Source organism: Arvicanthis niloticus, chromosome 21 (assembly GCF_011762505.2).
Source record: "Arvicanthis niloticus isolate mArvNil1 chromosome 21, mArvNil1.pat.X, whole genome shotgun sequence".
Taxonomy (NCBI): domain Eukaryota; kingdom Metazoa; phylum Chordata; class Mammalia; order Rodentia; family Muridae; genus Arvicanthis; species Arvicanthis niloticus.
Genome location: NC_047678.1, coordinates 46,089,655 through 46,220,852, shown reverse-complemented (window position 1 = coordinate 46,220,852; position 131,198 = coordinate 46,089,655). Strand labels below are relative to the sequence as shown.

The following is a 131,198-nucleotide window of genomic DNA, read 5'->3' as shown; positions in this document are numbered from 1 at the left end:
AGGTTTGCTTGACACAGTGGAGGCTGCAGCTAATGTGCCCACCAGGAAGGGCGTGGGCTCCAGTGGCTGGTCTTTCCTGTGAATACTTGCCTTTTACATTAAAGTCACCCAGGACAATGTGTAGTTTATCTTTTTATGATTTTAATGAGCATTTCCCATTACCATGACTAACAGTATCACACATCATTCTGGGTACACAGGAAATAAGTTTATCTCCTATAGAGGAATGTCTAATCTTTGTCCATTCTTTAAAAAAAAAAAAAAAGTTTTATTTGTTTGAGACAGGGTTTCTCTGTGTAGCCCTTGCTGACCTGGAACTCATTTTATAGACAAGGCTGGCCTTGAACTCAAGAGATCTGTTTGCCTCTGCCTACCAAGTGCTGGGATTAAAGGTGTGCACCACCACCTGGCTCCATTCTTAAATTTTTGAGGTGTGAGGACTTTTTATGAGATGCATGATTTGTAGATATTTTCTCTAATTCTTCTTACTGATCTTTCTGATGCTCATCAAAGAACCTTTGAAAGAGAAACATTTAAAATCTTTGTGAAGTTACTTACCTACTTCCTCCAACAAGTCCTCACTCCCTTAAGAGTAATTTATAGTTTCTGTTCTTATACTCGAATCTTAGATCTATTTTGTGTGAGGTAAGGACTCAACTTAATTGCATGTGTTTCTCTATTTGTTACAAAGTCAACCCTGTCACACAGTTTACAAAGTGCTTGATGGATGAATGCATATTTGTATCTTAACTCTCATTCCCCACCCCCACACCCATTTATCTACATGCTTGTCTTTTTGTTCCAGTATCATTCTATCTAGATGGTGGGGCACCTTTAATCCCAGCACTCAGGAGAAAGAGGTGGCAGATCTCTGGGAGTTTGAGGACAGCCTGATCTACATAGTGAGCCAGAGCTATATAGAGGGACTCTGTCTCAAAAAATAAATGGATAGATAGATAGATAGATAAATAGATAGATAGATAGGCAGGCAGGCAGGCAGGCAGGCTGGTCGGTCTCAAACTCACAGAGATCGACCTGCTTCCTCTTTCAGACTGCTGGGATTAAAGGCAGGCGCCATCACTGCCAGGCATGTGGTTTATTTTTTATGTGTATTATTCAATTTTGGGGCTCTATATTTGATTAAATGCAGGAAACACCTTAATATGTTCATAAAACTATTAATCAAATTCATAAAAATATTAATATTTTTTATTATGAATTACCTAGTTACTTTTGGTGGTGCTGGGTAATCAAACCAGGAATCTTACACAGCTGAACTACACCCTCAGCTCAATGTTAAATTTTTTAAATAATTTTTTTTTTGGACTTTTGAGACAAGGTCTCACTATGTATCTCTGCCTGTCCTGGAACTTGCTCCTTAGACCAGGCTGGCCTTGGGTTCAGAGATCTGCCTGCCTCTGCCTCCTGAGTGCTGGCTGCAAAAAAAAAAATTTTTTTTTTAAATGCAGTCTTTTTACTGTATTTTCCAAGTGGATCTCAAACCCTTGTACTGCTGAGAATTTGGACGAAGGTGTTTACTGCAAGATTAATTTTTGAGGCGCATATGTGTGTGTGTGTGTGTGTGCGCATGCTCACACTTCTGTGTGCATGTAAGTCAAGTTTGTTGACCACCACTCAGTCAAGTTAAGCAGTAGTAGTCATTCAAATTTTCTTTATAAAAACGAAAAGAAAAGACCCACTGTAACAGGTCGGAGTGGTGGTGCACATCTCTGAGTTGGAGGCCAGCCTTGTCTACAAAGTGAGTTCCAGGACAGCTAGGGCTATACAGAGAAACCCTTCCTTGAAAAGCCAAACCCAAACCAACCAACCCAAAACAACAACCTCACAACCAAACAAACCCCACTATAATACAGAAACATTGTGAAATATCTTGCCCATCAATACTTAAATGTGATTTTTTTTTTTTCTGGCACGTACTTATATGAACACGATTTTATTGTCACAGCCAGTGTAGAAGCCTTAGGTGTATTTCCAGAGAAAGTACTTATGTTATTACGGTATTCTCTCATACAGGCGGTGTGCTGTATGTCTGGCACCTTTAGTTACTCACATACCTTACACACAATTGTCACTAATTTAAAATCACCATCCATTCTTTGGTTGATTCCATGTCACAAGCTTATGGAGCAGCACCGTGACAGCAAGTTCAGAGATGACTACTTAGTTCCTGCCTTGGTCTAGGAAGTAGAATGCCCTGACTTCATAGTTCCACTGCACTCAACAACTCCACATAGTTAGGAGTACAAGACTCACCTGCTCTTTTCAGCAATATTCAGATAGACAAGAGTACAAACAAGCCAAAGATTTCTGGACTGTTAACTTTGGGTAGGGTTAAAACCAGCCTGATGAAATGTCTTAGCTGAACAGGAGGAGCAAGAGAGGTCGGCATTCACATCTTGGCATTTAGGATTACATACGTCTTTTCACCTTTGATATTTGCCTTTGTCCACTGAACTGCTGTCTTGTGCACACATCACAAAGCAGACAGTTTATTGAAGTTCCTCATTATTGGTGAACAGATGCAAACAACATTGACCACTCTCTGTACTGAAAGCTCCCCTGTCCACTTGAGTACAGAAAGCAGTTTCTGGGTCTTCATTTACAACCTCAGAATCTCTGTATTTATTTCACCAGCCTGAAAAGAAGACTCAGGTTAAGGTGTTTGTGTTGCTGGTCTTTGCTACTTTGTAGGGTTTTCCCCTTTATTCCTTCCCCACTCCCTTCCCAATTCCACTTCCTATCACTAGATAGGAAAGGAAGGATAGAGGAGGAAGAGAGACAGAGATCTCTGAATCTTCTTTCTTTCTTTTTGTTCTTTGACCACAATTAGTAACAAGCCACTACTCCCCACCAAACCGGTCTACTGGGGCTCTAGCATTTATATACCCTTTGAAAAGTTCCCAGAATTCCAGACGTCAGACAATGGCAGACAGTCTGAAGCAGCCCCATATCCCACACCTGGAATTAAAATGAAAGCACATTCTTATAATATTCCTGCTTTTTAAGGAACACAAAATTCCATATTTCTCACTACATTTTGAGACATGGTCTTCTGTAGTGGGTTGGCTTGATACTGTTTGTTTTCTAATGCTAACATTGGGTCCCCAAGACTGGTTGCCCCAGAGATGAGTCTGCACATACCAAAGCAGGTGGCTGTTTCACTATTCTTCCAGATTCTTGGAAGTCTTTTAAGCAGTTCTCTAACCACTGGTATTATCTGGAACTCAGTGTCCACGGGAAGGCTTTCTTTACCTAAGGTTTCCTTTGTTCTCCTGGCTTTACTCTTCCCGTTTTTTTTTCCCCCAAGTTCAATGTGTCTATTACTTTCCTCTTCTGTTTCTTTCTCAGATGTTTTCATTCTACTGTTTATCTCAGTCTTAGCAAATATTCCATTCCATGTTCACTAAAGCATTAATTTGAAATTCCTTGCTCCAATACTTTTTTTCGCAGAGGGTACTAGTGACTGCCTCCCTCGCCGGGCCATCAGCTCCCACTCCTCACCAGGGCTCAGAGCAAAACCAAGGTTAATTTTTTAAAACTTGTTTTCAGATTTTTTTTTCTCTTTCTTTTTAAAGGTTTTTTTTTAAAAAAAATTATGTGCATTGGTGTTTTGCCTTCATATATGTCTGTGTGAAGTTGTCAGATATCCTGGAACTAGAGTTAGACAGTGTGGGCTGCCATGTGGATGCTGGGAATTGAAACTAGGTCCTCTGGAAGAGCAGCCAGTGCTTTTAACCACTGAGCCATCTTGCTAACACCCTGTTTTCAGATTTTCTAAGACAGGGTCTCATTCAAGCTGGCCTTGAACTTGCTATATATCCTCCACAGTGGTGCTCCTCCACAGCTGCAACTAATTCTATTACTGCTGATTTGTCTTCAGCAATGGAGACACTGAGTTCCAACAACATGGAGGGGTCATGTCAGTACTTTGTACTAAGGTAGTGTAAGACGCCCACAAAGGGAGGACCTCCCTCAAGCCTCAGGAATTCGAGGCCACCCAATAACTCACAAGACACCATTCTTGATGCAAATAGCAAGAGGTATATTTCAGGATCAACCAGCTGATGGTCAATTCATAACCCACGCAGGAGCAGAGGAATTGACAAGACAGCCTGGTTAGGGGCGGTCTTATATAGCGGGACCCACAAACCAGGGGTGTGTGTGTGTGTGTGTAAGGGTAACCAAGGAAACATAACATAAAAACAGTAGGAAGTCTTAAAAAGTCCCATCCCGTAATTCAGCCAGTCATTCAGAAACATCTTGTATACTCATCTTTCTCAAGAATGTAACCTTGCTCTACCATCCTTGCTTTGGGCCTTCCCCACCTGCAGGTGGGTTCTCTTCCCTGAGGTCAGAGGAATGTTAATCAGCCTCTTCCTTCCTCTCCTGAATGTTAATCCAGCAAGTGTCCTCTGACTCAGGGATAATGTACCCCTCCCAGGAATGTATCCCAGGGCAGTGAAGGCCTAAAATCTCACTTTTAGTTCTACTTTCTTGGTGGAACTAGTATTTTTTATAAGTTTTCTATACCTTTCATTCCTACTCCTCTGATGTATATAGTTTTAATCATAAAACTAAATTTCTGTATCATCATAACCCTCATCTTCTTGGCTAGGTAAAGTTTGATACTGTTGGCATAGCATTTAGATCTGAACAGCACTTACTCTTTCTCTAATAAAAGTCACTAACCTACTTAACACACAAACACCTATAGTCAAGAGCAAAAGCAGGATTACAAGGGGTCCAGTGAGGGAAGATATTAACATAGTTATCTATGGGGATCTGTCAAACCAACTTTTTTTTTTTTTTTTTTTTTTTTTTTTTTTTTTTTTTTTTTTTGGAGACAGGGTTTCTCTGTATAGCCTTGGCTGTCCTGGAACTCACTCTGTAGACCAGGCTGGCCTCGAACTCAGAAATCCGCCTGCCTCTGCCTCCCAAGTGCTGGGCAAACCAACTTTCAAACCAGTTTGTTGTGCTTCTCTGTCTCTCTGTCTAACCTTTCTCTGAGTTTGTTCATGGAATCTTTAATCACCCATGAATGGTCCACATAAAAACAACTAAGGGCAGTACATAAACCACCTTCCTTAAGAAACAGTAAATCTAATCCTCTCCTATGTTGTAGGACAACTTCTGAGAAGGAGGTTAATGATTCTTCAAGCTGTGATACTGATTGTTCCAGGGCCCTTAGGTCAATATCTATGGCCACCCTTAATTCATGGAAATAATGAGGGTCTGTATCAGCACTGCGGTACCTGTCCTTACACCTGCCGCCACTCCAAGTCCAAGTGTGCCAGCCAGGGTCAGGGAGATGGGCTCCCTGCGGAAGCGTGTGGATGCATCTCAAACTCATTTTCAAGGGTATCAGCAGGGTGATAATAAGCCCGTGGGACCAGCTGTATGAGTAAGCAATAATCTTTGGCCTCATCAAAGACAGAAGTAGATACATAAAGGATTAATCCTGAACTGCAAGCCCACCATTTACCAATCTCAGGCACTAAGTATCTGTTAGCAGGGGTCTTCGGGCTCTATTCTATTGGCTAGGGGTCTCAAAAAGTTTCTGTCTTTTTTCAAACACACTTCTAAAGTTGCCCTCTGACTTTTACATACATCTTGTGGCACACAGTTGTCTACATTCACATACATTCACATACATAATAAAGTGAAATTGTAAAAGGAACAAATCTATGACTCTAGATTCACATTTAGTTCTTATTCTTTTGTGGGTGGTTTCAATCTTGGAATCACAAGTTGTCATTTAACTTTGGGTGTACACACCCTAAGCCCCACCCTCTAAGGCTGCATTACCCCTGTGCTTCTAGGGTGGGGATATCTCAGGAGTCAAGGCCCGCTGCTCTTTGGCCTTGTAGAACAGCAGGTGATCTTGAGCTTGAGGGGGTTGCTCTGGTGTGTCTGGTTGTTCTCCAGTTGGCATTAGGCACAGGTGCTGGTCAAGTCAGGCAGTTACTTCATCTGCTTCAATGGAGGTTGGATGGTCAATGGCACCAGGAAAAGCCTGTTAATAGCCTGAAAAAATCATTTCTCACACAAGAGGGACATTTTGGGTTTGGAACAGGGACACCCCCCAGCCAGCGCCAGTTCCTGAGGGCAATTTAGTTAAGGTCTCTTTTAGGATTCTGTTTATTCTCTCTACCTGCCCTGAGCTCTGGAGACAGTACGAACAATGGAGTTTCTAATTAATCTCTAATAATTCTGACAATTCTTGACTTAGAAACAAAAGTAAAAGACTGCTATCTGATCTAATTACCTCAGACACTTGAAACCTTGGGAAGATCTCTACTCTAGGCTGTTTTCTCCTAGGTATTTTTCTTACTCCACGTCTCATAAGCCTTTGCTTGCTGGCATACCTTACACTGTCTTATCATTTCTCTAGCCCCAAACCTGAGGTCCATTATCCGCTTTAGATCTCTTGACTGCTTGGATGCACTCATATCTCAAGAGTCCATCTGTGCATTTAGCCTAGTAAGTCTTTTGTTATCTGGGGAGTATAGTTCTCCCTTCTTGTGTGCACCATTACCTCTTTTTCTCTAGATAGTAGTTGGCAGGATGGCTAGCAATCTGAGTTCCTTCTTTTCCTCTGTGTTTTAGATGAGGCCATCTCTTAATCTAGTCTCAATCTCCAGTGGGTGTCTCTTGTAGGCCCATAACTGGGACAGGCTCCTGTATAGCCATTCTACTTGATCTGTCTGGTTATTGTCTTGGGCCACTGAGTCTCTTCCCTTCTGGTGTCCTGGGCAACGAGTAATCACAGTTGCTGGCTTCATCAGGGCTTCCAAGAGATCTGAGCTTCTGATGTGAGCAGTCCTCTCTCTTGGTATATAGCCCTGCGGACCACCCCACCCCCAGTATCTAATAGCCTTGTCTATACTGACAGAATGTCTCTGTGAGCTATTCTAGAAAGGCTGTGGGCAACTCATCTGATCCCTGCTTAATCTCATGTGCCTTGGTCAAAATTAGTGGGGTCTCATGTAGCTCTCTCAAGATCTGCCAATGGGATCTGGCGTGGGCTTTCAGGTGTCCCTTACCTTCTGCCACATGAAGGTCTCAAATCACATCTGGCTGGAAGTAACCCACTGTTGATCAGTTGATGGTGTCCCCATGTCTGAGGGAACATTCTTTTTTCCAGTATCTTCTCTTGTTCTTTAGTTCTGAAGAGCATTCCTGACAGCCAGAACCTACAAGGGTCTTGGGGAAGAGAGGTTGTTATGGGGTGGGGGAAGGGTGTTCCTCCACTAGATTTATCTAGGTGACTATATTGGGCACTTGGTCTGGGTGCCTGAGGGATCCTGGCCTATCTATTGCTTTGATCACCTGTACAAAGGTCTTTATGGGTGGCTACCCTAAGCAGAGAGTAACTAACTTACTTTTTACTATAAATTTATATCTGTACCAAAATGGAGGCCTATTTTTTGGCTCTCTGACTCAGGACAGCCTGTAGCTTTTTACAACAGGCGACCTGTCCGATCTGCCTGCAAGCAGTTTTGTTGGTTCGGAGTTTCTAAGCTGGAGTTACGTGATTTGTCTCAGTGCTACTCACTTTTTTTTTTTTTCCCAAATAAAAATATATAACCATAACTCTCAGGTGAATAATCTTGCCGGGGCTGTTTTGTCTAGCTGCTATGGCTCAGGGAAGATGTCCTTCTCCTCTGCCAGGTTCTTAATCACCTGGGCCCTGACTGTCTTCACAGGCAGCAGGTGGGAAGCCGCCCCCGAGGTCCCCAGCACAGCCATGCTCACCAAACTAGGCAGCTGTCGCACGCTGCCCCCTCCACAGCCTCCACTGACAGCAGAGGAACAGGGATTTCTTCTCTTGGCGGCCAACTTGCATGGCCAGGTGGTTCAAGGGCGCTGTGCTAGGGGAGCCGCGAGCTGTTGCCCGCCAGGTGCGGGCTAGCCAAGGGCGCCCTCCATGCAGTGTTACCTGGATAACACCCTACGTGTGGTGGGCGGGCTGCCCGAACCCAAACCACGGTGTCCACTCGTCAAAGAACCTGCCTGCCTCTCTGCTCTGTAGCAGCTCTCTTGTACCGGCAGCTCTATCTCCTTCTCTGCCGTGTGGCCATGTTACCTCTTTTTAACTCAGGATGTTTAACACAGTAGATTCAGTCCAAATAACGTCAGTCAAAGTCCAATAACATAAAGACCAACCAACACACAGACAATTTGCCAAGAAAACAGAGATAAATAACACAGACAGCTCACCCCTGTCATGGGTGGCGTATAAACCAGGTGATACAGATAGTTCTCGCCCCTGTCACAGGCGCAGAGACCAAGTTACACAATCAGGACATAGAAAGACTGTCAGAAATCTGTCTGCCTCTGCCTCCCAAGTAAGACTCCAATAACCAGACAACGTGGCCAGCCTTCACTGGACCTAATTTAACAGATTCAGACAACGTGGCCAGCCTATGCTGGATGAAGTCTAACAGATGTCTAACACCGCCAGCAATGAACAACACAAACCAAATACAGACACACTGCCATGAGAGCACAACAAATGCCGCCCTAGGTGGTAGTGGCCGAAGACCACCTTCAAACGGAAAAGGGTCGTTCCTGACCTTTTCTCTCTGCCCCATCGTTAACACACAAAGAGACTAACAAAAACCATGAGTGCCAGCCGGGAGGGATTCCACTCCCCCCCCCCCCCCAGCACCCAGATGGGAACTTCAGGGCATCCCTGGGGTCCCTGTCCTCCTCCTGGGATGTTTCCCAGGGCACAGCAGCGATGATCCACCAGCACATCTGCTAGTCACCCGTTTGTCTCCTCCCGAGACAAAAAACGGTTTACTGCCTCTCCTGAGACAGAAATAACTGCCAGACCAAACCGAAAGTGCACTTTTTACAAACCAAACAATTCAGACAGAAGGGCACATAAGAAACCAAACAATTCAGACAGACAGCAACCAGACAGAAAACCGAGGGTGAAATCTTACTTCCAAGTGGGTTCTTGGAGATTAGGGTGGTCACAATTTCCCAGCCCATGCACCAAAATGTAAGACCCCCACAAAGGGAGGACCTCCCTCAAGCCTCAGGAATTCGAAGCCACCCAATAACTCACAAGACACCATTCTTGATGCAAACAGCAAGAGGTATATTTCAGGATCAACCAGCTGATGGTCAATTCATAACCCACGCAGGAGCAGAGGAATTGACAAGACAGCCTGGTTAGGGGCAGTCTTATATAGTGGGACCCACAAATGGTGTGTGTGTGTGTGTGTGTGTGTGTGAGAGAGAGAGAGAGAGAGAGAGAGAGAGAGAGAGAGAGAGAGAGAGAGAGAGAGAGAAAGGGTAACCAAGGAAACATAACATAAAAACAGTAGAAAGTCTTAAAAAGTCCCATCCCGTAATTCAGCCAGAGTCATTCAGAAACATCTTGTATACTCATCTTTCTCAAGAATGTAACCTTGCTCTACCATCCTTGCTTTGGGCCTTCCCCACCTGCAGGTGGGTTCTCTTCCCTGAGGTCAGAGAAATGTTAATCAGCCTCTTCCTTCCTATCCTGAATGTTAATCCAGCAAGTGTCCTCTGACTCAGGGATAATGTACCCCTCCTGGAATGTACAATGTATCCTGGGGCAGTGAAGGCCTAAAATCTCACATTTAAATCTGCTTTCTTGGTGGAACTAGTATTTTTCATAAGTTTTCTATACCTTTCAGTAACTTTTACAGAGCTTTAAATTTCAATACAGAAAACCACTAATTTATTTGGAGAAGAAATGATTGTTGTTTATTAACCTTGCTGCATTATCAGAAAGGGTTAAACACACACATTTCCTGGGACAGAAAATTGTACCAAAAGTATTCCTTACAAAATAACTTCACAGAGCAAAAGTCTTACACTTACAGAGACACACACAGCGTATGTTAGTATGAATTAATACACAGTTTAGATGTTTATACAACAGATTCCTAACAAACTCTTTGCATTCATGTATGTTTTCTTTAAAAATAGTTGTAAAAAATTAGAAAATAATGCAAATGTAGAATTAAAGCCAAGGCTATAGATCTAGTATTAATAAATTCAGGCAGTATTTATAAAAACTGATGCTGCTGTGTATTTTACTTATATACAGGATACAGTCTTTAGGCTATCCTATTGTCACCAATGTTTTTGTGTATCTGAACATTTAAATTCCAAGACACCTGTGCTTTCTCTGTTTTAATTCAGAATTCAACTTTTCACGTATATTTACAATTAAATATCTAGTTCTAGAATTTTCCTTACATAACAGACAAAACATGTTTGTTAAATAAGTTCATAAAAAGGCAATAAAAAAGGTTGCTCTTGAGAAACAGTTCTAATGTGTCCATGATTATGTATCCACGCTGCGGAAGGAGCAGGAAGTTACGTCTTCAGTGCTGGAATGACCACCACTGGGTAAAAGTGTACATTTGCAAGCTAGCAACCGAAAAGCCTAAAGACTGCAATAACCCCAAATCTGTGCTGCCCCATAAGGTTCTGAAAGTTGAATAGCTGCTTCCAGGCCCATTTGGAGAGACAGGAAATTCTTGCCAGGATTATCATGGTCTTCAGTTTGGTACATCACCTTTTGGTCTTCTGAAAGAGATACAGAAGCAAGGCGTAGTCAGTGAGCTTAGCCATCTTCACTCCCCACCTCCGTTCACACACCTGCTTCAGGTACAGCCTTCTTGAAGCAGAAAAACAAAACCAAACCACCACTGGGATTTATATACCAGTGACTTCCTTTCCTTAATTCCATGGTTGTTTCAGAATGCTTAAATACCACATGAACTCTGCTCTAACTCTGATCCTTAGTGTAAATAGTTAATACCATTTCTAATTATTTAGTAATCATACATACCTCACATGTGAGTATGCCTATAGTATAGTGAGTATGAACAATTCGAGTTCCAGCTCCGTGAACAGTGTGATCTGAGATACAAGCTGCAGATTATTTACTCCCTCACTACTCCCCCTTTTGAATGAAATTATGATTTCAAGAACTGTCTGAGGGTGCAGATGAGTGCCTCAGCCTCAGCTGCATCCCATCTCTCACTCTCCTTCCCTCACATGTAATGATGAACACAGAAAGTGCCTTGGTATTTATGTACTGTTATGCAGACACAACTAAATTCTCTAACAGAACTTCCAAACAGATATACATTTTAAAGAAACTGCTAACATGTAATTTAAAAAGCCCCACATTTCTGTATTTTATTTAGTGTAAGTGTATACATGTGTATGCCACAGTTAGTCACACACATTACATGCACACAGGATCTCAGAGATCAGGAGAGGTGTTTAATCCACTGGAGCTGGGGTTACAAACAATGGTAAGCCATCATGTGGGTGCTGGGAATTGAACCCAGATACCCTGCAAGAACAAGTGCTCTTGACCACCAAACCATCTCTTCAGCCCCTTAATGCAATTTTCATGAGTAGAAAACCAATCAGAAAGTGCAAGTGTCTTCTTGACATTTGACCAATACAAAACTGTATATTGATATAAGCATAGGCTAAGACTCATGTTCTTTCATGCTTATACTCTTGAAACCCAGACTCTCCCCAAATGCCATGGTTTAAGTTACAGTTCTGTAAGGCTTCACAGAATACAGTTGTTTCTTCTAGCAATGTCATACTGAGGCTAATAAACACGAGATGGGATTTTTGTTAAGAGTTGGCACAAATAAAAAATGCAGAGATATAGATATGTAATTATTATTTCTTCTTTTCCTTTTAAAAATTGTTCATTTTATGAATGAAATCTGATATTTCTATGCTATTAAGGATACTTTGGGCCAGCACGCAAAGGCACTTGCTGCCAAACATGACACCTTGAGTTTGATGCTCATGGCCCATGTAGTAGAAGACAACTAACCCCCTTGCCAAGTAACCCGTGGCTTCCACCATCAGACCATGAGTACGTGGGAGGCAGACAGAGGTGGGCAGATATCTGTGAGTTTGAAGTCAGCCTGGTCCACACAATGAGTTCCAGGACAGTCTGGTCTACATAGCAAGACCATGTCTCAAAAATAAAATAAAAAATTTTTACATTGTTTAAACAATACTTTGGATACAAAATTTTAAGTCTAAATCTCTAATTTTGATGCATGTATGCCTTTGGTGGAGGTAGTAAACTATTATTATAACCAGTACTACTAACAACTACTAAAATAATTCTCTCTTTTCTATATTATTATAAAGTCTTTCTTGGGGTGCAGGTGGGCTGAGATAGGGGGGTAACTCACTCAGCAGTATTCTCAAACTCAATATTGCACATGCTGGCTTCAGTCACTAGATGCTCCCACCTCACGCTCCTGAGTACTAAGATTGCAGGAATGAACCACTTCGCTTCCAGAATGGTCCCAACTAGGCAGTATCCTAGGGAAAGCTGAGAAAGCTGTTTTCATCACACTGAACTCACCCAACAGACCCCTCAGCTGAGTGAAGATGACCAGAAGGATCATGAGAACTGAGTTACTTTCTCTGAGGTACAGCTGATGGCCTGTGCATCGAGGGTCAGGCTGAGCAGTGAGCTCAGGTGTCAGCGCAACCTCTCCACTGTTGTGTTAACCTCCCTTCACCTCTGTACCCTGTGAGGCTGGAACCACCAGGTTTGCTTCCCATAGCCATTACTCTCTTATGAGGAGTGGCCAAGTCACCATGCTTTATCTTTATGAAATTTGTACACTTTCCCTCAGAGCTCTCATGCTCCTCTTTGTAGCCATCACCAACCCTCTACACCCGATTCCTTCCCCTGCTCGGCCCTGCTTTAATGCTTTGTCCTGACCACTGACCCCGTTCATCTCTGCGTTGTCATCTTCTCTCCTTTGACACAGAATCTTACTTTTAAAATGGTCCTTCTGTTTGCAGAGGACTGAGGAATGCGACAAGGCAAGGCCTTGTCGGTTTTATTTATGGAACAACTGCGTAAGTGAACAGTCAAGTATTTGCTGAGTGTGCAGGACGGGAGAACACAGGACATCAACTCCAAATGTAACAAGTCTCATGGTTGATGAGAGAATGGTATTTAAATAGTGTCACATTTTTGGAAATAATATATATAAAAACTACTACCACTCTATTCTCTCGTGGAGTGGAGTGGTATCCTGGCTAGTGTTATGTCAACTTGACACAGTCATCTGAAAGGAGGGAACCTCAACTGAGAAAATGTCTCCATAAGATCCAGCTACAGGGCATTTTCTTCACTAGTTATTGATATGGTTACAGAGTCCAGCCCATTATGGGTGGGGCCATCCTGGGGTGGCGGTCCTGGGTTCTATAAGAAAGCAGGCTGAGCAAGCCCTGGGGAAGCAAGCCAGTAAGCAGCACCCTCCATGGCCTCTGCATCAGCTCCTGCCTCTAGGTTCCTGCCCTGCCTGAGTTCCTGTTCTCACTACTTTTGATGATGAACTGTTATAGAGAACTCTGAATGAACAAACCTTCTCCTTTCCAAGTTGCTTTGGTCACGGTGTTTCATCACAGCAACAGTCACCCTAACTGAGACAGGCAGCCTTCTAACTCTAACTTAAAAAGGACAGCTCTTCCAAGTTAGGAAAGAGGTTGCCAAAGGCCCTGTTGGATTTTTGATGAATTACAAGGGGTATCTGATTGAGCAAATCAAACATAAAGCTTTAGAAATAACTAATACAGAAATGATTGTGCACATTACTATTTAGAAAATTGATGACTTAAGTAGAATATAGTGTACTGAAACTTATGCCTCCAAACAGACAAGTAATTTCATTCTATTGACTTTTAATAACAGAAAAATAATGAACATTTCTAAATAGTAAGGTGTCACTAAAAAAATTATGTTTCCTAAAAGAATACTATGGTTCTGTGTCTTCAGAAAACAGAAGCATCATGTATTATGCCCTAGTGATACTGGAGATCAAGATGAGAAGGGACTTCACACACACTAGACAAGCACTCTACTCCTGAGTTACCATCCCAAATCTGTTTTTGTTTTTAAAATACTAACTCAGCCTCAGGAAATTCAGAAATAAATCTATAATGATTTTCAAGTGTAACAACAGAGGATCTTTGATAAAGTAACCAATGATAATCAGGCCCCAATGTGCTCACCTATTCTGTCTGGTGGATTCTCTTCTCATTCTTTTAGTAGGGATTGGACAGTCTGTCACCTCAATCTTTGGTGAGTGACAAAGTAACTCACTACACCTGCGCATAGGAGTCATTCCTGTGAAGAAAATGGTAAGGAACTGGTAAAACACAAGAAAGAAGAGCAAAAATATAAATATATATTAACCTGTAAAAAGGAACTTAAAGCAATTCTCTATTATTTTTTTGTGATGATTAGTTTTTGTCAACAAACACCAACTAGAGCCACCTGGAATGAGGAGACCACACTTGGAGAATTGCCTCCATCAGTGTGAGTGCATGTCTGTGGGGCACCTTGATGCTGGAGGACCCAACCCATTGTAGGAGGTGTCATCCTGAGGCAGGTGGTCCTGAATTATATAAGTAAGTTAAAGTAGCCATGGAAGTCAGATGGTAGCCAGGGATTCTCTATGGCCTCCATGTAGTTCTTACCCTGGCTTCCCTGGATGACCAGCTGCAACCTGTAAGCTGAACAAAATAAACCCTTCCCTCCCCAGGTTGCCTTTGGTCAGGGTGTTTATAGATCCTATTTGGTTAAGAGGATAGTTTTAAGCATTTATCAGACAGCCTGGTGGTTAAGAAATCTGTTCAAGTTCTGAATCGCTTGCATTCTTTCTTGTTACAGTTGGACTCATCATCAATATTCATCGTCAAACAAAAAGCTCACAAGTCAACACATACCGAGTTTCTGCTCTATTCGCTTCAGACTCTTTTCTTGTTCATCGAGTTCTTGCTTTTTCTTCTTCATATCAGGGGTGTGAAGGTACTGCAGCTGATTGTCCAAGTCCTCGTTCACGGCGTTCAGCTTGCACAGAGCGCTGCGGTACTGCTGAATGAGATCTGCAGAGCAGCAGACATCTGAGTAAAGAGCTGACATCAGACCAATCCTTGTTTCACAAAAGAGAATTAACATCACTAGGTAACCCACGAGAACACATTTTACAGTCTTGAACCATTCAATGAAAAGAACTAGTTGAGACAATACATGATAGTTACATTCTAATTTTCTTTGATTTAATTTATTTCTGGGTGAGGAATGAATTTTCAATGACTGCCCTCTGTATTTTATTTATTTATTTATTTTTAAAGTTCTGGGGAGAGAACCCAAGAAGGCACACATGAGGTAAATGCCCTACCACTGAGTTATATTCCCAGATACCTCAAGTTTTCTATACAAAAGTACCTGGACATTTCACCTCCTGTGTGATACAGAGTATTCGACATTGCTCCACACAGCTAGGTAAAGCCAGGGGAGAGGAGGACAGAAGAGCACTGAATGTCGTACTGCTGGAGACCACTGTTTCCCTGGTGTGTAACAAAGCAAAGTACTAGCTGTGCGTCACACACAGCAGCTCAACTCCTCACGGACTTGTCTTGTATACAAGAGGGAGGATGGAAGAGGATGGAAGAGTGCAGATCTTAAAGTTGAATTGTATTCTCCTGGGATACAAAAGGTTGCTTCTCTGCAGGTATACAATGCACTGAAAACTCACACCCTGCTCCACTCCTGTCTCCCCCGTCCGCTGTCCTACGTTCCTTACGTTCCCACAGACTCATTTCTCCTTTCGTGTTATTTATGCCCACATGACCTCATATCAGTGTATACAAATCCATGGTTCACAAAAGAGAGAAAACAATATATTCTCTATGACACACTTAATTGTCTCCAAGTAAATCTATTTCCTCGCAAACAACACAACTTCATTCTACTCTACTGTGCATGCGACCCACATTTTACCCATTTTTTTTGTCAATGGTCACATAGGATGGCTCCATAACTTGGATATAGTGATGCGTGCTGCAAGGGCAGACAGTGACCTCTAATATGCTAATGAATTCTTTTGGATAAATCTCTAGGAGCTCTGTTGAGTCCTGCAGTATTTTTAATATCTCTCTTCTCTTTCTCTCTTTCTCTCTTTCTCTCTCCTCTCTCTCTTCTCTCTCTCCTCTCTCTCTCTCTCTCTCTCTCTCTCTCTCTCTCTCTCTCTTCCTCTCTCCCTCCCTCCCTCAAAACCTCCATATTGGTTTCCATAGTGACTGGACCAGAAGTGCATAAGGATTTTGTTGATGTCCTTATCAACAACAAAAACAGTTTTGATGATACCCTTTTCTGACTGGAGTGAGATGGAATCTTCCTGTGATTCTTTTGTTGAGATAATATTTTTGTACATTGTGTGAAGGTATGTTTCTGTCCTTCCTCACCTGCTTAAGGCTCCTTCTGATTGGTTTAATAAAGAGCTGAATAGCCAATGGGACTTCTCAGTAGAGATAAGAACTGTGGGAAAGGAGGTGAGGGGGATTCGCCAGCCAGTCATGGAAGAAGGAATAGGTGGCAGGACTGAAGGAAGGTAACAGACCATGCGGCAGAATATAGATTAAACGGGTTATTCTAATGTGACTATTCTAACAGCTCTATACAAGCAACACATGTAAACCTAAGCTAGACTGCGTAGGCTTCACAAATACAGAAACCGCTCTGTGTTGTCATTTGAGCGCTGGCAGGTCACAGACAGTCCGATGATAATTAATTACATTTCAGAAGTGTTCTATGAAGTCATTAACATAAGCAAGCAGATGTATGAACCTTGCCTACAGTTTTTCCAACTACCACTGTTAAAACTGTTAAAGCTAAAGTCATATCTCAAAATTGGAAGCTATCCAAACTTAACAGCTGAATTATAAAATAGTCTGTTTACACAATAAAATATTATTCTGCAATGAAAATAAATTACAGCTACCAACAAAGCACAGAATGAGTAGAGCCAGACACTGTTGTGTTTTCTATTTGCATATAAATTACAAAAATGGACAAAATGAACCTGTGCCATGGTAAGTAAAGAAAGTTGTGTCAAACAGAGACTTGAAGAGAGAATGAGCAGTTTCCTATAGAGCTGAGTGTTCTACTCTCTTCAAACTGTCTGCGGCACTGCAGAGTAAACATGACTGTCAGTGCTCTACAACTGACCACATCCACAAGCCTCATTTTTAATTATTACAAGTATGGTGTTCTTCTGATAAACCTTATCAGTGCTGTGTTTATAAAATGTACACAATATATATATATATATATATATATATATATATATATATACACACACACACACATATATATATACATATATACATGTATATATATATGTATTTTGTGTGGATTATACTATGAAAACAAGGTGTAGCCTCAGGTTGTGCCTCCTTCTGCAATCCCAATAGGTGGAAGATTAAGGCACAAGAATTACCATGAATTCTAGGCAAGCCTGGGTTGCATGTCAAGCTAGCCTAGGGCAACAGAATAAAAATAGTCTGACCAAAGCAAAGCAAGGCAAAAGAGCAAAATGTGACACATACACACAGTGGATTATCAATCGGGGTTACCAGGAAAGGAAATGTGACACACACAGACACACACACACACACACACACACACACACACACACACACACACACAGAAGTATCAATCGGGGTTACCGGGAAAGGAAATGTGACACACACACAGACACACACACACACACAGACACACACAGACACACACAGAAGTATCAATCAGGGTTACCGGGAAAGGAAATGTGACACACACACACACACACACACACACACACACACACACACAGAAGTATCACTCGGGGTTACCGGGAAAGGAAATGTCACACACACACACACACACACACACAGAAGTATCAATCGGGGTTACCGGGAAAGGAAATGTCACACACACACACACACACACACACAGTGGAGTATCAATCGGGGTTACCGGGAAAGGAAACTCTATCATTTGCTATAGTCGATAAACTCTGACCTCAGGCTAAGTGAACAGATATAAAAGGATAACACACAGTTTCCTTTCTATGGGCTATCTAGAATAGTCAATTTTATAGAGAGTTTCAAGTAGAAGGAAGACTGCCAGGGAAAAGGGATGGGAAGGTGCTAAGTTTCAGATTTGCAAATGCATTTTGGGAGGGAGACTGCACATTGATGTGAAAGTATTTAACAATACTGAATTGTGCAATGAAAACAGTTAAGATGGCAAATTTTATTATATAAACTAATAGCATAAAAAAGGCTAAAGTAAGAAATGATTGTGTTTGGTGAACATAGATGTCAAGCACATCACAACCTCATGCAGTCAAAGCAGGAATCTGTAAGGTAACGGCACTCATGGACTTCCTACTCAGTACAGACAGACTTCAGAGCAGATACAGATGTTTACATCAGCTTTGAAGGAGGCAGCTGGGAGGTGAGAGAATAAAGTGACGAAAAGTCCATATCACACTTTATGAAAAAAATATAATTTTTGTTAGTATTTTGTTGGCCTCAAATTTCTATGAAAGTGAGCCTTCTTGCCTCTGCAGCCTGCTAGTCACTGCAGGCATATGTTACCATGGCTGGCTCAAAAACTCAAAAACTGTATAAATTGACACAAAAACAAATGGTTATCTAATAAACTATTAATTTAACAAGGCAGAATACACTTTAATACATAGTATAAAAAGAGGCATTACTAATCCCGCTCTCTTACAATATATTCAGTAAAGGAAGAAGAGAGCATATTTCAACTATTTGATTTTTGTAAGAACAAAACCATTTTACATTGTATATGTTGGTTACTGGTTAATAATCTTGTTACATTAGACTCTGAATACATAAGCCCAAAGAGAATGTTATAGTCAAATCAGAAATTAGACTTAGACAGTCACTCAGCTGGGAATGGAGCTCAGGGGTAGAATGCTTGCTTAACATATGTAAACCCTCTCCTCTCCCACTGAAAAAACAAAACAAAGAATAGGGAATCCACAGGAGATACTTTGTGATCTGGAGGTGTGGCCCAGTTAGTGAAGTGCTTGCCTAGCATGCAAAGCCATCAGTCAGTTCAACCCCAACACCACAGACACTGGGTGTGTGGCGATAAGCACCTGCAACCCCAGTACTGAGAGGTAGAGGGACAAGAGTCAGTACATTCAGGGCCATGTCCAATTCCTTGGTGAATTCCTGGCTGACCTGAGATTTGTAAGACACCATGTTAAACAAACGAACAAACAAACAAAATTGAAAACTCACCCCATGTTTAGCTTACCTATTTGTTTCCCCAAGACCACACACTGTTTTGGTACTGGAGCTCCGAAGACCATTCCCCGGAGTTTGTCCATTGGTGGAGCTTTGTTCTGAAGGCCTCCAAACTTCCCATTACTTCTAATTCTATCTCCGTCTCGAGTCAGGAGTGTGGGACAGTGTGTGATTTTAACAACCTATTGAGGGCACACAGACACTAATTAGCAAGGAACCAACTCCAACTGTTTTAAAGAGTAATTAAGTCTCAGTTTATAAATGACACGATCCGTCCGATGGGCATGGTGACACGCGCTTTTAATCTCTGCCCTTACAGAGGTAGAGGTAGAGGCAGGCAGAGGTCTGTGAGTTTGAGGTGGGCCTGGTCAATAAAGTGAGTTCCAGGACAGCCAGAGCTCTGTAGAGACACTGCCTCAAAACAACAACAACATCATCATCAACCAAAAAAATAAATAAATACAACAAATCAAAACCAAAAACACCGGAACAAAAAAACCAAAGCGTAAATAAATTCATAAGCAAGAAAGTAAATGAATAAGCAGCATGTTTTGTGGTAGTGTTTTCACAAAATTAGTAAGCTAATGATATGTAAAATGAACTGGGGGGGGGGGGACCGTGAAAAGCCCATAGACAAGGAGGGAGCCAGATGAGTTTTCAAATGCTAAATGCTAGCTCAAACTAGTTTAAACTGGTGAGAAAGGAGTCAAGAATTAGATTCTCCCAATTAATCAGAATAAAAACGTCACACTGAATTTAGCATTTTATGCTCTCTAGGAGTGTATTCAGTAACTCCACTTACGTTCTCAAACATAGCATAGCCTACTGAAATACAGCAAGCTCACTAAGTCACAGCACTCCATCCATACAGAGAAATAGAACACACACGTGGAAGGGCTTGAGGGGCTCCGGGAGATCGTGCAATAGTAAGAGTGCTCTTCCATACAAGCAGAGGAACAGGATGTGGATTCTGAGCATCCACAAAGAGCTCACATGGCTGCACTCACAGCCACTCCTGCCAGGGGTGGGCAGCCGGAGACAGGTGGTCAATGAGGCTTGCTAATCAGCCAGCCACCCAATCCCCACCCCAGCCCACCCCACCCTGACCAAAGTGCAAGCTCCGGTTTTAGTGAGAGCCTGGCTCAAGGGAAGGTTGGACAGCCTTTGCAGCATCCATCCAGTACCCTCCTCTGGCCTATACACACGTGCATGCACACACACCACCCCCAGGTGTGACTGAAGAGCAGGCCTAGAACTCACTATGTTATGCATGTTAGTCTTGTACTCACATTCATGTCTAAAAAAAAAAAAAAAAAAACGAGGACAGTATGTGGAGCGGACACTGACAGAAAAGACATCCAGAGACTGCCCCACCTGGGGATCCATCCCATATACAGTCACCAAATGCAGACACTATTGCTGATGCTAAGAAGTACTTGTTGACAGGAGCCTGATATAGCTGTCTCCTGAGAGACTCTGCCAAAGCCTGACAAATGCAGAGGCAGATGCTCTCAGCCAACCATTAGACTGATCATGGGATCCCCAATGGACGAGTTAGAGACTGAAGGAGCTGAAGGGGTTTGCAACCCCACAGGAAGAACAATAATATCAACCAATGAGACCCTCCCCCCCTCCCCCCGCACCCTCCCAGAGCTCCCAGAGATTAAACCACCAACCAAGGAGTACACATGGAGGGACCCATGGCTCCAGCTGCATATGTAGCACAGGATAGCCTTGTCCAGCACCAATGGGAGGGGAGGCCCTTGGTCCTGTAAAGGCTTGATGTCCCAATATAGGGGAATGCCAGGGCAGTGAGGTGGGAGAACACCCTCATAGAAGCAGGGGGAAGGGTGTTGGGATAGGGGGTTTGTGAAGGGAAAACCAGGAAAGAGGATAACATTTGAAATGTAAATAAAGAAAATATCCAAAAAAAAAAAAAAAGTTAATGTTGAAATAGGAATTAACAAAAAAATGTGAGCCACTACAACCAGCTTAGAGGCAGTATTTTACAGAAGTGATCAGGCTGAGGTTTGAGGTTATTCAGTCTTTAATCCGGTGTCACTGTTATCCTCATAAAGGGGAAAGGTAGACACGATCACACATACATCAGAAGAGACACCAGGAAGTTAGCCAATTACAGGGAAGGTGAAGAGGCCCTGAAACAGACTCTTCCTTCACTATTGGCTCTTAGAAGAAATCAACTCTGCCGATCATGTTGAACATGGACTTCCAACCCAACAGATATGAGATAAAAAGTTTCAATTATACATGCAAGTTACAGTTTTTCCAGTATGAGACTATCCCTTTTCAGTTTTAGATATCATACTCATTTCAATTTGTCTCAGATTTATGGTAAGTTTTCCATTGGTTTTAACAAGGCCAGTCAATTGTTTATATATCATCCAATGGAATGATAATTTTTTTTTCTTTTGAGACAGAGTCTTGTTAAGTAACTCATGCTGGCCTCAAATTCCAGATCTCTTCCCACCTCACAAGTATGCACTACAAGCCTGGCTTATAGAATTTTATACACACCATATGCACATGTGCACACATGCACACATACACAACTCTTAATATATTAAAATTTAAAAATTCTATAATTAAAGCTACAGATTTTAAAAGAAATACAGGACATATGATAGCTCTATTTCCAATTTTCTGAGGAAGTTCCAAACTAGTTTCCATAATGGCTGTATCAACTTGCACCCCTACCAACAGTAAATCAGGGTTCATCTTTCTCTACATCTTGTTTCTCCATATTTGTGTCAGACTTCCTATGATGGCCATTATGACTGGGGTTAAGTCATATCTCATAACAGTTTTAATTTGCATTATTCTGGTGCCTAGGGATGTTGAATAGTTTTTAAAAAATGGTTATTGGTCATGTGTCTGTTCAATTCTTTAGTGCATTTGTTGACTGGCAATTTTAGTCCCTTGGTATTTTTCTTCTTCAATTCTTTGTGAATTCTGGGTATTATCCTCTCTTGACTGATAGCCCAGCTACTTTACTCCTGGGTAAATGCACACAGAACTGCACAGAACAATGTTTAACTCCACACTCCCATATTTATTGCAGCTCTACTCAGTAAAGCAAGAAAATAGTGCCAACCTAGTTGTCTATCAAAGGATGAATGGATTAAAAAAATCTGGCATACTACTTAGCATTAAAAAAATGAAATCACAAAATTTGCAAGAAAATGGGTAGGCTTATAAAGAATCTCAAATATTAAGTAAAGTCGCCCGAAGAATAAAAGAACCACAATGTTCTCCCTCACACGTGGACCTCCAGCCTACAGTGCACACATGTAAGCAAATGGTCATGTGTGCATAGCACACAACAGAACAGAGGGCGATATGCACAGAAACATACCTGATAGCACAGTGCGCTCTAAGCCTTCCCAGAGGCTCATCTAAACTGTGAGAAGCTCACTGAGATGCAGACTGTGAGTCTGGGCAAATGCTTGATTAAGTGGCTATGTTGATCCGTCTGTGTTGTGTTTTTATTTCCCTCTTCCCCACAATAAAGAGATTTAAAAGAATAAATGAAGTACATACCTCTTTTCTATAATGATTGGCTGCATCTAGATTATCCAAAATAATGGTGTCTCCTAACAGCATACCAAAAACTAAAAACATCAAAATATAAAAAATTAAATATTGATAAAAGTAGCATTTATAAGAACATATTTTTTCAGTTAATAATTTATAGATTTATGTCAGAAATGAACAAAATGGAAATCACCACAATATCTTTTACCTGTTTCACAATGTTCAATATTATCTGGGAATGTTAACAAATTTCGGGCAAAGACTGGATCTCCAAAGGGCTTAAAATGTAATTTGCCATTTCGGAAATGAGGTAGAGGTCTAAATTAAAAACAAAACAAGAGAGAGGTACTAAACAAAGCATACAAAACTATTTACATTAAAAACTACACTTAGAAAACTGTATTAAATATATGCACACTATGTGATCATATATTCTGTCCTAAAAAGATTTGTCATATAAAGTATCTGCTTTAGTGACTCTTGAGAGTCTGGCAAACAGAGTATGCTACATACTATATAGTTGGATTCTTATATGATTCTCTCTCCCTCTTAATACTTGTTCTTAAATCCGTGTGCACACCTTTAATCTCAGCACTTGAGAACCAGAGGCAGAAAGATTTATAGAGCTTCAGGACAGCCAGGGGCCACATAGAAAAGAAGTGAAACACTCCTTCCCCAAAAAGGGAGTGGAAGGATACTGAACAGAACAGAGCAGATGTTCTAGAGCAAATTCTAATTGTAAATATCTTGTCTACATTGAATTTTCGTATTTTTATAGCTACTTTGGGAATTTACTATATGCATATTCACCTCTTACCATTTCCCTAACTCCCTGTCTACCTCCTCTTTTTTTTTTTAAATAACCCATCAAGTCTAATTTGTGCTGCCCATATACTCATGGTGTGGGGCTGTCCAACAGAGCATGGTCAACCAGCTGGGGCCCACACCCTTCAGGAAACCTGACTCCTCCTTTCAGAAGCTATTGTCAACAGCTCCTCAGTCAGAGGCTGGTGCCTGTGAGTTCCTTCCTCTCCCATGCTACATGTGGACCAGCTGGATCTTTATCTTGTGTATTCTTGTGTATGGGTACAGTGGTCCTCAGGGTGTATGTGTGTAGATCAGAGGACAAGGTCAGCTATTTTTCTCAATTACTCTTCATTTTATTTTTGAGCAGGATGTCCTATTGAACCTGGAACCCCCAAGGGATCCTCCTGTCTGCCTCAGCAGCAATGGGATTACAGAGGAGTGACACATCTGGTTTTCACATGGGTGCTGCTAGTCTGAACTCGGTTCTTTCTGATAGCACAAAAGCACTTTATTGACTGAGTCATCTCTCTAGCACCTACCTCCAATATGCCCCCAAATTCCCCTGGGGCTTCAGCAATTACAAAGACAGAGGCGGCTTTCCTAAATGTTTTCTCATAAAAACTATCACCTTTGGTAAAGTGCACGTGGTATAAGTATGAAGACCTGGGTGTGGCACAAATTTATAATTCCAGTACTGGGGATGTGGCAATAGTTGGAGCTCACCAGTTAGCCAATCTAGCAGAATCTGTGAACACCAAAGCCCGTGAGACCTATGGCCTGCACATATATGTGCACTTGCATGTATGTGCACACAGATACACACACACATGAACACATACCTTACTTAGACAGATGTTTTGATGTGTTAGATTTCTTATACTACCTAAAACAAGTGCTAATCAATAGCAGAATGGTAGGTAACGGCCTGTAATAGGTGAAAGCAGGAACTCAAATACAAGTTTGTGATGTCAACAGATCGCCCTGACTGAGAAGGCAGAATAACTTGTGTTCAGCTTGTATGAGGCCATGGGTCTGACCCCAAGCACTGCAAACAACAAATGAGATAAGTAATCACTTCTGTTTTTTTTCTCTAACCTTTTCCAATCTGGAAGAGTTTTCCTGTAAATAGAATCAAGCGGTAGCACTTGCTGGCGACCTTGGGTTTCATCATAGATACAGCGTGCGGCGTCAGTGGTTAGGGTAACCACACAGTCCATGTCACTTGCCAGATGCCAAGAAATAACCATGGCGGCTCGGTCATCTTCAATTTGTGCTAGATGTGCGATCTAAAGCCATTTTAATAAAAACACACAGAAATTTAAAAATAACAATAGAAAAACCTGTCAGCTAATTAGACACACTTAACGTCTACAATAGGGAAGGCCTTGGTAACCATGCAGTATACGTAAAGATATGCAGTAAAACAAGAGTTTCAAGATTAAGCATATATTTAAAATACATTTCTAAATATATTTCTATCAGAAAAGAAATCTAAAGGTTACAAACAGGAATCATTGCTTCATTGGGAATTGGGAAATAAATCATTTTCTTCCTTACAAATACTTGCCAGTGGTCACAAACATTCCTGTTTCATGCCTGCTACCACTGGGATACTACTTCTAAAATCTCTGTGTTGTGCTACTACAATTAGGCCTACCATTTATTCTCATCTGATCTGGTAGCACAAACCTGTGCTACCAGAAATAAGGCTTTTATTTCACTACAGACATATAATATCTGCCCTACTTTTCTAATTAGCAATACATTAATGGGAAAAAAAATTAACAAGACAGAGATGCAGACAGGGAGTGTAACTCAGTAGTAAGTGCTGCCTAGTATATGAGAAGCCCTGGATTCCGTCCTCCGAACTGTGGAGTGCGGGAGAGAGAACAGACACAGTCTAAACAACACAAGGTAACAAGATGTACTGTTTCTTAAAAAGCTTAAAACACAAACCTTTCCCAAAATATCTCCACTGCGTTTAGTGTAGTTTGGAAGAGTACACAATCTTCTGGGCCTTTTTTTAAGCTCATTCTGTTCTGTTATCTTTTTTTCCAAAAGTGCTTCAATGTGAGGTATCTGAAATCAATAAGAAAAAATTAGCTATAAGGTCAATTGTTTTTTATAACAGGTAACCAAGGATATAGAAAAGTCAGTAATTTGGAGTACTTGAGAAATGTTATTCAAATAAGCACTACTTGATAGAAACTTCTCAATATATGTCTACTGACTATTTACCATGGGGAACTGGGTCACGAATCCAGACCATGGCATGCTACACCAGCGCTCTTATCACCGAGCTACACTCCAAAGATAGAAAGCCTTCTTTTGAGGAGGGAGAGGGCAACGCCTTGCTCGGCTCTTACACATCACAAACTCATGCTCTACCACTCCACTGTTTATTCAGAGCTTTTGAAAATCTTAGCGACAAAGTACACTGCCTAGCCAGATCCAGCGGCATCTCCTTCAGTCTCAGCATTCACACGGTTGAGGAAGGAAGAGTCTGAACCACATAGCAAGAGTGTGTCTACCAAAAAGCAAAAACCCAAAAACACGGTAAAGTGAAAGATAAAAATAAACATACTCTGTAGTTGTCTTTAAAATTATATCACAAACACAAAAGACTATAAGCTAAAAAGTTCTCTATACTTAAAAACATATTATGGGGCTGAAGAGACAGCACAGCAATGAGAGAATTTATTATTCTTGTAGAGGATCGGGGTCCCATTTCCATCACCCATATGGTGGCTCTCAACCAATTCAACGCCCCAGTCCCAGGTGATCCAACCTGTATGCAGGCAAAAAATTCACATGCATCAAATAACTGCATCAAGCAATCAAACACAGTGTGCATTACTCACGTACCATGGTACACATGTGGTCACAGGACAAATGCTTGTCCCCAAGCTGGTTGACCTAAGTTACATCCCCTAAATCCACATGAAGATGGGAGGAAAGAACAATGCCACAAAGCTGTTCTCTGACTTCCACATGTATACCACGGCACCTGTATAGACTCTGCAACCACACACGTGCATATATGTACACACACACACACACACTCACACCCACACCCACATACTCACACACACTCTCACACACCCCATAAAGTAAAAACAACAGTATCTGTAGAATTCCTAATAAAACAAGTAGTTGAATTTAATAAAAAATTTAATGAACACTGGAAGGTTGTACCTGTTGTGTTGCAGGAATATCAATATTGTATGCTTTCAGTTCATTTCGGAGCTGGGCCTCTTTTAACTTTGCTTCCTCAGCTTGACCTAAAATTAAAAAAACAAAATTTACATTCATTTTTTAATAGTCCTAAAAACACAGCTTTTGAAAAAAATTTTCAACTACTTTTTTGTAAATTTAATGTTAAAACGAAACATTTAATGTTAAAATGAAAACTGACAAATAATAACTGCAAAGCTAAGCTGTAAGTCCCAAGGTTCAATGATACATTAGAAAGAGAAACAAAATTAATGTACTGGGATACACTACAGTATCATGCTGCAACCTCGGGATTTGGGATGTTAGTCAATTTTGATCCCATATGTGGACACATGAGTTACATAACTGCAGAGGAGCTCCTGGACCCAAGTTATACTTCTATAAGCTGGGTGTGGTAGTGCACGCCTTTAATCCCAGCACTTGGGAGGCGGAGGCAGAGACAGGTGGATCTCTGTGAGTTCTGGGCTAGCCTGGGTTATAGAATGAGTTCCAGGACAGCTAGGACTGGTATGCTGAGAAACCCTGCCTCAAAACCCACCCTCCAAAAAGTTATAAACAGTCTATACAAATGACATGTCAACTTCATTTCTATTACTGTCTACCTATAGTCTCAAATGAACAGAAATATGTAACAGGGAATACATGATTCTTAGTTAGTTGTCTAAAATTTGAACTATGTTATAAAATGTCTAAATAACTATATTTTAAATTTAATTTTATACATATGAGTGTTTTGTCTGCATGCTTGTGCGTGTACTACTTGTGTGTTTGGTGTCTGTAGAGGCCAAAAGAGGGTGTTGGATCCCCAGGAACTGAAGTTACAGATGATAGCGTGTAGCTGTGTGGTTGCTTGGAATTGAACCTGGGTCCTCTGGAAGATCAGCTGGTGCTTTTAATCCCTGAAGCATGTCTCCAGCTCCTGCATATTTTAAACTATATAACCGATATACAAAAGTATAAAACTAAGATGGAGGGATGGTTCAGCAGCTAGGGGCTCTGGCTGCTCTTACAGAGGACCCAGGTTCAATTCCCAGCGCTCACAGGCAGCTCACAACTGCCTATAGCAGCTGTTCCATGGGATCTGATATCTTCTAGCTTCTGTGGGTATCCAGGGAAGACATATTTGCAGGCAAAATGCCAAAAACATAAAAATAAATGAACTTTCTGCTGTGTGGTGGCAGCAGATGCCTTTAATCCCAGCACTCTAGAGGCAGGGTAGGCAAATCTCTGACTGTGAGGCCAGCCTGCTCTACAGAATGAGTTCCAGGATAGCCAGGGCCATACAAAGAAACCCTTTCTTGAGAAGAAAAAAAAATGTATAAAAGTAAAACAAGTTAAAATTCATAGTAAAAAACATCTGGGCCTGGAGAGATGGCTCAGCTGTTAAGAGCACTGACTGCTCTTCCAGAGGTCTTGAGTTCAATTCCCAGCAACCACATGGTGGCTCACAACCATCTGTAATGGGATCTGATGTCCTCTTCTGGTGTGTCTGAAGACAGTGACAGTATACTCACATATATAAAATAAATAAATCTTAAAAAAAAAAACCCTGACAAATGAAAAACAGGTTACAAAGCATAACTCAACCAATGTCTTATTTTAACTGTATATGAAAATCATTTAAAAAATAGCAAACATGGTCTGGACTAACTGAAGAATAAATTAAATACTTCACTTTCAGTACTTGTAGACCCACATGCTACTGTGGTATGTAAAACACAAAGAGTTCATAATTAAAACTAAAAATTAAATTACATATCATCCCTCCAGTGACATCTTTTGCCAGAAGCTGGAACTAGGTAAGTTAGCAATCAATATTGTCAAAGGCTTTAAATTCTCCACAGATCCACATTTCTAGAGGAAAAGTCTCAACTTTTATAATCTGTAAGCTTGCTACAAGCTTATTAAGTAAGGAACACTTCCTGTTAAAGCTGCCAGATGACCAGTAACAAGCTGTTCTAAGCATTTCACTTCTATTTCAAGAAAGCAGTCAGGTGGTTGCCACCCTCTGCCTCACCACTCCTCATAGCCTGCCTGCTGCATTACCTCACCACTTCTTACAGTCTGCCTGCGGCTGCATTACCTCACTGCTTCTCACAGCCTGCCTGAGGCTGCATTACTTCACTGCTCCTCACAACCTGCCTGCTGCATTACCTCACTGCTCCTCAGTCTGCCTGCAGCTGCATTACCTCACTGCTCCTCACAGCCTGCCTGCTGCATTACCTCACCGCTTCTCACAGCCTGCTGGATTACCTCACTGCTCCTCACAGCCTGCCTGCTGCATTACCTCACTGCTCCTCACAGCCTGCCTGCCTGCTGTATTACCTCACTGCTCCTCACAGCCTGCCTGCCTGCTGTATTACCTCACTGCTCCTCACAGCCTGCCTGCTGCATTACTGTTGAGTACAGGTGACTTACATTTCATTTCATCCAGAAGCTGCTTGTTGGCATCAAAGAGACTTCTGTACATAATGATGGACTTGGATAACTGGTCCTTTTCCTTCGTAAGTGCTGCCATCTGTTGCTGCTTTTTAACATCTAAGAAAACATTTCCATGCAATTAAAACAACTTATAAACGTATATGCCATAATATGATGCATATGAAAAGCAGAGCAAGGTTATCTACAGTACCACTAACAACAGAGTATAATAATCCATTCTCCTAAATGCTTACCATTGTAAAACATGAATGGCAGGCTATACGACTCTAATGTTCTTGATAAAGTTGACAGCCGCGGCTCAAAGATAATAAAATATTCAGTACTATCCCTTCCAGGACTATTTTCTGCCAGCACTAGAGTCTGTGTAAGTAAAGAAGGAATGAGAAAAGTAAGATTAAAAAAAAAAAGAAAGAAAGAAACATTTCAATGTTATATCTGTTGTCATGAAGCTATGAAATAAGCAGCAAAAACTGACTGTGAGAAACACTGGCTGACTCTTCTGATTGACTAAACCATTTACTGCACAACCATGCAGGACACAAACATTTTACCTTTGATATTAGTTGGAGACCCAAATGATGTAGTGAATACAACTTACCAAAAACTACTTATAATGGAAAATTTTAAGGAAAAGTTGTATTTCCCATCACCCTATCTTTATCAATGGCCAGTTCTATCTCAACCTGCAGAATTATTTTGATTCAAACATTTAGGTTGAAGTAGGGTAAAACTTGCTAGTGGAGTAAAGTTATAAAAACCATTTACAAAGAAATACTCAGAGCACAAAGCTGGGTGTAAGTTACAGCTATCACCATGGGAGACCAGTCCCAGGTGACAGAACAAGAGGCCCCTGAAAATAATGAAGACTTGTTTTTAAAACTTTTGTTTTTTTCTTCATTTCACAAAAATATACCTGAGCTCAAGACCAAAGCAAATAATTAGCAACAGATGCAATTATTGATATTTTAATTCAAATGTATTTTCAGTTCTACACAAAAAAGCCCTTAGGTTCTTTGATCTCAAGAATACAATATAATACAATAAAAAAAGAAAAAGAAGACAAAAAAATCCTAAGCTAATAGAACATAATAGATCATAAAAACATAAAACTATAAACATTTACAATTCTTTTTCTTAAAAACTAAAGAACACAAGTCATGAATAAGCCAATTCTCTGCTCAACTCAGATTTTGAAAGCTTTCAGCAATGTATATACAGGAAAGTAGGTACATATAAAACATTTCTATTAAAAAAGTAACATTTTAACTTGTTTGCTTACACTTGATTGGTTAATAATAATTCATGAGATGCTACCAGTTTAAAATGTTTATAAATAATACTGATAAACCACACTATAGTGATACCATTGAGTGTCAAACATTAGCTTGAAGTTTTAACAATTACTTGAGAAACAGGAAACAAGTATATCTCTAATTATTTCCTTGCAAATTTGTTTTCTAGGATAATGAGAATTATGGCTAATTAAAAGCTTATTTTACTAGAAGATATCAAATGTCCCTTAAAAAAGAGAGAAGAAGCTGTATCAGTTTACCTTTGCATTAGCGATGTATAAGAATATCAATTCCCCTGGTGAGGACCAGTGTTCTACACTAGTAATTACTGCTTTAACTAGCTGTTCTCTAAGCATTACCAAATTCATGCCCTTGTTTTTAATGGTCATTTATTCTTTCTAATTCAAAGAATTAATTTTTTTATTCATTTATTTTTATACTAGATTGCCAAAAACCATCAACACAGTTACTTCTTTTAATTGTGTTTATTACATGCTTATCACAGAGTTTAATATATAATACTATAAGTATAATCTATGAATAGGAATTTAGCATGAGATGGACCCCTGCATATAGGAATGAAAATGGGACTTTTTTTTTTTTTTAAAGAAGATTTCAGGTCATGTAGGCAAATAATACAGACTATAAAATGATATAACCTATGAACTTGATACATGATAATGTTGGACTATGATGTAGAACAAAGCCTAGGTAGAACATTACATACAAATACTAGCTGTATTCTGGTTGGTGTTTCATTTACATTCTTGAAAATGATGGCTCAGCAGTAAAGAATAAAGACTCAGTGTTCAACTCCTAGCACCCACCCAGCCACCAAGACATAAATAGCACCTGAGACATAAATATGAACTAACATCCTTTCTCTCATTCACTTAGCACTGACATGTATAAGCCAAGCAAGACAAGGAGGACCTCTGGTGGTGAGGGGGAAATTCATACACATCTAGTTAAGATTTTATATGCAGTTTCTGAGAAGTAACTACGCTTCTGACTTAACTTCAGGTGGAGTAATTTCAAGCACATATGGGGAAGGAAGAGGGAGGCTCAAGGAAAATGGGGCTAACTACACTTCCAACTCCATTCCACTTGACATGTTAAACCAGCTTACCTCCTCCAAAGAAACAGGTGTTTGTCTTTTATTACCTAATTTTGTCATGGTGTAGGAGAAACCTTATTTTCCACTATAACAAGAACAACCAGGAAGAATTGGCAACAGTGGCAAGTGACATGTCCTCAGTGTGAAGAGTCAGAGGTGGCATGGTTGACAGGCTGAGAGGAGCAGCCTCTGCTCAAGCACCACAAGGGCTGTCTCACAAGAACTCTTGAAGGTGATGATGCCAACTCTTTAAACTTTTCCCAATTACAACTGTAGCTCCTTATATAAAAACTACACACGTTTAAATGTTGATATCATTTCAGTTAATGAAACCATTTGGTTATTCACTGTCCAATACAGGTCAACAAGTATTTAGGACAGATCGATACACATGGAAGACTCCCAGTTTGCAAGCCTAAAGTTGCTGAAACAATGTAATATTTACAATGAATTATATAAAAGGCTGAGCAACAACAACAAAGAAAAAGTACTATCGGTACTTACAACTATTCAATAAAGATTCTAAAAACAAATCAATGAATTGGAAAAAGGCTCAAAATAAGAATTTTTGTTTAAAACTTGTGAGTAAGTAGGCATGTGAGCCTCCGTGTGGGTGTGTGTACTCCAGTGCAAGTTCCTACACACAACAGAGGCAATGGACCCCTTGGAGTTGGAGTTTAGGTAGTTGTGACCTGGGAATTGAGACTCGACCCTCTGGAAGACCAGTAAGAAGTACTCTTAACTGCTTAGCCATCTCTTTAGTCAAAAATTTAAAAACAAAACAAAACTGGAGCATTGTGAATATATGTGCTACCAACTTACCATAAACAACTAAATAAACAAATAACCTAAAACGAAAACAAATACTTAAAACTAACACTGTCCAATCTTTAACAAAGAATACTGCTCAGGGCCAACGCTAGGGCCTCAGGCTTGAGTGCTCTAACAACGAGCCACAACCCCAGCCATTCCCAGATCATTTAAAACTTAATTTTGATAAAGAATCAAGCCCAAGGATGGCTTGAACCTTAATCTGTATCAGACGAACCCAACCCTCCTGTCGCAGCACACTGACTTTGGCCAGGGATACAAGCCTTGCCACCAAAAAACTAAGTTAAATTGCAAATCTGACTAAAATCTGTAAAAGCTTTCATATCCAATAGTGCCTGTAAGAAGCACTTGGTGTGACAGTGTGTCCTACAATCACAGGACACAGGAAGCCAGGAAGTTTAAGGTCATCCTTGAAAACACCCCCCCCCCCCCCCAAATATTACACAGTTTTGGTAGAAACATAAATTTAAAAATACAATAATGATAAAAGCATTTAAAATATGTGTATTATTTTATGGCCAAGCACTTCTCTTTCTAGTGATCTGTGGAGTCAATCAGTAAATCAGTATCTACTTATCTATCTACATACCAACTATTCTAAAAATAAACATAGAAGAAAACGGAAACAGTTCTGATAAAAAAAAAAAGAGAGAGAGAAAATTAATTTATACCAAGAACTGAAGAAAATAAGTGTAGTCACTTTATTAATGATATGAGCTTTTATTTAACAAAATAAGCTGAAGAAGATAAAAGAAAAATTCTTACAAAAGCTGTATCCTATAATATTAAAAATTTCAGTAACCTCAAAACTTCATATCCTCCATCCTATAGTGAAAGCACTAGGCTGTGCTAGTATGTCTACTGTAACTTCAGGAGGCTGTACCAGAGGGCCAGTCACTGCTATTTCTGTACGGTTACCAATATAACGATTACTTATGGAGGTCTTTTTGCAGTATATTTTGAAAACTATTTTCATTTTGGAAAAATAACAATGATAGGCTAACAATTTATAAAATTTTGACCTAGCCTGTATCTTACTGACTGCCTGTATAATAACAGTAACTTACAACAGAACATTACACAGTAGGAGAAAGCTAGGTCATCCTGCCTGGACGAAAGCTGAGTAAAGGTGGCTCTGGGTCCAATTTGTCATAGCAAAATCACAGATACGTCAACAGATTTTTAAATGTGCTGCACTTGACACAAACCATCAGAATATCTTCCTAGCTGTATATACAGAGACAGGAGTATCATGCATGTTGGAAAAGACCTAAGAAACTTACCGTGATTTCAGCAGAACCATTCACAAAGGGAAACTCAAGTGTCCGAACCTTTCCAATGAAGAGTGGGGTATCAGTGTCCTCCTCATTAAAGCCTTTAATGGTTGCTACTACAGTGCCAACCAGATCCATTCCAGTGTGATTACCATAATTATCCTTAAAATACACAACGGAAAAGAACCAATTAGCAGAACTGGTTAGAAGACAACTGAGAATAACATTATAAATCAGAAATAAGACAAATTCTCTATTCATTGATCTCTCAAAGCAAAAATGTTCACAGATATTTAAGTTTTTCCTGTAGGTTTAAACTGACCAATGGTACTCTTTAATAACCATTCTGAACCTGAATTTCAAAGCAATTACTCTTGTTAAACTCTGTAGTGTTTGAAGAAGACATAGACATTACTGTAATACTGAGGCGTAGGTCTTTGACCAGGGTCCTGCTAGCAATTAAGCGAACATTAGAAACAGCTGGGGTGGCTGGCTGGCTGTCAGGAACCAACTTCATAGGCTGATTAGGTAGGACGTCAACTATAACCTTAAAAACAAAAACAACATTTGTATTAAAAATCCCTTCCTATGAGTACTTTACTACTTCAGATGAAAAAAAAAAAAAGAACAGCATATACTAAATAAAACGTTCTTCTCAATATTTTCCATAAATTTCTTTAAAATAATTTGTTTATTTTATCCTAATTTTTCTGAAAATTATATTATAAAAATCTGTGCTTAACCACATTTTATTTGTAATGGATCAGTTATCATCAATTACTGGTCTAAAAATATTAAGTGGAAAATTCTGGAAATAAATACTTTATAGAATTTCATAACTTACTTCCATATGTTACTATGATGTTTTGGTTTTATTATTGTTGGTAATCTCCTGTCTACTTTATTAAGTTTGATCAGATGAATAAATACACAGGAGAAAGTCTGGTACTGCCTGTGGTTTCAGGGACCCACTGGGGGTCATCAAACGCCTCCCATGACTAGGGAAGTGACTTCTGCATCTAATAATTAATTAATTCACTTTAAAAACAAATACTTCAAAAAACAAAACAAAACAAAACAAAACAAAAAAAAACAAAAAAAAATTAAAAAAAAAATTAAAAAAAACCAAACCAAACCAAAACAAAAAAACAACCAAATACTTCATTTGTAAAACAAGCAAATGCCATGGTACATAAAAATAGATATACAAACCTGTTCGCTGCTGAGCGTATTTGTTTTATCGATCATGAAATCAAACTGGATACAGTATGCGCCCACCTTGTTAGGGATGGCTTTCTCCCTGAAACAAAGAGGTGAGAGCAATGCTTGTTAACGGAGTCAATGAAGTCAAAGCATCGGTGTTTGTTTCCTTTCATAACAAGCAAAGGAATAAGAGAATTATTGACACTGCACACACTTTCACTCATTTATTATTTATTTTATTTTTAGTTATTATATCTATGAGTGGTTTTGTCTTCATGTTTGTATATACACCATGTGTGTGTGCCAGATGTTAAGATTACCTGGAACTCTGGAGCTGGAGCTGGTAAGGTGCTAGGAACCAGACTCATGTCCCCTAAAAGTGCAGCAAACACTCTCAACTGCTGAGCCACTGCTCCAAGCCAGTATTTCACATATGTTTAATCCTAGGACCCTCTTACCTCTGCATTTGTTCACACAAGACCCAGAACTAAGGCTCCAGATATAGCAGAAGTAGAAATAACAGCAATATAAAGATATGAAAGTAAACACAAAAAGAAAACATAATAAGTATGTGTCCTTGGATTTTGCTTCATTTCTATATTATCAATTCCCAACCAACAGTTTTATAATTTCAAAGTTATAGGCCATCTTATCTTACTAACCTCCCACGAGACTCTCTTTTCAGGCATTATTATTTTCTGACTTTACATAGTCAAAGTGCTTATTGTGATTTAATTGCCAATAAGAAATCCAGTGCCTATTATGAGATGCATTTAGTCTATTTGAACCATACTCAACCATATTGAAATATGACAGTTATGGCAAAAATTAAGCAGTAGTGCTTCCAAGTGGGAAAAACCTACAAAAACAAAACAACAAAAGAACCAGCCTTCCCTGAAAACAGTTATGTTAAAAATTGCTTACAGATGTTTACAAGGTAACAGCCAAAGGGTATAACAAAGTAAGGGTGGGAACCCTGAGGCCTGAGTTTCACCTGTAAGAGTGTATTACTCCTGGGAGCCAATTCTAAAACACAGGCAAACCTAAGGCAGATGGATTCCCAAGGGAAATGTAATCCACCTCTGAGTTACTATCTTCATCTCTGACAAGAGAAGAAAATGTAAACCTTCTCTGGACAAGGACTGTTATTCTCAAGAGGCAAGCACCTCCACAGATATTAATGCCTAACACCTAAACAAAATGACAATATAAAACAACAACAACAACCAAAACCAAGCACATGAAGAAGCAAAGGAGCACAACTAAACATGGGCAGACAAGAGACATCCTAGGAATGGGAGGGACCCTGGACAGACGTCTGCCATGCAGGCTGGTGACAGGTAAGATTTTAAAACTAACAGAGTACAAGCCTTTGGGGAAAAAAAAAATCAATTAAAGGCAGGATTAGGTTGCGAGTGCACACATGCCCGCATGTGCACGTACACATGCACACACACAAAGATGTATACACACCTCAGGCACAACATAGTAGCGGGTATGTAGAGTAGGGTTTGCCAGAATTTGGGTACATATAGGCCTGAGAGGCTCAAGATATTAGGCAGTGGTTGACCATACAGGAGGAACCCAGGGTGAGCAAAAGTTTAGACACACACAGGACCACAGGTCCAGAAGCTATAGTGAGAAACAGAGTTGGGACAGGCAGACCAGGAGAGGCTGGGGCACCATGCTGCAAGCAAAGGCACAGACCTGCTAGGAGTAGGCTCACAAGGTACCCCAGACACTCAGAAGTGGAAGGGAGTGCAGGGTGGAGCACAGCACTCTACCAGCACACAAAGGAAGCACAGGCTAAATCTGACTGACCTATGTAGTCTGACAGTTTTCCTCCACTTTCTGCACAAACTAATACAAAGGACAAGATCAGGAGGAAGAGAAACCATAGCATCCCACTGAGAAGTGGAAGCTAAACCTCCCTCCACTGGGAAAAAAGGTTACTTGAATAAAAGAAAACCAACTCCAGAGATACAAGTCCCAATGAAGACACACAAGTAACATACAACAAACACCAAGACAACATGCCGTATCTAAGATGACCAATTCCACAGTAAGGAGTCCTAATGACACAACTCAGAAGACATCTCAGAGAAGACTTGAATGTAATCCAGAGGAATGCACACAAACAGCTGAATGAGACAAGGAACTGATTCAAGATCTAAATTCTGAAACTAGAATTCAGAACAAATTGAAATGAATCTGCATATGAAAAACAAAGTCAGATAAAAAGCCTGGTAGAGAGACCATCAATAGACTGACCATGTACAGGGCAGAATACCACAGAGAAAACTGTACGGCCATGTTCACTGCTGCTGTAAGCATAGCAGCTAGAAATGGAACCAGTCTAGACGTCCCACACATGACCACTGTATATATAGCCAGCAGTGATGGCACACACCTTTAATCTAATCCCAGCACTCAGTAGGCAGAGGCAGGCAGATCTGAGTCTGAGGACAGCCTGCTCTATAGAATGACAACCAGGGCTATACAGAGAAACCCTGTCTCAAAGGGAAAAAAAAAGATTACCCAGTAATGAAAATGTTGTGCAGACAATAAAGTTTTATTCAGCTATAAAAAATTAAATGTGCTAGAAATGGGAACAGCTGGAAGATCTAGTACAGATATTTATAAAGGTAACCCAGCCCAGAGAGGTGGATGTTCCATGTTCCTGTGGATTGCAGGTCTGAATGTTTACAGCTATGTGTTTAACTTGGAATATATATGTATATAGAGAGCAGGAATCTAGAAAGGGGGCACGTGGGTAAGGGAGGCCTGAAGGTGGGTCACAGTAGAACACATGTGGAATGCACGGTTTCAGTGAGGAAAAGCTGTGTGGACAGGAATGAGGAAGGGTGGAGGAAGAAGCAAACGAAACGAAAAATATAAAGAAACTTACTGGCATTCCTCATAGGTCCAGCTAGTTAACACTTGATCCCAACTGGTAGCACTGGGGTTGTTTAAGAGGGTCAGCCTCATTGGAGGAAGTCAGTTACTAGAGGTGGGCTTGAGAGTTTAAATGCCCACACCACTTCACTCTCAGTTTCTCATCCTTTAATTCCCTGTGTCTGCCTATATGCTGATTGCTATGCATCTGCTGGCATAACTCCCCACCAGGAACTCATCCACCTGGAACCTTACACCCAAATAAACTCTTTGGTTTCCAGCCATGTTATTTAATCAAAACAAACAAACAAACAAACATAACTATTTTATAAGGTAATTTTAAACACACACAACAGCATAAATATATTTTTTTAAAATACCAATTTATATCAGGTACTAAGGAAAAATCCTATGTGGATAATCCAAGAAGAGATGGGTAACCAAATATCTCAGTGACAAGCTGAGTTTGGTGGCTCACACTTTTAATCAGAGACCTCGGGAGGCAGAGGCAGGTGGATCTTTGTGAATTTGAGGCCAGCCTGGTCTACAGAGGGAGTTCCCAGACAGCCAGGGCTTCACAGAGAAACCCTACTTTAGAGAGAAAAGAAAATTTCCAGTGCCAGGCATGGGATGGTGGCATGAGTTGTTAGCCAGAAACCCTAAAAACAACTCAGGCCACCATGCTTGAATGACAAATATTTTACAAACTGAGCTATTTCCCCAGCCTCCAGAAAAGAAGAGTTTGGTAAAAGATACGTAGCCAAAGAAAATAGTCAAGTTTTCTCTATTAGGTTGAGAGTGACATTAGAGGACACTATCAACAAAGACACTCAGAAGCCCTAGTAGGTCAGCAACCAACAACAACCAACTAACCAACCAACCAATCAACCAAAACCAACAGTTTCCACAGGAAGAGAAATGTCACAATTTATGGACATCTGAAACAAAAACCTAGAAATTACGGAGTTTAACAAAGATACTTACTACAAAGTTAACAGACACAAACAACTAGATTTCTATAACCATGGTAAACAGAACATAAAATGCTTAATAATACTGTAAGAAAAACAACAACAACAACAAAGGCCTAACTGTTTAGGAATTTAGGGAAAGATGTTCAAGACTTTGAAAAAAACCTGAAGCACTGTAAGAAAAATTCAAGAAAAGAATACAAGTATACACCATAAAATAAGACTGGAAGATACTCCCAGATTCTCCCATATTTCTACCCTCACAAAAATCTTATCAATTTTACCATCTGAGTTTTGTTATCGCAACCTGATGTATTATTATTTTAAAAGCTTATATGGTAAAACAAAAAGCCAAGAATTGCAGGAGAACAATAGATATTAGACTTCTAAAAAATTGCAGTATTGGCATAATGTCAGCAAAATTGGCCAATAAATCAATGTGTGGTACAGAAATAGACATACATATGGGTGGATTCATGATTCATTTTTATTTTTTTTAAAGAGTCAATTCACTTTATGTATATGGGTATTTTGTGTACAAGTATGTTTGCATACCACGGGACTATGGTTATAGACAGTTGTGATCGGCCATGTGGGTGCTGGGAAATGAACCCAGGACTTCTAGAAGAGCAACCACTACTCTTAACCACTGAGTCATCTCTCCAATCCCTGGATTTATGATGTATAACACAGCCACCACTGAAGAATATTCCCTTTCTCCCCCCACCCTCTTTTCCTCCCTCAAAGAAAATCAACCCAATATACCAAAGCAGAATCAATTTCAAGTATTACTATAAAGAGTTAACACAGCAGATCTGAAGTGCTCTTCTTAGAAAGACCTATTCACAATGTTTGCCCCTGTATGGCATCTGTGAGGTTCCACTCATGAGCTATTTTGTCCACATGGCTTATATTGAACCAAACATTTGTGTTACTGTAGCTCATGCTAAATGCTTGCTTTTCTCCTGGAAACCTGCAAATATGATATGTGTCACTTAGAGACCGGTGTGACAACACCCCTAATAAAAGTCTTATCAGCTCCCTTCATAACTTGGTATTGGCGAATTAAAGCACACACTATGAGATCCAGCAGGAGAGGCACTTGAAGCCTCTAACTGCTTTCTCTGGGATATCACCACACAAGATGTTGCTCTGTGACTTTGCCATATTCATGGCAATGAGTGAAATTATACTAAGTTCAGTGGTCTTCCTACTGGTGAATCATCAAACCAACTGACTATGGGAATTGTCTACATCATAATAGAGAAGATTGTTTTTATAATCCATATATAAAGAATTCTTAAAGATGATTAATGATAAAAGAGAGGCTCAATACAACTGAGTACATAAGAATCTAGAACTTCTGCTCAAGAGATCATGAAGAGTGCAGACACTAGCCTCACAACGAACAAGATACCTAACAGAAATCATACTGTTACATGACTGCAGAGAAAGTCTCTTGTGTGGTCTATGGATGCAGCACCTGCCAATCAAAGCTGATTGGCCTGTAGCTAAGGCAGGAAACAGAAGGTGAGACATCCAATAGGCAAAAAGCATTCTGGGAGAGAGCCCGGGCAGGAGACTGGTCCGGGAATGGAGGAGGACTTTTGTGTGGGAGCTGAGTGGAGGTAAGCAGCCACATAGCAAAGCTTAGAACAGAATAATGAGATAGCAATTTACGAGCTGGCTGGAGAATAGCCAAAGCGTATTGCCAAAATGTATGCACATATATTTTGAATCTCAGAGTGGTTATTTCAGGACCTTAGAGCCATGAGGAAGACAGCTTTACACATGACTAACCCGAGAACTAAGGAACCTAAAGGCTGGAAGCTTGAAACCTCAAGCCCAGCCTGAGTCGGCTTAGTGCATACAGTGTTCACTGAGTCCAGATCCAAGCACCCAGAGACAAAAATGGATGTGGTGGCACAGGCCTGCAACCCCACCGCTGTTCCGGCTGGCAAGCTGCAGGTTCACTGAGGTCCTGTCTCAACAGAGTGCAAAGGAGGAAACACCTGATGCCCACCTCTGGCCTCCAGGAGCGCCTGCACACACATTCATACAAGACACACTAAACTAAATGACTAAAGTAACAAAAGCTGAGGGCTCTGACACCATAAGAAAATTCTTTCCAGAGATTTTTCTAGGTTCCAATGTTACTAAATAATAACCAACTTCCTCAAAACCATTTTTACAGAGCAATATTTAAAAAAAAACCCAAAAAACAAAAAAACAAAGCAACAACAGCAAAAAAGCAAACATGCCTTTCTCCAAATAGCTTCTGAAAATAAAGTCAACATTTTTTTTTCTTGACCATAAACTACTTTTCCTTAGGTAATGCTGCAAATTCTCCTACCTGAATTACTCTATCCAAAACATAAATAAAAATATAAAATGATTTAAGTGGTACCTGAAATAGAAGCAGCCATCTTCCTTGTCGTTATCTTTTATTTTATTACAACTAAAGGTTTCTGCCTATAAAGTGGAACAGAAGAGGGAGAAAACAAATATCACTAGAGTGTATTCTGGATAAAAGTGTGCACAGGTGAATGAACGAACAGACTGCATTTGGATTTATACATTTACAGTACCACTGGACCACTAGTCCTAAATTAGTAAAAGATTCACATTACCCAGCTGGTAATCTTTAGTTGTTAAACAAGCTAGCTTTTAAAACAGGTTATTTAAATGAACCATTAACGCTGAAGTGGATTATTAAATTGCGTGCTCTAACAAATTCTAGGATTTGGTTTCCACTTTGAGATTTATTTCATTCTGTACTTTATGGGAGCCAATGGCTGCAGTTGACTATTGAGTACCTAAAATATTTCTGTACTGAGATATGTAGCTAGAAGCACTCTCATTATTGAACAGTTTGAAAACATCAGACCAGAAACATGCCTCACTGGGTAAGAGAGCTTGCTGTGCATGCATGAGGACCTGAGTTCAAATCCCAGCACTAACATAAAAACTGAGTACAGGTGTTATCTATCAGTTGCTCCAGCGTTGGTGGTATGGGAACTAGAAGATTCCAAGGTCCTGCTGGATGGCTAGACCAGTGAATGAGCTTCTGAGGGGGAAAGAAGCTATTTCAGGAAAATAAAGAAATAATAGATCAGTGCTGGGGAGATGGCTCAGTGGTTAAGAGCACTGACTGCTCTTCCAGAGGAACTGAGTTCAATTCCCAGCAACCACATGGTGGCTCACAACCATCTGTAATGAGATCTGATGCCCTCTTCTGGTGTGTGTGAAGACAGCTACAGTGTACTCATATACAGTAAATAAATTTTAAAAAAGAAAGAAAGAAAGAAAGAAAGAAAGAAAGAAAGGGAAGAAAGAAAGAAAACAGAACGAAGGCAGACACCTGACCCCTGTTCCAGCATCTGTATATTCAAGCATGTGCATGCACAGAAGCACATATCTGCGCACTTATATGAATGGAGCACATACTTATATGCACAAACAAAAGTTAAATAGTGAAAGAATGTGCAATCTCAATTTTTAAAGTACCAAGGACATGTTGAAGTGGTAACTTTTGATATAGTAGATGAACAATATTTAAATTATTTTACTTCTTTTTTGCCATTTGATTTTTGTTTGTGGTTTTGAAACAGTGTCTGGTCTGAGACCTGCCTCCCTGGTACTGGAACTGAAGGCAGCCTTGACGGCTGAACACATGATGCTGCTTCAACCTCTGCCCCACTGGCCGCTACTCACGTCTGCTGGTGGCCGGCTCATGCCGCTGGACAGCCTCCACATTCTCATAGAAATGCGTGTTGGATTAATATTTTTGATGACACTACCACCTTCAGAAATCACACTAACAATAAAATCTGTCAAGTAAACATAAAACTTATTTATTTAATAATAATATTCTGGTAAAGAAAGTAAGATATTCAAAGACTAAAACAAAAAGTAATGAGATCATAATGTAGTCAGCAATCTCCAAAAAGGTAACTGCTAGTCACAACAAACTACTTTTTCTTTTTTTCTTTTTTCTTTTTTTTTTTTTTTTTGGTCTTCAGTGACTATTATTTTTTTGCAAGGTATATATTTTTTTATTGGATATTTTATTTATTTACAATACAGATGTCATCCCCTTTCCCCTCCCTAGAACCCCCAGTCTATACCCTCTCTTCCTTTATGCTTTTATACCATTTTGATTACATGCTTGTATTAAGGTCAGTTCTAGGTTGAGGGTCTAGCAATACAATAGATCCAAATAGTCGAGGAACAAGCAATACAATAAACACAAATAAAGAAAAAGCAAGGCATTAAACCCAGTTACGTGAACACTCCCATCATCACTGTTTCTAAAGGCTTATCAGGATGACCAAAGCATCTGAGCCTACGTCCCTGTCCTAGCACAAGGTCATTTTCATGAACAGACAGCTTTCTGGGGCTAAGTATGAACATCAAGTTCTCCTAGATAAATCTAACAAGACTGTCTTCCCTAATAGTATTTCCTTGTTGTAGCTTCAGTTTGCCATTATGTAAATTAAATCTAGCAAGCAAATTCAGAATGGCATGACTGTGTATGTGCTTAGTATCTAAGAAACAGGGCAACTGGCTACAGTATTATATGCCACATATACTTCTAAAACAAAAATATTTTACTTTCTTTTATGCTTTACCAACGTAAAGTAGCTAAAGTATTATAGGTCACATTCCCCATTATATTTACCAGATAGATACAATATTTTGTACCTCTCAGACTTTTTAAAAATTAAATAAAAATGTTTTTATTTCCCCCAGATTTAACAGAAAATTTATAAATTATAAAACCTATGAGTATGTATATTTTAATTAGTAATAGTTACTGTTAAACAACTTAACCATAACCTTTTGGTGTGCTTCCTTCTTTGCATAGAAGTGCACACAGACATTCAACTCTCATGAAATGATAAAATTATAGAAAGTTACTTGAATATTGACAGTAATATCCTCCATTAGTTTGTATTTACTGAAAATTGTAAGATTCATGACTAACACAAAGAATCTGAGCAGTTGTTTAGTAGATAATGTTCTGAAACACTTTAGTTCATCCGGATACAATTCATTTCTATCTACTTTAAGGTAAACTGTCCTAGTTCCAATGGCTTTAAGATAAAAGCACAGCACAGATAACAGAGCTGACTACATACTAGTCACCATTTGGTTTTTATTTCTTTGTTTTTCAAAACCAAAAGTTTTTTTTCTGTAGCCGAAGCTGGCCCCTAATTTGCTGCAATCTCCTGCAGTAGCTTCCGAAGTGCTGCCTGTCTTTGGATTCCGTTTACAGTGGGTGCCTTTAGACTTTGACTACTAGTTTATATAGGAACTCTCTTAAAATTGAAGAACAACAGGGTTAAGGGGAGACACTGTTCAGTCTTATGTATTGTCTTTATCAGTTAAAGGAAATGGCACACATTTTTTTTTTTTAACATGCTGAACATCAAACATAATTTGTCCCACTAATTTTACTGTAAGGGAAATTATCATTAAAGATTTATTTATTTTAATACTCTGCAGTGCTTACCAGTGAAGATGTCCCCTGCTATAAAAGAGGCATCTTTGTCATATTTCACATTGAGACGAATGGGCTTTTCAGGGTCTGGAAGAATCATTAAGTTAATTGTAGGTCCTTCTATAGCACTCTTATTATAGACAGCTTTAACCTGCAGAGTGTGCTCTCCCCTAGCAAAATGGAAAAAAGGTTCAAGTTACATTGGTTATAACTAAAGCTCAACATTTCTAGAGAATAATTTTATTCCTACTCTGAATTAAAATTCTTGTCCAACACTAAATTGAAGCATAGTTATTATAATCTTAAATTCAGAAATTATTAAAGAAAAATAAATTTCTGTAATATCAACATGGTAAAACTTTCACTTCTTACCTTGGAGCAAAAACAGTGAACACCCCCAAATTAGCTCTGCCTTTATCATCTGTTTTATGCTGCTGGTTTGAAGGTACGAGCTACAAATAAAACAAAAGAAAAAGCCGATTAGAAAATCCTAGAAACCTATCAAGTTCTTGTTCATTATCATGTTTCTAAAATGTGCTTATTTTAAGTTATATGTGCAAATAACTATAAAACTAAGTTTCAAATCTAAAATTCGTTGAAAAAAACATAATCACATGCTCTAAAACTCATTCAAGAGTTATCAAGTTGCAGAATTCTATGTCAATTGTATTGATATCAGCTGAATGTCAAATGAGGTCTGTTTATAACTGGAAGGCACAAGAGAAATAATTATATACACATACACCCTCAAGTGTGGGTATCACAGACTGTTTTTACTCTTTCTTTTTACCTTTCTTGTCCTATACTCAGGCATGTTTTCGTTTTTAAGATCCAAGTGTGCTTGCTAAATTTCTACTGTAACACTAATCTTCATGGTGATAACACACGGTTAAAGTGATTGTTGGTGACCACTTTTCCTAGTAATGATTAAGAGTTGTAGGTTTTTAATAGATGCTCTCTAGAATCTAGGATCATAGCCATATTCTAAAGATGGAAATAATCACTATTTAATTTTCTCAGAAACAAATATTCAAAAGAGAGTTTGTAAGCCACGGTAGCAGAAGACAGACGCCTACATTCTAATTCTCAACTCTGCTTAAGAGAACACACAGAGCAGTTTGCAGAGGCGCAGGCTGACAAGAACAGTGTGATTTGGAAGGAGAAATGAGGAGTCATTGAAAGATCTGTCCTCTATCCTAATTCATCTCGGGACCAATTATCAGTCAATAATCTTGATCCTAATCAGAGATGTCTTGGGTCACATTTCTTTGATAGCCATAAAAAGATCCTGATTTTTCATGACATAGACCATGAATATCATATAAAATGTTTTGGTACTGTAACTTTTAAAGGACTGCACCGACTTTTGAAATCAACGTGTGAGACCCTGGGAAGTGTAGGTTGGGATTCTGCCTGAATGAATTCAAGTCTGTCAGCTTTGTACAATATCAACTATTCTATTACACATAAAAACATCTGTGCAGTGACACTCTAGACCATCTGAGCATAGTCTCAGGAGCATTCTTGAAACTAACTGGCAACAAGTTAGCAATGAATTCCCTTCAACCTATAGATGAATTGTTAAAAAAAAAAAAATTACAGGGACCTTGTCCTCCTAACCTTATCTTCTCAAAGGTTAACCTTGAATAAAAAAGGCCTCCAATTTACACCAAGTGCCTGAAGTCTCTACTAGATTCTGAACAGCTAGATCTCCCAACAGACATGGAAACAATACCTAAACTATGTGTGTCCCATACTTTACAAGACTATGCTCATAATTGCTCCAGTGACAAAGAATGAAGGGCACAGAACCATCTATTACCCTAGAAGCCAGTCCAGCCCAGGCCTAGCAGCTCCGCCCACATGCGGCAGCTCTTTGTAAGAGGAGAGAAACCATCTGAACTGCAGTGATGGCATCTTGCCATACTGCTTATAAGCTACAAACTTCACTTTATCAAATGTAAAGACTCTTTGATTTATGTTAAGCAGTAATAAAGGTTACACAGGATTATATATTTTTTTAAAGAGGCAAAAATGTGACACCTGATACTATCATGAAGATAATGCTCTGTATCTTTAGAGAGTGCAGAGGATGGAGGTGCTAGAGATCAAACACACGTTTTTGTGCAGGCTAGAAATCACTTTCCTACTGAGCTACACTGTCTTAAAATACAGAATTGTTCTTAAAGATTAACTCCTTTTTATTTCATGTATATGGGTGCTCTGCCTGCACGTATGTCTATGCTCCAGTTGTGTCCCTGTGGAGGCCAGAAGAGGGCGTCAGATCCCCTGGAGCTGGAGTTACAGATGGTTCTAAGCTGCTGCATTGATACAGAAACTCTGTCCTTTGCAAGAGCAGCACTGCTCTCAACACTGACCAGTCTCTCCAGCCCTGAAATACAGACTTCTCAGTGAAAACTATCTCAGGAAGTTGACACTTACCCTTAAGCTGCTTGCTTTGATAAGACATATTTTAACGTTTGGGACTAAAGCAGGATTATCCCACTGATCACAAAGTTGAACAATGAGAGGGTTCTGTAGTTGTCTTCCATTAATCACTGGGATGGACTGAAACAGATACAAATATTTAAATAAACACAGATAAGTATGTGGCAAACAATATAATTACTTGTATAGGGTTGAGGTTTAGTCTTTTGCTATGTATTATAATGCTAAATACTGATCCTCCCCAAGGCCTGGTTCCCTCAAGGGTGAGAATCCGCATGTACAATATGACCTTGCTCCTTAATTTTAAACTATCGGTTAAATAAAGATGTTGACAGTCAATAGTTGGGTAGAAGAGACATAAGCAGGGTTTGGGATTCCTGGGCTTGGGGGTCATAGAAAAGCCACGAGGTAGGAGAGAGGAGGATGTAGAGAGGAGAAGATGCCATGGGGTAAGAATCTTGAAATCTTGGCCATGAGGGCTGGCCAATCGGAGTTAAGAGTAGCCCAGATGGAATATGGTAAGTCATAGTGTGAGGTTACAGACAGGGAAGCAGACATAACAGCATAGAGGGCAGATGCCTGCCCAGCTCTAGTGCTGATGAAATCTTATAATAATAAAAGCTATGTGTCCTTTATCTGAGAACTGAATGATAAAGGTGAGGTAGAAGCCACTGATTGAGATTAAATTATTTCTACTATTTATTTATTGAGATTAAATAATCACTACTTTCATCAATGAAAGTAAACTCTGGGGAGCCAATTTAAGTATCACATCTTATAGGAAAGACTAATGTTCTATTAAAAAGAAAAACAGCATGACATTACTTGCGTCTAGCACCCATCTTTAGTTTAACACTTCTGTCAAATTTCAAGCTTTTTGGCATAGTAGCATTTAGTAGTAACATTTAGCCCCTGATTAAAGATCATACTAATAATCAATGACGTGTTTAAGTTCAAATGCTGGCCTTCTCTCTAAAAAGTATGGAAGGCTTGTGAAACCCTAAAAATCCATGTAGTGATGTATTAATATTGGGTATATTCAAAGGATACATTGTTAAGCAGGATACCACGTAAAGTATCAATCTCATATAAAAGTTTAGGAAGTTAAGAGAGTGAGAAATAGAAGAGTAAAAAATGGAAGCTGATTGGTTATCTCACGCCTGTCCATGTTTTACTTCCTCTGCTCTCCTGTCTCACCTGGTTATCAAACTATGTGATCGGCTGCCAAAAATGGAAGAAAATGTAATGCTTTGCTGTGGAGAAGATGCTCAAACTAATAAGAGCCAACAGTGGTTGTATTCAAACTAATAAGAGCCGACAGTGGTTGTATTCAGTATTTGGTTTACAAGGCTACAATGACTGTCACTAAAGACGATAAACAGTGTAGGTATGTAACTTGCCAATAGTTTTACACACTGTCCACTCTGTTGTTGGTGGAAGAGCCTCACATTGTGGTCTCACCAGCCTCCTAAATGTGTGTATAAGGAAGCCCTGCCGGTCTCAGTGCCCCACCCCTGCCCATGCTAAAGGTGACTGTCCAGGCCTACCCTAACTGCTTCTAAAGAGTGTTTCTCAGTAAAAATAAAACTTAAATTTAAGCTGTAGTAGTAAGTTTAATCATTTCACATTATACATTTGTAAAATTTTTATTTCTCAATAAAATGTTTAAATTAAAAAACAAAACAAAACTGGATTCAATGTAGACCAGGCTGGCCTAAACTCACAGAAATACCTGTCTCTAACTCTGAGTGCTAGAATTAAAGGTATAAGCCATTATGCCACCAGCCTAAATTTACTGGATTCAAAAGTTATCAGAAAATGAAAATCAAGAGAGATAAGGTTTGCCAGATGTTTGCAAAATTGGTATTTAAGACTTATGAATTTTCATAGCAAATTCCTATAGGTGCAATAATCTGACACCTGAAATATGCTTTACAAAACTTTTAACAAGGCTGGGGGTATGGCTTAACTGTTAAAAACACCTGCTATGTAGTCATGAGGATCAGAGTTCAAATCCAGCATCCATAAAGAGAAGCCAGGTGCTGAACACAAGCTATGACCTCAGCTCTGAGTGAGGCAGACGTTCTAAGGTTGAAGCTTGTTAGCTTCTAGCCTAGCCAAGCCCAGCCCAGGTTCAGGAAGCTACCCTACCTTGAAGGAACAGGCTGAGCAGCAGAGGGAGACACGCAGTGTCTCTTCTGGACTCTCTGTGCACACCCTGATACATGCATATACCAGTACCCGTCCAACACCTCTTTCCCCCACACAATCACACACAAGTAAGACTAATCTTCAAAGGAAAAAAACCACCTGCAGTGGAGTTTTTGTATTTCTTTAAGAGAACAATGAAACAAAATTAGCAAAAATCAGTTGACTGATGAAATGAGTTTCTGGCAAAATCAATTCATTTATTGTTCAAATTTTTATACAGGTCTAGAACAGCTTTAAAGGTTTAAATTCGTATATTCAGAATTTCAGAAAACTAGAACACAGTGAGCAATTAAAGTAGTAAGACTCACCTGTTTCGTTACTATTAGTTACAACTATTGTTTCTTTTAAAACAAACTTTATCTTTCCTAGTCCACCAAGGCTCTGAAAGCACTGAGCCTGTGTTACTAGCTCTTCCCATGGAGACAAGAAGCTGCATACCTCTTTCAGCTCTGGCCAGTCAATAAGAAGCAGCTTGGTTGGAGGTCCAGAAACAAGGTGCACTCGAATAAAGTCAGAAAACTCTCGCCAAGTAAAGCAAAGATCCTTGGGTCCAGGAGGACCTGGAGTAAATCTGATGCCTTGTACGCTTATACTCTGTGTGTTGGCCTAGTGAAGAAACGTACATTGAGAAAACACAAGGTTGACATCTCTTAGTCTTTAAAAAAAAAAAAAAAAGTTATACCCTACATAGGCTATTTTGTGGTTAACAGAACAAACCATGCCAACACTCCATCATTTTCTTAGGGAGGGAAAATGGAATTTTTCTCTTCTGTCAGTAGCAGGGGATCTAAAAGACGAGTATATACAACTCTTGTACTTTATTTTCTCATAATTTTCATCATTTTTTATTAAAAAAAAACAGGTTTTTTTAAATTAAAATGCTTAAGATCAAGTGTTTCACATTTTTGAGCTCTCTAAATTTATTTGTTTATTTGTTTGAGATTAGATCCTGGTAGCACTGGGTGGTCTGGAACTACACTATGTAGAGCAGGCTATCCTTGAACTCAAAGAGATCCCAAGGTAGCCTTGAATTTAAAACATTTGCCGATATATGCTCCCTAGTACTGGAAGTAAAGGCACATGCTACCATGCCACACTCAGCTTGGTTTGAGCTCTCTGAACTTTGTAATATTTGCATAGACTGGATACGATTCCTAATCTAACCAGGAACTGGTAGTGCACACCTTCAGCCCCACCACTGGGAGTCAGTGGCAGGCAGATCTCTACAGTGAGTTCCAAGACAGCAAGGTCTATACAGAGAAACCCTGTCTTGAAGCACCCCCCCCCCCCCAAAGAAAACAGTTCTAATCTATAAATATAAAAACCCTGAGTGTCATGTTAGGAGTAAAAGCTTTTTGGATTTCAGAACATTTCGAATGTTGTGTTAGGAACGGTCAGTCTTCCTTCCTGTGCTTCCTTCTCTTTACCTCAGAAACCAGCAGCACAGGCGACTGAGACTTTTCCAAAAACGGAACCTTAATGTACCTTCCTGAACACCCCACACTGTATGTAACAAGGAAGTTCCTCCCTGAACACCCTGCACTGTAACAAGGAAGTTCCTCCCTGAACACCCTGCACTGTAACACTGTAACAAGGAAGTTCCTCCCTGAACACCCTACACTGTAACAAGGAAGTTCCTCCCTGAACACCCCACACTGTAACACTGTAACAAGGAAGTTCCTCCCTGAACACCCTGCACTGTAACACTGTAACAAGGAAGTTCCTCCCTGAACACCCCGCACTGTAACACTGTAACAAGGAAGTTCCTCCCTGAACATCCTGCACTGTAACATGCATACAACTTCACTATTCCCCGTCCCCTTCTTTTGCCCTCTCTTTGTCAAAATGATAGTCACACTGACTAGGGCTTTTGTCACTGCTTATCAATTATTCAGAATAACGATTACAAACCCCATTAATAAGCCACTAAATTAATAAGCCATTAATCTTTGCAACATGACTACCTGGCTTAACTCATTCTAGACCAGAAATGGCACACAAGTACTCACAGTTTAATAGTGGCTGTTAATGATCCCATGTCCCATTTGTGTGGATATATTCCTATCATTCCAATCTACTTTATGTATACGGGGGCTTTGTCTGCATTTATGTCGATATGCCTCTTATATGTGAGTGTGTACTTTTTAAGACAAGCCACAGTACAAGCATGTTTCTATGCCGAGGGAGTAATCTAGTGGACTGGGAATACTGGAGGTATAAACAGGCAGGTTACACTTCAGGACCAATGAGATCAGAGAAGCCTGTGCAGACTCCATGCATAGCAACAACCCTGTATATTTTCATTTCATCAACATATATATTTGAAAAAAAAACAAAAAACAATGGAATAACCTGAAATCAGAAAGAGCAGACTTTCTATAAACATAAAAAACTCATGAGAGTTCTTTAGCATTAGAAACAATAGCCTAACAGGAAAAGCAAAACTAGTGTGAAAGGCAACAGAGAAGGCTATTCTCATGGTTATTCTGTCAAATCAATCAGATCCTGTAGACCCAGGAGAACTCTTTTTTAAACCTACAGTGCCTGGCAGGTTTTTTCTTTTTCTTCTTTTTCTTTCTTTTTTTTTTTTTTGGGGGGGGGAGGTTTTTTTTTTCCAAGATCCATTCCAGAATATTCTTTTATCTAATGTTGGTTTTGACCTTTTCAAGAAGAGCGCTTCATGTTTGTTTTAAGCTCCAAGAATTCTATCAGGGCCTTTGCTTTTAAAGCTAAAGTTCCCAGGGTCTAACCCACCAGCCTGGGAGCACATAGGGAGGGACCCATGGCTCCAGCTGTATATGTAGGGGAGGATGGCCTTGTCAGGCATAGGTGGGAGAGGAGGTCCTTGGTCCGGTGAAGGCTGGACGCCCAGTGTAGGGGAATTCAAGGGTGGGGAGGTGAGAGAGGGGTGTGGGGGGCATACCCTCATAGAAGCAGGAGGAGGGGGGATAGGATAGGGAGTTCCTGGGCAGGGGTGGGGGAGTAATGGGGTAAGGGGATAACATCTGAAATGTAAATAAAATATCCAATACAATGGGAAAAAAGGCCAAACTGAATTAACTGACAAGTGGCAAAATTAAACAGTGAATGTTCTCCTCAGTATCCTGCTTTAATGCAGGGGTAAGCACTAAATTTTATTTGACTACCTAACTGAAAACTTACATGCATGTGTAAATATAGGCACATTATGTGTACACATACATATAGTGAAGTGAGTATAACAACTACAATCAGCTTCAACATAGCATGGTTAAAGGGAAGGCAATGGCTGGGAGTGAGCAGCCGGATCAGGGCAAACACCTGTTTTTTGCCTACTTTTGTTGGCAAATGATCTGGGTCTCACAGACGCTATCCTGCAATTTTTTTAATTACAAGTTTCAATGTCTTTGAAGAATTTTGGATAGAACGATCAAGGTCGGCAAGATGACTCAAGTCCACATTTAGTGTCTGGGACTCCCGCGGTGGGAGGAGAGAACTGACTCCCACAAGCTGTCCTGCATTATGGCAAGCATTTAGCCAAGTGTAGTAAATATACACAAACGCAAAGAAAATATTATTTTTAAAAGTTAAAGATACAGGTAAAGTTAAACTTCCATCTTTTCTCAAGCACAAATCCAATTTTACAGGGTTTATAAAGTACCTCCAAAGTGGTTTTCAAGTTTGAGCTGTCGAGCCCATCTCCAGAAATCGACAAAGTAGATAAGGAATCAGGTGAAAATGCTGAAATCTGATTTCCATACTGATCTGCAATTATTACAACTTAAAAAGAAAAAAGCTTCAAGTTAAAATCCTTTGCAAGATGTATCCTACACATAAACTACACTTGGATGCTTTCATTTACTCTCATACATAGGTAATATACATACATAATTATTTCTCTTATTCCATTAAACTATATCAAGAACTTGTGCAGGATTGTTTAAAAAGTACTTTTAATTTTTGAGGCATACTAATGTTAATATTGTTTGTATTTGTAAGGTGTTAGGGATTGAGCACAGGATCACACACACGACAGACATACTCTACCAATGAGCTGTATCCTAATGCTTAAATCAGATTTTTAATTACAATTTAAAGGAAACACTTAATGGTATATACTTTTCTAGCTATAAGAAAAAAATAAAAGCTACAAAGGAATCAATTCATACTTTTAATACTGATTATAATTTCCTATAACAAATGCAAAATTTTTAAAATAAACTATCTTATAACAATGAGTTTCAGTGTATGCCACAAAGTATCTTTCAGACCATATATTTTAAAATATTAACTGAAGCCAGCATCATATAAAAAGAAGTATACTAACCTATTTCTCCTGGAAGCTCTTGGCCCATTTGCACTGTTTTTCCTCCTTTTAACTCACATTTTAAATGTTTGGGATCATCAGGAAGTGGTCTAAAATTAGTTTGGTTAAAAGGCTTTAATTAACCGTTAATTGCAGGAAAAAAGTGAAGACCAACACATATATAAGTCCTAAAATTAAATACAACAGCACCCTCCAAATCTTTCACTTTTCATAGCTATTGACTGCAAGCAAAGGTTACATTATAGTCTTTATATCGCATTAAAGGGAAGTTATGATAAAGAAATACTGTCGACAGAGGTAAGGATAAACCACAGTGCAGGGACACAGCATGGAGCAGGTGGGGGCTTACAGTGCTAGTAGTCACTGCACCAGCAGCCACAAAGCTGGGGTGACAGGAGGGTGGCCTTCTGCTCCTTCATGTTAAGCTCCACTCTTTTCTCTGAGTTGTGGATACTAATTCTGAGTGAACTCAGTTTCAAAATTCACCACTAACCAATGCGATAACTTTTTCTTCTAAGACCATACCCTGTCCTCTGTGTTTTTTCAGGCCTCTGTTGTTTGAGATGAAGGACCTTCATTTGACACATTGTTACAGTTGCTAGTGGATCAATGAAGTGCAGTGTTATCATCATGAAAGGATTAATCACTCTCAATCATATACAGTGCTACCACATGTAATTCCGCACTTGGGAGACTGAGGCAGGAGGATCGTGAGTTTGAAGCCATTCTGGGTTGCATAGCAGGACTCTGCCTCTATCAGAAGCCCAACAATTAACCACTGTGTACAATGAAGATTTATTGTAAAGACAATCTAAATATTTTATAGAAATTAAAACGTGCTTTTTTTTTTATTCCTCAAAGCAGCTTTTTTTTTTTTTTTCCCACAAGAGTACACTGCAGAAAACTATCCTCCTATGGTATTCTAAGTCTGAAAGTATTTGAAAATATAACAAGTTCACAAACCTTACTGTGAAGGCACTTTCCAGAGACACGTGGTCATCTTGATAAGAAACCTGGCAGTAGCGTAAATCTTTCACGGATGTTGGTACTTGCACATCAGGAAGCAGACCTTGTACCAAATGTTCTTTGTTAACCTCAGGAGTCCAATTAACCTAGGAGAGAATTCATGTAACACAAAGGTTACAGGTTACTCAAAACCTTCCCATAACCACTTCCAGGCTAAATTTTTGTTCTTATTTTTCTTCTTCCTCTGTTTTTATCTTTTGAAATGGGGTTCCAGGTCGATCAGATTGCCCCCAAACTCATGTTGCTAAGGATGGGCATGAACTCGTGACCCTCCACCTTCCAACTGCTCGATTACAGGAATGTGCCACCACACCCCACCTATTTATTGAAGAAGCTTAATTATAAATTATAATTTACCCCCCCCCCACAGCCAAAGAAAAAGAAAGTCTATTTTCTTCTTTTTAAAAAACAAACAAACAAAAAAACCCTCTATTTTCTTGAGACTGTCCTGGAACACTCTAGAAACCTGGTTGGTCTTGAAATCAGAGATTCACCTCCCTCTGTCTCCCCAGTTCTGGCATTGAAGGCAAACATCACCAGGCCCAGATAGAAAGTCACCCTATGTCAGAAACAGTAGTATATCATAGTTACATATTTGTTTTTTGCTGCGAGTATTTCTGAATCTTCATAATAAAAACTGAAAGACATTAAGGCGTGTATTTTTAGAGCTTTGCTACAAGGCTGTCACTGTGCTTATTACACTTTAAAGTGGAGATCAGCTAGACACGAGGGCACTTCCATTCTTAGAAGAACCAAAACCAGAACAACAGCAGAACCCACGGTGTTCTGTATGCCTGTCGTCCTAGCTGTTAGGAAACGGAGGCAAGATGACTAGCAGCCACAGGCCAGCGTGGCCTACATGTTATGATGATCTCAAAACAAGATAAAAAAACCAGCAGCCGAGGAAGAGTCCATGAAGACAAAGCAGGCATGTCTGTGTGTCATCACTGCTGAGTGGTCTGGGCAGGGTTAGAATGTGATCCTGTGAACTGTTACTCCGTAAGGTAAGGAAATGTTTTATCTTTCTGGTCACCTTTTGGTTTAAATCCGTTCTTGAGTATTTCTACCTTAAAATTATCACTTAAACCACATATTTTAGTCTGACATTTAAAGAAGCCAGTAGTAGCCCATCTGTCCAAAAGACCTGATCCTGTTTCTGGCAGTTGTTCAATTTGTTTGTGGGCAGTTGCCTTTAAAAAAAAAAAAAATGTCAAATTGCCTTTGGGCCAGCAGCAACTGTTCCCATCTTTCCACACTCTCGAGTGTAACACCTAAAATAATGATCAGGCACTTCTGGACCAGCCCTGTACTGGATTTTGTAAAACTGCAGCCACCGGCTCAGACAGCCCACTGGCAATGATAACCCCAACAGAGCCTCTCCAAGACAGCAGCCAAGTTTTGGTCATTAAACTCTACCCAGACATGGCACGGGGTGGGGGCAGGGGCAGGGTGGGGGTGGGGGATGATTCTGTGATGATGCAGGAGATGTGGAATGAGTGCTCCAGCACCAACTCTCATGAGGGGAGATACCATGGTCTCTCTCTGACAATTAAAACTGAGTTTCCCACACATATATTATTATTCCTAGACTGGGGTTGCTCTTCTTCCTGGGGTCTGACAATGACCTGGCAGTCATGGCCAAAGTTACCCTAAATCTGACAACAGTTGAGGAAGTGGGCTTGGCCCTAGGGCCTGTACCTGCTGAGCCATCTTGCCAACACAAAGATCATTTCTCTAGGTACTAGATTTTCCACTGGTAAATCATCCACATTTCAATCAAGTCCATAAAGAAAAAAATTTATTTAGCCTAGAATTTAAACTATTATGCTAGTGCAAAATAATTGTACTATTGACATTTGTTGTCTGACACTGAAGTGTATTTTTAAACAATGGTGGTGTCACATTATCTTAGTGCAATTCTCAGTGTATGTTATTTTGTGAATGAATCATTACCTGCTGTTTTTTATTTAATATTACAAAAATGACATTAAACAAAAAGATAAATCTGAGTGATTTCGTATGTATGTATGTATGTATGTATGTATGTATGTATGTATGCATGCATGTGTGTATAGATAGGGTCTTTCTACTAAGCCCTGGGTGATTTTTTTCTATGTATTTATTAATAGATTGACAGACAGATTGTCACTCCATTCTCAGCGGGTACTCAACATTTGAAACCAACTGGAAAGGAAGCTCAGTGAGGGAGCCCTTGGAAGAAGCCTGTGCAGCTGACGCTGTCCCCTCTCATGCCTCCTACCAATTTACCGATTTCATCTCGCATCAAACTATTAACAGTATTTTTCTTTGATAAACAATTTATTATAGGCTGTCCCCAAAATTTCAATTTTCAAACAATAAATGAGTTTTTACAAGTAAACAATTTGCCTAATATACTTACCTTAATTTTTTCTGCCAAGGTTGGTGTAATATTGATTTCTCTCTCTCCTTCGTCATACATTTGAAAAATGAGGTTTCGCATTACATCACCTGCTATCCAATTAACCTCATCCTGGTGTTTGATCTGGATCGCCTTTTGCCCCTCCACACTAAAGATCTGTAGGCGAGCGACATGGCTACTGGGAAGTAACTTGATAGTCTTCTCAACAGGCGACACATCTTTACAACTCTAGAAGAGAGAATATGAAAATACACACTGAGTCCATGGCACATTTAACAGCTTAGTTCCAATATTAGGGAAGATTGTCTTACTACAGTTACACTTGTAGGCATTATAAGCCAGATGTGGTGGCACCCACCTGTATGCCCACAGTGTGGGAGGTGTAGGCAGGAGGTCAGGAGTTCAAGCCATTCTCAGCTACACACAGTACGCTCAAGGTCAGCCTGGAATATACAAGAGACCCTGTCTTTAAAACAAACAAACAAAGAAGGTATTATACTTTACTAATATAATATTCTACTCCATCAGGCATAAATGGGACTGGTTACATTCTGAAAACTACAAACAAAGACGCCTTCTTTTTTTAAAAAAAATTCATTTAAAATAATTATAGATCGTAAGATTTGAATTAAGTCACAGATTCAATAACCATCACTTGGTAAGAATAAAGAAGTAGGACACACCCTCTCAAAGGTGAAGGTGAGGGGCAGTGGGGTGAAGGATTCTGGGAGGGGGCCCGGGGGGGCAATATTTGGGGTGTAAACAAATTAAATAATTAATTTTAAAAACAGAATAAAGAAGAAACCGTGAATTTTCAATAAAATTGCAGTCGAGTTGCTATATAGAAGATGATACTTTTTATTACTAAGCTTTATTGACATTTTATGTTTTTTTTTTTTTTTTTTTAGTTACTAGCACACTGGAATAAATGAACAAATAATAGCCAGAAGGAGTTTAGATGCCCTAAAAGTTGGACAAAGAAAATTAAACTATTATACCACTACTTCTTTAATAAACTATAATATCTTCAACAGCACAAAGTTATTTATAATAACTTAATTCTAAGGTAACTTTAAATATTACTCAATACACTTCTTTATCTATTTACAGCTATTCTGTAAACTGTATTTTATACAGATATAAACCCATTTAGATGAGTGACTTAAAATTTATTTATTTAAAAATTCCTATATTATAAAATATCAAGCAATTTATTTTAAAAGCATACAGACTTACTTGACTCCTTACTCTCAAGGTTGGTGCCTTTGGTCAAGACACAACAAACTGCATAAAAGCAGATCTAACTTGGTATTTGCTGTAACTGAATCACTCCTGGCCTTCTGATAACTGCTGATTAATTACATAAGGCCTATTTGCCTCAGAGGCCAGATCCTACCCATACCCACAAAACTATACTATACTTCTTGACAGTTTGCAAAATGCAAATGCGCACAAACACACATTGTTTACATTATCACATAAAAATGCATCCTAAATGTTTTAATATTACCAAGGGCACATACTGCTTTTGTGGATCCACCTGAATTCACTTCCCATTACTGACCCTGGTGGCTCACAGTTACCTGTCACTCTAGCTTCAAGGGATCCAGTGCCTCTGTTCTGACATACACCTACCCCCACACAGACCTACACACCCCTACTTTAAATATATACCTTTAAAAAAAAGGAAAGTATAATCAGTAGTAACTATAAACACTGTAAGAGATATGATCAAGAAGATTACTAATACGTGATATAAAATGTTAAAATACTGTTACACCGTTTTCAAGAGAACCATAAATATTGTACATTTTAGCATCAAACAACTTTGCATAAAGTACTCTACAGCTAGCTGTTAAAGACCTTAAAGACTTTGTGTAACACCAATGAGAGCAGTAGCTTACAGGAATCTCAATCCTGGCGGTCAGTGTCTGGTCTTTCTTAATGTTCTGAACTTGGATTGGTGGCCCTGTTAGGATGCTAGTTCCAGAGCTGCTGCAGTCCACAGTATAGACTGGTAGGTTTGGAGCACCTACAAACTAGAAGGAGGGCAGAAAGATCATTAACTACTCAGTAAATGTTCAAATTCTTGAATAATTTACCACAGCTAACATTGCTGCCTCTACACTGGAAAGTTCTAAATAAAACTCAAAACACTAGATTTTTAAAAATAAGAACAGTGACTTTCTATGTTATATAAAATTTATCCTTTTAGAAAACAATTCTTTTTTTTACTTAAAAAAAATTCTTTACTTAAAAGAAAATTACAAAGGAGCTGGGGTTACAAAAGTTACAGCCATGTCTTTAGTACTAACATACTAACACACACACACACACACACACACACACACACTTTTACCTTCTTGAGTTTCTTTTGTGGTAGGCCTTACCCTACCTTTGTTTATGCACTAATTGAAAGTTCTAAAAGACAGTTTTACCATTCTATTTATAAATGAAACACTTTACCTAAAGCTAGAGGAGGAAGGGAGGGAGGGAGGGAGGGAGGGAGGGAGGGGGCTCAGTAGTTGATAAATGACTACCATCTAAGTAGGACCTGAGTTTGAATCCCCAGAAGCATGTAAAGCTACAGTACTGCACCCTCCAATCCCAGTGCTCCTAAAGCAAGGTAGAAGTCAGAGACAAGAGAGTCCCCTGCAGCTCTCTGGCCAGCCACTCTGCTACATGCATTCCAACACATGAAAACAGACATGCATAGACATCTGTGAGAAGACAAAGGAAAGAGAAGGGAGAAAGTTCACCACACATCTATCAAACTGTATAGCTTAGCCTGGTAGGGAAGGCCTCGAATCCCAAATACTCCAGAGCCTGAGGCACTAGGAAGAATCATAAAATCAAGCTTTCTTGGGCTACAGAGTGAGTTCAAGGCCAGCTCAAACCATTTTAAAATCCTGTCTCAAAATACAAAACCAAAATGAGCTGAGGAGATGGCTTACTGAGCAGTATGAGCAAGGCCTTCAGTTCAACTCAGTACAGCAAAGGAACAAAGAATGAAGGAAAGAACAGGAACAACTGGGAAGAGCCGGTGTCTTTATTGGCTCTGAGGTTATTGAAAACCTTCTGACAAGGAAACGTCCTAGGAATTTTTCCATGGAATAATCATTAAGACTTGATTGAAAACAAACAAACAAACAAACAAAACCGGACAAAAAGACACAGTTATATTTATTTCCTTTGGTTTTATTAAATGTTATAACTTTAAAAAATTTAAAAACATCAATCCAAAAACTTAATGTTTAAGGCTTAACTTTAAAGCTGCAAAAACAGTCATTGCCACTTACTAACATGAATATCAAAACAAAATCTGAGCATTGATGACTGTGTGTCACAAAAAACTCACCTTAGAGTGGCCAATCATCACACAACAAGCTCACCTTACAGTGGCCAATCACACAACAAGCTCACCTTACCTTACAGTGGCCAATCACACAACAAGCTCACTTTACAGTGGCCAATCACACAACAAGCTCACCTTACAGTGGACGATCACACAACAAGCTCACCTTACAGTGGCCAATCACACAACAAGCTCACCTTACAGTGGACGATCACACAACAAGCTCACCTTACAGTGGCCAATCACACAACAAGCTCACTTTACAGTGGCCAATCACACAACAAGCTCACCTTACAGTGGCCAATCACACAACAAGCTCACCTTACAGTGGCCAATCACACAACAAGCTCACCTTACAGTGGCCAATCACACAACAAGCTCACCTTACAGTGGACGATCACACAACAAGCTCACCTTACAGTGGACGATCAGCTTTGGTTGTGCCGTTATGTTGTCTGACTCATCCACAACTTCTACCTGAAATGGGAAAGCTGTTCCATTTTCTATAACTAGAATTTCTGAGTCAGGTTTCACTTTTAGTCGATGAGGGGGACCTATTGAGAAATTATGTAATTAAATACATATTTAGTAGATTAAATAAACTGAAAAATTTTTCTATGTAACAGTTAAATATAAGAAAGAAAAAATAAAGAATGTAGAACTTAATAAATTCTTCCTTCCAAATGTAATCTGTGCATGTGACGAGGCTGCCTCAATAGCATAGCTAAGTATCTGGTGCTTACGCAGAGATGCTCACGAGCTACAGCACAGTGATTAACTCATACTAGAAATGATCTAAGCAGTCCTGAAAAAAACATTTAAAATATCTGGGAGGGAAAACATTTAAAAAGCAAAATGAGTTTATTAAAATAAATTTACTTATCACTGTTAGCTTTATACAAAGACTGGTGTCTCCAGCAAAAGGAATAGCAATATTCAAGTATCATAAGACTAGTTCAAGCCAAGCATGATGATACAATCCTAAAATCCAGGACCTGAGAGCTGGGGACAGCATTGGCTATGTAATAAAACTGTGTTCCCAAAATAAAACAAGCCCCTGGTGATTACATAATCACATACACAGGTAAGTACACTGCTCACTGCCCTTGATATAATAAGCAAGTTATATCATACATTTCCTGTAAGATTAATAAAATAGGTCTACACTTCTACAATAAACTGTCTATATGTTTCACAATTCTTAATACTTTAAAATTTAATTTATGTGCCTAGGTGATAAGATTTCTACAAGTTAATTCCATATGGCTTGGCTTACGTCTAAAAGTCTACATGTTTATTACTATAAATGAACTTTTTCCCCTTACTAGTGCCAATTTTCACTTCTTTAATAATGTGCCTGGGTAAAACTTTTAAGAACTTCAATTTGTAAATGCAAATTGTTCCCTTCTGCTAAAATCCAGTATGAACTGGATTTTATCATTTATGGACAAAGTGTTAGAGTCAAGGTTTCAAATTCTCATAGCTAAAACTTGCCTGCCAACGGTTCCCTGTTTGTCCAGGATCAAGTGTAAAACACTGAATAAGTATAATCTTAAGTGTTTCACAAATCTGGGCAGATCTCACCTTGGAAGGCTCATGTGCAATTAGAACTGTGTTCTTTATTCAACAAATGCACAGGGAAGACTATCCATACTAACTCATTTAACTGCTACAACCCCATGAGAGCAAGTAAATATTCTATTCATTATTTTAAAAAGCAGCCATAAACAAAGTTTACCTATACTGAACCTCAAATGGTCCAATTCAAAAATATTCTTTTTAGATCCTTATGACAGACTATCTCTTAAATTAAGCAGCAATTCTATCCTATATAACTTTAATAGTTTCATTTTCCAAAAATAAATTCTCATCAAATATAGACTGATAATTCTTAAAATACGAAAGGTTTCTCAATAAAAGGCTAACCTAAATCTAATAAGCCTATCTCTAGATAATGATTCTTTATTACACAGTCAGTACCTAAAGATTTCCCATAAGACTGAGGGAACTTGAATGCAACTTAAATGTAGTTTTAAGATTCACAGTCAAGCGGAAGGTGCACCTCAGTTGAGAGATACCTGCCTAGAATGCAACTCTGAGTTCAATCCCAGTACCACATGAACCAGGTGTGGTGGTACACATCTGCAATCTACCAATTGGGAGGATGAGGCAGGAGAATTGTAACTCAAGACCATCCCTGGCTACCTAAGGAGACTCTAAGGCCAGCCTGGTCTGTACCGTCTCAACTTTTTTTCTTTTCTAAGAGACAGAAACTTAGAGCTATTACCAGTCTTGCTCCAACATTAAACTAGTATAAATAGTATTAGTATGCTTCTATCACAATACCATTTGTTTTCATTTTTGTTTTGGCTTTTTGATAGAATCTCATTATTACCGCCCAGTGTAGTGTCAAAATTACAGTCCTTAAGGGCTACGAGATGGTCTGGTGATCGAGAGTGTCTACAGCTGTTTCTGGGGGCTCTGCCATCCCTGACTGCCACAGGCATTGTGTCCGCGAGCGCATGCCATCCTATATACATAATTAAACTGTGGTCTTTTCTGCCTCAACACCCCTACATTCCGGCCAGTCACCACAAATGCAATCTATGAATACTTTAAAAAAATAACTATTGCAAATACTTCTTAAAATAATATTACCAGGTAGTAATCTAATTTTCAAAATCTGTGAGTCTTCTTTTAAACCAGGAAGAGTAACCTTTAGATTAAAATTCTGTTGGAAAAAAAAAGACATCAAAAATTAAACCCAAGATTTAAATAAGTAGCTTAACATTTCAATTCTGACTTATGTTTAGTTTTTAGTTTCCTATTGTTATATAAATTTACTCATAATTATTACAAATATATAAGAATCCCAGAGGAGGAAAAACTTCCCTCATCTCAAAAATGGTGTACCTCAGATAGTTATCAGAATAAGGCGATGTTTCTAAAAATGTAAAAGAAGAGGTAGAAAGACCACTCAGTGAACTTGCTGCTCTTGCAGGGGACTCAAGTTCAGTTCCCAGAACCCACATGTTGGCTACAATCACCCATAATTTCAGTTCCAGGGAATCCAATAAGCTCTTCTGGTCTCCACAGGCATCAGGCACTCATGTAGTGCACATACATACGTGCAGGTAAAAGTCACAGATGTAACACAAATAACTAAAAATATTTCTGAAGTGAAACAATAAAGGAGTAGGAAAGAAAATGCACTGAACCCTGAACAGTAACTACAGAGATCTGAGGAAAAGACCCATTTAAAAGATGGGCGAGAAACTATACACAACTTTCAAAAGAAGAAATAAAATTGGTTACAAATTCTTAAAAAATGTGGCACATCCCTAGCAATTAAGAAAATGCAAATCACAAAACCTGGAGGTTTCAACTTATCCCATTCAGAGCAGTAAAGATCAACAGAACAACCTACAACAGCAAATGAGGGAAGGGGTGTAGAAGAGGGGAACCTGTATTCACTGTTAGGGTTGCAAGTTAGTCCATCCACCCTGGAAATCAGTGTAGAAAACCCTCAAAGCACTGAAAGTAAATCTTCCATATGACCCAGGAATATCACTCTCTGTCATATGCCCAAAGGACTCAATACCATATACTCTACAAATACTTACTTACCTATACTCATTGCTGTTCTGTTTACAATAGCTAGGAAACACAAATGACCCAAATGTCCTTCAACTGATGAATGGATAAGTGTCATGCATATACACTATGGAATACTATTCAGATGTCAAGAAAAATGAAATCATGAACTTTGCAGGTAAGTGAATAGAATTTAAAAAGATTATATTGAGTATGGTAACCCAGATCTAGAAAGACAAATACCACGCTTTCTCTCATCTAAGACTCATAGTTTCAAATCTTTAGATGTGAATGCATAGCTAATAACTGCAAGAAACCAGTAAAATAGGAAGATATTATGGACAGCAGGCAGTAGAGAGAAATAGCAGGCTACAGGTGATTTGATGTGAGGAAATGGGGGGGGGGGTACAAATAAGGAGGGTCAATAAAAAAGGAAAAGGGGAAAGGCAAATAACAATGTCTGAAAGAGTCCTAAGGTCTCGTAGTATTATCTATTTACCTAAAATTACAATGGAAAATATATAAATCTATGTGTATAAATATGCATACATAGTTCAATAATTTGTTCACACCAGGGATAACAAGGTCTCCCCCAAAAGCCACAGACTAACAAACCCCCCCCCCCAATACCAGGCATAAGACTCCTCCTTTCAAGCTATTGGTCAGTGGAGTCCAAGCGACTTCTAAAACATTATAGGCTATTCCTGCTGCCCTTGGTTGCATCAGAGGTTGAAGGTAAATCCCTACTGCTGAAGACACCATGTACTTATGACATAGAGCAGGACCTGATCAGAAAGTTTCATCCCTTCAGAACTAGCTTTATGTTATCAGAAGATGCTATGCAAGCTTCTGAGAGAGAGGGGCAACCAACAGTCCTACCCAGCTCTGATGCCTCTGATCCACAATGACCACGGCACAATGATCTTACACATGCAGTAGTGGCATGCACAACTTGGTGGTGACAAACAGCTTTCTAATTGGACTTAAAGGCTTACTCAACAAGAGGGAAATCATGCTTAGTACTGGAAACCCAGACAACTATTCAGGGCTAGTAAGGTCATGGATCTTGAAGAACCCACATGACTACATTACTTAACCGCATGATTCATAATACTCTAAATATGCATCCTTATACCCATAGCCCTCATCAGACAGGTTTCTTTGCATTAGAGAGAGACCATTACAGAAAACTACAATCAATCAAAATGCACAGAACAAGTGATCCTGTGGTTCCTAGCCCCAACAAATGTATCAGTTATATAAGTCATACACCCAAGGCTCAAGGAACATCAAGGAAGGTGGGGCATAAAGATTCTAAGAATCAGAGGAATAGGAAGTCTGCTGTGAGACTGCATCTCCTGGAAATGTCTGAGAAGCTATACACTCTAAGTCTTAATCAACATGGCTGCCTCAACAAGACCCGAATAAGACATGCTGACAGGGAAGGGGAAATCTTATAGGACACGATCTTAGACCAAGAGGCAACCGATGAAATCTGAGACCAGGAAAAATAGTCTTCCCCAGGGAAGAGGATCCCAATTTGATTTTCCAACATCAAATGATCAGCCCTGAAAACATATACATATAAGTAACAAGTAATAATAGAAACTGAACAGAACACACACACACACACACACACACACACACACTTGAAGAAAAAGAGGCTGAGAATTTGAGAGCAGGGAGTAGGTATATGAAAGGGTCTGGAAGGAAGGAAAGGAAGGGAGAAAATGTTGTAATTACATTTTAATTATTTTAAAAGAGATTAAATAAAATATTAACTAAATCTAGAAACTTCTAAACGGAATGTAAACTTCTAGAGTGGACTCTGAACTGAAAGGTAACAGTTAATGAGAGACATCTGAATAAAGTCTAGTTTTCTTACTTGTACTGTCTTAACGTTTACTAGTATATATTAGCATATGAGGTACTCAGACAGTGACATAGAAACCCTGAAAGCTCATGCTGTCGCTGAACTCTCAAATTTTAAGTTATTTCAAAGTAAGTTTTTGAAAATCTAGATAGAAATCACTTTAAACTCCACCTAACACTTAAAAGTTGTCACAAATCTGAAAATATTTCAGTGAAGTCTTAATTTGGAAAGATATATTAACTGGATGTTTAGTGTCACTTGATAATATGAAGCAGTGTTTAGTTAAGTAATGCTTATTTAAATGTTTTCTGCCCCAGCTCTCTAGATGGTTAAGAGCACTGGCTGCTATTCTAGAGGACCTGGGTTTCATTCCCAGAACCCATATTGCAATGAGATGCAATGAGAGATTGCCAGGCACTGGCAAGCTCTATTTTAATCACAATATTGACAGGAAAACATCTGTATCTTTCTTAACTATATATCATTTAACAAATATTTCCCTTTACCTAATTATCAAAACATATTAAGATAGTCTGCAGTGACAATTTTGGAATTTTGGTTTCTTTAAAAACACAGAAATATTACAAGAATGTATCATTTTAATCCCAGGTGTAAGGATGTGGGGCTGCTTTGGACGGTCAGCAGCAGCTGACTAAGATTTGCCTCATGCTCTAGCAGAGGCATGGTTTTGACAGCCACAGATAACTTGTGATGGTGACTGTGTGGCATTTGGAATTCTGGGAACTTATCAGAGGGTACATAAATGCAAGCCCAACCCGCTCTCTAGTTGTGGTTGGTGGTCAGTGGTCATTCAGGGAGACTGGTTGTGGTTTGTTAGAAGTCCTGCTCAAAGAAGAAACAAAGGGAAAGAAATTAGATTTGAGGATCTTTCTCCCTTTCCCCCTCTCCCCCTCTCTCCCTTCTTTCTCCCCTATCTAGTGATTGGGGGTGAAGCAAGGCAGGGGTTGAAGGGAGATAAAGAGTGAGAAAAAGAAGAACCCACTAACTGGCAAAGACCAGTTAAAATAGTCAGCTAAAGTTTACTGCTTTATAATTGTGGTTTCTGTTCTAAAAGAATAAAACAAGAAGCAGAGGAGTGGAATATACTACCAGGGAAAAGCAAAGTAAATGGTTCTGAAGGAAGATGAAGATAGCTAAAAAGCATTTAACTCAGAGATGTTGAAATGACTTCAGTTATAAAATGACAAATTTTCATAGAGATCTGCTAAGTCAGATAACACAGCACTGACAAATTTCCAACAGCTTAGAATTATTATAATCTTGGTTACAGAACAAGAAAAAAAAAAAAAAAAAAAAAAAGAAAGAAAGAAAAGAAAACCCAGATCATTTCACATTAAATTTTGTATTTACCACAAGAGAAACCAAGTAACAAATATTGTAACATTTATTTATAATGCTTACCTTGCCCTGACAAGAGTTAACTGGACCCTTAGCTACGACACCTTGAATTACACAATTTGGGCCTTTGGTTATTTCTTCATAATGTAAAGACAGACCACTAGAAAAAAAGAACAGATTATTTTAAATTCCCTTGCACCATCTATAAAATCTGCGTATGTGCGACTAGTATGTTTAATTCATGTTTCTAATAAAAATGTAATTTGATTTTAAATAAGTTGAAATAAAGAAAATTCCTAAGAAAACGATCTTTTTCCCCCTTGAGTCAGAGATTCTCTTATACAGCCAACTTTGCCTCAAATTCATAATCCTCCCACCTCAGCCTCCCCAGAACTGTAATTACAGATGTGTTCTATTCTACTTAGCTGTAAAAATTTCTATTATAGAAAAAAAATATATCCAAGCAAACATTGTAAGTGGTACTGATGAGGTAAATGCTGGAAGTAATACCACATATTGTCATAAAAGAAAGAAACCACATGTGTTGAGTTAGTCAAGACACAAGGAATGAGGTGAGACAAGCTATATGTCAACTTAAACATAGCACGCCTGCCATTGTGCAACCATGCCTACAGTGAAACCCAAGGCCTTGCCATATCTGGTTAGGACCAACAGGGCTAAGTGCTAATTATTCTTTGCTTCACTGTAACAGATTCTCCCAAGCACTGGTGTTGTAGAGGTTGGCTTTTCTGTTATGCATCTAGTACATAACAGTAGTCCATGGCAGTATTATTAAAACAAACAAGAAAAAAAACCCAAAGGAAACAAAAAAAAAAAAGGTGTAAAAGAAAAGATATAAGCAAAAAGTATACCCTAGTCTAGAACAGACCCCTATCAAGCACCCCTGGGGTCTACCTCAGCTTCCTTTCATTAGGCTGGTCTATAAGAGTGTGACCCAGTGAGAATATCAATAAGCAACCCTTGACTATGTATCACTCAGACTCTCACTGTTGATACAATAAGAAAAAACCCAAAGGAAGACCACAGCACACATCTAAGAGAAGAAATATCCAATCACACCAGGTTCACACGGTGGACTCATGTTATCCTCATCCTTTCTAGGGATCACTTCAAATCTTTGCTCAGTAAAACTGTAGGTGATCTCTGCAGCCTTGTAGGGTTGTGGAGATAAACTTGGTGGAGGGAAAGTGGCTTGGAGAGCCAGATGCCACAGGCTTCTGCAACTCCTCGAAGAGTCCTGATTCACTGTGTACAGTGTAAAGATCTGCTAAGGCTCCCAGCACACCAGTAAGAAAACACAAAGGACCCCAGGGCGGTGGCTGATTCCTGTCTTCAGAGAAATCTCCCTGGGGATTGGACCTTCCCCTACTGGCTTATGGACAGGCAGATGAATCAGGTTTGGCTAAACAACAGAGGTTGTACCCTGATTTGCTCTTGAATACATAAACATACCCTAACTGGCTAAAAGCCTATATATACGCTTATGCAATAAACAATAAAGTTCTACCTGCCCTCTGAGCTGCTTTCCAGAGTCTGAGTCCCAAACAGCTTCGTCTCCACCTTCCCCTCACTTCCTGGTCCCTGTCCCCACACTACCTAAGAGACAGAATGGCATCAAGGGAAGGTGGTGTTCATGTTGGTGGAAGCTAAGTCTCTTTTCTATTGCTATGTACAAGTAATGCCTAGGGAATCTGTGACCCTCAGGTAAAGAGAAAAAGGTAAATAGTTCATCATAAGCTAAAAACCAGCCCTATCTTTTTCTCAAGAACAGGATGCAAGTGTTTGCAGGTATTGTCTGAACAGTCAGACTTAAAATGACATGAAGACCTCAACAGCCTTTGACTTTACAACTCAGCAACACTTTTCATTTCAATTTACTCTAACAAAGTAAGTGTTCTCATGAACAACAACAACAACAACAAAAAAAAAAACCATCAAGACTTGTTCAACATTGCAGAAAGAGATGAAGAGGGAAAAAAAAGCATAACAACAATTTAAATGTATTCATTATATGTGTGATATATGTGCACACTGTACTTCATGGTGCAACAACTAGGTTGCTGTTCTGAACTTGTAAAAGGTCAGCATTAGGACTGACAGATGTTCCAGACGGGGGCTCAGCTGGTATGTTATTAAAGTACTTCCTGTCCTAACTCTTAAACCACTGAGGCAACATGAAGTAACTTGATGTTTACTAATCGATTATTGTTCTGTCTCCCTGCCTTTACAAGAAACAACTGTATTTATTGACTGTTTTAATAGTTCATTTTATTTTTTAATTCTCTCTGCATGGGTTGTTATGCACGTGAGAGCAGGTGCTTGAGGACGGCCAAGACGTCAGGGTCTCCTCTGAGTAAGCTCTGGTGGTTGTGGGCTAGCCCAACCTGGGTGCTTCCACTGAAATCTGACCCTCTATAATACATGTGCTTAATTGCCGAGTCTTCTCTCTAGCCCAAAGGGTTGCTTTAAGTGATCACTGTGGACAGGTGGCTCAGTAGATAAGGATACTGGCCACCAAGCTGAAGCTGTGAGTGAGTCACTGGCATGACCTCTGACCTTCACATACATCAACAACTTAGTCTCTCCTTGGCTACTAGATTTTTAGCATGTGTGACTCTTTTGATCTTTACCCTATTCTGTTGGTGCAGAAGCCTATCTAAAACAATGGCTTCTTGTAATATATTTAACAAAACCAACATTAAAGCTGCAAAGTAATATACAAAGTAGCTCTGGTGAGATGCTGAGGTCTGCTTTTGCTGCCTTTTTAGGTCTCCCTCACATGAAAAAAAAAGTTTTACTACTAAAACAAATACAAAGAAAAGGTAAATGTAAGAAGAGACAAAGTCAACAAAAAACAAAACTCAGGCCAAGAGGAAACTTAATTCATAGTTTCAACAAAGAAAAAAAAGCAAAATATCAAATGTGTCACAGATACTACCCTCAAACTGATAATACCCGCAGATCTTCAGATCCTAGGTCTCCACTCTCCAATACTAACAGATATCTTAGCATTTCCTTTAGAACAGAGGAAAAGAAAAGAGCACTGAACTGAGGCACAAGGCAAGCTAACAGTGGGTAAGAAGAGAAAGAACACTGAAGTCTCTAAAAGGCACAGCCCCAAATCAAAGCACATAGGGACGGAGACCCCTTCATCCTCCATTCCCACCCCAGGCCTGTTCCTTTACTAGTCAGGAACCAGTGTTAGGCGCTGTAAGGAAAAGGACAGAAAATTATTCTCTAAGGAAACTACCATGTCTAAGGACTGCACTGCTCACCACATACACCTAGTCTCCCAAGTTTATATCCAAGTCACAATCAGATTCTTTGAGCCCACATTGATTCTTGGAGTAGACATGTGCTTAACCAGCAGAAAGTAAGCCATTAGTAGAAGAAATAAAATACAAAGGCTTCCAACTGCTCCCCGAAGTCTGGTACTATGACCACTGTTAAGATGATTCCCAGGACAGCATTGGTTACAAGTTGTAAGTGTGTGTGCCCTTTGTCTGGTGTCTTTACTGTGCAGGTCACAGACCTGCTGACGTGTACTTTACGGAGCTGGGTTGTATTGCCTACGGAACTTGCCAAGGCATTCACTTTCCCCTCTGTCTGCTTAAAGCTCCCCTGAGGTGACTCCACCCCTCCCACTGTTGTGTAGCTCTATATGTTAGGGTCATTTAGTTCTCTGTTCATTCTGACTTCTCTTGCTCTGCCTACTCTTCACTGTACTTCAATGCCTTCCCAGAGTAGCCAGCTACTGTGGAAGCTTCCTGGAGTTCCACACCTAATGTTTTGTTTTAAACAAGCAGAGAACCATTAAAGTTATGGTTATCACTAATCCACCATTTCCAACAAAATCATTTGAAAGGCATATATTTAAAAAAATACCAAAACAACAAAAACCACCAGAGTCAGATTTTTTTTCCCTGACTTTGAAAATTTCCTTAGCAGGTTGCCTGCAATCACATGATGACTTAAACATTTATTCAATAATAGAACATTTCATTTGCATCTATCTTTGTTTTCTGGAATGGAGAGAGGATTTGGGTGCAATTCGCTTTCCTGACCATGCAATACAGAAGAGAGAATAAAGGAACCTTACATATGAAGCTGAAAGAAGAGTGAGAGAGTAACAATTATAAAAACAAAGGATAATCAGCTAGGCATGGTAGTGCATACTTGTAGTCTTAATACTCAGGATGCAGATGCAGGAGGATTGCCCCAAGTTCAAGAATAAACTGATCTACATAGTGAGTTCCAGGTCAACCAACCATATAACAAGACTATTTCAAAAAAAGAAAAGAAAACAGTGTCTTCCATGTTCAAACACAAGCTCAGTTACCTGAATTACCTGGGTGTGGGGAATGGAACTCAGGTTCTTGAGCTTACAAGGCAAGTAGTTATTGGCTGAACCATCCTCTAGACCTCTGCTATTATCCCCAAGCAAACAGCAGCAACTAACAGAACTGCTGTAGAATAACCATGCTTGAAAAAAGGAAATGGAGTAAGACCCTAATGGCTTCAACAGTATACCTAATAAATATACTTCCTCAACACAATTTATATACGACATTGTAGTCTCAGAGGATGGCCTGGGGCCAAATAAATCCCCTGGAATCATAATACCAACGCTAAATTTATATAATTTACACATGAAGAAGCAAATACTTAGCAACACAAAAACACAATACAAATAAATCCTTCAATTACCTTGCTTCAAGCACTGGCTCAATATCAGATAACAGTTGGGTGGTGTGACCAAATTCATCCTGTAACTCCAGAGGAATATTAAATGGAACTCCAACACGAAAAGGAGAATCCAGAAGACCAAACGAAAACTTTTCTGGCTTGCCCTCTTTAACAAAACAAATGGGAAAAGAAATTAATTACCTAGTAATTTATCTAATTTACAAAACTCTAATTTATTTAATAATTTATTGAAGGTCAGAAATAAATCCATTTATGAGAAAAATAATGAAGACGGCATTTTAAATCTGTGCAAGGACTGGAAGATGGCTCAGTAGTCAAGCACCTCACTGCTCTTGCAGAGGACCCAAGTCTATTCCCAAGACAAGTAGCTCACAATGCTTCAGGGTATCTAGTGCCCTCTCCTGGCCTCCGTGGGCACTTCTATACATACCCACATACTGATATATAATTAAAATAAAACAAACGCTTTGAAAAATCTGTGCAAAAATTTAACTAGTGCCATCAGCCAAAATGTGGATATCAGTATAGAAATCAAAGTATTTAATTTTACTCATATTATTATCATTGAAACAGTCTCACTATGTAGGCTGCCCTTAAACTTGTGGCAATCCTCCAATCTAACTTCCAAAGGCAAGATTATAGATAGGTATATAACGTCATGTCAAACCTAAAATTGTTTTTAAGCTGACAACTATAAGACGATAATGAAGGGTGCCTATGTCCTTAATAAAGAATTTCTAAGATAAAACACAGTTTTCATAAACTATAAATGGATTTGATGAGTTTACAACAAGAAAATAACGGAAAATAGCTGTAATACACACACAATAAGACACTAAAATCCAAGGGGAAAATGATCTATTCATATGGTCTCAATTATTTAGTATAAACACATATACACATTCCTGTGTGTACATAGTCACACAGTGTTGGGAACCAATTCGGCCTTGATTATAGTCTATTACTGAGCTTCCATACTATCCATGGGCCATCTATTCTTACTATTCGTGTGATCTCTAGGCTACTAGTTTCAAGTGTCCCTTGGAATTAACTGGAAAAATTATGAATCTATCCTTAAACATGCTAAATCAGAAACTGTTTATAGCCAGGTCTACTGACACAGATATTCAGGCAGCTGTCTAGCTAGGATAATTCAAGATTAGCTCCGGCACCTTATTGAAATCCTATCTAAAAATGAAGATCACTGGAGATATCTGGTGAGGGCTTGCCAAACATCCATGAGCCATAGATTCAATGCACAGTACAAACAAACATACATGAAGATATTCTTAAAGTGACACCCAGGAGGCTGTGCTTTAATAAGCCTGTCAAAGTAGTTCAGTTACAAACTCAAATTTGAGAAGCACAACTTCAAACTAATAAAATAAGCACTGTGAAGAAAAAAGCTTTCAGATGATACACAGTGGGCTAGAACAGAAGCAGCTCATACCTTAAAAGTTGGACAAATTGCTTAACCACTAATTTTGCTATGTAAATACTGAGGTCAGATGAAATTAGCTTGAAGAAAATGAATTTTCTGTCTATTGTTGAGTTGTATACATAGCTTTTGAGATTTCTTGGAATGAACCCTAAAGAAACTAACAACAACAAAAAGCTTTTTTTTTTTTTAGTCAAAAAAAATTAGAACCTAAATGGTTCAACAGAGAACTGTTTAAAATATAACAAATCTACACCATGAAGTAGATGTCCAGAACAAGAATTAATTTTAACAAATACAACCTTGGGGCTGGAGAGATGGTTCAGTGGTTAAGGTGAGGTCCCAGGTTCAATTCTCAGCACCAACATGGGTGCTCACAACCACCTGTCACTCCAGATACAAGGCTTCTGAGCTTGCTTTTGGCCTCCATGGGCACCAGGCATAATACACGCAGGAGAAACACCCATATATATTAAGTAATTAGGAAAAAATAAGTCATCTATTGGTCCTTCTGATTTAAAAAAAAAAAAAAAAGCGTGCCACTCAAACTTCTTTAAAAAAAAAAAAACCTTATAATAATGATACTACAGATTTTATGAAACCTAAATCTACAAAACAAACAAGAAAAAAAAAAACAAACCACTAGTAAAAACCATGACCGCTGAAGACCATATGCTCAAATGTGACTGAGCATGAGTGGACTAGGCTAAGATCATTAAATCCTTAAATGTCCACAAAATCACACAGCAGTATATTCAAGCTCTAATGAAACTGGAACACAACTGAAAGAGTTGGCGAAATTGGCCTAAGTTCCCCCAAATCACTGTTCCTCAGCAGAGAACTGTTACATGTCTTCCTCATCCCCAGTAAAAGATGACGGGCCTGTTCTCTGTGGACGTGTGAAACTGACTATGCAAGTGAGGAGAAACACCATCAAGAAAAGAACTACTATTATTAATAGCCCCAGAGAACAAAAGTATTCAATCCATGGAATGGGAAGATAATGCTTTAAAAAAGGAGTAACACAGAATGACTGAACGAGATGAAAAAACTCAATATTAAGCAGAGAAATGTTAAAGCTATCTCAAGTAATACACAAACAAATAAAAATAAATAAAAGCAAGAGATGAGAAGAAGAAAAAGTTAATTTGTGTAACAGCCTGGAAATCCAGTATTTTCATGTTAGATAGAAAATAGAAAATCAAGTATTTCAAGGAAAATAAAACAGATGTTTCAAAACTAAAGTGTATAAACTACACAGCAGCTGATAAAAATGAATCTATAATCATGAAACTCAGAATTTCAGAAACTGAGGAAAAATGTTCCCAGACACCTGAAACTACCCAAAGATTTAAGAATCAGAATGGCTGTAGACTAATACAAAGGATAAAACTAATTAAATAAAAATTTCAAAAGATGTCTTCAGAATTAAGAAAGAACAGAAATGACTAGGTATTTTTATAACCATTTATAAATCAAGATGTTTATTAAATTATGTGTCTTTTATTGAATTATAGAAGTACTTCCCCTTGATTTAAAATGGTACCATCAGTAGATTGAAATGCAATGTTTTTCTTACCTTTAACAGAAAATTTAATTGCTTTAGATGGTAGCGATCTTCCTGCATAGGTGTCTGCATTACTTTCATTCAATACCACTTGTAATTTCAATGTGTAATTACCCAGTTTCTGAATATTTTCTGGATAAGTGAAGAAAAATTAAAAACCGTGTCAGCATATACTGATTTATACTTTTCTTTTTCAGGTATATGGGGACCTCACAAGACTGCCTCGCCTGTTCTTAAACCAGCACACTCGAGTGGTTCTCATGGCCAAGCTCCCTGAGAACCTACTGCAGATAGGAGCCAGGATGAGGGGTGGGCGCTGTTTGTAGTGGCGATGGGCTCAAACCCAGGGCCTCAGCCATGGCAGGCAAGCATGGCGGTAGGGGTGGAGAGATGGCTCAGCACTTGATACCACTGTTGCTCTTACAGAAGAACCAGGTTTGGTTCAAAACCATCCATAGCTTCAGTCTCAGGGGATTTGATGCTACTCCTCTGGCCTCCTCTGGCCCTAGGCATGCACAGTATATATGTACATACATGCAGATAAAACACATAAAAACTATTTAATCTAAAAAATAAGGATAAAACTTGGAGTAACTCACCCATTTTTTTAAACCAGTAAGGCCATTTCCCTCCATGCTGGCTGATATGGGAAATGATTTCTTTATTTCCACTTGAAGCTGGGAAAAAGAAAACAGAAATGCTGCCTTGAAAAACTGAATATAAAATAAATAATGAGGTGCCACAGTAGTATCAAATACGGTTATATTCATTTGCTGCTTTGAACCTTCAAACTATGTAATACTATCTTATGCAAATGAGCAAAACCAGTGGAAGCTTGTGTTATTTAGCTCATTACAAGTGCTTTCATTTGAAGAGTGAAGTAATGGGTCAGAAGAAAGTACCTCTAAAGTACGATACATAGGCCGTATGTGTATCTTATGTCTGGGATATGTGTCCAGAAGCACTGATGGATCACATGGTTCCTATTTTTGGCTTTTTGAAACACTTGCACACTTACTTCCACAAGCCGTGTGCTAGTTTACAGTCCCAGCAGTGAATATGGGCTTGTCCTTTTTCACATGCTCACCAGCATAAATGGTATTTCTTTTCTTGATGATAGCCACTTTGCCATGACATACATTGTCAATATATGTTAATTTGCATTTCCCTGGTGGCTAAGAATTAGAACACTTCAGAATACTGGTCATTTGTTTTCCTTCTTTTGAGAACTCTATATTCTGCTCCTTAGTGTATTTTTGTGTGTGTGCTTTTACTGCTTGGTTTTCTGAATCCAAGTTATACTCTAGATAGTGACCCTACTGGATGTGTGCCTGGCAGATTCTCTCTTATTTTGTAGACCAACTCTTCACGAGACCGCTTTTGCTGTATGGAAGCTTGTCCATACCATTGGGGCCCATCTGTGGACTGTCAGCCTCACTTTCTAAGTGCCTAAACCGTGTGAGGTGGGTTTCTATGTAGAGTGAGACATAAGGATTTCACTGTGTGCTTCTATAGGCAGACAGCCAGTTTGCCCAGCACCATTTGTAAAAGAGGCAATCTTTCTGAGGAAACAATTATTTTTGGCATTTTTACAAAAAAAAAAAAAAAAATGTCTAGCTCTTATATTCTGTTCCATTGATCTGCAAGTGTTTTTGTGCCAGTATCTTGCTGTTTTTATTATTATTTGTTTAGAGACAGGGTCTCTCTATGTAGCCTTGCCTGTCATGGAACTCATCATATAGACTAGGCTGGCCTCAACTCACAGAAATCTGCTTGCCCTTGCCCTTGCCCCTGCCCCTGCCCCTGCCCCCGCCCCTGCCCCGCCCCTGCCCCTGCCCTTACCCCTGCCCTTACCCCTGCCCTTGCCTCTGCTTCTGCCCCTGCCCATGCCCTTACCTCTGCCCCTGGCTCTGCCCTTGCCTCTGCCTCTGCCCCTGCCCCGCCTCTGCCCCGCCCCTGCCCCGCCCCTGCCCCTGCCCTTACCTCTGCCCCTGCCTCTGCCCTTGCCTCTGCCTCTGCCTCTGCCCCTGCCCCTACCTCTGCCCCTGGCTCTGCCCTTGCCTCTGCCTCTGCCCCTGCCCCGCCTCTGCCCCGCCCCTGCCCCTGCCCTTACCTCTGCCCCTGCCCCTGCCCCTGCCCCTGCCTCTGCCCCGCCTCTGCCCCTGCCCCTGCCCCTGCCCCGCCTCTGCCCTTGCCCCTGCCCCTGCCCCTGCCCTGCCCCTGCCTCTGAACATCTCATCCACTGGATGAAAGGCACAAACCACATGCCCAGCCAGTCCTACTCTTGATCAGAGTTGCTTTCCGTGTTTCCAATTAAATTTTCAGATATCCTTCTGTGTTTGTTGAAGAACAGCATTGGTATTTTTCTGGATAGTACGAATCTACAGAGTGCTTTGGTAAGATATCCCTTTTCACAGTACTGAAACTTCCAATCCATGAGCACAGCAGTTCTTTCCTTCTTTCAATGTGTTCTTCAACTTCACTCTTGAAAAACTTTTGACTTGATTAGGTTTGACTCAAGGTACTGATTTTAAGGGAACTCATGGACGGGACGCTCTCTCCCTGACTTCCTCCTGAGCCTGTGTGTCATCACTGAGACACACGGGCTCCTGTCACGCTGACTTCTTATCCTCTCATTTACTGAGTGATCATCACTTCTAATCTTCTAGTCGAGTTCTTAGACTTTCTTTTGAGTAAAATAATTACCACCTGCACAAAAGGGACACTCCTCTTTGTCTATCTGTACCCCTTTCATTTCTCTTGTCACACCTGAGGTAGCTAAGGCTTCCAGCATGCTGATTAAGGGCGAAAAGAAGGGAGTATCTTTATCTTGTTCCTGATTCTAGTGGAACCACCTTGACTTCTTTCACATTTAATATAATACAATGGGCTGGAGATGGTTCAGCAGTTAGGAGCCTGTTCTGTCTTTGTAAAGGACTAGAATTCAAATCCCAACACCCACAATGTGAGGTTCATAATTCCTTGTAATTCCAGCTCCAGGATTCAAAACCCTCTTTTGGCATCCCCAGGCAGACACACACACTCACTCAGAAACACACAGAGGCACATAAATAAAAATTAAGTCTTTTAAAAATAATATAATGTTGGCTCTTAGTATACTAAATATAGACTTTACTAGGTTGAGATATGTTTCTTCTTTTTAAGTTTCTTCAGGGCTTTTCTAGAATAAAATAATATTGGATTGTTAATAATCTTTTGTAATTTGTTAATATGATCACCTATTTCCTACCCTTAAACCTATTTATATGATATATTAAATTTATTGATTTGTATATGTTGAATAATCCAGGTACCACTGAAATAAAATCTATTTGATCATGATTAATGATCTTTTTATGTTTTCTTAAATTTAGTCAACAAATTCTGCTGAAAATTTTCACATGTCTGTCTACTGGGAAGATTTGTCTATAATTTTCTTTTTCTGTTGTGTCTTTATCCAGTTTTGGTATCAGAGTAATATTGGATTTGTAAAAACAATTTGGCAGTGTGGCTTCTTTTCCTGATACATTAAATAATTTGAGAAGTAATTGATGCTTTTCTTTTAAGGTCTGGTGAAATTTATCAGTGAATCCATCTGAGCCTAGAATTATGAATCAGAAATTCTTTTCTACCCTTTAAAGCAGAATTTAAATTTTACAGGGTCAGGCACAGTCAGTCACACATGCCTGTAATCCCAGCATTTAAGAGGCAGAGGCAGATGGATTTCTGTGAGGGAGGGTAACCTACCCAAGTAGGGCTACAAAGTTAATACCCAGTCACAAACAACAACAGATCCAAGCTGTACCTGCACAGAAGTCACTAAAGAGAGCTTCTCAGACTATACAACCAGCTACAGCAAGCTCTATACCTCACTGCCAATGAGAAAAGAAGTGAGAGACTGAATCAGGCCAAGGATCAAGAACGTGTGTAAGAGGGCTCTAGGCTATTCTACAATACGTGTTCAATACATCAAACTCTACACATTACAACTCTTCCTCCTCCTCTTTCTCCTCTTCTTCCTCCTCCTCCTCCTCCCTTCGCTCACTGAGCATTATTATGGAGCACTAATTGACTGTAGTTTGAAATTTAAAGAAATACAACAAAAATAAATCAAGCCTAGCCTGTATACTGCCTCTCACATACATTTTAAGCAATATTTTAGGAAGAATGATTACTCAGAATAAAAAGATATATCATTTTACAATAACTCAAGCAAAGAACATAATGAAGCTGTTACAAGAGAGATGAAAGGTGAGTTTAATAGTCAAAGCAGTTAAGTGAACCATCTTACCAGTACTAAAAGCAGGACACTTAGACATGTGGTTCTTTATTTAATATTTAAGAAATATGGATTACCTCTGAAATACTGATTCTTGCCTTATGAAACAGAAACAACTAACATGAGTCCAATTAAACTTCCTAGATAATATCTAATTTACAGAAAATAAAAATAGTAGAACAAATGAAATGACATTACTAACACTGTGGTAAAGTGAAAAGCAATGCAGTGTCATAGGCACCCACAGAGCCTGTCATTAAGACCCCATCCTAAAGCCAAATAAAATAAAACCCACAGAGTTAGCTGTGCTCTGAAGGGCAGCTACCCACGAGCTGCAGGGATTCTACACTCAACACCCACACTAGAAGTGGTTTTATGCGACCACCTCTGTGGGGAGCACATACAAAGTTTAATTTGCTCCAGTCTCTTTTATAAAATGAGATACCATTTTATAAACGTAGGCACGATTTCCCATACAAGTCTTATTCTTTGCTTGTTTGTTTGTTGTTTGTTTTTAGACAGATGTCAAAATGTAGCCCAGGCTAATCTGGAACTCATTATATTGGCCAAGGTGGCCTCAAACTTGTAATTCTTCTGTCTCAGCTTCTCAAGTGCTGAGACTGCCAGAATAAACAAGCATAGTGGGTTTGTCCATATACTTTAACTCATTCTTAGAGTACCTGCGATCCTCATACAACATAAATAGTGCATAAACACTTTATACCGTATTGTGCAAAACACAATGACAAGGGAAAAATAGGATGTTCAGTACAAATACAATTTTCCTTCCGAATATTTTTTATCCTGTGGAAGTACAGACAGTCCAGTGGGTAAAAATACTTCTAAGTATCAGGACTGAGTTTGAATCGCTAGCACCCATGTCAAAAGCAAAGCACACATACAAAGCACTGAGTATGGACAGGTAAATCCTAAGGGCTGGCTGAAATGACAAACTTCTCCAATGAGAGGCCTGTCTCAAGGCAATATGGAGACAGACAGACAGACAGACAGACAGACACACACACACACACACCCCTACATATCCTTCTTACTCTTAGTTGGTTAAATAAGCTGATATGAAAGTAGATGAAAAATGTAACCTGACAGTTGGGTAAAATGACACAACACTGCTGTGTAGTTAGCCAGCCGCTCACTACAGCAGAGTTAGCTGTGCTCTGAGGGGCAGCTACCCACGAGCTGCAGGGGAGTCTGAGACTCAACACCAACACTAGTAGTGGTTTTATGCGACCACCTCTGTGGGGAACACATAGCTTTGGCTGACTTCTTGTTTGTGATTAATCATGAATGAGTCTGCTGACATTAGTCTTTTAGTTAAGACATGCATTATATTCTGCCAAGTCCCTCTGCTTACACATACGTCTTACACATAAGCCTGAAGAAAGTGGCCTTGGTCAAACATAGAAACTGAGTACCATAAACCTGCCATGCAAGCATTTGTGGTTATTGTTTAACTTCCTAGAACTCGTCATGCTTTGTGTTGTTTGTCTCTGGAGGATACTGAGAGAATATACTTTTTTTTTAAAAAAAAGGTTTATTCATTTTTTTATAAGTATCCTATAGCTGTCTTCAGACACCCCATAAGAGGGTATCAGATCTCATTACAGATGGTTGTGAGCCACCATGTGGTTGCTGGGATTTGAACTCAGGACCTCTGGAAGAGCAGTCAGTGCTCTTAACTGCTGACCTATCTCTCCAGCCTGAGAATATACTTGTTGTGTGGTATTTACTGTTAGCCCTCCTGAACTCTAATCTCTTTGACTCTTTCCAATCCTCACTCCCCCAGTTGTGGTTTTCCCATTGACTGACTGGCAGTTGGCGCCCAATATGGGGGCTTGACGACAGGGGTGGGAGTGGGGGTGGGGAGAACACAGTGAAGAATACACCTGAAGTGGAGCCTTCGGAAAAGTGAAAGTGTTGGAGGCTTTGGATACGAGCAAATGTCTTAAGTGTATATTTTAATAATTGTCTCTGTTAGCTTGTGGCTTTGCTTTCCATGGTATTGTGTAGTATAAAAAGGCTAAGAAAACAGAGCTCAAGCACTCACTGCTGGCATGGTATTGGCCTGCAGCCCTCCCATATCTGTCTCTTGCTTCTCCTTTCTGCCTTTTCTATCTTTAATCCTCGCTTCCCCCTCAGAGGATGTTCGATTTGTGCTGGCAGGAAGGTACAAGTGGCACCAGAACAGCCTTGTTCTAAAAAAAAGTCCTAGGTTTTATCAAATCACTCTCCTTTTTTGACTTCCTGGAAATGTACTCCAAATTCCTAGAAAAACTCATAGGGATTTACAGATTAGATTTCTTTTTTCAAGCAATAAAAAATTCCTTATTCCTTGAGTTCTCGGCACTTAGCCATTCCTTAGTTGGGTTGCCCCACCTGATTTTTTGGAAGAGTACATCTTAATTTCTATTTTGTAACTTTAACCAAATTCTCTGTATTAACTATATTAAAGACATGAAAAATTAAAAACATTCCTTTTTTTCTTACATATTCACAAAGGCCCGAGTTAGTCGACATACGTACTGTGTAGAATAACTTTAAGTTCGACCAGCAGCTTCTTCGACCCTCCATGACTTGTTCCTGGGAGCTTCTGCATCGCTTCCCCTTTTTTGTTTAGAATTTCAATTCTTAACGCACCTGAGAGACCAAATGAAAAGACAGGGTGTCATCCTTACCCACTGAGAATCTGGAAGCTCCTCGTGCTACACTTCAGTACTTTACAGTTTTCTATATATTAGAAGTGGACAATTAAAAAAAATAGACAAAACCAATGGGAGGGGATATTAGAAAACAACATACCGATTGGCGTTCCAGCAGGTCTAACTTCATTTGGCAATAATTCATCTCCTTCAGGCCAAGTTATAGACAATCTATCAGGGAGCCTATTATAAAATGAGCATATTAATGTTTTGTGAATTCAGTTAATGACAACATTAGCTAAAAATATGCAAACCACCAGACTATTAGGTACTATTGATAGATTCTGAAAAGTTAGGCCTACTCTTGCTTTGCCTAATAAAAAGCCAAAGTAAGACTCTTGATATTAACACTTCGATATGTTTCTCTTGATTTATAGTATAAAATAACTTTTAAAGACAAAGTAAAGTTTTCTATTCAGAAATTAAATAGCATTATTACCTTAATTCAAAAATAGAAATTTAATCTATTTAATTTTCTTTCCTTTTTTTTTGTTTGTTTGTTTGATTTTACAGTGCTGGTGGTAGGGCCCTCTCTACATTAACACATGCTGTCCTAAAACTCAGGCAGCCCTCAATGTCCTGCCTCAGTCTCCTGAGGGACCATCTGCTAGAATCTTACTGGCTTACTTTTTAACTGTTCTTTACTTCTTAGAAAGTGCTAGTTTCCTCTAGCTAAGCTACACAAAATTATTCTAAATGCCTCTGTCAAGGTATAAATAGGTGTGACACTTTAGACCACGTTTTTATCTCTTCCTACAAATCTAGGTTCCTGTCTAATATTTAACGTCAAAGAGTTTACCTCAGGGCACATGACACATACAAAAATACTGAACAGCACTACAATCTTAGATTAAAATAATGTTTTAAAAGATTTTCTTTGAGACAGGATATCACTAGGTATGACTGGTTGGCCTGGAACTGGCTACATAGCCCAGGCTGGCCTCGAACTCCAGAGACTGGTCTGCCTTTGACTCCCCTATGTGTTATTATGCCCATCCCAATTCTTAACATTGTTTAGGCTTGTATCTTGAAATTCAACTTACCGTGCCATTTCATCTTCTACATATTTTCTAATTGTTTTCTCAGCTACTGTCCTGTCCAGCTTTGCAATGGGCACAGTTTTTATTTCATCATACAGCGCCTGGGGTTCCTGAACAAAAATTTACACCAACATTGCAAATGAAACAATTTAAACCTAGTTACCAAGCTAGGTTGCTTAGTGACTAAATAATCTAATCCGTTTATTTCTTCATCAATTTCATCCTAATTAAGTATGCAAATGAGAGTTAACTATTCTTAAATATTTAACTGTTTATCTTCACTTTAAAAAATCTAACATTAAAAACATACTCCTCTGTGCACACGTAGGATGGGTATGCAGACAAGTGTGGAGATTAGACAACTCTTGGGAATCGTCCTCTCCTCTGCCTCTAGTGACTGTTCTCACTTTTTATTTGGCCTATGTAATCCTAACAAAATTCAAATAAGAAGAAACAGTGTAAAGAGAAAAAAACCTTTTTTTTAATCTTGGAGTTATTTATTCTTGAATTAGAATTCTGCCCAGGGATTATTTGTCTGTGAACCTAATAGAAATTTGCCTTTTACAAATGTACTATGAGACTAATAGTTATTTGCACATATGTAAAAAATTGAACATATAAATACAGATTGAACAAAATAATACAGATTATTACAAACATTAAATATGGAACAGAAAATTATGCTGACAACAATCACTTCCAAAATGCAAGTGAATTTTAAATATCATTATCCTTCCTCCACTATTACTAACAGTGGAGCCATGAGACTTTTCAGTCACTTGGTTTCTTACCATTGCAATCTGAACTTCACCTCCTGTCGCATACACTTCTCCATCATGATCGCCATGAAGGAAAAATCTTACAATGCTTCCATAAAAGAGAGGAAGTGTCTTGATGGTCTTGACCTAATATTTAGTGTTAGAAAACAATTCAGTTTAGTAATACCTACTTCATATAACTCTTATGCACGTGAAAAATACGCTTATTAACAATTACTACAAAAACCAATGAAGCAAATGAATAAAAAGTGTGAGGCTTAGCACTTACTCTAATCAAATCTGTGTTGTTAGGAGCTTTCTGTTTATAATCCTACACTTGGGAGTTGAACACAAGTTGCTCAGTTACAGGACAGCCTAAAGCCACATGGTGACACTCTGTCAAAACTCAAAATCTGAATCTCTTCCCTTGAAAAGGCATAGCAGTCTCATTCAGAAATTTAGAACAAATCAGCAAACACTACAAGCTATTTTGACTCATCTGTACATCAGGTAGCAGGACAAACTCACCAACTTAGTGGTTTATATTTTTCAGAAGTGGTTATCTAAACAACAGTCACTCAAGTCCATGAAGAAGTTGTGAACTGATCACTCCCCACTCCTTGCAAGCCTTCCCATGGCTACATGGCTGCTCTAAGTTCTAGTTTCCCCTCACTCCATTAGACGGCCTTTTCATCTCCTTTGTCACCTGCTCCCTCGGTCCTTGCTACCTCTAGGGCTGACCTCTATGCTGGCAGCCCACAGTAATGGAAGGAGTGGGTGTCTTTCTACCTTTGCAACTGTGGAGTATATCCAAACTCCTTCCTCGTTTGAGGTTAACTCAAATGCCGCTTTTTACCCAAAGCATTTTATGACTTGCTCTCTTCTTCCAAGTCCTAACATCATCCAGGGCCAGAAAAACTCTCTCCTCTCCTAACATCACCTTCTCACTCAGACCTCCATCACATCTACACTCATACGACTTCCATTTGTAGGGTAGACTATTCCGAAGATCTGAGCTCATTTCAGTCTCTATGTTCACAATGCATTTAAGACCAGAAAATACTATTCAGCAGCAAAAGCAACTAAAATAAATTATAACGCATTAAAAAAATGCTTTTACTCCAAGTGTGTACGGTTAATGTTAAGAGATGAAATAGTACTTTGCTAATGGAGCCTTTGGCAAGTAAACGGAATATTTAAAAAGATACCGAAATTATATATTAAAATTGCTTTTTTAAAATTTTTTACTGATTCTACTGAAATTAACACAAGCATTTTTGTAGTTAATAAACTCCAATACGCCTATAATAGCGGGGAATTCTAAGATCTTAGTCTGGATGCAGGCTGGACCTACCAGCTGGCCTGCCTTGTATATTTTCCCGTCCCACTCTATGGCTGAGAACGTTGCCCAGGGGCCTTGCTTTTTAGTGGGAAGATCTGGACGGGTAATTGTTCCTTTAAAAAGTGTGAATTTTATTTGTTTGTCGTGCTTCTCATGACAATCCTTCAGCCATAAAGCAAATTCTCTGTCAATTTTCATTCTCTGCTCCTGTAAAAATTAAAAAATCTTCCATGAAATATAGCTATTAATAGACACATAGAGCCATACACTTTTGTCACTCATTTTATTTTCCTTCCACATATCATACATCAGAAAACCTAGCTAGAAATTAAACTACCTTTCCATATATTTTCTTATACAAACTTAGGACATTACATAAAATTAAGGCAGGTTTTCATTTTGTATCTTTTATTAATACAGATTTCTTTTATATAAAAAATAAAGCAAAATGTAAAATGACTTCACCTATAAGAATGAAGGAGTATAAATACTGTGTTATATGATGTACATGTCTGGTAATTTAAGGTTGGTAATTACCTATCTTTTGGCAGCTAAGCATTAAACTTCTAAAAGGGTAGTGCAGAGTAAATGATTCTGAGGTTTGTAGATAGAAGGTACACAATTAGTCTTATTAAACTTTTAAAACTTTCTTCACAATGGAATTGTTTTGGTTTTGTTTCATTACCAGTGCATGTAACTTTAATACTGATCAATCTCAAATCACCTTTAAGCCAAAAGCATTCCATAATTATACCCACCCACTCTGGTAACTCACAAAGCAAGATGAAAATTGCAGTTAGTGAGTAGTAAAGTGGCTTACCCAGTAAAGACACTTGCCATCAAGCCTGGAGACCTGAGTGCCATCTTTAGAACTCACATGGTGGAAGGAGGTGACTGACTCCAGCAAGGTCTGTACATTGACCTTGACATGCATGCTTTGATACATATATGTAAGAGCACTTAGGAGGTAGAAGCAGGAGGACCAGGAGTTCAAGGCCAGGCTAAGCTATAAAAGGTTTGAGGCAAGCCTGCCCTACATAAGACTATCTCAAGAGAGACAGAGAGACAGAGAAAGAGAACATCTAATAAAGGTGGGTAAAGTTTACCCAAACACAGTGTAGCCACCTTAAAAAAATTTTAGTAGAATGAATAGTTAAAAACTCAAAAGTTAAACCACCAGTCTTAGAAAAAAATTTAATATATGAAAGCATAAGTTACACATACTGATGTATATATACAATTCTATAATTCTACAACTATATAGTATTCAAATATGATTAAACAAATTTATTAAAGGAAATGACTCAGCTGTTAAATTCACTTGCTGCTCTTTGGGTGGGTCACTGTAAGTTCTGTTCTATGAAAATTGATATTCTCCTTTGGCCTTGGTGGGCATATGATTTCGCACACAAACATATACACATATACACATACAATATTTAAATTTTTATTCCAGCAAGCATTGATTATTTGAACACAGCCGTCTTTTGAGTAAATGAATTTAAAGTATGTAAAATATTAGTACAAACCAACTTAGCATATACATTTGGTCTTTTAAAAGAGATCATTGACAAATATTCAAAGCTTGACACTTAAAAGGCATACCTGTCCATTTAAAATTCTTGTAAAAAGGGTGTTCTTATCTTTCAGTTTCAGCTCAAGATCCATAAATGTCAGTTTATTTGTGCTGACCTGAAATTTGTCATTAGTGAATAATGCACCAGATATTCTATTAAAGCACTCAATTGGGGCAAGCCCTCTCTTCTTAGGAGGAGCACACCAGTCAAAGCTAGAACAAAACAACATTATTAGTCAGTAAAAAGATTAGATTAATAGATGCCAACCCCAACTACTATACCCAGCAAAACTTTCGATTACAATAAATGGAGAAAGAAAAACACTGTAGTATAAAAGCAAATTTAATCAATATCTATTTGCAAATCTAGCTCTACAAAAGGTACCAAACAAACAAAAACAACAAAGCAAAAAAAAAAAAAAAAAAAAAAAAAATGCTTCCAACCTGAAGAAGTTAACTACACCCAAGAAAACACAATCTTGGACCAGCAAACTAAAAGAGGGAGGAACAACAACATAAGAGAAAGCAACAAACTCTGTTCATTGATCTTTCAACATCAATGGTCTCAATCTCCCAGTAAAGGGAAACTAAAACACAGACTCAAAGAATGGATGTGAACAGGATCCATCTGCTCCATTGAAGAAACACACCTTAACATCAAAGACAGACAACACCTCAGGGTAAAATTATGGAAAAAAATATTCCAAGCAAATGAACCTAAAAAAAACAAGCTGGTGCAGCCATAGTAATATCTGACAAAAATAGACTTCAAACCAAAACTAACCAGAAGAGATAGAGAAGGACATTACGTATTCGAAAAAAATTTTACCATCTCACTTCTTAACATCTATGCACCAACCATGAGGGCATCCAAAGTAATTAAGACAAAACAAAACATTACTACAGCCCCATACTGACCCTTACACACTGATACTGAGAGACTTCAATACCCAACACTCACCAAGAGACAGATCATCCAAGCAAAAACTATACAGAGAAGTACTGGAGCTAAATGATGCCATAAACCAAATGGACCTAACAAATACTTATAGAACATTTTTTTCACCCAAACACAAAAGAATATACCTTCTTCTCTGCCCACTCCCATGGAGTGCTTTCCAAAACTGACCATGCACTTGGACACAAGCAAGTCTCAAAAGATACAAGAATACTGATGCAAAGTCAGGTATCCCATAAGACTACCACTGATTTGCAGAGGATATGATAGTGCATGTAAGTGACTTGAACTCCACAGGGGAACTCATAGAGCTGGTAAACACTTTTAGCAACATAGCTGGTAGAAAATTAACTCAAAAAGAAAAAAAAAAAATCAGTAGCCTTCTATATACAAATCACAAAGGGACTAAGAAAGAAATCAGGGAAACCTTTCAACACCTTTCAAAATAGACTCAAACAATATAAAATTTATCTTGAGGTATCTCTAATCAAGCAAGTGAAATACTTGTATGATAAAAATTTAAAAACATTTAAGAAACTGTCAAATATAACAAGGGATGAAAAGATAGTTTAAAAGAAAAACAAAAACCATGGTCATCCTACCAAGAGCAATCTACAGTTTCAATGTAATCCCCATCAAAATTCCAACACAATTTTTCAGATTTTGAAAGAACAATTTTCAGCTTTCATAAAGAAACATAAAAATCCCAGCATAACTTAAAACAATCCTAGATAATAAAAGAACTGCTGAAAGTATCACCATCCTTATTTAAACTTGTACTACAGAGCTATAGAAATAAAAAAACAACAACATGGTATTGGCATAAACACAGGCATATTGATAAATGGAATCAAACCAAAGACCCAGACATCAATCCACACACCTAGGGACACCTGAGTTTTGATAAGAAATAAAAAATACACACTGGAAAAAAGACAGCATCTTCAATAAATAATGGTGGTTAAACTGGATATTTGTGTTTCAAAAAAATCCAAATGCATCCATACTTATCACACTGCACAACTCAACTCCGAAGAAATCAAAGACCTCAACTTAACAGATTCCTTGAATATGGCAAGAGAGAAAGTAGGAGATAGTCTTGAACTCACTGGTAGAGCAAAAGATTTTCTGAACAGAACAGCATGAACACAGGCATTAAGAACAACAATTAATAAACAGAATCTCATGATATTCAAGTCTGTATGGCAACAGACATTTGAGCAAAGCGGCACCCCATAGAATAAGATTTTTACTAACTATGCATCCAATAAAGGGGATAATATCTAAAATAGATAAAGAACTAAGATCAATAAAATGAATGACAGCTCATGCTGGCAAGGAGGTAAGGTAAGGAGAACTCACCCCACTGCTGGTGGGAGTGCAAACGTGTACAGCCACTACGGGAATCAGTGCGGCTGTTCCTCAGGAAGCTGGAAATCAACCTACCTCAAGTTCCACCTGTATCACTCTTGGGCATTTGCCCTAAGAACTCTACATCCTACTACAGAAACACTTGCTCATAAGAGCCAGAACTGGAAACAGCCTAGATGTCCTTCAACAGAGGATGATGAAGAAAATGTGGTACATTTACACAATAGAATATTATTCGGGTGTGGGGGGCGGAAGGGAGGGAGGGAGGGAGGAAAAGAGAGAGAGAGAAAGAGAAAGAGAGAACAGAAAGAAGGAACTAATGAAATTTGTAGGTAAATGGATCTAGAAAAAGAGCCATGCTTAGTTAGGAAACCCAGACCCAAAAAGAAAATGGTATGTATTCTCTTACATGTTGATGTTAGCTATTAAGTCTTAAATGGCCTGGGTACAATCTGTATAACCACAGAGATTAGGTATAGGTTAAGTGACTGATGAGAGTGTGGGTGGGAGGAATGTTTCTCTAGGAAGGACAAATAGACAGTTATGGATGGATAGGCGTGGGGGACTTAGAATGGTAAGATTAAATGTAAGAAGAAAGAAGAAGGAAATACAGGAGAAACAGCTTAAGCTAAGAGCCATTTAAAGGGTCATATAGAATCTTATTACAGTAAAAGCATCTTAAAATATATGCATTTATAAAAGGAAACTATAAAATGCAATTATCAAATCCTTCTCTTCAGGGCTCAGAAGAGGAGGAAGAAAGACTGGAGGATATCAGGGATGAACGGCAAGCCTTCTAGACACAGCAGAATTGACAGACAGAACTCACAGAGGCTGAGGCAGCATGTATAGAGCCTGCGTGGGTGAAAGCCAGATGGGGTTCCAGAGCTGACAGGGGAAGTGGACACGAGGCCCATTCTTAATCCAGAAGCTATCTCCAATTGATAACCACTTGTAAAGGAAAAATTAGTGTTCTCCAATAAAGTAGCGCTAGGTAAACAAACCACACTTAAAGAAGGCCCTTTGCCCAGCAGTAGATAACCAACACAGAATGAGCTTAGTGGTATTTTTTGAGGTGTTTTTGTTGTTGTTGTTGGGTTTGTTTGTTTCTGGGCATTATACGTCTTTTCTGGCTTTATGTCTTTATGAGACGTCTGTGTGTATGAATATCTGTGTGTCTGCACCTGTGTGTGTTTCTTTGCTTATCTTTTTTCCTACTCCTTTTCTTTTTGTCCTGTTCAGGTTTGTTTGTTTTTATTTTACCTTATTTTATTATTCATCTTTTTTTCTTTAGGTGCCTGTTTGTTTTCGAATGAGAGAGCAAGAAAAGGTAAAGATTCAGGGAGGTAGGAGGGATCTAGGAGGCGTTGGGGAAGGGGAAAGTGTAATCAGAATATAATGTATTAAAAATATATTTTTTCAATTAAAAAAAAAAAGATTAGGTCACAAAAGCTGTAGTCTAAAACAACGAAGACTTACTCTTCAACTGACGTATATGGTATTAACCGTCCATTCCAAAAACATTCAAAAATAGGCCTTTTCCCTCTTGCTGCTTTCTCGGGAATGAAACAATCATCATCGTCGTCTTCTTCTCGTAACTCTACAGCAAAAGTCAAGTGGGACATTCTCACGTCCATACACCAGGAACAGCCTTAACTACTCTGACATCAGTTTCTCTAAGGGCATATTACAGTTGCCTCAGAGAAACACAGCCTATAGTCCTTCAAAGCGCATCAGGAGATATTGTTACGTAGAAAGACAGACGGATTTCTAAGAGCTCACGATAATACAAATGACTACCTACATATAATCTAATATGAAGAAGCAGCACACTAACTGACGTGGCTAGGATCTTTAACGTGCCTTCCCCCTCTCTCCCTGTCTTCCTTCCTTTCCTTTCCATGTTCTTTTCCTCTCCCTCGTGTGTCCCTGGCTGTCCTGAAACTCACTCTGTAGATCAGGCTGACCTCAAACTCAGAAATCCACCTGCCTCTGCCTCCTGAGTGCTGGGATTAAACGAGTGAGCCAGCTTTTAAATATATATCTAAAAATTAAAAAAAAAAAAAAGTTATACATCCAAAAAGACTTTTCTATAATAAACTCCATCTTCTCCACAAATAGGCTCTTGAAATCTGTAACTGAAACACAATTTCCACAATTCTATTAAACTATCAATGCTCATGCGAAAATCATCGAGAAATTTACAATGTCAAGCAGCAACCAGTTCATCTATTTTGGACAAATGAGTTATGAGTACTCAACTTAACTTTATAAACTAGGATATTTCCAAATCAGATAAGCAGAAAATGACAACTATCATTAATACAATCGTCAACAATACTGTGCTTTAGCAATACATTCTTAAATACCCAGACAAACTGAGCAATGTTCCTGATGTGTTAACACATGCTGGCATTAAGTCCTCTACCTAAATTAACAGAGCCCTCTCCTCCCAAACAGCCCGTGCAAGAAAGCTTCAGTCTGTTTGTATGCACTATGTCATTTTAGTCTTAAAAGAATTTCTTTGAGCATCATCATCATCATTTGAAGAAGTCTATCACTCTGTCTAGAAGATTTAAATAAAAAATCAGGAATAGCAAATATAATAGGGACCAGAGTCCCATGGGACACAGCAGCACTGGATGACTGCCTGCCTGGCTGACTGACTGACAGCAGAGGCCCATGGGACACAGTAGCACTGGATGACTGCCTGGCTGGCTGGCTGGCTGACTGACTGACTGACTGACTGACTGACTGACTGACTGACAGCAGAGGCCCAGAGGAGATAGCAGCACTGACTGACTGACCGACAGACAGAGAGCAGAGGCCCACAGGAGACAGCAGCACTGACTGACAGCTGCTCTTACAATGACACCCTCACTAAAGCGTGCCTGCACTAGTCCAACAACTGACCTTAGTTTCTCTCCTTCCCCTACTTTTGAAGACAGAGTCTTGCCATATAGTCCATGCTGGCCATGAACACTCCTCCCATTTCAGCCTCACAAGTGTTGGATTAAAGACTGTGATGCCATATCTGGCTTCAGTTTCTTATTTAACCCTCATAACATCACTGAAACAAACAAACTTATTTTACATATGGCAACACCAACACAGGGAGTGGTTTGCCTAAAACAACAAAACCAAGAGTGACAAAGATAGGATTTGGGTCAGAAAACTAAGGACAACCAAAGAATCTGAGAAGTTTTAATACTGCTAATTCATAAATTCAATGCAAGTGATGCGTTATTATGTACTCCTGACAGTGCAGCACAGAAGGAAGCGAGGCATTGTTGCACACGCCTGTAACTGCAACACAGAAGGTTAACACGATCCTTGCTGAGCTGAGGGCAGACTCTTACCAAAAATAAACATTTCTCAATTCAATCATCAATAAACTAACTGTATTTTGTTTGTGTTGCTTTAAGTAAATGAACTTTATATGGAAAATATTAAGGTAAATACCTATCTTATACTGAGCACACACATAAATCAGACATATTACATATAAAATTACTTACATACATACAAACAAACAAAAAAAACCAAAATCCTACAGGATCTTTCAAAAAACCTTAAAGCATGGAAGCCTTATAAAAGTAAAGTAAAATTGAAGTATACTTTAAAAGTGAGTAGATATGATTGTATAAGATATAAAAACTTAATACACATAAAAGAAAGACACTGTAGTGAATACAAAAAGGAGGATTATGCATACGCATAAAAATTGAGCTCAGTAAGAGTCAGTAAGAGATTTAAAAAAAATTTCCAAAAGTCAAGCGTTTTATTTTTAACCTGGAAATAAATATAGACAAAAATTAAATGTTTATATAAATACATGAAACTGTCAAAACATAAGTAAAACAGGTATATGAATTAAATATGGATAATTCATAAATTTGTTTTAAAACAAAACCAAAAGACTCTGAGTTGTAAAAGTTACAAACTCTAAACTGTTTAACTTCATGCAGTCTTACTAACCCAACTAGGACTCGTTCAGAGAATACTGAATACCAAATTCCAAATTCCAAAATCACAACATGGTGTTTTCAGCTAAGGGATCAGATTAACATACTTGATGGGAAGGACGGATCATCAGGATACGTTTCTCTGTCGTACAAGAAGGGATGGTAGCGGATAACCCCTTCCACCACACCGTCGCCTTCAACATGAGCCTTGAACTCAAAACTATCAGCCGCTGTGTTTATATACAGTGTCTGCATGTCGTCTTGTATGTCCCTTAGGTTGACAATCTTAGGTGTCTTTCCTTTTTCAAACAAAGAAATCTAAAATAAAAATAAAATAAAAATAATTAAATTCTATGGTAACTTTACTTTTCCCAGCCATGTAAAGTAGTCATCTAGTTAAGAGATACACATTATCTGCACAAGATATACGTATTTACGTATGGGTTAATACCTCTAAGGAGCAGTTCAGTAAAGACTATTCAATTATAAAATCAGTAATCAGACCTGAGGAGTACATTAGTCATGAGCATATTTAAGTTTTCTTGTTGGAAGTGCAACAAGAAGGACGTTCTACATGAGGTTCCTCTGTGTGTTTGGATTAAGGACAAGCAGAACCCAGTTCTAAAATGTTCTGTGCTTTTTTAAGTCCTACCACCACCACAAGACTTTCATGAACAGACATGATGTCATAAACAGATACGCCCCCCGCTTTCTCCTTGCTTTCAAAAGCATTACGCTCAATAGCAATTCTTATCTCTACAGAAGAGTGAATAGAGGGGAAACCAAGGGCTGTTTACCAAAAAGTTAAAATAAATAAATAAATAAAACAAAGACAAAAAAACCCATCATTTGAGGTAGTATTTGTAATATCCTTGTCTTACTTCAATATCAATATTGTTGAAAGGTCCACTGTCTTTTTCTGTACTTATTTCATTTCCTTTTGGTCCATGAATATAATAATGATAAATATGCCTGGAATGGAGAATGACATTATTCTTTACTAACGTGACACTATAGATTACATAATCTCCCACCAAAAAACCTTTATATTCCCATCATTTGAGACACTTACTTGTCCAGCACGTCATCACTGGGGATGAAGTGCTAGAGTCTCAGGCAAGCCACAGGTGGCCACCTCCCACTGAGCTACCATCTAGCCAGGCACCCCCAGAACTTTTTTTAAAAAACAATATTCTGATGGTAAAATAAACTCTGAAATCCAACATTACATTTCGATGTATAGATTCAGATACACAATTTGTCTACGCTACAGAATTAGAGCTGGGCAAACTCAGCTTTATTTAACCCAGTCTTTTCCACCTTCCAAAGTTACATCTACATTCTCCTTCAAAAGCAATTTACCAAATACATTAAAAAAAAAAAAAAAGAGTCTCTAACTCTGTGTGTTGAGGTTATTCTAGAAAGTATCAAGAACCTAGGAGCACACGGAGACACACGCCTCTAGCCATCTTCAAGGAGAGGGGTCACTCTGTTAAGTTATGCTTTCTCAACACTAGCACTAAAATTATACCAACATTTCAAAATAAAATTTAACAAATTCAACAAAATTCCATTAAAAGTCACCAGAAATTAGCTTATTTTTTTAAATAAAGATTAAACGTTTAAGACAATAAAATAATGCTCTAATTATTCTTCAAATAGAGATTTATGGAATTCCTTCTCATAAATTAAAACAAACAAAACCAAAGACCCAGGTTTGCAGGGATTGGTAGTATACACCTATAGACCCAGCACGTACAGACAGAGGCAAGAGGACTGCAAGTTTCAGGTCAGCCTGAGATAGAGTGAGAGGGAAAGAGAAGGCGGGAAGCGGGTGGGCAGCAGAGAGAACAGTAATACTTAGCACCCTCGCCACTCCTGAAAATACTACCATAAAGAAAAATGGTCCTCCTAAGAGTCAATTGTTTTTAATATAAAAAACAAAAAAAGTATACTCTGTTAATATGTATACAGACTTAAGTATAACAGACTTTGAAGTTAAATATGATGATTTTTAAATATGAATATTGTGAAGACATGCCCATTTTAAAAGACTCCATATGACAGACTAATAAACAAACTATGTAAACAATCTAGTAAGAGTAAGTACCATTTAGAGATACAAGGGAAACTTAAGCAAACTGATTTGGTCAGTGTGATATAAACCATGAGAGGTTTATTAGAATAACAATGATACTTTAGTTTTTAGTATTACTTATTATTAACACAGTACATTTTGAGGAATGCCTGTGTATTTCTTATTTCAATAGGCTCAGTGTGTTCCTCTGTAGGAACACAGTGGATATCCCTGTAGACACTGAAGATACAGGCACGAATCCTAAGATTACAGTGGGGAAACTGCAGCCACAGGACAGAAGCACCAAGTGTGACCTGAGAGTGACGGCGGAGCTTAACCAAGTCTCAAGCTGTTCTGTATGCTGTAGCAGGTGTCAAAAGCCTTGCGCTTCAATTGATGCTGGATACATGAGGTAATCTATTTTAATTTTTTGAATGAGCAGATGAATAACTATTTAAAAATCAACATCAGAATAGTGTGGAATGTACCAATGCAAAGAAAACTGAATGAAAAGATACCAAAGAGACTTCAATCTCTCTATTTTCTGTCTTTACAAAGTAGAGGGCCAAGGATAAACCGTAACGTACTAGGAGAATGGGAGGAGTTCCGAGCCAGCTGGGATGTACAGCAAGACCCTGTCTCCAAAAGAAAAAAGAGAAAGAAAAAAAGGAAGCAGGAACATTTCTTGAACCAAATTACTTACGCTAGCTGTCGCGTCCAAAGATGAAAATAATTTTTCAAGTACGGTATGTGTTCTGGTTGCACCCCTGTAATAACCACAGCAGTAAAGCTATCTTTCTCTTTCTCCTCTACAATAAGATTGTGTAGGAATCTTTCATCATCATTTGTAATGTGAACAGAATCAGCTGGCTAAAAGAGTGAATACAAACACAATAGATTAGATAACCTATAATTAGAATTATATTTAAGTGTTAAAGTGATTCAAAAATCTTATGTTTAACATTTCAAAAAAAAAAAATTTAATGCTGGGTATGGTAGCACATGCCTCTGATCCCAGGACTTGAGAGAGGCAAGGGCAGGTTGATCTCTGAATTTGAATCCAGTCTAGGCTACGGAGAGAGCACTCCAGGCCAGTTAAAGCTGGGATTGGAAGTCTGGGCTGATGGAGAAGCAACAGCACTCCAGAAGCTTGTTATGAATAGCTCTACAGGGAGAGGGCGCTACTTCATACAGCTGGACAGAGAGACTGTGTATTATATACAGGGAGAGGGCGCTACTTCATACAGCTGGACAGAGAGACTGTGTATTATATACAGGGAGAGGGCGCTACTTCATACAGCTGGACAGAGAGACTGTGTATTATATACAGGGAGAGGGTGCTACTTCATACAGCTGGACAGAGAGACTGTGTATTATATACAGGGAGAGGGCGCTACTTCATACAGCTGGACAGAGAGACTGTGTATTATATACAGGGAGAGGGCGCTACTTCATACAGCTGGACGGAGAGACGGTGTATTATATACAGGGAGAGGGCACTACTTCATACAGCTGGACAGAGAGACGGTGTATTATATACAGGGAGACGGCGCTACTTCATACAGCTGGACAGAGAGACTGTGTATTATATACAGGGAGAGGGCGCTACTTCATACAGCTGGACAGAGAGACGGTGTATTATATACAGGGAGAGGGCGCTACTTCATACAGCTGGACGGAGAGACGGTGTATTATATACAGCGGATCAAGGAAGCAGACAACTGGCAGGGACATTCTCTGCGAAGAAGTCTCCATAGAGAGCAGTCTTCGGGCCACGGGTATCCGAAAAAGGGAGCTATAATGGACATTCTTTGCATCCACTATCAGTATTTCCGCTCAGATCAGGAAGGAATGGTGCCATTTCCATGAACCTAAAGGGGAGGCACTGCCATCTCCCCACGGGACTGAGGCTTCGGTATTCAACTTGGCCACGCACATCAACAACACACATCCATTCAAGACTTCATTTACTCCTTACAAAGAGAACTTCAAATCCACCTACATTCTGAAAATCAGTAGCAAGGAGAGAAGAGCTGGACAGAAATAGCTGAAAAGAATTGTTCAAAGGGAGCTACAGAGATGATATGAGGAAGAGAGCGATCTGCTCAGTTCCCAGCACCCAATATGAAACTGATGAGGTAAGTTCATCAATGAAAAGTCATTGAAACTATATATAATTTATGAGTCTCGTTTCTTAAAACAAAAAAATCATAAACATATTTAAAGTACAAATTGTCACAGTTATGCAAATTCTAACAATCTGTAGGAGAAAAAAATCTGTAATTTGGGGAAAATGTTACACAAAGATAACCAACCACTATATTTATCATTATATAGAAATCTTCCAAACAGATAAAATAACAGTACAACCTTCAATAGAAATCTTATGAAGCGATTTAAACACCCTCTTCTGGTTTCAGGGGTACCAGGTACACAGGTAGTGTATACATATAATTTCAGACAAAACACTCATACACATAATCTTTTTAAAATGTGTTGTATACAAAAAAGCATTTTCTAAAGTGAATACTCAAGATGCTGATGTAGGAAATGTTAGGATCAAAGCTCTAAATATACACACTTTAAAAACACTGAACTGTAAAAAGAAATCCAGCCAACTGTTGTCAGTGCCTTTCTCGGGCACTCGGGTACTTTATTGTTCTCCTAGAGCATTACACACAATGTATTTTCAAGTAAGAAAGACATTTGAAAACTGTTACTTGTGTTTTAAAGACGATTTTTACTATGTGTGGATGTATGTATGAAGGGATATGTGCATGTGCGAGGACGTGGCTGTAACAAAATCTCACGCCTCTAAGTTCCGATTTCCTGAAATTACATTATCCCTGGTTTCTATTATTACTTCATAACAAAGACTTTAAAACTGATGCTCTGAGCCAGAGAGACAGCACATGGGTAAGGCACTTGACACCAACCTGAGTTCAATCCCTGAGTTCAATCCCTGGGACCCTGTCCTTCAGGCTGTCGTCCTCTGTCTACTACATTGACACTGGCACACACACATACACCCCACATAAAATAAATAAATAAAATGTCAAAAAAAATTTGAACACAAATCCAAACGAAGGTCTGCAACGTTTTAAGTAATTTATATACATAAAGTTTCCTAGGTTAACTTACGTGAAAAGTTTTGGCTTTAAAAAAAAAGGAAAAAAAATACATAAATGATCATTTTGCTTCTTATATAACTAAAGGAAAATATGAAAATCTCTTACCTTCAAGTTTTTAAAACACTGACATCTCGGTAATAAGTCAGAAAACTATCCTGTCTTATCACATGGCAAAAGGAATAAACGTGTGATTTTGAGCTATAAAGTGTACTGTACCTTTCTGTTTCTAATATATCCACTATATATTGCCTCTTTATTTTTTTCCTTCTTCTCAAAATCTTCCTTAGAGAGCACGAGCTCGTGGACGTCCTTGGAGTCTATAGGTTTGCTTATCATCTGTCACACAATTGAAAAGGTGCATTAATCCTAACAGTTACGTTTCTCAATCCTAAATTATTTTGATCAGTTTTCACTATCAGGGAAATTTTTCACTTACTCTGGCTGATTGCCCAACAAAGAAAACAGCCTGTTTGCCTCCAACACCAAAATAGGAAATATCACTGTTCAAACTGCGTGGCACTGGTACTGGCCGGACATATCCCGAGTGATCACTGGAAGAAAACATTGTATCAGTATAGTGCTTTTAAAACAATCAACTTGAAGGATAGCGGGAGAGGGGGCTAACTCTAACGGCAGCATGGGACATACAGTAAAACTCTATCTCAAAACTTCCCAGCCACTAAAAAGTCCTGCCAAAATCATCAAATGCACTGTAGGGCGAGGGATGCAATCCAAGGGTAGAGCTTTGCCTAGCATCTGCAAAGCCCTGCATGTGGTACAAAACATAAGTGCATATAAATACACATACAATAAAGGTTTTATTAAAAAAAAAAACATAGTAGATAAATGTCACAGAAGAAATTACTTACAAGACAAAAATTTAAACAACTATATTTAGATGTTCAAAACACAGAAACCATAACTATAAAGTATAAGAGTATTTTACCAAATATATCAGTAAAAAAAAATCAGTGATAGTAAAGTGATTTTTATTATCTAGAATGTGCATTTGGAAAGAATAACTAAAATGAAGAAGGCACATAAGTGGGTGGGTCATGAACAGACTTGAGTTGGCAGAAGAATGAACCCATAAACTTAAGGACAAGTTGAGCTTTTTTAGTCTGAAGAATAAAACAGCTTAGAGGTACAGAATCCGCCTACTATGTGTGAAGCTTTGGGTTTACTCTTCAGTGCTACAAAAAAAAAAAAAAAAAAAAAAAAAAAAAAGCTAAGGAAAATGTACACGTCACTGCACCTCAACGTAAGGAACTGCAAAAGAAGAACACAGAAAAAAGTGTTTGGAGAAATAATGGGCTACACTTTCCAAATATAAGGAGAATTCTTGCACAAATTTAAAATTTTGAATTAATTCCAAAGAGGATGAAATTATAAAGATTCACAGCTAGACACATCAGAGTTCTACTATTTAAAGTCAGAAAAAAGAAACCGAGCTAGTGGTATATGCCTGCGATCCTGGAATTTGAGAGGTAGCAACTGGTGAACCTCTGTGAGTTCAAAATCTTCCAGGTCAGCTGGAGCTACAAACTGAGAGTCCTCCTCAAAAACAAGACCCGGAAGGAAGGAAACATTTCTGTGCTCTAGAAATGTTTAAGCCAAACTAGACTACAATAAATCATGGTGCTGATGACAATACCTAGAAAAATTAAAAGCTGAAATGGACCTTTACCACCCATTAAAAATGTATTAGTGGGACTGCAGAGATGGTTCAGCAGTTAAGAGTACTTGGTGCTCCTGAGAATACTGGATATCATTCTCCTGCACCCACATCGGGTGTCTGACAACCACCTGTAACTCCAGCTCCAAAAGATATGACACCCTCTTCTGGCCTTAGTGGGTACTTGAACACACATACACAAACACACATGCTAGTGTGTACACATAAAAAATAACTGGAATGACATGTAAAATGCCCTCTTTCCTGAAGAAAGTATCAACTCAAACACACTGTTACACCAGCTCAGCTCTGTCACACCAAACACAGTTACACCAGCTCAGCTCTGTCACATCAAACACAGTTACACCAGCTCAGCTCTGTCACATCAAACACAGTTACACCAGCTCAGCTCTGTCACATCAAACACACTGTTACACCAGCTCAGCTCTGTCACATCAAACACACTGTTACACCAGCTCAGCTCTGTCACATCAAACACACTGTTACACCAGCTCAGCTCTGTCACATCAAACACACAGTTACACCAGCTCAGCTCTGTCACACCAAACACAGTTACACCAGCTCAGTTCTGTCACACCAAACACACTGTTACACCAGCTCAGCTCTGTCACATGACATTTTCTTCACAGTTCTAATCAATAATTTAAAATGTTTATAAATAAGTTTTTTGTGATCACATTTCTTAATAGAGCAAATATAGAGCAAAAGGTATTTTCTTTTGTGAGCCTTCCTTTGTCCATAGCCTGTCTCTTATAACATCACCCTTGTATCAAGTTAAAACTGAAAAGCAAGCAGAAAAGTAACCAATGATTCATCCCATGTAAGTGCATGCCAAGGATAACACATGATGACGTTACAGAAACTGGAGTGGGTCAGGAAAATGGTACTGCATCCAAAGACACTGTGAAGATGTAGCAGCTATAATTATTTACAGACACCATACATATATGTGTATATATGCATACATATATACACATATACATAATTTAATTCAGAAAAAGGGTGCTTTGTACCAAAAATGGAAATTTCCTTAACTTTTGAGTTAAGTTAAAAATTTGGTTATGGGTCTGGAGAGATGGCTCATTGGTTAAAAGCACTGACTGTTCTTCCAGAGGTCCTGAGTTCAATTCCCAGCAACCTCATGGTGACTCACAACCATCTGTAATGGGATCCAATGCCCTCTTCAGGTGTGTCTGAAGACGGTGTACTTCTATGCATAAAATAAATAAATTTTTTTTTAAAAAAATGGTTATGGTATGAAGAGAAATCAGTGTCTTATGAGTCCAGTGAAGAGATAACTGCAGTTAGACTGTAGGCTATGCCAGTTACATCAACTGGAAAGGTAGAAGGATGATCCCCTGGCTCCCTCTGCCCTAGTTTCCACCACTCTCCTTTCTCTTTTTTTTTTTTTTTTTTTTTAAATCAATTTCCTTTATCTTTGTCAAGCAGATACAAAATCCTATACTCAGACTTTTAAATCATAGTGCCAGATAACTTCGGTCCTGTGTTCTCACCCCCAGCTACCCTTTTTTAGACAAGGTTTATCTGCACAGCCTTGACTGTTCTGAAACTTGCTCTGTGTGTAGATCAGGCTATCCCCAAGAGATCCACTTGCTTCTGATTGAGTGCTGGGAATAAAGGCCTATGCCACCACACTGAGCTTCATGCTGGCTTCTTAACCACTCTTTTGAGTGTCGCCCACTCATGAAAACAGTAGAAAGGATGGTCATGGAGAAGTGCTGCATCAGAAGTAAGAAATAACTACTGTATGACAGGCACTAGCTCAAGATGTTCCATGTTTCCTAGCTCAGTTTTCACAAAACCCTGAGAGACTATATCCCCAGTCCCCAAGGACATCAAGTAACACACAGAGGCAAAGTGCTGTGACACGTGTCCCACAGCCAAGTCAGGAAATCCAGAGCAGGTGAATGACAGTGGGGCCCTTGCTCTTCATTCACCACCGTCTGTCAGACAGACCAGGACTGAGGGCATGACTCAGCAGAATGGCTTGCCTGAGTCTACTGCCAACACCACAAAAACCTGGACAATCACCGAAAATCTTTGCTCATCTGATGAAACTCTGAGCGTGCTGACACCGATTACAGGCATGAGTTCCCACAGCCAGCTCCCCTGTGCGGTAAGCATTGTCTACAAGTGTGTTCTGATACAAAGTGAGATTCTATTCCCTAATAGCTGTGATGGTCTGAAAAACTGAGGCTGGAAATAGAAATACGGAATTCTAACCTAGGTATGCTCAAGTAGTATGAGATGGTTTCTGAAGATTATCCTAAGCACCATTCTACTGCCCTAACTCAACATTCAATGTTAACATAACTCACGCAGACCTCAGGAAATGCAAAAAGTATTGCCCAGTGGAAAAGCACATGTTCTATTTTGGAGTATGTATTACAACACCCTGTAATAACGCAAACATGCTGATAAAACCAAGCCCTCTAGAGTTCTTGCCCTGATTAAAATACACAAGTACCATTAGGAAGGAAAAGAAAGATTTTCTAACCTTTCAAAGTCACCTTGCCTTGTAAATTTTGACAGCCTATACACAGCCCAGTTGTTAAGCTGCTTAGAGGTCATTCCTCTTCCGTTATCTACCACTGCGACGGCAGGTTTTCCTTGTGTCTCATCAAAAAGCTATGAGATAAAAGACGAGAAAACGCCAATCAATACTTAAAACATGAAAAGTTGAGTGTGGAGTTCATTGGGCTCACTCTTACCACCAGTGTTAAGTACAAACAAAGACAGTTAGGCAGCCTGCAGGGGGTGCTGCATGCCTTTAATCCCAGCACTTAGAATTCTTTGAGTTCAAGGCCAGCCTGCTCTAGAGAGTGAGTTCCAGGACAACCAAGGCAACATAGAGAAACCCTGTTTCAAAAAACCAACCAAACAAACAAAAATACCAAAAAATTTTTCTTAAAGGCACTGAATTATATCTAGCAAAACCTTTAGAATTCTTAACATTTTTAAACCTGGAGACATCATTTCTCAGAATTTAACTTAAGGCAATAAGCAAGGCGTATATAAGCAGCACTATTCCCATACTGCTTCTCATGGCAGAGATATGGGAGGAAAAGCCATCTGTCTGGGACACAAGATTTCATTTGTAAGTTACACTGTAGTTGACAAAACCTGCACTACTACTGTAAAATACTCAAGTGTTTACAACGCAGTGTTAAAAAAAATTATAAATAAAAAAATGAGTAAAGACATGCATAAATAAGTAAAAACATACACAAAAGGAACTAAAAATGTTTCCAATATACTAACAAAAACGATTACAATTCCTTATGTATAATTTTCTTACCAATTTGATCTGTATTCTCCTAACACCAACATTTCGAGAAGTAGCTGACAATGAATTGTCGATTAATTCTGCAAGAGCAAATGCTGGAAGAGATTGAAAAAACACTGCTTAACCTCTATCCCAAACTTTTTATAAAAGTTCAAAGTAGAAGGACAAGAAAACACCAATCAATACTTAAAACATTAAAAGTTTTATGCACCAAAGTACTTTAAAGCAACCACTTTTATTTTCTAAAGAGCTACAAGTATTTTTAACCTGAGTCTAATGGTGTTATTCAAAATAAGTCTCATCACCAATGACTATGTATAAGAAAGTCATTAGGCACTAATCTGAGCAACACAGTAAGACCCTGTATCAGAAACAGCAGCAATGAGAAAGGACAGGTTTGAGAAGCTAGGCTGGTGGCCAAAGGCCTGTAGCCTCAACTACTAGGAGGCTGAGGCAAGATTTAAGTTCAAGGTCTGCCTGGGTTACAAAGTGTGTTCCAGAACAGCCTGAGTAATTCAGTGAGAGCATACCCTAGATTCAATCCTCTGTAAACACACACACACACACACACACACACACACACACACACGCGCGCGCGCGCGCACACACACGCACAGCTAGCTTGCAAATAGAATTCTAAAGACCAACACCACCATGTTGGACAGCAGCCACGTGTTGGCGTGTAGCTAGTGTGATGGTTTGAATACTTAAGTCTCCAGCAGGTGGAACTGTTTGGGAAGAATCAGGTAGTGTGCCCTTGTTGGAGGAGGTGTGTCACTGGGGGTGGGATATGAGCTTTCAGTAAAAAGCTCCTGCCATTCCCAGTGTGCCCTCTGTCTCATGCTCGCAGACACAGGCGTGAGCTCTTGGCTGCAACTCCAGGTGCTTACCTCTGGGCCTTCGTACCACCATCAAAACTCTAACCCTCTGAAATCATAAGCCCAATTAAATGCTTTCTTTTTTATGTTGCCTGGGCCACAGAGTCTCTTCACAGCAACAGAGAAGTAACCAGGCACCTGTGATCGCAGCACTCTAGAGACTGAGGTCAGCGCATGGTCAGGAGCTCCAAGAGAAGCTGCACTCCCAAACACAGTTCCTATGATGATTTAAATCATCAGCTTGTCCGGATCTAGAATTAGCTTGGAGACAACTCCCTGGGAATATAGGTAAGGGGTTCTTTTAAAAATTAACCAGCAACCAGACTGAGTAAAACGGGAAAAGACAAGTATGCCAGTCAGTTTTTAGTGTCATCCTAACACAATCTAAAGTTGCCTGGGAAGAGGAAGCCTTACTTGAGGAACTGCCCGAATGAGGCTAGGCTGTGAGCATGCCCACGGAAGACTGTCTTGATTAGAATTGGTGTGGGAGGGCCCAGCCCACTACAGGCAGTCCATCCCTAGGTGGATGGTAGCAAGGGAGCCAGTGAGTGAATGAGTTAGCAGCAGTCCTTCATGGTTTCTGCTTGAGTTCTTGCTTGAATTCCTGTCCTGACTTCTCTCACTGGATTGTGACCCAGAAGTTTAAAACAATTAGATGCTTTTCTCCCTTAAAAGTTGCTTCAAGTAATAGTATTTATCTGAGCAACCAAAAGCCAACTGGCTCTCAGGCGTGAACATCCATCCTTCTCTTCTCTCTGACTCGGCTGGATATGACTAGATTGTTCACTGTGCAGGCTATGTCTTTTTGTCTATGATGAAATGTAAAACTGTAAACCAGAACAAACACACCCTTCCTTAAACTGCTTTTTGTCAGGTATTTCATCATAGCAACAGAAAGAATGTTATGTTCTTACTATATAAACCAAGCCCAAAAATATGTTAACTAACAGTGCTTCACTATTTCCTCCAAATAAAAAACATTCTCTCCCACAAACTCATGGGACCCAGGAAGTAGGCAAAACTGACAAGGCTCTTGACTCTAAAACAAGCCCAAACCATGCTTGGACTAACATGTTTAGTCCCAGGACTCAGGGCTGAGCCATGAAGATCTGTGAGGCCATCTTCAAACATCCTGTGTGAGTTCTAACTAGTGAGAGCTACAAAATGAGACCCTGTCTCAAAACGAAGCAAAACAAACAATAAACAAATATACAAGGCTCAGAAAACTCTTGAATCTTACAAGATTTCTTTCCAAAGTTATAAAAGCAGTAGGTATGCTGGCTGAGCAGCCTGTAAGTTACGTAGGGAGCGCTCCAGGATACAGCTTTCAAGAGTGACTACCTCCATGTCAGGTGGGCTTTTCAGTGATACAACTGCTTTTCAATCACTCATGCTCCTAAAAGTAACCCCAATAAAATCACTGGGGTTTGTTAAGCTAGACTAGGGTGGAATGGTTTCTTTGGTTGTCACTGGAGCCCTCTGTTAACATCTTTTCCAGAAATCTATGGCAACACATGCCTCCATGCTACTGACTCCCAGCACACGACCAACTTCACACCCAGTTCATTACTGGCAGCACTATGTTATACTCTCCTCCCTGCAAAGCACCACTCAACTATTTCTCACGATTATAATTCTAATTAAAAAGAAATAATATGCAGGGTAGTGGTGGCATACACCTTGGAAGGCAGAAGCAGGCAGATCTCTGTGCATTCTGGTTCAGCCTATTCTACAGAGCTAGTTCCAGGACAGCCAAGGCTACACCAAGAAACCCTGCCTGGAAACCAGTGTTGCCCCTGTCCACTCCCTAAAGGAAAAGGGGAAAGGAACATGGAGACAAGTTTGAATTTCTGTCTCTAGAAATATATACAGTTTATAGAAGTGATTACTACAGCAAATTCAATTAGTATTAAGTATTACATAGGAAGCTGAAACAGATACTGTCCTTAACAAAGAGACCTCACAGCCAGAGGTAAAGGCTTTGTTTCACTGACATATATACAATAAAATTCAGATCTGTCTGCTCAAAGAAAATACATAAAGAAAATGATGACCATGACCTGAAGCCTGGCCACAACAAAGTGAGGAAGAACCAGAAGCAAAGAAACAAGAGAAGATCTTGGGGTGCACTGTAAAGTTAGCAGAAGCCAAAGCCAACCGTTAAACAGAGGCTGCCTACTTATCTATGTAATAAAGGCACAGCCGAAAACTGATGCAATCTGCACAGTAATCAAGCTACTCCAAGTCTTTAAAACAAATGTATCTGTTGACTACACAGTGTATCTCCAAAGAAATTATTTAAAATTGACCCAAATTTCAAATATTTAAGCACCTACTACCGGCTAGGCACTGCTCTAGGGATAGCATACTGCAAAGGTTCTATTCTTGAGTTCAACATTTTACTAGAAGATGAGAAATAAAATGCAATCACGGGACAGGTAGACAGCTCATCAGTAAAGGTGCTTGCCATCAAGCCTGACAACCTGAATGCCATCCTAGAGCTCATATGGTAGCAGAAAATCATCTACTAGCTGTCTGGACCTCCACATACATGCCTTGGTACATATGTCCTCATGCGGATGGATGGATGGATGGATGGATGGATGGATGGACATAAGCTTTTAAAAACATAATTACTGGCTGAGGGTGGTGGCACATTTTTAATCCTAGAACTTGGGAAGCAAAGCATGAAGCTCTCTGAGAATTCAAGAGCAGCCCAGGCCCTTGTGGGCCAGAGGTAAGGCTCTATGGAACACAGCATGTGATGAACAGAGCTCAGGTCACATCAGGTGGCATACAACTGCATGAAGCTCCAGTTCCAGAAGAATCTAAAATCCTCTTCTGAACTCCACTCCACATGTATATGGGATACATATACATACACAGATACTCTCACATGCACTTAAAAGTAAATCTTTAAAAAAAATAATGTAGGGCTGGTCAGAGGTTAAAGATAGGTTAAAGATACTGACTTCTCTTCTAGAGAACCTAGGTTCATTCTCAACACCCTCTTGGTGGCTCATATCACCCATAACTCCAGCTCGAAGGGATCCAACAGCCTATTCTGCTTCTGGCTTCTGGCAGGTGGATCTCTGCGCATTCAAGCCAAGCCTGGTCTACATAGAGAGTTCCAGGACAATCAGGGTTACATAGACAATAGATAGACAGACAGACATATAAAATAAGTAGATAGATAAATAAGTGAATCAATGAATGAATACATACATACATAAAAATTTTAAATAAGTAAAGGAAAAACCCATGATGGAAGCCATGTGTGATGGTGCAGGTAGATCTCCATGAGTCTGAGGTCAGATTAGTCTACACAGCAGGAGAGCTCCAGGTCAGCCAGAGCTACAAAGTGAGACAGTATTTCAAAGGTGGGAAGAGGGAGCAGGAAAAAACTAGAAAGTAAGTGTGGTGGTTTGAATGATAATGGCTCCACAGACTCTGTTTAAATGCTCGGTCCCCAGTGGCAAGTGTGACCCTAATAAGGAGTCGTGTCATGGAGAGTGGGCTTTGAGGTTTCCAAAGCTCATAGCATTGCATTTGGCTCTCTCCACCTCCAACGTGCGGATCAGATATAAACTCTTGGCTACTGCTCCCGCACTGAGCCTGCTTGCTGCCATGCTCCCACCATGATCATGGACTCTACTACCCTCTTCTATTAAGGGCTCCAGATTCTTGTATACGTTGCCATGGCCACAGTGTCTGTTTGCAGCAACTGAAAAGTAACAAAGTAAATAAATTCTTTCTTTCTTTCTATGGCATATTAGAAAGTAGTATAATGTTACGGGGTAAAATGAGCAAAGGAATCAAATAACAAAGGCAAAGGCACACACATAATTAAAGATAAAAAATAGATCTGAAACAAAATTGTAAAGCTTATTTCTAGGGGTGCAGAGATGGTTCAGCATCGAGGCACTGGCTGCTCCTCCAGAGGACTTACTTAGGTTCAAGTCCCAGGACCCACATAGAAGCTCACATGCTCTGTAATGCCAGTCCAGGGGGTTCTAACACCCTCTTCTGGGCTCTGCAGATACTGCGTGCACATGGTACACAGATCTACATACAGGCAAATACTCACGTAAATAAAATAAACGCTTCAAGTTTATTTCCACTCCAAACCTTCTGGTCAGTGTAACATCTACAGAAATCTAGAGAGAAACGAAGAAGGTGAAGAAAGCAGAGACCGCCAGAAGCCTTGAAAGCAGACGGGCTCACAAACGAGAGACGTCTGAGTGGTCTGAAAGTGGATAAAAACTAGAGGAACGACTGTCAAGTGGAGCAGGCCATACAGGGCGACAGGCCATGGAAGAGCTTTCTACTTATCTGTTAATACCACTTCTGCACTTAACATATTAAAATACATTTTTTAAAATCAAGTAATAGAAAATGATCTGAAATGATAAACAGGGTTTTGGTGATGATTACATTCAGGTAGTAGCAATATGGTTGTTTGCACATTCTATTCACTCATCTATGCTTTTCTAGTTTCTAACAGTAAAATACATTTAAGAAAAAGAATTTTAATACAGTTTTGTTTTGTTTTGTTTTTTTGTTTTTTGAGACAGGGTTTCTCTGTGTAGCCCTGGCTGTCCTGGAACTCACTCTGTAGACCAGGCTGGCCTCAGAAATCCGCCTGCCTCTGCCTCCCAAGTGCTGGGATTAAAGACGTGCGCCACCACCGCCCGGCTTTTAATACAGTTTATAATGAACACATTAATGGCATAAAGTACCTTGGAGTCTAAAGAAAAGATCTGGTAAACCACAGTCTACAAAGGTAAAAAAAAAAAAAAAAAAAAAAAAAAAAAAGGCAAGCTTTTAAGGTTTAGAAGAAAATATTAAAGACATGGCAACAAGCACACAAGTTTATTTTTACAATTTAGCTCTGTAAATAAATTCACAAAGTAGGGACTGGTTATAACTCTGAAGTAGAATGCTAACCCTATATGTGCAAGGCTCTGGGCTTAATCCAGAATAAGCAAATAAAAAGTAAGTAAACGGAAAGTAAAAGGCACTTTCTGAACTGGAGATGTTTTACAGACAGCAGGAAGAATAGATCAAGAGAGACAAGTATTCAAGACACAGAAAGACGTCCAACCATGAGACCCTCCGTGCACTAAAGCACATCTAATTCTATCAATGGTTAACAGTGACTATATTTACTTTAAAATTGACTTCTGGGTTCAATGGGTAAAACATCTGCTATGCAATCCTAATAACTCTGGATCCTCAGAACCCATGGAAAAGTCACGTGTGTAGAACCGCACACACCTGTAATCTCTGTGCTCATACAGGCACAGACAAGAGAATTTTTGGAAGCTTATAGTTCTGTTATACTGGCAGCCACACCATTGACCAATAAAGATATCTCGATTCAAAACTGGTAGAAGGAGAGGAGCTGTCGTCTGACTTACATATGTACACTGTGGCGGAGATATCTGCACATACACCACACACTATTAAAAGAAAAGACTGGGGCTGGAGAGATGCTCCACAGTCAAGAGCAGCTGCTGCTCTGGAGGAGGGCCTGGGTTTGGTCTCCAGCCGTCCTACCATCCATCCCACTGGATGACAACTAATTCCAGCTCCAAAAGATCTGACACCTCTTCTGGCCTCCCTGGGAAACCACTCCTGTGGCACCCATCCATCCACTCAAGTACATACACATATATATAAATAAATTAAAAAGACATTTTTAAACAAAGAAAAGTCCCAACTTCAGTAGAATACATACAAAGAAACTAAGAAAATAGATCAAAACGAGATACCATGCCTTGTAATAAAGTGGAATGAGAGAATGTGAAGGAACAGCAGCGCACATGACCAAAGAATAAAAGGGACCAACAACTTGCAAGCCATGCGGGAACAGGTTACTTACGCAACGGGTTCTGCCCTTCGCTTGCATAATACTCATACATGCCACTTTTAACCAGAGTGTCATAGTGAGGCAGAAAGTCAATCCTTTCTTTTGTCGCTGTCAGTAGTGACTGGTCAACTGACTGCAGCAGGTACAGAGTGACTCCATCTTTAACCGTGTGCTCTGGAATTGAGAGATTACAATTGTAAGTGTAGAGTAGCATCAGAAACTTGATGAATTTATTCTGAATATGTAAATTATATTTATAAAATGCCCTAGATGGTGTAACTATACCGTCAATGGCTCCATTTACAAATTCCAGTTGTAAATAAAAAAGTGTCAATGAAACAAATATAACATTTCTACAACTCTAAAATACTCAAATATTCAAATCTATTTATTTATTTGTGTCGTGTGTGTGTGTGTGTGTGTGTGTGTGTGTGTGTGTATACACAGATGCCAGCACACATAGACAAATGCATGTCACAGTACACATGTAGAAGTCAGAAACTATCTTTCTGAAGTCAGTTCTCTCCTTCCACTGTGGCATCTGGGGATGAGGCAAGTGTCTCTACCCACTGATCCATCCTAGTGGCCCTTGTTTTTAGTTTCTGTTTGTTTTCTTTGTCTTTTTAAAGACAAGGTCTCATAACATATCTCTGGCTGGCCTCAAACTTACCTTCCTAACCTCAGCCTCCTGAATGCTAGGATTACAACTGTGCCAATGTGTATACCTTTGAAATTTCTTTATTGAAGATTGACTGGGTAGCCCTGACTGACCTGGAATTCATTATGTAGACAGGCCTTGACCTTAGAGAGATCTTTCTGCTTTGGCCACCCAAGTGCTGGGACTAAAAGTGTACACCACGATGCTCAATGCCATTTGTCTGTTTGTTGAACCAGGATCTCACTACAGTCTTAGCTTGCCTGGGACTCACTATATTACCCAGGCGGCCTCCAACTCTAAGTAAGTCTCCTGCCTTAGCCTCCTGAGTGGGGGGATCATAGGTGTAAGCTACCATGGCAGATAAAACACATTTCTTTTTTTATTTTTAATTTTGTAAAAGCCATCACAGGTTGAGTCCACAAGATTGTTCGACAGATAAAGGTACCAGCTGGCCAAATCTGACAGCCTGAGTTCAACCCCTGGGAACCACACTGTCGAAGGAGGGAAAGTATTCACAGTACTGTCCTCTGACCTCTGTACTAACACACACATACACAAATGTGTGCACACAAACAAATAAAGGTGTGCAAGTAAGAAAGGTTTTACAAATACAGAAAAACACAAGTTTACATCTCATAATCTGTTAAGTGTTGGAAAGTTCAAGACTGGTACCTAGCGAAGGCCTGCTGGAAAACGGTATTTCGATATTTTTTGGGATGGGGAGTCCAAACACGACCTGAACTCCTTATCCTTCTGACTCCACATCCTGACCGCCCGGGTTACAGGCATGTACCACATACCTAGGTTTTAAACACTCAGTTCTTTTTTTTTTTCTTTAAGATTTATTTTATGTAGATTAATGTTTTGCCTGCATGTCTGTGCACTAAGTGCATGCCTTGTGTATGTGGAGATCAGAAAGCATGAGATTCTCCAGAACTGGAGTCAGAGATGGTTATAAACCACCATGGGAGAGCTAGGTAGTAAGGCCAGGCCTCACTCTCTATGGGCCCAACTGACAGCAGGAAAACTGTGACCTGTGAAGACAAAGGCCTTTCTTTCTTCTCTTGCTCCCCAAGTAGCCCAAATCACCAATGCTCTGGCCAGACAGTGGCGTACAGCCACTGCTCTCTCATCAATGCTCTGGCCAGACAGTGGCGTACAGCCACTGCTCTCTCACTACACAAATAACAAAATACAAAAGGACATTTTTTTACTTACCAAAATTATCACAGGTAACTTCTTTCCTACTTGTAGTTGTAATAACAAACTTTTCTTCAGATGAAATGCCAATTGTCTATCCAAAATAAAGGAAATAAAACCAATCGTTACTTAAAGGAAATCAATGTGCTCCTCACGTCTGCAAGAACGTGAGCATACGGACGTTACAAACACTACACTCACTCGTCTAGGAAACACAGAACTCAGCATTTTTAAATTTTGACTTTGCAAAACCAATCACTATAAGCCATATAAATTTTTTATTTAGCAATATTGGTTTTTCCTGCTCTTTGCAACCCAGAACATGTGAAAATCATCAGATAATGAAAATGTGGTGTGTACACAGTGGAATTTTATTCATCTGTAAAGAAAATGAGTTTATGAAATTTCCAGGATGATGGATAGAAATAGAAAATATCATAAGTGGGTAACTCAAGCCCAGGAAACAAATGTTCACTCTCCTTCATATTCACACCTCAGCTTCAGATTTCTAAGACTTCTATAATTAATCTGGAGTGTCTGTAGAGGTCATGAACGCAGAAAGGGTCCACAAGACGGAGGGTGGGACTAAGGCTTGAAAGGGGAGAGGGAAGTGAAGAAGGCATGTGAAATGGAAGGGAATGCTGAAGTTAAAGGTTTATGTGGGGATGCAGACATAGATGAGGTGGAAGAAGGGGTGAAGGTTTATTAACCAATGCTAAGGATGTATAAAAAGCCTCACAAAATCCAACTAGCTTATATGCTAATTACAAATATATAATTTCCTGAGGATCGTGACACATGCCTTTAATCCCAGCACTTGGGAAGCAGAGGCATGCAGGTCTCAGAGTCCCAGGCCTCCAGGACTATTTAATGAGATAAGAGTGAAACAACTTCGAATTAGGTTTAAGGCCTACTCCACAAGGGAGAAACTTTACCAGGGTCAAGAACCTGTGGCTAGACAAGTCATAGTCCCTAGAAGGGACCTACTACTCTTCTGTTAATCTGGCACAGTATTAAGCCATTTTGTAATACTTTTCACTATACCCATAGATGAGTGTTCTCTCTCAACCTCATCAGATAAGTTTCTTCTCGTAATAAACAATGGTTAACATAGACCCACAAGTGACCAAGGTACAGAGAATAAGAGACTGGGATGCTCAGTGCTAAATGGTCTACCTACATCACACCTAGTCTTTTCAAGGTTCAGGGATCATTCTGGAAGGGGCTGGAGGATGACTACAAGGAAATAGTATTTTCCAGATACAATAGGGTAGCTGCACATATGAACTCGTAATAGTTATGAAAAAACACACAGGCTTGCACAAGCCCACACCAAACAACATCCCAACAATGGAGAGAGGAGGCAGGCATTACACCCTACCCCTAGCTGAAGTGATAATACTGACTGATAGCTGCCAGGAGAGGGAGAATTATATTTAAGGTTATAGCCCATGGTAGGTCAACTGTGCTCTAGCAGATAGCTCCAAACCCAAGAGTATAAGAGCAACATAAATAAGACTTAATGTTTTGGTTTTTTAAATCAAAAGGTCACAAACTTGGGTGAGTAGGGAGTGTGGATGTAGCAAAAAATCTGTCTAAATTATCAAAGAATAAGATATGTGTATATACATAAATATGTAAGTTTTAAAGAATTTTAAAGACAATTGAACAGAGGTGCTCTGCAGAGGTGGACAATGCTTCCTCCAGAAGACATAGGTTATTAAAAGAAATTTTCAGTGGCAGACACAGGTTACCCTCCTACAAGCTATTGGTCAAGGAGGCCCCAAAGCCCTCCAAAACAACACAAGGTATTGCTAGTGTTCTTTGCCCACTACAACTGGATGCGAAAACCCTATTACTGAAGATGCAATGCACTTTGGTTGTAGGACAGAGATGAAATAGGAAGTGACCAGGAATCTTCCTTTCTCATGGCTAGCTTGCATACTGTCAATTAGATAGGAGAGTCACAGTGGACTCCCCCAGTAGTGCACCCCACATACTACAATACTGGCCTGCCAGACAAGACTTGCCCTTCTGATATCATACTCGCTTCTGACTGAACCTGAAGCCTGCTCCACAGGAGGGATTCATGCCTGGTACTGTAAATCTGGTCATAAGCCCATGACTTGGGAAGGTCACTGGATTTAAGGGAAGCTTATCTTGCTGTTGAGCTAAGTGGACATGTGGTCAAACTGCCTTCTAAATATTCGTGTTTAACTCATCAGAGAAGTTTGTTTTTGCAGTAGGCAGCAGTCAATGTGGAGACTCACAACTGACCAAAGGCTGAGAAGAAGTGACTATGCTCAGCCCCAAATGGGACATTTCCATCAAAGCTCCTCACTGCCTTCAAGGAGCACAGCAGACTGGAGCCAGCAGTGTGCTGTGGATGGGACACGGCCAGTGCACACAGCAGCTACATGTACCTGCACAAAACCTACACAAAGTCAAGCCAGTGAACGGCCCCATGTGGAATGGAGGCTCCATCCCCAGGTGAGGAGCCACTGGCAACTGGTGTCAATTGGGAAGGAATTGTTTTTTCTTTAAGGTGTGGCTGCTGGTAGGACAGCCCCACACCTGAGCATGTAAGCTGCAGTAATGAGATTCAGTGAGTAACATTCTGTGGGGGATGGGGAAGTACTGGGGAGGAATGGAGTAAAGGCAAGAAAGATTTACACTGTATATGCATACAAAATTGCTACAGAACAAATTAAAAGATCTTATAAGAAAACCCATTAGTGACTAGGTGAGACGTTTTGAAAGGATTAACTTTTCACATTCATTCATTCATTTATGGGGACATGTCTGCCAATGGCACACATGTAGGAGTCAGGGGACAACCTGAGAGAGTCATTCTCTCCTTCCACCATGTGGGTCCTGGACATGGAATTCAGGTCCTGAGGGTTGGTGGCAAGCACCTTTATCCAGAGTCATCTCAAAAACCCTTGATTTGGGCTGGAGAGATGGCTCATTGGCTAAGAGCACTGACTGCTCTTCCAGAGGTCATGAGTTCAAATCCCAGCAACCACATGGTGGTTCACAACCATCTGTAATGAGACCTGATGCTCTCTTATGGGGTGTCTGAAGACAGCTACAGTGTACTTACATATAATAAAAAAAAAAAAAAAAAAAAAAAAAAAAACCTTTTAAAAAAAAAACCCTTGATTTTAAAACATCAAGAGGACCCACCCAAAGGCATTACCATTCCATTATATAAGGAATCAATTTATTTAATAAAAAGCACTAATGTAACACATATTTTATACAAATCAAATATATAAGTATGTTGAAAGAAAACAGGTGTTTTAGAGCACTAAGGTATGAACAGCTGTGCTACAGGACAGCTAGAGAAGCCTGGCGTTTCTCTGAAAACATTACAAAACTTTTTAAATCAAATTACAAATCAAAGGGGGGAATTGAAAGATGCTACAAAAAGGCATCCTTAATTAGGAAGGTTAAGTCCAACAGAACGAGCAAGAGCCTGAACAATCAGAAGGAAAACCCAGAACTGATGAGACAGTCCAGCAAGCCTAATGACCTGAGTTCAATCCCTGGGACCCACATGATGGAAGGAGAAAGACAACTCTTACAAACTATCATCTAGCCACAGCGCCCACACCCTACAGATTAAACAACTAATCAGTGAATATAATAAAAAATACATTTTTTAAAAAAGGAAAAAATACAGATGACAATGACAAGTCCAAAAAAGATTAAAAAACTACCCAAAAATAATTAGAACAAATCAACACTCATTTAAAGTAAAAAGACACACTATTTCTAAAATGAAATACAATCCTGGTTACCTAAAGGTGGCCAAGAAAAATTTAAGTCATCAGTGCAAAATCTTCCAAGATATAAAATAAGTTTTTCTCAGAAAATTTTAAGTGTGTGTGTGTGTGTGTGTGTGTGTGTGTGTGTAATCTCAAAGACCAGAAGACCATCAGGTCCTGAGGCTGGAGTTGCAGGTGGTTTTGAATCGCCCAACAGATCTCCGGTCCTCTGGAAGAGCAGTTAAGTGCTCTCTTAACCTCCGAGCCTCTCTCCAGCCCCTCAAAAGAAAATTCTTAGGGTCAGTTATAGATCTAACTGGGATACTAACTCCTAGACCACTTTTTTTTTTTCCCACGAGACGTGGGAAACGGGACACGGTGGGACTCGAACCAGCGCACCAAGGGACGGTGCGCTCTCTGCGGGCGGGCGGGCGCCTTAAGGGCCGAGCCACCGGCGGTTCGCTCACTTTTTTCCTTCAAAACAATTATGCTTCAGGAAAGCAATGTGGTCCCCTCCCTGTTCCCTTGGGGTAGGGGTATAGATGTGTTTGATTTTTGAAACAGGGCTTTCATTATGTAGCTCAAACTTGCAGCAATCCTCCTGCCTCAATCTTCAGTTACACCGACTGAAGATTTATACCACCATGGTCAGCTTAAAAGTTGTTGTTAAAGAATCCCAGCTGGGACTAGATGACAGCTCCATAGCTAAACGCTGGCTACTGCATGAAACCCTAGGTTTAAATCCTCAGGTAGTGGGGGCTGGAGATGCCTAGCAAATAAGCAGAGAAGGGAGATCAAAAAAGCACCATCAACAGATGAACCAGCCAATCCGGCAGGGTGGCTCACAATTGTAATCCCAAAACTAAGGAGGAGACAGGAGGTCTGCTTTAAATTAGAGGCCATCCTGGGCTACAGAGTAACACACTGTCTCAAAAATAAATAGATAAAAATAAAACTTGGGAGTACTGGCAAATATCTGTGATAACAGAATTTGGGAATCAGAGGCAGGTGGACCGCCAGAAGCGCCAGGCCAGACTGCCAGGGTTACATAATAAGACCTTGTCTAAAACAAAAACAATAGGTGGCCATTAAATCAGGATTTAATAGATGAATCCAGCTGAGACACCTGAATCCTCTTGAAATTATAAATTAAATTAATGAAGCCTACCAGCTAAATTGTAGTTTACAGGATACATATGTTAATAGATAAGTCACATAATACTGTAAGACCAGGGGCAAGTCATGTAATACTGCAAATCAGGGAATGGTATCTCACCCATGTAATCGCAGCACTCAGGATGAAGAGAAAGAAAGGTCATTTTCAGGAACACAGAGACTACTCAGGAACACAGGAAATCTAAATACAAACCTGTGAGATGGCTCAGCTACTAAAGATGCTTGCTCCCAAATCCAACCATCTGAGTTCAATCCCCAGGACCCTCCTAGAAGGAGCCAGCCTAGCCCACTAGACAACTGTAGGTCAATGGGAACCTCTGTCTCAAAAAAACAGCAATCAACAACCAAGGTTGTCCTCTGGCTTAATCACAAAAGTTAACACACACACACACACACACACACACACACACAAAGAAACACACACCCCAAGGAGGACAATGCTAAATGAACTCAAGGCTGACCTCTGGCCTACACATGCGCACAACCACACACGTACAAATACACAAAACTAAGTGCAAATATTTAAGATTAATGTACAACTGGAAAATATATGTATCTAATTATTTCATACAATATACCCATAAAGCTATTGTTTTTAAGGTTTTCTTTTAAGGATTCTTCTGGAATAATGGATTAGCATACTTAATCCAGTTTATGACTAACTTCATAGACGGCTTCTGCCTTTCAACTGTCAATATGCTTATCCACATATCTATAGTTAGGAATGCTAATACCTTTGCTATCTGAATTCATTTTTACTCAACTAAGACTATACAAACATTCCTTTATAAAAGGATTAAATTCCAATAAAGTCATTGCAAATTAAAAATGTGTTTTATAGACCTAACCTTCCAAATATTATAGCTTAGGCCTCTTACTGCAGGATATCTGATGACACTGTGAACCCCAAGATTATGTTTCTAGTTATGGTGTGGCTCAGTCCTTCACATTAATCCCAAACAAGGAAGGTAAAGGTAGTTTGTAGAAGGAAGCTCCCGAGTTTGAAAGTGATGTCTGATTGAGTGGCTGACAAAGTGAGCAGAAAAGATGACGATCAGAGAAAGATCTGACAGAATGAACCAGATATATGCCCAACTCTCAGGAGAAGAAAGGGAAGCTACATAAGAGAGAAAGAACGAGAGGAAGAAGGAGGCAGTTTTTACAAGGACAGTTAATAGAGAGATAGGTTGCAGAGACGGAACAAGGTAGACACAGGTGAAGACAGAATGAGCCAGAGAGAATGAGAAGGTGTCAGAAGATAAGAACAGATTGCCAGAGTTAGTTTGAGGCCAAGCAGAGGAATTCAGAAGCTGAAAGAAGCCTCATTCAGTGAGCATGTGTTTAAACAAAACAGAACCCAGGACCCACACAGGGGAAGGCGAGAACCAACTCCTTATAGCTGTCCTCTGATGTCCATACACAGCAGCATGTGCATAAATGTGTGTGTGTGTATTCACATAAATTCACAATAAATACACTCATAATAAGTCTAATAGGTTAAAAAATAAAAATAAGATCTTGTATATTTGAGAACTGTTAAGAGTAAATTTTATGTTTTCTTGCCATATAACAGAACCAGAACAGCTGAGCTGAATCTGCCAGAGATCAGAAAGAACTAGGAAAGGGTGAGCGTATTCAATAGATGTCTCAGAGGCTGGAAACACGCTAGGCCTAGATTAGATTGTAGAGAGGCTAGAAACGTCCAGGACTAGGCTTAGGTTAGCAGATAGAAGCAAAACAGTATTTGCCAGGCATAAGAGACCAGCTACACACACAAACTCATAGACTGTGTACACAAGGCTTGTACGAGATCACACCAGCCCAGAATCCCAGCACGGGTGGGGGAGGAGCTCATGACATGTCATCCATATCTGAGGAGTTACTGGCAATTTGATTGATGGCTGGTGAGGGAGAGGACCCTGACAGGCTACCCATGCTCCATACAGGTAGTAATGAGTGGGCTCAGTGAGTACTCTTAAGAAAGAAAGGGAGCGCACTAAATGATGAAGGGCACGGGAGAACTGGAGGAGTAAACAGGGGTGGATCTGACTCAAACCCATGATGTACATGTATGAATATTACATAAGGTATTTTTTATGTGTATGGGTGCTTTACTTACAAGTATGTCAGTGGGGCTGGAGTGATTAAGAGCACTGGCTGCTCTTCCAGAGGACCCAGGTTTAATTTCTAGCACCGACATGGCAGCTCACAACTGTCTGTCCCAAGGGATCTGATACCTTCTTCTGGCTTCCATGGGTAACACAATACCAGAGCAAGAGACATGCGTGTAATAAACTGACATAAAATATTTTCTTAAAGATAAGAATTCAAGCTGGCCGGGCATGGTTACGCACGCCTTTAATCCCAGCACTTGGGAGGCAGAGGCAGGCAGATTTCTGAGTTCAAGGCCTGGTCTACAGAGTGAGTTCCAGGACACCCAGGACTACACAGAGAAACCCTGTCTCGAAAAACAAAACAAAAAAAAGAATTCAAGCTGGACTTGGGTAGTGAGTGCCTTTAATCACAGCACTCAGGAAACAGAGTCAGGCACATCTCTGTTAGTTTGAGGCTAGTCTGGTGTAGGTAGTGAATTTCAGGCCAGTCAGGGCTACATAGAAAGACCCTCTCTCACAGAACAAAAACAAAACAAATCAAATCAGAATTCAAAATTCAAAGCATACTTTCTGCTGGATGTCTCTTTTTTGTGCCACCACAATGTTGAAACACCCTAAGTCACAGAGTCCAAACTGGAGGCTGGCTAGACTTTCCTCCACTGGAAGATAGTTTTATCTATTAAAAAAAAAAAAGAAAGAAAAGAAAAGAAAAAAGAAGGAAGGAAGGAAGGAAGGAAGGAAGGAAGGAAAAAAAAATCACATAAAGTGGGGCTGGAGAGATGGCTCAGCAGTTAAGAGCACCGATTGTTCTTCCAGAGGACCTGGTTTAACTCCCAACAACACAGCAGCTCACAGCTGTCTGTAATTCTAGTTCCAGGGGATCCAGCAGCCTTACACACAACACATATACAGGCAAAATGCCAATGCACATAAAAAATTAATTAACTTAAAAAAATCATAGATGGTGCATGTTTATGATCCCTCCACTCAGAAGCTTAAGGATCAGAAGTTGGAGGCCATCAAGGTCTACATAGTGAGACCATGTGTTTAAACAAAACAGAACCCAGGACCCACACAGGGGAAGGCGAGAACCAACTCCTTATAGCTGTCCTCTGATATCCATACACAGCAGCATGTGCATAAATGTGTGTGTGTGTATAATATATATATGTGTGTGTATGTATATATATATATACACATATATATACACTCATAAATAATCTAATATGTTATTATTAATAACAGTAAATACACTCATAATAAATCTAATACGTTAAAAAAATAAAAAAATAAAAAGAATATCTTGCATATTTTGTAAACTGTTAAGAGTAAATGTTGTGTCCTTGTCACAAAAAGTAAAAACAAGTGTATGTTGAATGGTATGGTTTTAAATGGGCACAGTAGCCATACCAGCACTCCTCACACTTGGGAAGCTGAACCAAAGGCTAGCCCAGAGTACAATGTGATTACTAAACCAGAGCTCTAACAAAAAAAAAAAAAAAGAAAGAAAGAAAGAAAGAAAGAAAGAAAGAAAGAAAGAAAGAAAGAAAAAGAGGAAGAGGAAGAGGAGATAGCAACAGGAAAATGAAACCTAAAACTACAGCAGTGTACCTGGAGTGGTTTTGTTTGGGATGGAATTGACCTAAGGCTGGGTGTGGCCTTGCACTTCTAGGAGGCTGAGATGGAAGCATGAGAGTTCAAGGCCGGCCTAGACTACTCATGTGTTCTAGACCTACCTCTGTCACAGACCAACCAACAAACGATCGGTTCTACTGTTTTTAATTCTTGTGAATCATTGTGCTGATTAGTTTTTTTTTTTGTCAACTTGGCACAAGCTAGACTCCTCTAGGAAGAGAAAGCCTCACAGAGAAAATGCTTCCATCATACTGTCTTGTTGGCAAGTCTGTGGGGCATCTTCTTGATTAATATGGCAGGACCTAGACCACTGTGGGTGGCACCACTAGAGTAAGGGAGCAGGAGTCGGGGAGATGGAGGGAACAGAAGGAACAGAGGAGGAGAGGGGGATACGAGGAAGATGGAGGGGGAGGGGAAGAGGAAGATAGAAGGGGAGAGGGAAAGAATGAATAAATGAATGAATGAATGAATGAAGCAAGCCAGGGAAAGCAAGCCATAAGCAACATTCCTCCACAGTCAGAGTTTCAGTTCCTACCTTTCAGCTCCTGCCCTGGCAACCTTCAATGATAGACAAAAACCCTTTCTTCCCCAAAGTTGCTTTTGGTCAGAATGTTTTATCACATCCGAGAAAACAAACTAGGACTGAAGAGATGGCTCAGTGGTTAAGAGCACTGGCTGCACTTCCAGAGGTCCTGAGTTCAATTCCCAGCAACCACATGGTGGCTCACAACCATCTGTAATGAGATCCGCTGCCCTCTTCTGGTGTGTCTGAAGACAAAGACGGTGCACTCATATACATAAAATAAATAAATCTTTAAGAAGAAATGAAAAAAGAAAACAAAACAGGACAACTATGTAATGTATGTAACGTAGGTGCTCAACTCAGTCCTTCATCTGTGTAATGCAAACAACACCATGGGATCTGTAGCATAAAGCAATGGAGCAGAGAAGACAGATCCAGGAGCTAGAGACAACACAGTGGTTAAGAGCAATGCTATTCTTGCAGAGGCTGGGTTTGATTCCCAGCACTCAGATGCCAGCTCACAAGACACCTCTCTTTTGGTCTCTGAAGGCACTAGTCAAGAACCAGTGCACACACATACAGGCAGGCAAGTATCCATATGCATAAAATAATAATCAATAACTTTTACTTTAAAAGAAAACATAAAAAGACACATTCCTGTTAATATTACCTGAAAAAAAAGAGAAAGAAACTAAATATAAAACATACATTACAGTGATTATACATTCCTGTTAATATTACCTGAAAAAAAAAAGATAAAGAAACTAAATATAAAACATACATTACAGTGATTTAAAAAAAAAAAAAAAAAAGGAGGGACTCACAGGAGTAATACTGAGGCTAATTTTTTTTTTTTTTTAATTGCTGGCATTGAGATACATACATAGCAGAGGCCAGCCATGACTACAATATGACAATCAGTCTTAAAACAAGATGCTGAGAATCTAGCCCATATACACAGGCATAGAACCTAGTGTTATCCTAATTCATGTATTCATTCCTATCTGTGTGAACAGTTACCATGTGTCAAGCAAGACACTGGGAATAGAGCTACAAACCTAAGAAAGCCCACCTTGGCAAAGTGAAACTCAATTTGAAGTTTTTCAACAAATAGACAAAGTCATGTCTTAGGCCAGTGGTTCTGACCATAGGAAAACACAGACATTTACATTACAACTCATAACAGCAGCAAAATTAGTTATAAAGTAGCAACGAAAATAATTTTGTGGTTGGGGGAGTCACCACAACATAGGGAACAGTATTAAAGGATGGCAACATTAGGAAGGCTGAGAATCAGTGTCCTAGGCCAATCCCAAACTAAGTTTTCTGGAAGCAAAAGACTGGTTAATTAGGGTATTGCCATATTCCTCTTTTAAAAGTTCAGAGACCAGAACGGTGGCAGTTGCGCCTGTGACTACCAACACTGGACACCAAAGGCAGAAGGATAATCCAAAGTTCGAGGCCAACCTGGTCAACAGAGACTTCTAGGCTAGCCAGAGCTACACAGCAAGACCTTGTCTCAAAACAAACCGCCCCGCAATACCCCTCCCTCAAACATACTCACAAGCTCAGGCAATAGTAACACCACCACCAACCTATAAAGCATCTCACAGTATAAAGCACGTTTTGCTACATAGTCATTTTTTTTTTTTCAAGCCGGTATACTCCTTTGTTGTCTCCATGGGCACTTGGACCTAGTTCAGGAACTCCCAAAAAAGTTGGAGCTCAGAAAACCAGAAGGACAGCTCCGAATACTAACCTAACTTAGTGTTACACTGTAAAAGAATACTGCTGGGTCGGACCAGGCAAATCTTTCTGACAAGACAAGCCGGGAAATGACTCTATCACCTCCCTTAACCTAGGGTACCCGGACTCTCTCACCCCCTCTAAACAGCGCAAACCTCGCTGACTGTCCAGTGGATACAACTTTGCATTCGACTTTTGAAGTTACGAACTGAGATGCTTCTCCTACAGGATGATGCACTAACTGCTCAGCAAGGATAAAGCACTAAACCCGATAAGCGCCCACTAACTTCGAGGTCTCGAAAGCTAGACCAGCACAGGCCCATGGAGGGGCGGGACCCTATCATCCCTGCAAAGCCAGGCCGGCCGGGACATCTAGCCGGGGATCATCCGCAACGCGGGCACCCGGCAGAGGCCAAGGCCGCAGGATCCCGGCCATCTGACAAGTTTATGGCGGTGACCCACCCAGGCTTCGGGCCCTCACCCCCTCACGAGCATCCCTCTAGCGCCCCGGGACGTACCTGACACACAGACGCGCGGAACCCCGCGTAGCCCGCGCGCTCCGAGACCTGCAGTGCACGATCCCCAAGCTCCGAGTCCTTCCCGCGCCGGTCAAACAAGTACACCGTCCTACAGCCGTCTACGCCGCCATCCTTCCCAGACCCCTCCGAGAGGCCACCGGGATCGCTGGCGCCCTCCGCTGCCATGTTGGGGGAAAAAGGAGAAGGCCCCGCGGTTCTCGGGCGCGCTTCCCGGAGACGCCGACTCCGCGCGTGGCCTCGGCTCCAGCCGCCGCGGCTCCGGGCCTCGGCGGGCCGCGCAGCACCGACTGGGCAGCTGCGGGGAAGCAACCCGGGAACCGATTCAAACGCGCTTCTGTCGGGGTGCCGCACGTCACTTCCGCGACCCGAGGAGACAGGGACGCGCTGCGCGCGCCTCGGAGCCCGCCAGCTGCGTGCGCCGCCGCCCACGCGAGCCTCGTTCGATGACCTGAGAGCTGGCCGCCGCCGCGGCCGCTGCGCAGGAGGAAGAGGACAGAGGACCGAGACCCGGCCAGTCCAGCAGGCCGCGGGGCGGGGCGGGGCTTCGCGCGCCCTAGGCCACGCCCCCCGGGCCTCACGCGGACCGCGGGGACAGGGGACCGGCGGGAAGACCGCTCCCAGCGCCTCGGGAGCCTTTGCGGGAGGACGACTCGCAGGCGCGTCGCCCCAGGGTCTATGCTGGCTCCGGCTGCAGTGCCCTGGCGCCTTCCCACCAAGCCATGCGGTCTCCAGGGCGCGACCGAGTCGGGCGGATGCGGCGGCTGGAAGCGTGCTCCACCTGGGTCCCGGTGCGGCCGACCCTGTGGCTAAAACACTGGGCGCCGCTTCGCGCGCACGCTTCCTTCGCGGTCATGGGTGGGTTCTAGTGTGGGACAATGAGACAAAGCTCGGCCTGGAGGAAGAACCGGGCCTCTGACGTCACCACCGCCGCCGCGATGCGCGCCCCGGGTTTACCAGGCTCTGAGGCTCTCGGCTGCTGCGAGTCCGGAATAACGCCCTACCTACTCACCGAGGTTGAGTCAGCCTCTAAGCGGGCAATGTGTAGGACACCCTCCTCGAAAACTTCAGCATCGCTATTGGAGGGGGATGCGCTTCTGACTATACAGATAGCACGGCATGCGCTAAACAACAAGAGTAACCTTGCCGGATGCTTGACTTGCTCTCTGGTTCTTAAAACCTGGATGCTTTGTACTTGAGAGCAACGTGTGAATGAATGAAACCCACTAATTAATTGAGTTCTTTTATGTTTCTAGAAGTTGGATCAGACTTAAGGGTGCTGTTTTACTAGGTTTGCGGGAGCCTTTATGATTAATGATAAAGCTAGACTCAAAGTCAGTGCACCTTGGAAACAGACCTAGTTGTTAGCACCAAGGATAGAACTGAGGAATAGTTGGCCCAGCACACAAAAGTGTGAAAGCATGCGTTAAGCAGCATAAATACTATGACTGGAAGAAGAGGAAATGAAACAGTAGGTGGCAAGTGAAATTGAGACCAGAAGCTGTTCATGTTCCTGAAAGGGCACAGGAAGACAGGAGACACAAGATTAACCCCCAGCTCTCATGAGATTTCTGTAAAGTCTTACTGTAGTTTGCTTTTTGTCAGTCTTCCTAGGCCTACCTCGAACTTTGATCCTCCTGCCTTGACCCAACCCTAACCTGAACCCTAACCCTGATTGCTGGAGAGGTGTGAGTCACTACTCCTAGCCGACATTTTACGCTTTATTTTTAAAACTCACACAAGCATTTCCTTCTATCCCTTTTATGTTTGATTTGAACAACTGGAGAGAAACAAATCGTTTCTCTAAACCTTAGTTAACGAGCAAGATGAATTGCCTGTGTGGTTCAGCAAATTGAGACTTAACAGCCAAAGGGTCAACAGGGCAATTTCTCTGTAATACCAAATTATAAATCTCATAAATAAAAACAGAAGCACCCTGAAGATTCTCTGGAGTTGGAGGTGGTTGTGAGCCTCCAGATGCAGGCAAAGGGAATCAAATCCATAACAGCAGGTCCCAATGTGGATCTTTTGTTTGTTTGTTCTCATTATTTAGAGAACATTAGTTTCTGTAATCCAGCCCTCATAGGTAAGACCTTACATATTTAATACAATGTGTAGTTCCTGAACTAATAGAAAAATATAAGCTTAATGTTTCTAGACCATCTTAACCATTGTGATGCCGACTCAGCATGCTGAGGTAGGATACTTTCCCAAACATCACAGCATAGCCAGTATCTCCAAAGATTCAAATCCTATATGTATAGATATTTACATTTAAAAACGAGAGTAGTATGTTTTGCAGCAATAGCAGTAACAGTCCCAAGTCCAGCTGTCATTTGAACAAATTTGTAGAGACACCCAGAACACCCCATTCAGATAGGAGAGGGGATACCAGAAAACAACTCAGTTCTGTTACTATTATGCTTACTACATGGCATCGTTTTTTAAAATTAGCTTCTCAATAGCCATCTAAGAGGAAAAAAGATTCTGAATAGCAGTATTAAGGCAGCTCTAAGAAGCTGGATGTGATGGCACATGCCTTTCATTCCAGCACTCCAGAGGCAGAGGCGAACCTCTTGAGCTCCAGGCCAGCCTGGACTATAAGTTTCAGGACAGCCAGGACTACACAGAGAAATCATGTCTCAAGATGATAATATAATAATAATAATAAACTCCTTTAAAAGAAAGAAATGTCAGCTCTAGTGCTCTAATGCTAGGTCAGTCAGTGCATGCCTATAATCCTAGCACTAGGGAAACAGAGGCAGAAAGATCACAAATCAGAAGCCAACCATGACTACATATTCAGTTGCTTAGATGGCAGAGTAGCAGTCTAGAACAGTGTCAGAGCACTTCCTTGTGCCAGTCATCTTTAAGTCTTCAAAAAAAAAAAAAACTTAAATATATAGTGGGCCTGTTCTTTATGATAAATTAATAAAGTGTTTGAAATGACCCAGTTCGCTGGCTAGTTCTGGCCTCTTGTCATCAATTATCATAACTATTGAACATATTTAATTTATTTTAAACACTGCTCCCTCCTCACATCTTTTTTGAAGGGTGGCCCTAGGGCAGGTATTGAAGTGAGAGGACAATTTGTGCAAATTGTGTACCATATGGGTGCCATGGATCAAACACAGATTGTCAGGATTGAAGGCAGTCACGGTTACCCGATGATGTATGTTTCGTTTTGTTTTTGAGACAGGGTTTCTCTGTGCAGCCTTGGCTGCCTTAGAATTGGCAGTGTAGACCAAATTGACCTCAAACACACAGAGATCCACCTGCTTGACCTGCTACATGCTGGGATTTTTAAAAAGTGTCTTGTGTCAATTACCTGTTGTTGTACAACAAACTACAATGAAACTTAGTGGCCCTCGGTTGAGCCCTCCTCCCTTCTCCTTTGGGATGAGACTGAGCTGTGGGTGAGAATGTCCTGAGATAATACAGAGCTGCTTCAGGAGCAGCTTGGGAATGGAAGGGAAGGGAATAGTTACTGTTAAGTCTGCAATTAAAAACAACTAGTTAAAGATGGGTGATGGTGCCACATGCCTTTGATCCCAGCACTGGGGAGGCAGAGGCAGGCAGATCTTTGAGAGTTCTAGGCCATTGTGGTCTACAGGGTGAGTTCCAGAACAGCCAGAGCTACATAACAGACTCTGTCTGAGAAAAAAAAGGGATCTTTTAATCCCTGCTAAAACACATAGGTGAATAAACTGTTACAATGTATCCTATTGGCCCCGCATCTGTTTTCCTTTACTAACACTTTTAAATCTTTAGTATTTTTATTAGTGGTTTAGGAGAAGCTAGAAAAAAAAAAAAAAGCAATAAAACCAGGATTGTAAATACTGGTTTACGTGAGTGTGTATGTATCTGTTTGTGTGGTGCATGTGCTGAGACACGGTCTTGCTAATGTAATCAAGTTTGGCTTCTGTATCTCCGTACTTCAGATTCCACTTTCTGAGAGCTGACCTTTCACACTTGTACAACCACACCTCATTTTGTGGTTGCCTGTGTGAGTGTATTTAAATGTAGTGCCTTAACACTGGCAAGCTGCCCGGGATCTTGTAAGTTAAGCCACACCCACGCACATGAGTGCAAGCAACCTTCACCCAATGATTTCGGAAAAAAAAGAAAAAGAAAACTTTTAAAAGGACATGAAACTAGGAAGGGGACGTAGTAGCAAGAAGAATAAGAGACGGGAATGAGGGTGAATATGAACAGAACACATTCTATAAATACATAAAGCTATCAAAGATTAAATTAGACTTTATTTTTTCTTCCTGTGTCTCTCCCGCCATCCAAGAACTGAGTCTGTCAAACCATGCTGGCCTTGAACTCAGAAACCCACCTGCCTCTGCCTCCCGTGTGCTAGGATTAAAGGTGTGTGCCACTATCCCCGGCTGTATTTTTTTTTTTTTTAATTTTTCTAAAACTATAATGTAGTGGCTCAAAACGGGAACCATTTCTGGCTCATGGTACTGTAATTTAGCTGAGCTCCGCTGTGTAGCTCCGCTGTGTGAGATTGCTTACTTAGCATAATCACCTGCATCTTAAACAAGGTGAGGGGTGGGTGACGGGCTCACTTCCACGGCTGGCAATCAAGCTGAGACTGTTGGCTTAATTACACGAGTTCTTCTCTAATTAGACATCTCTACCAGGAAAACCTAGTGTCTTACCTGATCATCACCTTCCAAAAACAAAAACATCAGTGTGCAAGTGTTTATCAAGGCCCTGCTTGTCTCCTTTGGAATGTCCCAGTAGCCAATGATAGTCTCATGGCTAACCCTCTCTGTGGTCTCCTCCTAGGACAGAAACAGGTTTACAAAAATCCCTAGTGATTTTTGAGAACAATGCTGCGTTCGCTGTCTTCGAGAGGTGGTGTATAGATCAGTAATGACACGTCACATGCTGTGTGGATGAGCAGACCTTGGGTTCGGTTCCCAGCGCCATTAAATAAGGAAAGGAAAGAGAAAGAACGGATCGTGTCAGAAAGCAGGAAAACAAAATACAGTTGATTGGTAGTAGAAAACACCCTTTAGGTCGGTGATTCCTTGTTATTCCCTAAATTAAAGATGTTTCTTTTGTCTAGCTGGTATAGAGGTTCAAGGTCTAGGGGCACACCTGTCGATAAGTCTTCTAGTTGGCAGAGCCCTTAGGCTGGCAGGGAACCATGTGGTAAGGGATTAGGAGTGTGTGTCTGTCTCCTGCTCACTCACCTGACATCCCCCCCCACACACACACACGCACGCACACACATGCGCGCTAATGACTTTATCACTCCCTATGGCCAGCCTCTAAATGCCTTAATTGGATTAAGTTTCCACCCTCTTAATTACTCAAAATAGTGATTAAACTCCAGCAGGAATTTCCCAGAAGGCAAACATTCAAACATAGCTGGCTGGTCCTCCAAATTAAAAAAAAAAAAAAAAAAAAAAAAAAAAAAAAAAAAAAAAAAAGTGCTTTAAAAGAGGGCAAGAAGGGTGTCTTTTTCAATGTCCTTTTCTCAAGTGTTATTTTTATTTTATTCTAGAAAGTAAAGGGTAATCTCAGTGGCCTAAATTCAGGCTTTGCCAGCTAAAAGCTTTGTAAGTCTCTGACCTACCAGACTGGTAAAGAACATGTTCGGATCCTTTCCCACTGCAGTTTCAACAAATTCCATGTTTTGGGTGGGGAGGTTGTATATCCAGCTACATAACTACTTGAGGGAGGAAGACCATCTCTTTTAACCTACCTACAGGGAATCATTTTAAATCTGGATAATAATCGCCCCTTCCCCATTTCTGGGATTAAATCCAGGGCTTCATATATGCTGAGCTACACACTCTCAGCCTTCTCTTTCCTCTTTGTTCCAAGGGTACTGTATCACTGAACATAAATCCTTACTCTTTTTCTGTCTCTAAAATCTAAGGGCACAGGTGTTTGGAAATACGTCCCCAACAGGAAGCATCTTTTCTTTCTTTCTTTCTTTCTTTCTTTCTTTCTTTCTTTCTTTCTTTCTTTTTTTTTTTCTTCTGTTGAGGACTGCCCTGCCCCACACTTTGGGGCCACTATGTTGCTGTCCACACTGCCCATGCTTTGGGGCTAAGTGCTCCGGTCGAGAGAGAGAGAGAGAGAGAGAGAGAGAGAGAGAGAGAGAGAGAGAGAGAGAGAGAGAGAGAGAGAAGGGGAATAGAGGGGCAAGAGACACGAAGCAGAAGCGAAGAATGGAGACAAAACAGGGTGTGTAGTCAAGTCTTGTTTACTGTCTCACAGTCTCCCTTGCAAGAAATCCTGAGTCTTTATAAGCACAAGCAGGGAAACACAGCTGAAGACTCTTTACCACGTGCACCATGCAGCTGGGGGCACTAAACAGCAAAACAAGATACGTGGGATGAACAAGATGTTTATCAGAGTGTGCTTCAGCTGTGGTAGGCTGTTGAAAAACAAGTCTCTTGTCAGGGTATATGGCTCGAGATGGCTGCAAAGTTGAACTAGCCACTTTCTGCTAAAAGTCGGCTCCAAACATTTTCGAGACAGGGTTTACTCTGTGTGGACGTGGCTGTCCTGGAACTCACTCTGTAGACCAGGCTGGCCTCGAACTCAGAAATCTGCCTGTCTCTGCCTCCGAAGTGCTGGGACTAAAGGTGTGCCCCACCACTGCCCGGCACCAAGCATCTTTTCAAGACTTCACTGTTACTAGTTATGAATTGCTGAATAACTGCCTGAAAACCTAGGTCTGTTCTCAAAGCCGGGTGGGAGCCACAAAACCTCGCCCTACCTACAAGACGTGCAGGGGAAAAGATGAATCAGAGACTGAGGGATGACCAACCAATGACTGGTCCAGCTTGAGACCTGTGCCATGAGAGGGAGCCCACCCCTGACACTATTAATGACATTCTTCAGACAGGAGCTTAGCGTAACTGTCCGCTTGAGAGGCTTCACCCTGCAACTAATGGAAACAGATGCGGAGACCCACAGCAGAACAGTAGATGGATAATGGGGGAAGCCTGTGGAAGATGGGGAAAGGATGACTGAAGAAGCCAGAGGAGTCAAGGACACACACACTCACACACACACACACACACACACACCAAACCCTACAGAATCAACAACCCATGGGGACCTACAGAGACTTGAACCACCAATCAGAGAGTATGCATGGGACTGACCTAGGTCCTCTGCACATATGTAACCCGTGTACAGCCTGGTTTTCCTGTGGGACTCCTAATGGCAGGAGCAGGGGCCTTCTCTGACTCTGCTACCTGCTTTAGGACCCCCTCCCCTAACAGTACTGCCTTGTCTAGCCTCAATAGGAGAGGATTTGAGATGTGCTTAGTTTTACTGCCAAGGCTGGCTGATATCTACAGGAGGCCTCCCCTTTTCTGAAGAGTAAAAGGAGGAGTGGAAGATGGTGGGAAGTGGGGTGCAGAGAAGGACCGGGAGGAGAGAAAGGAGGGGAAACTATGGTTGAAATGTAAAGTAAATAAACTACTTAATAAAAAAAAAAAAAAACCCGCAAGTGGGTGAAGGGTTTCCTAAGACCATTTCACACTGTAGGTGTAAAGACTACTTACCTATAGGCAAAAATAGCATAGTTATTTGGGAATTGCCGAAGCAACTATCTGACCAAGTCCTGAGACAAGAGAGCACAGATACGACTACTTTTTTAAAATTACATTTCATTTATTTATTGTGTGCGTACTTGGGTTGTTAGTCGTTGTCTCAAGTGGGATGAGTGTAGACCACATCCTAAGCTTTTAAAACAGACAGGTACCGCTACTTGTATTGGAAACGCTCGCTGTGCTGGGAAAGCGGCTATGTGCACCCCAAGCTCATTATTCCCTCCCGCCATGCTTGCTTCTTTCATAGGGTTCCCACAATGCACCGGGTACATTCTGATGCAACTGTGGTTTTATCAGCTAGGTTCTCTCATGAAACAGGAGGACCAATTCTTTAGCCCGCATACTGCTTCATAGTTTTCTCCCCAGCTGGGCAAGGTGATGCTTACCTATAGTTTTAGCACTCTTGAGGCTGAGGCAGGTGGGTCTAAAATTTAAAGCCAGCTTGGACTGCATAGCACGACCCTACTGTAAACAAACTTTCCCTTCCTTGGTTCCTTTTTTATTTTATTTTATTTTATTTTATTTGATATAGGTAATTGAACATAGGAACTAGTGCATGCTAGGTAGTCACGTAACCCCTAGGCCACATTCTCAGCCCTTTCTCAAACTTTTATTTATTTATTTATTTATTTATTGATACAATTTCAGATAGTTCAGTTTGGCCTT

The 131,198-nt window shown here is 39.9% G+C and overlaps 1 protein-coding gene across 1 annotated transcript; it reads right to left on the bottom strand.

The window, feature by feature from the left end:
• Positions 1–9,738: 9,738 nt before the first annotated feature.
• Positions 9,739–123,452, bottom strand: Smchd1 (structural maintenance of chromosomes flexible hinge domain containing 1). Its single transcript, XM_034484004.2, has 48 exons — positions 122,920–123,452; positions 111,456–111,531; positions 109,592–109,753; positions 102,842–102,924; positions 102,041–102,171; positions 98,263–98,377; positions 98,043–98,162; positions 95,399–95,565; positions 93,500–93,590; positions 92,726–92,936; positions 90,133–90,253; positions 86,354–86,537; positions 84,761–84,955; positions 83,440–83,553; positions 82,652–82,758; positions 81,709–81,791; positions 81,433–81,546; positions 75,212–75,289; positions 74,625–74,744; positions 71,608–71,752; positions 66,943–67,039; positions 62,712–62,784; positions 60,468–60,607; positions 58,603–58,737; positions 56,699–56,926; positions 54,235–54,383; positions 53,272–53,360; positions 52,606–52,724; positions 49,404–49,571; positions 46,749–46,874; positions 44,679–44,758; positions 44,319–44,476; positions 42,518–42,633; positions 41,211–41,275; positions 34,947–35,034; positions 34,150–34,281; positions 33,744–33,896; positions 29,454–29,580; positions 29,197–29,316; positions 26,740–26,825; positions 25,501–25,623; positions 24,640–24,830; positions 22,946–23,055; positions 22,744–22,814; positions 19,196–19,367; positions 14,806–14,964; positions 14,089–14,203; positions 9,739–10,596 (listed from the first exon to the last, which is right to left on the bottom strand). The coding sequence occupies exons 1-48, from the start codon at positions 123,103–123,105 to the stop codon at positions 10,569–10,571; spliced, it is 6,021 nt and encodes a 2,006-aa protein (XP_034339895.1). The 5' UTR covers positions 123,106–123,452; the 3' UTR covers positions 9,739–10,568.
• Positions 123,453–131,198: the final 7,746 nt, after the last annotated feature.

What these genes read in the sequence shown, in the direction of transcription:
- Smchd1 (XM_034484004.2), bottom strand. Translation starts at nt 123,105, where the DNA reads ATGGCAGCGGAGGGCGCCAGCGATCCCGGTGGCCTCTCGGAGGGGTCT. An exon ending in AGTTACCTGTGATAATTTTG is followed by an intron (nt 109,754 to 111,455) that starts GTAAGTAAAAAA and finishes TCTCAATTCCAG; the next exon opens with AGCACACGGTTAAAGATGGA. An exon ending in GGAGAATACAGATCAAATTG is followed by an intron (nt 102,172 to 102,841) that starts GTAAGAAAATTA and finishes TTTATCTCATAG; the next exon opens with CTTTTTGATGAGACACAAGG.